Source organism: Rutilus rutilus (genome assembly GCF_951802725.1).
Source record: "Rutilus rutilus genome assembly, chromosome: 3".
Taxonomy (NCBI): Eukaryota; Metazoa; Chordata; class Actinopteri; order Cypriniformes; family Leuciscidae; genus Rutilus; species Rutilus rutilus.
The window spans coordinates 34376928-34489568 of record NC_140211.1 but is presented as its reverse complement, the minus strand read 5'-3'; the positions used below and the strand labels follow the sequence as shown (position 1 = coordinate 34489568).

Below are 112641 nucleotides of genomic sequence, written 5' to 3'. Positions count from 1 at the left end.
TATCCTAATAACAATTATAACTAAGTGATAATAATTTAAACATTAGCATAGCTTTATATACACTCACCTAAAGGATTATTAGGAACACCTGTTCAATTTCTCATTAATGCAATTATCTAATCAACCAATCACATGGCAGTTGCTTCAATGCATTTAGGGGTGTGGTCCTGGTTAAGACAATCTCCTGAACTCCAAACTGAATGTCAGAATGGGAAAGAAAGGTGATTTAAGCAATTTTGAGCGTGGCATGGTTGTTGGTGCCAGACGGGCCGGTCTGAGTATTTCACAATCTGCTCAGTTACTGGGATTTTCACGCACAACCATTTCTAGGGTTTACAAAGAATGGTGTGAAAAGGGAAAAACATCCAGTATGCGGCAGTCCTGTGGGCGAAAATGCCTTGTTGATGCTAGAGGTCAGAGGAGAATGGGCCGACTGATTCAAGCTGATAGAAGAGCAACTTTGACTGAAATAACCACTCGTTACAACCGAGGTATGCAGCAAAGCATTTGTGAAGCCACAACACGCACAACCTTGAGGCGGATGGGCTACAACAGCAGAAGACCCCACCGGGTACCACTCATCTCCACTACAAATAGGAAAAAGAGGCTACAATTTGCACAAGCTCACCAAAATTGGACAGTTGAAGACTGGAAAAATGTTGCCTGGTCTGATGAGTCTCGATTTCTGTTGAGACATTCAGATGGTAGAGTCAGAATTTGGCGTAAACAGAATGAGAACATGGATCCATCATGCCTTGTTACCACTGTGCAGGCTTGTGGTGGTGGTGTAATGGTGTGGGGGATGTTTTCTTGGCACACTTTAGGCCCCTTGGGCATCGTTTAAATGCCACGGCCTACCTGAGCATCGTTTCTGACCATGTCCATCCGTTTATGACCACCATGTACCCATCCTCTGATGGCCACTTCCAGCAGGATAATGCACAATGTCACAAAGCTCGAATCATTTCAAATTGGTTTCTTGAACATGACATGAGTTCACTGTACTAAAATGGCCCCCACAGTCACCAGATCTCAACCCAATAGAGCATCTTTGGGATGTGGTGGAACGGGAGCTTCGTGCCCTGGATGTGCATCCCACAAATCTCCATCAACTGCAAGATGCTATCCTATCAATATGGGCCAATATTTCTAAAGATTGCTTTCAGCACCTTGTTGAATCAATGCCACGTAGAATTAAGGCAGTTCTGAAGGTGAAAGGGGGTCAAACACAGTATTAGTATGGTGTTCCTAATAATGCTTTAGGTGAGTGTATTTTTCAATGTGAAAACACATTACAAATAAAAGAGTGTTCAAATTATCTTACTAGAGACTTATTAAAGCTACTAAATTTCTACCAATGCTTTAATGCACAGAACTATTTAGATTTTTTTGTCCTGTTATCACTGTCAATTAATGCAATTTCAGATAAATGATTTAGAGGATTTACTCCTGCATTTGAATGTGTTTGTCACTCCTTACACTTTGCAGTGTACAGCTGATCGTAAACACACAACATGATTGCTGATATATTATAAGGAAAACATATTCTCAGTTCTGTTTATAATCTTCATAAACAAACAAGCATTTATCAGTATTATTTTAATGGGGAACAGTGTACTTTGTCAGTAAAAAGGGTTTAGCGACGTCCCTGTAAGACAGTGAGTACTTTCAAGAACCTTGAAAGCAACAGCAAACAGAGGAATCATTACTGTTTGGTTGGAATTTTCTCCAATCTCTGTGTTGTCCCTGTCTTTGACATATCAGCACTGCACAACATGATTGTTCGCCATAGGATTCATCTTATTGAGGCATCTCAATGGATATGTCCATCCTCAGAACTGACTGCCTCAGCAAAGGCAGAGGAACAATAAAGGAAAACACAATCTCATTCAGAGCTGTCTGACAGCGCTGTGCACCATTATACATCACACTTAGAATGGGCACATTTACAGGAAGAACCTGAAGAGGGGGAAATGGGAAGTCGGGCCTGATGCACAGGGCCATTTGTCAAATCCCTATGATGCTGGCAGAAATCTGATTACCCGAGATAATAATGGAGGTATCATGCTTGGACCCAAGTGCACACAACAGAAAAAGGTCTCGGACTGTGAGTTGCTAAATATGTGTTGTGGATGACGCTTGCCCAGAGGCATTGCAGCTCGGATGGACTGTCCTCGTACCTTGCAGAGCCGTCGAACAGGTCTTGTATCTGTTGTCAGAGGTCTCCAGCTTGAAGAATAGACACAGCACAGGGAAGCTGAGAGAGTCTGATTTGCCAAGTGGACACACAGTGAGGACAAGCCGCAGAAAATCACCACAGGAACTCTCAGCTTGAAAGGAGAAATGAGACACAGGATGTGACATTGAAAGGATAGAATGAATTGAAATCTCCCCTGAAATCTTCTACCTCTAAATGTTTCGCAATCATGTAAGCGAGAGACAGTTTTCAGGATACCTTTGCTGGGGATATTAACGAAAACTTGGTTCTGATCTCACAATGGATCTCCTGGTTAATTGCAGACTTTAACGATAACCTTTTTTTTCTTTTCTTTTTTTACGAGTGGCTGTCTCTCTTTTAAAGGATTATGTCCTTATACGGTAACATCCGATATTTCTTTGTGTAATTTACAGATCTTGAGAGATTGTTAATGACGCTTCAAAAGACATGCCGGCAGAGTCTGAAATGGGGATCAAGATGTGACAACCATATGTATGGGTCTTCACCACAGCTGAGGGCTCATTTGACCTACGCTACGCTAAATGGATATTTAGCAGCACGACTACTTGAATTTGCATTAATCTGTCATTTCTGATCATCGTGCAATTTCTGATGCCCCCACGGGCAGATGTCACACTGAGGGTAAAGTCGCAGTGAGACAGAGAAACGCATGAGCTGCTGTAATCACATTACCATATGTAGAATATTGCCTACATATTGCAGCATTGCAAAAGCGATCCGAGTAAATGCTTTAGAAACACTTCAAAGCTGCTTCCTTTTCATTGTTCTACAATATTTAGTCAATACATAAAAGAAAGAGGTCACAATACTGGCAAAAATTACAGAGAACTAGAGTTACTGGACTGTTGCAAAGCATCTGGTGTGTGGCCATACATTATTTATGCATCATTCAGTAAATCCACTCTGTCGTCTTTATTTCCATGCAATCTTTCAGTTATGTATTCACTTTATGCCTGCAGCCTTCAAATTGGCTTACTTTCACATGTGACACCTGCAACCTCTGCCTAAACTGTTTAATAAAATGTGTAGCTGTTAGATTTCACCTATTCTGATACAGTCACAAAAGAGAGGAATTTCAAAGCTTCATTTTTATGACGAATCATGCCCAATTTAAAATCTATCACAAAGAGTCGTCATGGAGGGCAATAAAGTAATTGACATGTGGGATTCATTGCCATAGATGTCATTGGGTTATGATCATCTTTTATTGAAATTTTAAAAGAGAGCGAAGTGGATGGGCCAAATACACTGACAATAATATAGAGAAAAACACACAAATGCATAATGTCATGGACAATCATGCACAATTTCAAAATCACATCATTATGTTTACACAAAAAGACACTAAACTGCACTGAAGGCACTAAAATATAGATGCATTTTATATATACTCTAAGCAAAATAGTTTCTAATTCTTTTGGAAGCACTTATACTTCCCGGCTGACAGCAAAACCTGCACACTCTGACACCAAGCAGTTATGCATAGCTGCCAGTCAGTGTTCGGAAATGGGAGATAATTGCTAGCACATGCCATTTTTGTATACAATACAAATAAGAGATAAGTCAGATAACCTTTGAAGGAATATTCAAACCATTCGTTGCTCTTATCTATAACCACCCTGATATGGAAATCATGCCAATATCGTTCCTGGACAAATGTTGAATTGATTGCGCTGGCCTGCCTGACAAGCGTCCAATAAAACATGATGCCATAACACTTTCAAGTCCACAAGAGAGCCTTTGCCAGCTCATTCAAGTAGTCTTTCTCAGATAATCAGATATATTGAGATGAGCCAGCATCCATCCTTCACACTGCTTGGCTTGAAGTAATCAAGACAGCTTGTTTCCCTGAACCACGGAAGGAGCAGCATCTTTATTTGACCTATTTTGTTAGCTATGTGTCCCTTTCTGTTGGAACTATATTCAATGAAGATGATCCATTCAGCAGTGTACTTATTTCCTATGAAAAGTTCAGAGGCCAACACAATAACAAAGCAAAAATATCACCATTTTAAGTGGACATCATAGAAAAAAGAAAACAAACATCAATACATATCTAGCAGGATTTTTGTTTCCAGGAGTATTGTGGCTCACTAATTACCTCAGAATACAAGGTCAATGGCCCTCTATAGACCACAGAATTACTTCATTACAGATTCCTAGAATAGTGGATTGGGACGTGGCCCAAATAAATCTGTGCCTAAAAGACCCTCAGTGAACTGGCCTCTCAGGATCACCATCTCATTTGGTAAATCCTCTTGTGACCCCTTAAAAACACAGCTGAAGTAATGTGTATGAGTAATCACAGGAGTTTTAGTCTTTTGAATAGTAAAAAGTCCACAATGACCATGTAACATTTTATTATTATTATTATTATTATGAGCAATGCATACCCTCTGTGCCAGTGCTCCGAAATATACTGAATACAATTTGCTGAATACTTCTCTCAAAGGAATAGCTCACCCAAAATATTAACAATTTCTTGCCACTGACATTTATTGACACATTTGTTCAAAAGTTTGAGTGTACCATGGAGAAAAAGTCATGCAAGTTTGCAACAACATGGCTAAGTAAACAAATTTTTCATTTTTGGGAGACATATTCCTTAAAGATCAATAGACTGCTTGCACAGTTTCCTACTGTAACAATTATTGTAATGTTAAAGGGGTGGTTGATTATGATTTCACTTTTCTAACTTTAGTTAGTGTGTAATGATGCTGTTTGAGCATAAACAACATCTGCAAAGTTCAAAGCAAAGGGAGATATTTTCATTTAAAGAAATAGTTTTTTAAAGGGACGGTTCGGAGTAAAATCAACCTAGGGTCCTTTGCACCATGACCTCGAGCCAAACACCCCCCCAGAAGCCTTTTTTCCCTTGGTCGAACATTATTAAAGTTAGAGCTTATTTAGAGAAATCAGCCGGATGGTTTAGTGCAGGCGCTAATGGATCCAAGGATATATCTCGTAAATTACCCCACTAATAAAGCCCGGAATGGTACCAAACTTATACAGTAGAATAGGTTCTGTACTCATAAAACGAGGCATTGGAAAGTTTGTAAGTACATCAGGAGTTTATTTAAATAACACTTGCCTGTCGACGTCACTTCAGTGATTTGGGAAAAGCACGTAAAGGTCCTGGCAGAAAGCGATGCATAAGGATGTAGTGTAACAACGAATTATTATTTTTTTCCGAAGTGTTAACAACTTAGTGTTAACTAATAATTGTTGCAAACTGGTACTACCAACAAAATATTAGTGCATTCCTGGAACTGGGCGTCATTACACTTTATGCATCGCTTTCTGTATATATATATATATATATATATATATATATATACACACACATCATCTATGGAAGGCGTAGGACCATAAAATATTTGCCCAATCATTGCATTCACTTGATCAGACATCACACATCATCAGCGCTTTTCATGCTAGTTTGACAGACGTCGTCAAACAGCAGCCACCTTTTACATTTCCTCCTAAACCAAAACAACAAGCTTATGCTGCATTCATGCCATAACTACTGTAATTGGAGATGGAAACCTGTGATGTTATACTCGGAGCGGATCGTGACTCAAAATTTGTTTCACTCAATGGCAACACCATCATCGCCAAAATGAACTTGAAGCAGTCAGGTGGTACAGGTCAGTTGTTTATGTTCATTATTACTGTAATGTTATGTGCTGTGAGACATGGGGTAGTTTAAAGGGTTAGTTCACCCAAAAATGAAAATGCTGTCAGTAATTACTCACCCTCATGTTGTTCCAACCCCGTAAGACCTTCGTTCATCTTCGGAACACAAATTAAGATATTTTTGATTAAATCTAAGAGCTGTCTCACTCCTCCATAGGCTTCTAAGACACTATAACTAGCGTAGCGCGTCTATGTTGCACGTCACCATGTATCACACACGACCAGCGTCGCCCAATAGTGAGCCTACGTGGTGACGTGCAACACAGACGCGCTACGCTTAAACACTACGTGAAAAGACTCGAGGCCCAGAGAGAAGGAAATGAAAAGTGGAATAAAGTTGTTATTTTTGTTTGTTTTTGCACACAAAAAGTATTCTTGTCGCTTTATAAACTTAAGATTGAGCCACTGGAGTCACTTGGACTATATTAACGATGTCTTTAATACATTTTCTGGGCCAGCAAGTTATAGTGTCTTAGAAGCCTATGGAGGAGTGATCCAGCACTCAGATTTAATCAAAAATATCTTAATTTGTGTTCCGAAGATGAACGAAGGTCTTACGGGGTTGGAACAACATGAGGGTGAGTAATTACTGACAGAATTTTCATTTTTGGGTGAACTAACCCTTTAACACCAACTCTCATCTCGTGACGCTTTGCAAACTCTGCTGTGTATGTTCGTTATGTGTTTTGAAGAAGGCGTGGCTTTGGAGACGCTCTGAAGGAAGGGTGGGATCTCATGCTTTCAAAGCTAATTTGCTATTGCTAGCCACTCCGAAAACCCTTTAAAGGTAAATTCCTGTATACAGGGAAAAACTGTAATAGATCTAACCTTACATTTTGTGTAATTTTATAGTAAAATACTGCTAAGTGTACAATTTTTGGAAGTAAAAAGAACAAATCATTTTATAATTTGCAGTGAAAATCCATAAATTGATATTTCCAGAACTCCCTGTGACCCTTCACACTTGATGGTTTTTAAATGTAATAGGCTAATTATGTTTCTACAAAGTTTTTTCTTATCAGTTATGTAAATCAGGGGTTTATGTTACATCTTATGTTGCTTAATGAATGTTTATTGCATTATTTTAGTGTTGTGTGTTTGTGTGCATGACACTGTGTGCACCTTCTAGTATTTACCTCAGCTTGTGGAAAAGCCACTTGTGATGAACATTGATTCATCATGTGGTTTTCTCTCTACCACCAGTGTTATTATGGGGGGTGTCAGTGTAAAAAGTGCAAAACAGATTTTAGTAGCATTGTGGCCTTGCTAATTCAGCAGAAAAGGCTGTTGGATTTACTAGTTTAAAATCATTCAATCAATCAATCAACATTTATTTGTATAGCGCTTTACAACAACCGTCAGGTATCCAAAGTGCTTCACATCATAGAATAAAATAAAACAACATATCATACAATAAATACATATACCAAAAAAGAAAAGAAAAAGTTGAAAAGAAACAGGAAAAAGGAAATTGTCACACCACTACTGCGTATTAAAAGCCATTCTAAACAGGTGGGTTTTGAGTTTAGACCTAAAAAGAGTTTCATCTGCAATTGTACGAATATCAGGGGGTAACTTGTTCCAGAGTCTCAGGACAGCAACTGTAAACGCCTGATCACCCCATCGCTTATACTTCGACCTTGGGACTTCTAAAACCAGTTGGTTTGAAGACCGTAACGTCTGTGAGCTGTGCTCACGCAGGGTTAAAATCTCAGTTAAGTACTCTGGGGCCAGGCCATTTAGGGCCTTAAAAACGAACAACAAAATCTTAAAATCTATTCTAAACTGCACTGGAAGCCAATGTAAAGTGTAGAGGACGGGAGTGATGTGTGCACGCCTAGATGTATTTGTTAAAAACCGAGCAGCAGCATTTTGAACAAGTTGAAGTCGTGAAATGTAGCTTTGATTTAAACCAACATAAAGAGCATTACAATAACCCAACCTCGAACTAATAAAATCTAGATCATGCCTGTTAAGAAAAGGCTTAACTTTAGCTAGAAGACGAAGCTGGAAAAAAATCATTTTGACAACATTGCTGATTTGCTTGTCAAATTTCATGTTGCAATCAAAAGTAACCCCCAAATTTCTGACAGCAGGCTTAACGTATGGAGCCAGAGCCCCCAAACTCACCTCTGAGCCGTTTGGGTTACCGAAGATGATACACTCAGTTTTTTCTTTGTTTAAATTAAGACAATTTTGTGACAACCACAACTTAATATCATTAATACAACTAAGTAGGGAGTCTAGTGCGACACTATCATTCGGTTTTAAAGGCAAATAAATCTGCAAATCATCAGCATAACCGTGAAAGGACAGGTTGTGCTTTCCTAATACTCCCTAACGGCAACATATATAAAGAAAACAACATTGGGCCAAGAACTGAACCCTGGGGTACCCCACAAGAAAGAGGAGCAGCTGACGAGGAGCATTCACCAATCACAACAGAAGAGATTTGCTAAATAGGAGCTAAACCATTGAAGTGCCAAATCTCGAATGCCTACACAATGCTCAAGGCGAGAAAGGAGGACTGCATGGTCCACCGTATCAAACGCCGCTGTGAGGTCCAAAAGCACTAAAACAGCAGGAGTACTGTGACATGATCTAAAACCAGATTGAAATTTTTCAAGCACAGAATTTTTCTGCATAAACTGTATAAAAACAACTTTTTCCAAAACCTTTGACAGAAAAGGCAGATGAGAAACTGGTCTAAAATTAGATAACACTGAAGGGTCAAGATTTGGCTTCTTAAGTAGGGACCTGACCACAGCATGTTTAAATGCAGCTGGGACACAACCTAGACTAAGACAAGAATTAATTAAAGTGAGTAAACTCGACCCAATGGCGCTATTAAAAACTTCCTTCACTATCCTGGCTGGGACAATGTCTAACGGACAGTAGGTGGGTTTCATGTGTTGCACTACCTCAGAAAGCAGCGTAAGCGAAACTGGCTTAAAATCCTCAAAAACAGCAGAAAGCACAGGAGCAGCAGGTACAAACACGTTAAAATTAGCACTGCAGTTTTGCCTGACAGATGCTACTTTGTCAGTAAAATAACCGAGAAATTTCTCACATGTACTAATTGAAACCTCTGTCGGATCAGAGGTGCATGGATTCAACACAGAGTTAATGGTATTAAATAAAACTCTAGGTTCATGGCAACTGCTAGTTATGACCGAAGAAAGATAGTGCCTTCACAGCCTTCTGGTATGCGGCTAGGCTGTCCCTTAATAAACCCAGTGATGTAAATAATTTGTCCTTCTTCCACCTTCGTTCGGCTTGTCTACAGTGTTGCCTGAGGGCCCTTGTGGTATCATTTAGCCAGGGATCCACCTTAGGTTTAATAGATTTAGTCCGAAAAGGGGCAATAGAGTCTAGGATTTCAGTGCTTGTTGAATGAAACACAGAGAGAATATTATCTGTGGATGACGGAGATACCAGACCATTAAATGCATAAAACTGTGAGTCCATAAATGCAGAAGCAAACTCTACACCTAAAGAGGGTATGATGCAGCGGCGCCTAGAGGCTGAGGAGACAGGTTTACTAGCGGGTGGTGGAACACTGATCTCAAATCTAATGGGGAAGTGATCTGAGATACCAGATTCTGTTATTTCTCCTAGTGAAACTGAGAGCCCATGTGAGATAATGAGATCCAAAGTGTGGCCAAGATGGTGTGTCGGCCCTTCCACACATTGATTTAGGCCAAAAGAGTTTAAAAGAGTTTTAAAATCATGAGCAAGTGGGTTTGAGGGACAACACACATGGATATTGAAGTCCCCACAAACCAGAAGCTTGTCATATTTAGGAACAACATAAATTCTGTGGGAAAACCATGGATTTGGCAACCCTGCCCATCCTCGTGCCCGTGCATACATTAATAGCAAAGAGATGTTAATGTCAGAAAGAGGGGAAGTTTGTGTTTTTTGATTAAAGATTGAGTGCATATGTTATAATAAAAAATGTGCACATAAATCAAATATACACTGCAAAAAAATAATAAAAAATAAGAATAGCTATTAAATCAAAATTGACCAGTGACTTTAAAGGGGACATATTAAGCTAAATTTACTTTTGCATAATATTTACACTATGAATTTATTTTCAAACAAAGTGTCATGTTATATCAATGAAACATTCAAAGAAAGTGATCTGTGCCGACGCATATTGAAACATTAAAAAAAAAAGTTATTTGTGTGAACACATATTGTTTATTATTGCCTTTCATTCACATAAGTTAGTGGTGTTTCATTGGTGTTTCATTCGTGGATCCTTTATGTTGGATATGACTGACCAATATTGAGTAGCCTACATATTGGATAAGATTCCTAAAAGTTTCGCACCTACAGCACCAGTCTTATAAACTTCTTGATTTTGTTTAACAACTAAAAAAAATCTGCATGCAAAATAAACCATAGTAAAAGGGGCATCAATAGTGTCCTCGCCACAGTGCCCGTTACAAGTGTGCGCCGCACAAGTCCTGAAAATTGAAGCCAAAACGTTTCGATCGCCCCCAGGTGGCTGGATTGCAGTATAGGTAAACCCATAAACCCCACCCTCTCCATGTAATCTAATGGGACGTCAGACAAACTAAACAATCAAATTACACTTATTTAGTTAGGTTTTTTTTTCATGCTCATGTAAGTTCAAGTGTTTATTTTTTATTAGTTTGTTTTTAGTTAGTTATTTACTACTATAAAAATGGGGGTGTGACCTCATGATTGAGAGCTGAGATTGACATCTTTTCTAAGCTTCTATGAGGCACCGACAGACTTTTTTCGGGATCTTCTGGAGGAGATTTGAGCTTTAACTTTAATTTCTACTGTTCCATAACGGTTTATTTCACACCGACATAATCAGTTGTTCTGCCGTAAACTGTACTAACTGATTCTGCGGGAGAGTGGGCGGTCCTTGATAACGCAGCTCCACTTCATGCTCACTACTGCGAGAGTCTGCGTAATCAGCGCAAGATGTCAGCACCATATTGGGACATTGGCGGCTTCGCTTTTGTACAATGGAAGAGCCATTGGAATAATATGGCACCATATTGGGAGGTGTCTTCCATCTTTTTTTACAGTCTAAGGCCCGTTATCATATCACTGTGGTGATAGTGCCACGTCTTTGTGAAAACATGTAAGAACTGTAGTAAGTAATTTTATGCTATGGGCAAACAACGTAGGCTACATATGGCATATGGCAATGACATTAGTTTGGCTTTGCCCTGTAATTGCTGCTAATATTGTTATTAGTCACCATATTATTTTTACTTCTGTTTTGCATTGTTTTTGTTGTCTTGGCCCTTCCTCATGACGTCTTCACAATTTGGTTTTGAAGAGGGTTGCAAAACACAAATGTTTCCTCCAAAAAAACAACAGAGGTCCCTAAAATAGTAATTTTTAATTAGTGGTGAGCTGAGCGGTTTCAGCAGTGAGTGCAATATGGCAGTGGGGAAGTTTCTAGGGCAAGTGAGTGAAGCCAGTTATAGTGGCCAGTCTGGTGAAGGAACAGTTGTTGGCACGTGACTGTTGGTGCTGTTCCAGATAACCAGAGACAAACAGTTGCTGACTGAGAGAGAAATATTCTGCTCTAGAAGTGACATTTGCACCCTCAAGAAGCTGCGGTGAAACGTGTTTTTAGACGTTAAGAATTTAACCATTGTGCTTTAACATTGTAACTATATCTAGTGGAAAATGATCACAAAGGCAAATTTAGAAGACTGGCAGATGGAGGAATGATATCATGGCGATTAGGGAAACCATCAGATGGGAGGTCTGTAGAACACTTCATTGAGTTCGGTTTGATCTTGCCCTAAGAATATTTTATATTATTGCCCTAAGAAAACTTGAAAGGCTTGAAAGGCTCTGCTAGACACAGTGCATTACTGTAAAAACAATTCCACCATTTTAACAAAAAAACAACAACAACAAAAAAACAGTACAAATGTAAACATTTACAGAACAACCAGTAATAATGATGGCCATACTTCCCTCGAGTGTTTTTTGATCCCAGTGATGCCTTGAAGGTTTGACATATTGCATTAATTATATTTAAATTAAAGAGTGGTATTGAAATATTTTATATTCTAGCAATGATAAAACTCTGCTAGAGGACGGGCTCTGGTATGGAGCCTCTGAGCTATGTTGCCATATTTTCAGTTTTGAGATAAGGTCATTGGGCTACTTTGATTGGCAGTTGGGCAAGTTTTGTTATGTATACCTGGCAACCCTGGGGCAGGTGGAGAAGGGCAGGTGATTGCAGGACGACAATCCCCTGGCGGTGACGGTGGAGATGGTCTGCAAGCACAGACCCAGAGCTCCCCAGTGTCCCAGTGCCAACAGACCACGGAGTCGAGAGTGGGAGGAGTCCAGATGGCGACGAGACTGACGGCAACTGGGGGATGACCGACAGAAAAAAAAGAAAAAAAAAAAGAGCCGGTGGATCTGCAGACGCAGACCGAGGTTTGAGGGAGCTGAGCGACATCGCTGGTGCAGGAGACCCAGGCGATGTCGGTGACAAGCGTCGTAGGTGGAGCCAGAGTATCCGAGGGCTGGGGCAGCAAAGGTGTGAGCGAGGACAGAGGCGATGCTGACAGGAAGGAGGAACCTGCTGCAGCAGAAGGGGTGGAGGGACGGAGCACAGTGGATGGCCCGAAAGTCCGTGGCGGAAGTGGTGAGACGACTGACCAAGGGGGAGCCGGTGGGACGAGGGAATCTGGAGGAGCCACTAGACTGAGAGTCTCTGGTAGAGCCGAAGGTGGGAGCAGCCAAAACGGAACCGACAGGTCAAGATGGAGCGAAGAGATCCGAGGCCGGAAGCGGAGCCGAAGGATCCTCCTGGATAGGCGCTGCTGGTGGTTGCTCGACGTCAATGCAGGGACTCCCCAGAGATAGCACAGGGCTGCACGCATCCAGCAGCGATGGTACTGGAGAACTGGCTGAGCTCTGTAGTGGTGGTGATGAAACAAGACTTGAGATGACAAAGGTAATCATGACAGTTCACACAGGATAGAAAAAAAAAAAAAAAGTTTCCAGTTCTCAAAGCTCTTTTTGAGTAATATAGATGATTCAGATAGCGGGTGGGATAGGGTGGGAGTTGACAATAGCCCATCGAAGTCTATCAGCCAGTCCTCCGTCTCAGTTCCCTCGGCCACTGGTGTCTCGGGCTCACACTCCTGTTCAGATCCGCACTGGGGCACTGCTTCCGGGGCGATGGCAAGCTCTGTCCTCTTATCCTCAGGCTCTGGCTCACTCGTCGCGGTGGGTGGTGCCACTCGGTCTGTGGGGGGGGCTCACGTGACTTCTCCGCGGTCGATGGTGGTGAAACGGGCTCTGGATCGGGGCACAACGCTCTCCAGACACCTCACGATAGCTTCCGACCAACTCAGTCCGGTGGTGCCTGGAAGGATGATTGTGTTGTGGAAGTTCACCCCGATCCAGAACAGGTTCTTTAGGGTCTCGGCATCCAGGGAGCTGGTGACGGCCAAACAAACAAAATCCTTGAAAAAAGAAAAAAAATTTTTGGCTCTCCTGAGCCATGACGATAAACTTTGCCCGTTCGTCCATATTTAGCAGTCCAATCATCTGTCACAGTGGGTTGCAGGAAGGCAGACGAAGAAGACGATCATTTCAAATACAAAGTTTTAATTACAATCTAGAAGACAGGCAAACAGGTTGATCCACACACACTTAACATAACAGAGATCAGACAAACATTGACTGAACTGAAGGAACTCAAATGCAAACACAGATGATAATAATTAAGTGAACACAGGTGACACAGATGAACTGATAATTACGGTGATGAAGACACGTGACAACTGAAGACAGGCAAGTCCAATGAAAACAAACTAAACAGAACACAATTGTGACAACAACTAACAACAGTTTCTTTTTAATAACTTATAAAATGCCTAGACATTGGAAAAGAAAGGTAGACAGAGGTGAAAAAAAACTGACGAGGTTTCAAAGGACAGGTTAGTTTGATCAGTTGCGAAGATGTTGAAAGCCAGTGGAGGATTCTGAGACTTTAGAGTAATGAAAACTTTATGTTGTCTGGAGCCATTTGGCAGCCCAAAGGAAGTGTGGGTAAAATGTGCCCTATGCAGTCTCTGGGCCCACCACTCTATGGTTAACAACATTCATTTGTCACCATTGTGACTCTGATTGGGAATATTCACACATTGACAAACTCACACGACAGTGTTTTTGTTAGACCTACATTTTCTTTACACAGTGGAGTCAAGCGTTCATTAAGCATAAATACTGTTATGGAAGTTTGTTCTAGAAGACTAATTAACAGACACATGCACACACTACTGAATCTAACATAAAGTGGATTTGAGTCATGGTCACAGAAAGAGAGACATTGTTTTTTATTGTTCTTTTGAATTGCTTCAATAAACTAGTTTTTAAAGCATATATACTGCATAATGTGTTCTTTGTTTTTGCTTCTTTTGTCTAATAGTTACTAATTGTAACTGACCCCAGCATGTGTTACATCCTAGCCTGGTAGTGGGGTAGATTGTAACAAAGGCACACAATGGGCCCTATTTTAATTATCTAAGAGCATGGTCTAAAGCGCAGGGTGGCAAGTGCACTTGAATCCACTTTTGCTAGTTTAACAAGGGGCAATGGTTGGTGCACCCAGCGCATGGTCTAAAAGGGTTGTCCATATTCTCTTAATGAGTAATGGGTGTGTTTTGGGCGTAACGTGGAAAAAAAACAATCAGATTGTAATTTCCCATTCCCTTTAAAAGCCAGTTACGCTCGCGCCAAGGCGGATTCACTATTTACATGGTGGAATTTGCAAGCGGAAAGACACATATATTATACACATATACACTCACCTAAAGGATTATTAGGAACACCTGTTCAATTTCTCATTAATGCAATTATCTAATCAACCAATCACATGGCAGTTGCTTCAATGCATTTAGGGGTGTGGTCCTGGTCAAGACAATCTCCTGATCTCCAAACTGAATGTCAGAATGGGAAAGAAAGGTGATTTAAGCAATTTTGAGCGTGGCATGGTTGTTGGTGCCAGACGGGCCGGTCTGAGTATTTCAAAATCTGCTCAATTACTGGGATTTTCACGCACAACCATTTCTAGGGTTTACAAAGAATGGTGTGAAAAGGGAAAAACATCCAGTATGCGGCAGTCCTGTGGGTGAAAATGCCTTGTTGATGCTAGAGGTCAGAGGAGAATGGGCCGACTGATTCAAGCTGATAGAAGAGCAACTTTGACTGAAATAACCACTCGTTACAACCGAGGTATGCAGCAAAGCATTTGTGAAGCCACAACACGCACAACCTTGAGGCGGATGGGCTACAACAGCAGAAGACCCCACCGGGTACCACTCATCTTCACTACAAATAGGAAAAAGAGGCTACAATTTGCACGAGCTCACCAAAATTGGACAGTTGAAGACTGGAAAAATGTTGCCTGGTCTGATGAGTCTCGATTTCTGTTGAGACATTCAGATGGTAGAGTCAGAATTTGGCGTAAACAGAATGAGAACATGGATCCATCATGCCTTGTTACCACTGTGCAGGCTGGTGGTGGTGGTGTAATGGTGTGGGGGATGTTTTCTTGGCACACTTTAGGCCCCTTAGTGACAATTGGGCATCGTTTAAATGCCACGGCCTACCTGAGCATTGTTTCTGACCATGTCCATCCCTTTATGACCACCATGTACCCATCCTCTGATGGCTACTTCCAGCAGGATAATGCACCATGTCACAAAGCTCGAATCATTTCAAATTGGTTTCTTGAACATGACAATGAGTTCACTGTACTAAAATGGCCCCCACAGTCACCAGATCTTAACCCAATAGAGCATCTTTGGGATGTGGTGGAACGGGAGCTTCGTGCCCTGGATGTGCATCCCACAAATCTCCATCAACTGCAAGATGCTATCCTATCAATATGGGCCAACATTTCTAAAGAATGCTTTCAGCACCTTGTTAAATCAATGCCACGTAGAATTAAGGCAGTTCTGAAGGCGAAAGGGGGTCAAACACAGTATTAGTATGGTGTTCCTAATAATCCTTTAGGTGAGTGTACACAATATTTATCTTTTACATTGTAATCCTTTTATTTTTAATATTTGGCATGTTTGTGTGCTACTGCGTGTCCCTGTGTGTGTAATAAGCAGAGTGTATGCACGTAGTGGACCCGCCTACAGGCGCACATTACTAACGCGCTCTTTAGATAAAAAAATAATAAAAAAATTACTTTAGACCAGGTATTTGTTGGTCAATGGCGCAGTCATTTCAGTTGCCTCAAAATAGCAACTTGCCAACAATGCACCTGAACACACTATTTAATGCTATTTAAATAACGTGGTGCACACGTTAAGTAACGTAAATAACACTTGCGTCGCGCTTGGCGCTGCATTGCGCCAGGTGTCTGATAGGGCCCCATCATGTATTTGACATCAACTCATAAGGGCTGTGATATTCTTGCAGATGTTTGAATTGATGCATTTGTAGTAAACAAATCTGGGCACTTTGTATACAAGTGTGAGCACTCTAGCTCGAAAATTGAGTTACAGATGCTGAAGCAAAAAAGTGTTACAACCATACCCGGGCTCCCCTACACTATCACATACAGTTTGGCACTATTCACAACTTTTTACCATTTGGATCAAGGGGCCCCAAACTCCAAGACAGAAGAACAATAAAAAGGAAATATGGGCCGAGCAGCTTTGGTGCTTGGCCTCAAATAATTTGACAGCCTACCACTAAGTAAATAAAAAATACAAAAGTGCATTCACATAAACTACTAGACAATATGTCATGCATAATATATGAGCATCTGGGTCCTTTTTTTTTTTTTTTTTTTAACCTTGTAGACTATTTAGTGCTCTCCAGCAGTTAATTTTTCAATAGAATATACATACTTTCTTTTTCTCACATTTTGCACCATTCAAACTCCAAAGTAATATTCTTCCAAGCCACCTCTATTACCTGCAGAAAGATTTCCTGCTCATTCAGATTTATGTCATATACCGTCCATCATAGAGAAGGGTCAACTACAAAACTTACATGTGACACTAGATCTTGAGGTGCTGGTGCATGAAAAATAGAGCTTTCTGTTGTTCCCATGGTGAGAATTGTGATGGCATGTTGATTGATGCATGCTAGAATACATGCAATAACACTGTGTAATATACTGAATTTGTAATTATAACAGTATTTAAAGGTTTCCAATCTGCCTTAATCAGGAATAGTGTTTATAGTTCTAAGAAATTAGTATTTCCTTTAGAAAATAAAATCATGGTTTGTTTGGCTAACATAATGCATTTAGAGTTAGCAATTGAAAAAAACGTGACAGAAAACAGAGCTGATTGTGAATGAGTATAAATTTGGACCCACTGCACTAGCTGAAAATGTCCCTTTGTGTAAATCATTATTCATGATTCAACAACATGCAAGGGAGCTCATTTTATTTACTATGTCCTTAAAGAGAGAGAGATTAACAACTCAGAAATTACTCTGTCTCCCTCTGCTGTTATGGGTCCCTCCATACAACACTGTTCATCACAACTTTAGATTTACCAATGCTCTGTTAAATTACAATTGCAAATATTTAATTGAATAATAATAAATTATATATGTGTGTGTTTTAACAGTGAGAATTTTTTTTCGGAGGGCACAAAACAGAAATGTTCAGAAAATAATTATAGTCTACAACATGATGAATTTTGTGCAGTATGCATGCATTAATAAAAAATAGAAAGTGAAACAGTAGATGTTATGACATTTGTCATGTCATCCTTATCACATAACTGGCAAAGATGTGATAGCAAATTCAAACTCAAAGATGTCTATAATACCTTGAGAAAGCTGTTGAATCTGAGTGAGAGTGAATCTGAAAATGAATCTGTTAGCATTCACATTAATCTCAATGTTGCAGGACACCTTAGTAATGCCTTCTTTGCTCAAGGCGGCTCATGGACCCATAGTTCTGCTGCCAGGTTATTTTGAGCCAATGACCTAGGCCATAAATGCCATGTGACAAATTACTCTGGAAAATGACATCATGACAGCACTGACTAGCTGATGGGACCACAAGAATCTGCACAGTCCCAAAACTTTCACTAGTGACTATTCTGAGAGATGAGAACTAATAAAACATAGAATATAAATAGAATAGAATAGTAAGTGTTAGTATTAACACTTAAGTGATGGTCAAGTGATGATGAAAAAGATGTGTCTTTAGCCATTTCTTGAAAATGGCTAATGGCTCAGCTGCTTGGTTTGAGTTAGACAGGTCATTCCACCAGCAAGGAAAAGTCCAGGTAAAGGTGCGTGAAAGTGATTTTGTACATCTTTTAGGGGTAAACTTAGGGGTTTGAACTTACATGTTCTTTCCTGTAGGGTAAAGCAGTGTGTTATGATTTGTAAGGTGAATGCATCAATATGCCAAATCTGAATAAATTTTTGCGACCACTAAAAGATTTTGTGCTCTCGAAGTGGCTGTAATTAGTCATGTGTCTCGTTACTGCAGCTAAACCATTGTTAATTTTTGCATTTTTTCGGACAGATATATTAACAGCAATTACAAAACATAACACAATCTAATTGTACTTTTAACTATCAATTTAAATCAATTTAATTGCACAAACTAATTATAATAAATGTTACATATACTGTACTGTTCAAAAGTTTGGGGTCAGTAAGATTTTGAATGTTTTTGAAAGAAGTTTTTTCTGCTCACCAAGGCGGTATTTATTTGATCAAAAATACAGTAAAAACAGTAATATTGTGAAATATTATTATAATTTCAAATAATGTTTTCTATGTGAATATAAAATGTAAAATGTAATTTATTCCTGTGATCAAAACTGAATTTTCAGCATCATTACTCCAGTCTTCATTGTCACACAATTCTTCAGAAATTGCTGATTTGCTATAGAAACATTTCTTTTTATTATCCAGTTGTGCTGCTTTATACTTTTGTGGAAACCATAATACATTTTATTCAGAATTATTTGATGAGCAAAGTTAAAAGAACAACATATATGTGAAAAAGGTTTTTCTGTAACAATGTAAAAGACTTTATGCCCGGTATTGTAAGATTTTGGCCTGTCACAGACGAAAGATGACCAATCGTGGCGATTTCTGTGATCGTGTGATTTCTCCGATTCAATAGGTGTCATCATCGTCTCATACATGTCGTACCAAAGTTCATTAGATCCACACAGTGTGATTTGTAATGATCTTATAGGATTGCCAAAATTCCACAGTCTGTAGCAGGCATAACTGTCACTTTTGATCAATTGAATGCATCTTTGCTGAATAAAAGTATTAATTTCTTTAAAAAATTATCTTACTGAAGTAAAAAATTTGAAGGGTTGTGTATAATTTTAATTTGTTTATTGTAAAATAAATGTATCAGGTAAATCTGCAGGAACGGGCCAGTCTTGCAATGTGGTCTGTAAAGTTTAACTGATCATCAATAACAACCCCAAGGTTCCTGGCTGTCCTTGAAGGAGTTATACATGATAAACCTAGCTGAATGGAGAAGTCTTGGGTTGGCCAAGATAACAAGCAGTTCTGTCTTCGCAAGGTTGAGTTGAAGGTGGTGGTCCTTCATCCAGTCCGAAATGTCTCTCAGGCAGGCTGAGATGCGTGCAGCCACCGTCTGATCATCTGGCTGGAATGAGAGATAGAGTTGTGTATCATCAGCGTAGCAGTGATAGGAAAAGCCATGTTTCTGAATGACAGATGCTAGTGATGTCATGTAGATAGAAAAGAAAAGTGGTCCAAGCACTGAGCCCTGAGGCACCCCAGTAGCTACGTGTTGCGACTTAGACACTTCACCCCTCCATGACACCCAGAAGGACCTACCTGAGAGGTAAGACTTGAACCATTGGAGTGCGGTTCCTGAGATGCCCATTGTAATGAGGGTTGACAGGAGGATCTGGTGGATAACCGAGTCAAAAGCAGCAAACAGATCCAGGAAGATGAATACTGATGATTTGGAAGCTGCTCTTGCCAGTCTCAGAGCTTCAATAACTGAGAGCAGGGCAGTCTCAGCTGAGTGGCCACTTTTGAAGTCAGACTGGTTGTTGTCCAGGAGGTTGTTCTATGTGAAAGGTAGAGACCCGCTCAAGTGTCTTAGCAATGAATGGAAGAAGGGATACCGGTCTGTAGTTTTCTAAAAGTGCTGGATTTAGAGTGGGTTTCTTAAGCTGAGGAGTTATCCAAGCCTGCTTAAATGCTGTGGGAAATGTACCAGGGTGAAGAGAAGTGTTGATTATGTGAGAGTGCAGGTACAACTGAAGAAGAAATGGCTTGAAGGAGATTAGTGGGGATAGTATCAAGCGGACAGGTAGTAGGGTGATTGGAAAGGATGAGTTTAGAGACTTCTGCCTCTGAGAGCAGAGAGAAGGAGGAGAGAGTGTGTGTGTTTGAAGTCCGCTGCTTTTTTAAATAAATATTATATTGTAGTTGCAGAACACATTGCTAATTCTGAATGGCCATCAATGTTGAAAAATGCTGTAGTTAAGCAATATACCAGCTTGAGCTAAGAGGGTCATAATATGTACCGGTGTACAGTAATAGGATATACCGTTGTGTTAAGAAAAATAGCAGTACAACATCAGCAACCTGATGAACCACTGTTATTAGTAGTAGTGGTATTTCTGCATTGCAAATAATTGACTTGCAAATGTAATAGTGTACATCAGAAAAACAGCAGACCCAACTGTCATGACATGCACACTGCTTGTTCAGAGTAATTGACTCATTTACTGAAAGAGGCATGTTCACGATAATTGCAGTGTGGAGTTTAATTAGATAATTAGATCATTTTCTCATTCTGTGAAAAAACAGGTGTCATTAATTGTCCTTTATTAAGGAAGAAGAGATGCAAATGTTTCACACATTGTTGTAAAATATATTTCCTTCTGAATTGCTAAGAAAAATGGGCCGTTCCAAACATTGTTCAGAGGAACAACGTAATTTGATTAAAAAGTTGATTGGAGAGGGGAAACGGATGCTCAGCTAAAATGATCTTAAATACTTTAACATGACAACAAAAAAACTGAAACACGCAAAAGAAAACATGTAACTACTGTTAAAACGGATTGAATAATAGTCAGAATGGTAAAGATGCAGTCAATCCTTACCGTTAGTAGTGTTTCAGTCTGAAGACATTTGATCGAAGCTAACAACAAGAAGACCCCGTAAAGTATTATTGATGAAAAAAACTATCATTTTCATCATCTTCAAAATCAATATTTTGATCACTGACAGCTTCTTCACCAGATTCACCATCAAGTGACAGTGACACTAATATTTGATCGCATTCAGTACTTGCTCTGCAGTAAATCGCTGAGCCATTTCAAGTTTTGCTGATGATCCTTCCTATTTTTATTTATTTTCTGCCTGCATTAACTATGAGTGAAACGTCACTTTATCATTGTGTATCAGTCGGACATTGCCACCTTGTGGAATACAGGTGAATTGCACTTATTCAATCATCAAAGATTAAATTATTGTTGTGCAGAAAAAATATACTTACACTGTTAGATACCTCAGGTTGTTAGCGACCCTATACAATTTTTACCAAAAATGAATGGGAAAATAGGCATTCTTTTGTAATTTTATATATTTTTTCTTGTTATATCGTTTATAGTGAATTTATTGAGGTATACTAAAAAGGTTGATGTCTAACTTTAAAACATTAATGAGGAGGAGGGTAGTGAATGACGTACCGGGTCATTAAAGACCCGAGGTATGCGTTTAAGGGTTAAAAATACTTTTCCCATCTTCAACACCTCTTCATGCTGTGTCAGAGGCATGCACACTCTGATGTAAACAAGCCCAACACGGATGAGAAGCGCATGGCAGAAACGAGTGATGGGCGAAACGAGTGAAGGAGACGCGCTAAATGAAAATGCACATTCTCTCTCTGACAGCAGTTGGCGCTGATGGAACCGCAGACACGCAGCCATTACCCTGGTTACCCTGTCAACAAAGCAGCTGCTTTCTGTTTCTGAACAATATTTAAATGTTTTAAACAGCCATTCAGATTTTTTTATTTACAATGGTGTTCATCGCACAACTTAATATTTTCTATTCATTTTCAAACTTTTTTACATTTTAATCTGGACCACAACATCCGATCCTCATCCAGAGTGCTGAATGAGACACAACAAGGTGCCTCACGTGAGGGACCCGCGGCAACATTCGGCAACTTGACGGCACATGGCATGCTAGAGGAGTGGGTGGTTCATGGGGGCGGGCCCAATGAAGAATCTCCCACTGTAACCCTCAGATCTCCCAGAATGCTAACCAGACCCACGACTCTACTACAAGAAGGACCTTTGTCCAGACCTCTGGAACCTCCATGTGTGGTCTCTGGATGGGATGCGGTGGACTTAAGTAAACTACCTCCAGCAGTGGTTGACACTATCACTTCAGCTAGAGCCTCCTCTACGAGGCTCGCTTCTACTTTGAAATGGAGTCTGTTTGCTGAGCGGTATTCTTCCCGGCAGGAAGACACCAGGAAACGCGCGATCGGCTCTGTGCTTTCCTTCCTTCATGAGGTCTTGAAGCGGAGGCTTTCTCCCTCCACCTTGATGGTGTATGTTGCTGCCATCGCAGCTCATCATGATGCTGTTTTAATGGCTGGTCACTGGGAAAGCACGACCTGGTCATGAGGTTCCTGAGAGGCGCCATGAGGTTAAATCCTCCCAGGCCATGCCTCGTCATCTCCTGGGACCTCTCTGTCTTCCTTTCAGGTCTACAGAGAGCTCCCTTGGAGCCCCTTGAGTCAGTTGAGCTTAAAATGCTGTCTTTGAAGACAGTGCTCCTGACCACGTTTGCTTCCTTCAAGAGGGTGGGGGACCTGCAGGCATTTTTGGTGCCTAGAGTATGGGCTGGCCCTGTCTCACGCCATCCTGAGACCCCGGCCTGGATACGTGCCCAAAGTTTCCACCACATTCTTTCGGGACCAGGTGGTGAACTTGCAAGCGCTGCCCCCAGAGGAGGCAGACCCAGCCCTTGCGTTGCTGTGTCCCGCTTGCGCACTGCATGTTTACGTGGAAGCTCAGAGCAACTCTTTGTCTGCTTTGGAGGTCAGCAGAAGGGAAAGGATATCTCCAAACAGAGGTTGGCCCATTGGATAGGGGATGCCATTGCCTTGGTCTACCAGTCCCAAGGCGAGCCATGCCCCCTTGGGGTGAGCGCTCACTCCACTCGGGGTGTTGCTTCCTTCAGTCCGACGTAACGTCTCCGTTCCCTCCTTTAGAGAACGGGGTTACATTAGTAACCCAGACATTTCTTGTATAAAGGCCCAATTTATACTGTGAAAAATTCATTTCTATCAAATCATTACGTTTTTTAATACTCATTATTGTACTGTACTGAAATAGTACAGTACCATGGACCCCATAACACTAGCTTGCTCCCCTGATTTAAAGGTGCAGTAAGTGATTTCTGGTAAACTCTGTTGATATTTGAAATCACCAAAACAAACATGCCCCTAACCAAAAGGATCACACCGCTATCTTGATGTCTCCGCTCCCACATTCATGTACACGCTATGCAACACAGGCAACGAATATGGCGAAATCTGCTGTGCCTGCCACTTAAGGGTAAGATGTCATCAATATGTGAAAGCAATTTGTGTTACTATGATAATTTAGGTTGAATGTCTAATTGTTATTTGGTTCCTCTACTCATTCAATAGCAAAATTACCCCTTCCATCTCAAAAAACAAACACCGTTTTCATGAACATATATTCATGAAGAATATATTCCAAATATGACAAGATTAAAGGGTTAGTTCACACAAAAATGAGAATTATCCCATAATTGACTCACCCTCAAGCCATCATAGGTGTATATGACTTTCTTCTTTCAGCCAAACACTATCAGAGTTATATTAAAAAATATCCTGACTCTTCCAAGCTTTATAATGGGAGTGAATATACTTCACTATAGAATAATACGATTTTGAACCCCGAACAAACCATCAATCATAAAAGTAATCTATGAGGCCTTACAGTTAATAAAGGCCTTCTGAAGCGAAGCGATGCATTTTTGTTCAAAAAATACATTCTAACTTTATAAACTATAATCACTGGCTTCCGGTAACGGCCGTATGCTAGTCTAGTTCCGGCGGAAAAGTGACCTCTGACCTGACGTATCTCTCTCTATTGCTCTAGTCAGACCTAGTAAACAAATACGCTCACTTTACTGAACAAGACTCGAAACGGCACTGAGGGGATGAGTCATTCGTTCATATGGAAAGAAAGAGACGGGATGGGAATGTGTGAAAATGTTGAAAAGTCATTATTGCAACTCTTAAATTAGTGGTTTTTAAAATGTAATAGTTGACAAAATGACTAAAAGACTGTGTGTTTATTAAGTAAATGTCAATGATTCATTCAGAACACAAAGAAGACCTTTTGGGTATGTTTTCCGAATGTCAATAAAATAAAATAAAATAAAGTTTATCAGATGTATGTATTGTAGACAACAGAAGCTTTCTAGTTGAAAAGCTATTTAACAGACGTACGGTCTATCTGACTTCTTGGCCACTGATGAAGTACGTTCTTTTGAACGTATTTCATGCAAAGTAAATAGTATGGAAGAATGCAATGATCCATCCACACCTGGCTGCAACAGCAAACAGAAATGTAGGAACGTTTAGTGAACAGATTCAAATGAGTCGACTCACCGAGATGAATCAAAATCCCCACCACTGCTGCTTTTGTCGGAGAGGAGGCGGGTAAATCCAGCAGAAATCTGATATATTCGAATTTCACCAACGCCCCACCAATCGTTATTCTCGGTTGGAGTTCGGTGACTCCGCCTCCTTCTAGACCACGCCCCCATCAGAGGATCCTCCTGCTGAGGTTGTTTTCCTATGTTAGCCAATTAGCCACCTAGCATGCAATTTGAGGTCTGGCGCCTTGACTGAATGGTGCTTACGTGTATTTTAATTTACCTTTCAAATCCGAACTTTACACGAATCAACGTTTGAGAGCGCTGTTACCGAGCTTTACAGGTTTTGATTTCTCGGCGGAGCAGAAAGAAGTCATCCGGAGCGTCTGTTGCGGGGTGAGTTGGCTCTTGCGTGCTAGCGGACGCTCGCTAGCTGTCGTCGTCGCAGTGCTTCATTCAGGCTAAAAGTAGCTAACTCTAGTTAATTACGCTTAAACCGCTTTCCTCACCAAATGGCCACTGGATCACCCGGGTGATGCGAAATTCAAAGTTAGCGACATGTTCTTTTGAAGTGAAGCATGTCACAGCAGTGATTATATAAGAGTATTTGTCGAGGCGCTAGCTAGCCGCACTTAGCTTGAATGGCTACATTAGGTTTTAAGCTCTGCTGGGTTGATCAGTTGCTCATCATGAGGGTCTAGCTATCATGCTCTGCCTTTGACCTGTTAGCGATCAGTACTGGCTTATTGACGTCTTCTGGATTGACGTTACCGGATAACGGTGCTGCATTGATCATTGAACAGTTGTGTGTTTACCGGTAGAAATCGTTCAGTGTGACTTCCTGATTTGTTGCTAGAAACAGTTCATAACATGGAGTGCTAACCAGGCTGCCTTACCACATTTTCTCGGTGTTTGATGATTTATTAGATGTTTTTTGCTGGGTTCGGTCGACGCGATAGTCATCGGATCGTGTTTTTATTTTGGTGTGATCAGTTTGCGTTGGACTGAACTCTGCATCGGACAGAGGCGGTTACCGCTCAACGCCTCATAGAGGTTCACGAAGCTTTATCGGCTTGGTAAAACGTGTTTTAATAGCCAGAACTTTAGTAAACATGCACATGCACTAATTTAAATATGCAATACGTGTGTTCGATCAAGTTGTACTGTGCATTTCAGTGTGTTGTAGAGTGTGTGGGTCATATAGTCAGGCCTGACACACTCGGACGACAAGAAACTGTACGGTTGGAGAGTTTAGCCATTCAAATAAAAGTGAGACAACACACGTGCCCCAGCATGTTTGCCTCACAAGTGTAACTGTTTACACACCACTATCCGCCTACACAGGTTTATAGAAAACTGTAACATTGTTTGAAGTCTCATGTGGTAATGGCGAAAGGTCAGACCCATAATGCCGTGCTATCTGTTAGCCGATCTGCGCTAAGCAACGACAAATGATGGACAGTTTATAAAAAAGTCGATCAAACATCTAGGGTCATTATTTGGCAGTGGAGTGCATTTGACAGGTGTCATAAAGTTGATCTCCTCTCAGAAGCCTGCTGACACGTTGTGTTTTTCAAGACAATGTGGGATTTAAACACTTTATTGGTTATTATGCATAATACAATAATTCAGCCAAACCTGTCATAAACTAATCTGTAGACCAGAAATTAAAAAAATTGTTTTGACACGCCTTTAGTAATGAGGCATGAATAAGCCAATCGTGTGACTTGTTCGTCTAAAAGAATGTGTATAGCCATTATTTTTGTACTCATGTTGTCACATTTTAGAATATTAGTAAAGTTTTTGAAACTGAAATGGCACACGTGGAAGTCTGGAAATCATGTAGTGGCCAAAAATATTGAACAAATTAAAACTACGCTATAGTCTTCATGGTGACACTTTGGGCTTTTCTCAACCAACTTCATAAAGTGTCACCTGGGATGTTTGCTGAACACTTTGGCTCATTTACCTGCACTATCCAGTCCAACTTATCTATTAAAATAATGCATTTTAGTTTTGTAATGCTACATGTATTTGTCTTGAAAACTGATTTCTGTGGCCTGTTGCATGAAGCTAGCTGAACAAACTCTGAGTTTTAGAGTTGACAAAACTATACAAATCCATGTATAGTTGTTTAGATCCGGTTCACCGGGCTCACAACACTCGATATATAAACTTTGTCAACTTTAAGTTTGTGATTCACTCACTTTGATTCACTTCTCGCGAGAGAGCCGGCACAAGTCACTTCTTTCCTGAAAATTAAGGGATTATGAAAGATATCATGAATATAAATGCATTTTTTATAGGCAGGAATAAACGCTGCTGCTGCTGCAGTGAAAGTTTGAAAAGGCGGTTAAAAGAAAATGTCTATATCAATGCAAGTGAATCAACTGAATTTAAATAATTATTTATATTGGTTCACAAAGAGCTTAAAGGAAAATACGTAAGCTTAGTCATTTTAAAAGCTTTATATATTCAAGCTTGTATGAATATATTTTTATTAACTTAAATGAAAAGTTTAGTATTAATTTATTCATATGATAATTATATGACTACATTATGTTCGTTAATAATAATTATAATTCATATAATTTAAATATATGAAATAATTAGCAGCAAAAGACTGGCAATTTTGTCTCTAAAATTCTTTTGCTATTATCTGCTTTAATTTGGGGGTTCAGGGGGGGAGTGGCTTTATTGCATCACACACACACATATATATATATATGTGTATGTATGTGTCTCTTTGCTCACAGCTGATTGGTTCAGTTTTGGTTTGGGATCTCTAATCCACACTAAAACCTGCTTTGGAGTATGTTAGGCGTGAAGTGTAAATTAATCTGGTGATTAACACTGCTAAAAACACATCCTCCTTCTTGAGCCCAAAACAACAAGAGTTTGCTCAAACTAATCTCAAACTTACTTGGCTAGCAACTGAAACCGGCTTTGTGCAACAGGCCTCTGGTTTCTTTAGATCATGTGTTTTTTTAAAGGAATAGTTTAAACAAACTTTCAGTAATTTACCCACTCTCATGTTGTTCCAAACTAGTTCACTTTTGGGTGAACTATCAGGTTAAGATCAAAATATACATGAATTGTGCCAAATGTTTGACTAGTGTATGTACAACTTTCTTAATATTTGCTGTTTTGTTGTAGATTCCGCCGCAGTGAGGAGCATGAGTACATAATGAAGCGGCGCTTGGAGGATCAGGACACAGTGATCGGCTCTCAGCGGCGGCTCCCCGGGGGTGTGGACAGCTTTCAGCACCGCGTCCTCAACTCTGCCTCCCAGTCCTCCCTCTACGAGACTGCACCGGATAACATGCAGCCGTCGTCCAGCATGCAGTACTCTGTCTCACAGACCTATCAGGTACTGAAAAGTGAACAACACACTTACATAATTTTGGTGCGGATGTCTATATATATAATATACATACATACACACATATATATATATTAGGGCTGGGGGAATTAACGCGTTAATCTTTGCGATTAATTTGAGATGTTTAACGCGTAAAAAAATAAATAACGCAGCACTTTTTTTTTTTTTTTTTTTTTTTCTCGTTTTAATGATTTCCTGTTGCGGCTGCTGTTTGAAAATGCCGAAAATATGCCGTCCCGCCCCTCCGTGTTCGGCGATCAGGTTTCATTCTCGCGCAGCTTTCATGAGCGGGTCTTTTCCGCTTCGTGTGTGCGCCGCGCTCTCGGTTCCGTGTGTGTGTTGCTGCGCTCTCTGCTCAATGTTCTGCTCTGTCGTTAACGGCCCAAACGCTCCAATCATGTACCGATCACGCACTGGAAAAGCTAAATCCGCTCAAATAACGTGAAATTTCTCAGGAGTAGACTTCTGTTTGCTGAGCTGGTATAGCCATGCTGGGCAACAGTCGTAAAATTACCTGCTCTGATCACATGCTCTGGTAATAATAGCTTTGTAGGACTATATTTTATTTTGATAATTAGTAAAAAACATAAAATCTGTTAAATTGATTATGTTGATTGATTATTGAAAAATAATATTATATTGATATATTGATGTTTAATATAATTTTAATATAGGGCTATTTTCTGTTCCTTTTTTTCCCTGTGTTGTTTAATTTAATTAGGTGATTCTAAGTTTAAATATTGATGATTACAAGCTTGGGGAAAATGCAATTAATTACAGCAAATTGTGCAATTAATTAGTTAATTTTTTTTTATCGATTCCCAGCCCTAACAAATATATATATATATGCTGTGTATATAGTACCGGTCTTAAGCTCATCAAACCTGCATTTATCTTATAAAAGAATACAGAAAAAACAATAATACTGTGAAATATTGTCTATTTGAAGTATAATTTATTTCTGTGATGCAAAGCTGAATTTTCAGCATCATTACTCCAGTCTTCAGTGTCACATGATCATTCAGAAATCATTCTAATATGCTGATTTGATGAATAAAAAGTTAAAAAGAACTGCATTTATTCAAAATAGAAATATTTTCTAACAATATGAATCTTTACTATCACTTATTAATTCAACACATCCTTGCTGAATAAAAGTATTAATTTCTTTAAAAAAAATACTGACTTTTTTGAATGGTAGTGTATATTGTTACAAAAGATTTCTATTTTAAATAAATGCTGTTCTTTTTTTAACTTTTTATTCATCAAAGATTTCTGAAAAATAGTTATAAAAAAAAATATTAAGCAGAACAGTTGTTTCCAACATTGATAATAAATCAGCATATTTCTGAAGGATCATGTGACACTGAAGACTGGAGTAATGGCTGACAAATTCAGCTTTGCATCACAGAACTCAATTATATTTGAAAGTATATTCAAATAGAAAACCATTATTTTTAAATTGTAATAATATTTCTCAATATTTCTGTATTTTCTATCAATAATTGCAGGTTTGGTGAGCATAAGACACTTCTTTCAAATAGTAATATTTCCAAACTTTTTACTGGTACTGTATGTATGTATATGTCTATATATATATATATATATATATAAGAGAGAGAGAGAGAGAGAGAGAAATTGCTGTTTGTGAGTGCAACTTCTATAAATTAAATAAAAATAATGAATCCATTAATTGTGATTGACTGGAAAAATCCATGGAAATTCATTGATCAAAAGGTGCAGAAGATGACAAATTATGACAGATTAAGCCCTGTGTGCATTGTTTATTTAAAGCCCTTTCTGGGCTATATAAAAATATACGCATGAGAATTCATTGCATAGTTTCAAAAGGAAATTATGTTTTACTTCACTTAAACAGCCATGATAATTAACCATTTCTCCTTCTGCTCTAACAGTTGTCAATGGCCCAGAGTTCTGGGGGACATGGTCACACCAGCAGTTCAGCTGTGCACAGTGGGCCTCACCACCATGGGCCAGCTGTCCAGCCTGTGGGCCAGGGGCACTCTCATGCTACCCCAGCCCCTGCCCCAACGCTGGGCCAACAGCAGTTTCAAAGGCTTAAGGTAGGAGATCTGTCTAGGAGAGTATGGAAATTATCTGCATTAGTTTAGATGGAAAGTTAAGATTTATGTGATTTCAGGTTGAAGATGCTCTTTCCTATCTCGATCAAGTTAAACTTCAGTTTGGCAATCAGCCGCAGGTCTACAATGACTTCCTGGATATCATGAAGGAGTTCAAGTCTCAAAGGTCAGCGTGAGTTTTGTTTTTGTTTAATTTTTTTCTCTTCTCTGGGCTTGTGTATCTGTCCCTTCTAGTTCATGCTAGCTTCACACTGCGAATGGGTTGATCTAGTTGTGCGGAGTGCCCTGGGGACTTTATCTTCGGTCTCGGTTGCTGAGAGAAACCCTTAACCTGTCTTTGTACTTCCTTGTTGCTTGTGCTCTGACCCCTCTTTCTTTGTCAGTGACAGGAATTGTTTGCACCAGTAAGCATTGAAGAGAGTTTTTAATTAGTTTGTATGTTATTTTCTGTATTATGTTATTTTCTTCTGAAGTTTGCACATTTTCCTCTAAAATTCACATTTGAATTACTGATTCATTATTTTCATGTTTCCGTTCTGTTCATAGATTTTAGGGGTGTAACAGATCGTAGTTGATCCATGATCCATACGGACCAGACCCCACTGTTCAGAGTGCATGTGGCCCGCGGATTAACTTTAACCATCATACAGTGAAAGTTTATTATTTTCACGTGTTTCTAAGTATTGTTGCGCTTGAATGGTTTAAAATCACATGACACGGTTTCTGTGCACGAACACTCAAAAGCGCACACAGAGAGAGCCGCATTTCAGATTTTCAGACTGTAAACACAGTCAATTATGTCTTAAAGGAACACTCCACCGTTTTTTGAAATAGGGCTTATTCACCTTCTTTCCTACATTTAGATAGGTGGGCAAATCACTGATCTATATAATGACTGGATAGCTCATGACGTTCTAAACTGCCACTAGGCAGTGAAGCCACCGGAAGTGTTCGAGCGGCCATCTTACGATTCCCTACCAGCAGAGGGATCCAACGCCCGTTATACAGAGATTGGTAGCTCCGACGGCACTTTTAAGATGACCCGATGTGCAGCATACAAGTGTAAGACGACGTTCACAAAGGGATGTATAACAAGTGCCCACAGGTTGTAATTCAAGCCCTATAAGTAGTAATTTATATGCAATATTGTCGCTATGCCCGTGTTTTTTTCTCCGAGGCAAGAGCTGCTGCATCTTCAAAAATCAACGATAAAACAGTCAACAGTATCCTATAAGAAACCTCAGAGCAGCAATAATCACAATTAAGTGTCCAATAGCGACACCATTTGACAGCTTCAAAAGAGCTTCGTGCAGAGTCCGTTTACCGTTACATTAACCCATACAATTTGTATTAAGCATTTCCTGAACATGTAACTTGCTAATCAAACACTTTATATGAACAAACTACTAATCTATAAAACACAATCGGTCTTCCGACCTTTTAATATTGTGTGAATTGATGTTGATATGCGCGAGGGAGAGAGAGCAATACAGCGCTTGTGTTGTTTGAAGGCGCTGAGAGTGCGCGCGCGCGGCCGGGGCTCTTTCTGCTTGTATGCGCTCTGTCCACTGATCTAAATAATTCGTTGTTACGACGACTTGTTCCCTCGTTTTAATAAATCGTGGACACGTTTAACTAATTCCCTCCCTCATTTTGATTTAACGAATTACAACGTGGCCACAATATAATAAAACGAGGGAACAAATTAGTATTGTGCTGAGGTATTATTAATTCGGACGTGGCTACGAAACAATATTCACATGAATATTCACCAATTTAAAAAAATATAGGTCTTTAGCATTCACTATTTAATTAATAGTATCAAACTGTTTTTCTTACCTGTGAAGATAGCTTTTCAGTGAAGGCCGACTAGTGTTCTCGTACAGCTTTTAATTCCTTTTGCAAAGAAATTGGCGTTTTTTAATAAGCTGGAAAAATATTCGACTTTAAACAAATACCCATTTAAATGCTAAGGGTGTTTGCGTTGTAAAAATGTGCAGGGAGACTTTAGATTTTAAAACGGTGTCTCGTTAGGCAATGTTTTTTCAGTCAAATCATAAAATTTCCTATTGATTCAATAGAACGCATGAGCTCACTAGGGAATACCAATATGGCGGCGCGGTGGCTTCACTGTTCATGACGTCATGAGCTATCCAGTCATTCTATATAGATCAGTGGGGCAAATGCATTTTTGTCTCAGTGCATGCATTGTTTTAGTTTGACAGGGTCGGCGCTAGCTTAGCTTAATGAATGGAATCCTTTGTTGCCAGCTAGCATGTCCTGAGTAAAAGTGATAAAAAAAACCAACAAAAGACAAAAGGACTATATTAGGGGGAAGCACAGGCGAAGCACTGCTACTTGGGCGCAGAGATATCACGCAACACATGAAATGTGAATATGTGGTATAATATGTGAATGTTAATACAGGTATAATATGGGTCGATCTATACATGCGTCATGTTTAAAATAATCACTTACTCTGTGGACAGCTGTCCATTTGGTCCAATCGGCATGGGCGTTTTTTCCAGTTCACTTTATCACACCGAAAAAAAAATCGGGCACGCTCGTCTTGATCTGACGCGTTGAGCCTGGTCATCGATGGCAGTAACTTGTCCCACTCGCCAAAGCACAGACACTCTATTTCAGTCGGCATAGATTGGCATATTCCCCCACATTCATACCACCAGTTCGTGTTGGCTCTCATCCTCACGTCCTCAGGCTGTTGAGCGATCGCAACCTCCTCCTCCTGTCGTTCTATTTCCAAAGCACGCAGCTCCTCTTCTGAAAACTCTGGTTCATAGAGGTATGGTTCTGGATCTTGACTGTCTGAGAAGTCACCCTCTTCGTCTCTCATAAAATCAGCCATGTTCATCGCCATTCATGTACTGTAGGAAAAATAGCCAGCTACTATTCACGCCGGTATGTTGACGGAAGTCATGGGATTTCATGTGTTGCGTGATATCTCTGCGCCCAAGTAGCAGTGCTTCGCCTGTGCTTCCCCCTAATATAGTCCCAAGTCAATATCTGCCTAGGAAATCGCCTAGTGTTAATCTGCATCGCTATTTGTACTCGTTGTGAATACGCAGGCCACAAGAAGTAATTAGGTGTTTTTGTTTAGTTTTTTTGATCACTTTTACTCAGGACATGCTAGCTGGCAACAAAGGATTCCATTCATTAAGCTAAGCTAGCGCCGACCCTGTCAAACTAAAACAATGCATGCACTGAGACAAAAATGCATTTGCCCACCTATCTAAATGTAGGAAAGAAGGTGTATGACTACACCTTATTTCAAATAACGGTGAAGTGTTCCTTTGAGTGAAGTACGTAAACTTAAAGAAATTGGATGTGTTATTATTTTAGATCTGTGCATCAGGTCTTAAAGTGACAGTAGCCTAATAAACCTCCTGCTGTCTGTGTCATTAATGTTGATAAAAAAAGACAGCTTTAACAAGGATGAAATTTAATTGTTCTTATTTTATTACTGATTGTCCACAATGTTTGAAATGTATTAATTTGGCTAGTAGTTTTTGCTGTGGTATCGAATTACTTGAAGTGTTAATGGAAAGCAAAGTTATATTTAGTCCCCTCTTTTTTCTTTTTTTTGATCTGCAGAATGATTTGGTCCAAAATTGTAATATGATTCAAACCGTGAGTTTTGTGATCTGTTGCACCCCTAATAGATTTGCATTTCCAAATAGGAAATACTAGTGCTTTGCAAAGCAGCAGAAGTATAATATTTTTAAGCTAATAGGTGTCAGGCTTTCGATCTGAGTGTATGAATGCTGAGTTAGAGCTGCTTTTCACACTCATTAGTGTACGAGAACCAATTCTATTAAAAAGGACAGCTCTATTAAAATGACAGTAAATGTGAACCACACCATTAAGATAGCTATAGATGGTTAAATAATCACAATGAATCAGGCACTTTTTTTATTTATGCGTTTTTATTCATTTTATGGGGCTTGTTCACTCTACATATATGTAATCGTTGCTCTCAGTTAGATTTTGAATGGTCAGCATTCATTTAATGTAGCTAAACAGGAGATTTTAACATTTTAATTCCTACATAATACATGCATAATACATAATTATCAATTAATTTAATGATTTTATTATTAAATAAATAACATGATTACAAATTATTTAATGTATTGTTTTTAAAGTTAAGAACTTGGTGTTACAAGTTTAGAAAAAAGTAATATCCTTAACACTATTATGCACTGTTATAATCATGCGTTTTTGGACACTGCAAATCAAATACCATAAATCTACTGTCCTTGTGTTGTCAGCATTGATACACCAGGTGTGATCAGCAGAGTTTCCCAGCTCTTCAAAGGTCATCCAGACTTAATAATGGGCTTCAACACCTTCCTGCCTCCTGGCTACAAGATTGAGGTTCAGACCAATGATCTGGTTAATGTGACCACTCCTGGCCAAATCCACCACATCACCCCGCATGGTATCTCAGTCCAGAACCTCCCCATAACACAGCCAGCACAGCACCAGACCCAACCAGCAGCTCCCACCAGCACTGCTGCCGTGGTCATCCCTAGCCAGCCAACCCCTGCCAAGATCAGCAAGGTAAAACTGAATTATTTTACCTTCTGTACACATTTGGGTTGTATATTTGCAAAGTTGTCTAATTTAGTTTTATGTTCCGCAGCCAATGCAGTCTCCTGCACTTACCCCAACGAGCCAGCCTAATCCGTCCATTCCCTCGTACGCTTCCCCGCGCTCGCCCTCGGCCCAGTCCCACACTCCCATCAGTAGCAGCACTGCCGGTTCAATCCCTCTACAGAATAACCAGCCTGTAGAGTTCAACCATGCTATCAGCTACGTGAACAAAATCAAGAACCGATTTCAGGGCCAGCCAGAGGTCTACAAATCCTTCTTGGAAATTTTGCACACATACCAGGTGAGAGCTGAGGCACTGAGGGCAATATCCAGTTCAAAATGCTCGGTACAGCAGCTGTTCAAAATGTAGTACAACCAACCAAGTACACTACTGTTCAGTGCGCTCAGTAAGATTGTTCTCTTCTTTGTGAAAGAAATTAATATTTCAGTTTAGCAAGGATGCATTAATTTGATAAAAAATGACAGTAAAGACATTTATAATGTTAGAAAAGATCTTATCTTAGTTTCTATATAAATATTAAGCATCATGACTAACCCTAACATTGGTAATAATAAGACTTTTTTTTTTTTGAGCAGCAAATCAACATATTAGAATGATTTCTGAAGGAACGTGACACTAGCTATGTTTCCATCCAAAGTTGCGAATTTAACTTGTGCGCAAAATTGGAATTTTGTACAAAAATATTTGCGAACAAAGCAGCGTTCCCATGCTGTGAGTCAAATATGAAAGAGTTCTGGGAGGTAATTGTACCAAACCACTTTGACGACAGACTTTGCTCAAGCATTTCAAAATGTCCAAAACAGCATTTCAAATTCTGTGCAGCGAGATCGGTCTACTGGTTGGTCCAGTTATGCCGTCCCATTGCAGTCCCATGACTTTTTTTGATGCACATCGAGGAAATTATTAGTTAAATGTGTTTCCGTTGTAGTTTTTCTTATCATATAAAAATATATATATTTTTTTTTTATGCACATTTTTTAAATTTATGTGCATCTGGGCATTTCCATCCAGCCTTTTTTTCTTTTTTGTGATATCCCAAAATGCGTATAAAATAGGTGGATGGAACTTGAGTAATGGCTGCTGAAAGTTCATCATCTAAAAGTTGCGATCACAGGAATGAATTGCATTTTAAAATGTATTAAAATAGAACATTTATTTTTAGTTGTAATAATATTTTACAATATAACTGTTTTTACTGTATTTTTAAGCAAATAAATGATCAAAAATACAGCATAAAAGACATAATATACAAAAATGAGCCTAAGAGACTTCTTATAAAAACAATAAAAAGTCTTACCGACCCCAAACCTTTTAACAGTAATGTATATTTACAGCCCTTCATGCTGCATGCTTACTGTAAACGTTCTGTTCTGTGTGTTGTTTAGAAGGAGCAGCGTAATGCTAAGGAGGCAGGGGGAAACTACACACCCACTCTCACGGAGCAGCAGGTGTATGCTCAGGTGGCCCAGCTCTTCAAGAACCAGGAGGACCTCCTTTCAGAATTCGGCCAGTTCCTGCCAGATGCAAACAGTTCAGCGGTAGGTATTATGAAAACTAAAAATCATGGAGGTCATTTAGCTTATTATTCATAAGCCTTTTTTCTCTTCTCCTCAGTTATTGAGTAAGACTACAGCCGAGAAGGCTGAATCTGTGCGTATTGATCGTGGAGGGACGGTAAAGAGACCCCAGCCTAACCATAAGCAGAGTTTTAATCAGAATGGCTGTCAGATCCGCAGACACGCGGGGCCGCCCACTACACCCCCTGTTAAGGTGACTTTGAGTAAAACTTTACATTACTGTACTTTATGGCTGTTCTTTTATACATATTATCAACCAATATTCATGTTCTTTTTTTTTAACTATTAAACAGAAAAAGCAAAAGTTTATGGCAAAAGAATCGATGGCTGAAGCCAGCAAACTTGGAATTGGTGCTGAATCTCTCTTTTTTGAAAAGGTGATTGCTTTTAATATAGTCTTGCACTGATTACAATGGAATACAAAAATAACGGCATTATGTTGGTACAGTAAATATGACAAGGATTATAGTGAGTTATGTGGCTTAAATGCTCCGCTCTCTTTTTAGGTGCGGAAAGCACTGCGGAGTTCAGAGGCTTATGACAATTTCTTACGCTGTTTGGTCATCTTCAATCAAGAAGTGATCTCACGGGCTGAACTAGTGCAGTTGGTCTTACCATTTTTGGGGTGAGTGGAAATCATATTCATTTCATCTGTGAGACACTTGCTGACTGATTTTATGTAGCCATTGTTTAATTTGATTACATAATTATAACTCAAAAACCAATAAGATCATTCGTTTCACATTATGACATGATAAATTTGTAATCAATATTATGACTTTTTCTGACGTTTTTGCTTTTTTTTGGTTATCAGGAAATTCCCAGAGCTTTTTACATGGTTCAAGAACTTCCTCGGCTACAGAGAGTGTGCCCATATTGAGAGCTTCCCCAAAGAGCGAGCCACTGAAGGCATTGCAATGGAAATTGATTATGCGTCCTGCAAGAGATTGGGCTCCAGTTATAGAGCCCTTCCCAAGAGCTTCCAGCAGCCTAGATGTACAGGCAGGACTCCACTGTGCAAAGAGGTGAGTACACCATTCGATTGTAGTGTGTTTGTAAACATATGTTTGCAAATACAATTTCAACTTGTATGTTCAAACATCACACCACAAAAGGGTTTTGTTTCTGAATTCAAGTCTTACTCTGCACTTATATCTATTTGGAGGAAGTGCTGATTAACAGTTAGTTCTTTTTGTATGATTTTGTACAGTTATGGTTAGAAATTCTGCCTCCCTACACTCGTATTTTAAGTGTGATTCATTGGCCAAATTCATAGATATAATAATATTATCGCAAATTATTTGGAACACGATAATTGTGTATTAAAAGTGTGATATTGTGAAAGCACTATGCTAATGTTGAATACTTCTCAGGTGTTGAATGATACGTGGGTGTCATTTCCATCCTGGTCTGAGGACTCAACCTTTGTCAGCTCCAAAAAGACCCAGTATGAAGAGCATATATATAGATGTGAAGATGAGCGCTTTGAGGTAAGCAATAAAACGAAGCTTCACTGTCATAGAAATCAGTGTAATTGGATATTCAGTTAGGTGTTTAATCAAACCTGTCATGTGTCATGCAGCTTGATGTGGTTCTGGAGACAAACCTCGCCACTATCCGTGTTCTGGAGTCTGTTCAAAAGAGGCTCTCGCGCATGTCTGCTGAGGAACAAGCCAAGTTCCGACTGGACAACACCATTGGAGGCTCCTCTGAGGTCATCCACCGTAAAGCTATTCAGAGGATATATGGTGACAAAGCTCCAGACATCATAGATGGGCTCAAGACCAACCCTGCTGTCTCTGTACCTATTGTACTCAAAAGGTCAGCATAAATGTTATTGTCTGACTCCTTCCCAGCAAATTCATGAAAACGATAAAAATGTCATACATTGTTGTATGAAAAAGGAAAGATTTGTTTTTTAAAACGTTTTATTTTAACATGTACCTTGGTAGTACCATAGTTTTCTTTGGAGTATAATGTTTACAGCATATTACATGATTGTGGTAAATTATGCAATACCATATAGGGCTCCACAGTTTTTCAAATTAAGATCAAAATCTTGATTATTAAACCTCAGAGTGCTCCATGTTGACTTTATTTAAAACATTTCTTGGCTAACAGTTCTTCCTTCTGTTTCAAACCAAACTAAAGACTAGAGTCTGCCTAGTTTTGCTTTGTGAAAGTGAAGAATTCATGACCGAAATGTAATGCTAGTGTACAACAAAATTGGAATATTAAGTACTGTGATATTAATAATAAATTATTTATATTACAGTGATAAAATAAATATAAAGTTAGCTTACTTGCTACAAAAATAACAGTGTGAGTACAAAGTAGACTGATCCAGACCCATCAAATGGATTTTATGATTGATTGATTGATTGATTTCAAATTCAGGTAGGATGTGAATGCAAAGAACCATGTTTTTTCCACATTTTGATCAACTAAATTAAAAATAAAAACATACCCTTAAAGAGTAACTTTTATTGTTCCTATTAATGGCAGCAAAACTTGTTTAACACACTATTGAAAATGAGATCTGTTATTTCAATGTGATTATTATGGCTTTTGTTCTTTTCTTTCTTTTTCTTTTCTTGATATCCAAGCAGCAGAAATATGAGATGGTAAACGTTTATGTATCGCAATTGGAATTTTTTTGTCAAATTGCACAAAAAAAAGAAAAATGTGCCTTAGTAGTACCATAGTAATTTACCATGTTATTACTATCCTATAGCGTCATTATGCACTTTTTTCAGACAGGGAGAGCCGTCTTATTCATTTCTTATATTTCCGGTTTTCCTCAAAGAATTCATTTATGTTTTTGTCTTCTCAGGCTGAAAATTAAAGAAGAGGAGTGGAGAGAGGCTCAGCGTGGCTTCAATAAGATCTGGAGAGAACAGAATGAGAAGTATTACCTGAAGTCTTTAGATCACCAAGGTATTAACTTCAAACAGAATGACACAAAGGTGTTTCGCTCCAAGACGCTGCTCAATGAAATCGAGTCTCTCTATGATGAGGTAAGAAACATTCTAAATGTACTTGCGCAAAAATGAAAGGCATCTTAAGTGTTGTCGGGTTGCTTAAAAATTGCCTTTTCATCCACTTAGCGACAGGAGCAGGCTTCTGAAGACAATACCGCCCCTCCCTCAGGCCCTCACATGAACCTCATGTACGAGGACAGCCAGATCCTGGAAGACGCAGCTGCTCTCATCATCCACCATGTCAAGAGGCAGTCCGGCATCCACAAAGACGACAAGTATAAAATCAAACAGATCATCTACCATTTCATCCCCGACATGCTGTTCGCCCGACGTGGTGAGCTTTCCGATGTGGAGGAGGAGGAAGAAGAGGAGACCGCACCAGATGAAGACGGGACTAAAAAGCACAATGGGACGACGTCAGCAAAGTCTAAGCTCCTCTTCAGCCATACAGCAGCTACCCAGCAGAAGCTGAGTAACTGTGACGATGCCTACAACCTCTTCTATGTCAACAATAACTGGTACATCTTCCTTCGGCTGCACCAGATCCTGTGCTCCCGACTGCTACGGATCTACGGGCAGGCGGAAAAACAGATCGAGGAAGACTCCAGAGAGAGGGAGTGGGAAAGGAACGTACTGGGATTGAAAAGAGAGAAGAACGACAGCCCGGCCATCCAGCTGCGTTTGAAAGAACCCAGTAAGTTTCAGGTTACAGAGCAGAACACAACTGTTTGTTTTGCGAATTAATTTATTCCCCTTTTCACTCAGTTTTCACACTGGTTATCATCATGTTTCGTGCAAGGTTGAGAACTCGAGTGCGAGACCTCCTGAATTTGTGAAGACGGGAGGATGTTTTATCACCAGTCGCTCTCGAGGGTCTTAACACATGTTAGAGCTAATGACATTTCTCTCAGATTTGCCTGCAACCCTCAGGGCCCTATCACCATGGAAACTACTTGAGCGACTCACAGATTGGCTGTAATTTGTTTGTTGGTAATGCAGTTGCTTGACTTTGATCAAATAAAATTGTCTCATTTGCAGTGGACATCGATGTTGAAGACTACTACTCTGCCTTCTTAGAGATGGTGCGAAACCTTCTGGATGGCAACATGGAGACATCTCAATACGAGGACCAGCTGAGGGAAATGTTTACCATCCATGCCTACATTGCCTTCACCATGGACAAACTCGTCCAGAGTATAGTGAGACAGGTAGGGTTTTTTATTGTATTACTTTGTTTTGGCTTTAGCTTTATAAGTCCTTCTTTTTAGGGCCCGTTATACTCACAGCATACTCATATTTTCATCGCTGAGGGGTAAAAAGAAGTTACCTTTGCAGCGATATACTGTTAGTGATGATCCCGACGCCACCCACACCACTGGAAGCGGCGTTTAGATGAACATGTAAATATGTGCTTTCCTCTCAATAACAAAATAAACGCACCACAAAAATGACAGCCGTGTTAAAACGGCTGTTAAGAAATCTGATCGTAGCGATGTGGATGTTTTCACAAGCTCTGCAATGACCTCGGCGGACTGAACAGAAGAAATGAACCAGAGGAGATGTCCACGTCAAAGAAAGCAGAGCCTCAGAGCAGTGGTGGTTCGCGTGTGTTTACCAGTCGGAGCGAACTTTTCTGGAAAGTTTGCTTTGGCAGGCTGAACTCTAGAAACACACTCCAAAAGGAACTTGGTTTCACACCAGTTCGTTCTTTAATTTCACTTGAAGTGTATCACTGAGCATTTTCATCTCAACTTACTATTTTCTCTTTCTTTTTCACTTTCCCACAGCTGCAGCATATAGTAAGCGATGAGATCTGTGTACAGGTGACTGATCTTTACCTTAGCGAGTGTGCCAACAAAGCCACTGGTGGGTCCCTGTCCACCCAAACATCCAGAGGCAGTGTTGAGACATCCTACCAGCGCAAAGCCGAGCAGCTGATGTCTGACGAGAACTGTTTTAAGGTTTGACTATCTCTCTACTTTACCAAGACACACTGTGTACTTCTTTACTGCTAATGGAATTGGAGTGGTATGGATAAAACTACCACAGAAGATTATCAATAAAGCCCAAAGTATACTCTGGTTTTTACACATTCACTTGGGGTGTAACGCAAATATGGTTATCAACATATAAGCGCTTGGTGTACACATGCATTTTTTTTCTTACTAAGCATACTCTGTATGTGCAGCTCGCATACTGTACAACACTAGGCGCGTTTCCATTAAAGATTTGCGCAAAACTTTTGCGAATTATTATTATTATTATTATTATTATTATTATTATTATTATATATTTTTTTAAACGTCATTTTTAAAAGTCATTCCAAAAATCATGGCAACGGATGTTGGTAAGTTATATATATATATATATATATATATATATATATATATATATATATATATATATATATATATTAGGGCTGTCAATCGATTAAAATTTTTAATCGATTAATCGCATGATTGTCATGAGTTAACTCGTGATTAATCGCACATTTTTTATTTGTTCTAAATGTACCTTAAATTAATACTTTTCAAGTTTGTAATACTCTAATCAACGTGGGCATGGATAAATATGGATGCTTTATGCAAATGTATGTTTATTATTGAAACCATAGTCAACATAGAGCATGAAGACAAGACATGTTTCAAAGGTCATAGATGTTTTTCAAAGAACTTGTTCATGTCTATTAGACACATGTAGAAAGAACAAAGAAATACCAGGTTCCCATTACTTCTCTTTCTTTGCACTGAGCAATTAACACAAACATGTTTAGATTTTTGCATGACAGGGCAGCTCTTCTGAAAATGCTAAATGTACATTTATGATTTATTATTAGGCTACATTATAGTTTGTCTCTCTCTGTGCCCATTTTGATGAAGCTAAATTCTCAATAAAACTGTTTTCATTGGTATATTTTACTGTTTCTGTTGTCCAACAACGGAATGAATATGAAATGGTGACTGAAACGCGACCCATTAAGACATAACCAGCTCTCCCTTCCAAGATGTTAATCTGCACAAAAATCCTGATAATCGAGCCGTCGTCTGATGAAATCAAATACACATAAGATAAACACAATATCTGTTTTGCGATTTCGGCTATACTTGCATGTAAAATTAGAGAAGCAACATCATATCTGTTTAACTGAATTAAAGCGCTGCTCCTCTCTCCAGCGCAAGACGCAGAGAGAGAGCGAGAGAGAGAGAGGCGCGCGCGCGTGCTGGGAGAGCAGTACCGGCGGTACCGGTAGATTCTCAGAAACTAAATAAGGTTTGGGCGCTTTGTTGAAGGGAAAAATCGCTAAATGGGTCAGCAATGTCGCTAAGTTGGCAACACTGTGTATCTCCATTTCTCCAACTAGGTTTTGGGCCACGGGTCAAACAGAAAATACGCGCTGCGTTAATCGAGCGGTAAAAAAAATAGTGCCGTTAATTTGATTTTGCGTTAACGCGTTATTAACGCGCTAACTTTGACAGCCCTAATATATATATATATATATATATATATATATATATATATATATATATATATAAAAATCACAGCCACGTACCGCACTAGACATTATTATTATTAATGGAAGTAAACGTAGGCGTGTTATCCAAGCATTAATGGCAAGGAAAGAACCTTATACTGTGAGCGGCACATATGAGGTGTTTCTGGGGTTTTCTCACTCATATCTGCTTCGAGATCTTGATTGAGGCATTTCTGTGAGGTTTAGAATCCAGTATTTCTGTCATTCTTTTGTCTTATATGAATTTAATAAAGAACTCTGTCTCGTATTCTGTCCAAACACACCGCGTCATCTACGTCAGCTGACCTGTAAATGCGCAAAAACTGTTTCCATTGCAGTTTTGCGAAATATTCCTTTTTCGAATTGCCTGAAAAACCACCTCATGAGAGCGCAAAAACTTTTTTGCGATAAATTTCCATTGAGCGTATTTTCAATTCGCAATTTCAATTTGCGCAATTTGAAGGGTAATGGAAACGCGGCTACTGGCTCAGACAGCTGTTTCACAGTCAAAAAAGAAATGGAGGAGATCGAAAAGCAACAATAGACTACTAGTGATGACAACAATACACATATGCGTTGAGAGTACAAAGACATGTTTATTACTCATAACTTCTGGAGAGAAATAGTGCATACACTGACTGGACAAGGATGATGCTTTCCAGTGTGAATCTGTCGTGTGCCTGTGGTTGTGCATAAATGGGATATACTTTGAAAGGCTACACATTGGGTTTTACGTAAACACTAAATGTTCGAGTCAAAATTAAAGTGTACTTTGGGCTTTTTGCAGTTTTATGCAGTCACTTTTAAGAAAAGCAATTTACAAGGGTGGAAGTGGTATCAGTAGTATAGGGAAGATATGGATATTGTGGTGTGTTTGTAGAAAGTAAGTGGTTTTTTTTGCAGAATTGTATTGACACTGACAAAGTTGAAGTCTCCGTAAAGGATGGTTGTATAGGAAATGCTGATAAGACCTTTCTGTTGGTTTTTCAAGCAAACCAATTGACCATCCATCAAGCTATCGGTCAAAGACGCTTAATCGACAAATATCACTGCTTTTTGTTTTAATGACCACATCTCTCAAAGTCACTGTTATCTGCTGCCTCTTTTCACCTCCTCTGCTTTAATTTAACCACACCTTCGTATGTGTATCAGGGCTCCAGACTGTGACCAAATGGTCGCATTTTGCAACCTTTTTTCCTGCCGGTGTAAGTTTTGTTAGAGCTCGCACTGGTCCCACCACCACGTTGCCCAACTGATAAGAGCGGCCATTTCCGTTGCATAGAATGTGGAACAAAACTGCGCTACTCGTTTGAGCGCAAGCTCAGAACAGGTACTTGCGGGCTGATCTTTGATCACCCGACACCGTTACTACACAGCTGGAAGCTGGAGTGAGAAAATGTTTGAATTATTAGTAACTGCACTTATTAATGCAAAGCAATAGTAATTTTAATCAGGTGCTGGTGCCACCATCTGTAGAACTTAGTGGCACCGGTGCTACTGCTCTCAAATGTTATTCTGGAGCCCTGTGTATATAGATATGCATCTAAAGAGCTCATAATGTATTTCTTTCTCAACATTTTAGGTTAAAACTTATGTATAAGAAAAACTGCATCTTATAACTGGCTTTGAATCTTTCAATAGTTTGTACAAATGAGTTTGTAAAAGTGCAAAGATTTCATATTTTGTCTCAATTTATGTGAGATCATATAGGCTGCATATATAATTATTATTATAGTCAGCTACACATGCTTTATATTTACATATGTATTACAGTTACTGTTCCAGAAGTCTAAGGGGACTGTGCAGCTGGCTGTGGAGTTGTTGGACACAGAGGAAGAGAACTCAGATGGACCTGTGGATACTGAGGTACATTTCTAAGACTTGGCTAACGCTCACAGCGGCGAAAAGTTGCTTCACAGCCAAAGTTATCCCTAATGCATGTTTTTATAAACCAACAATTCAAGAATAAAAAAAAATAGCACAGCAAAATGCAAGAACACATCAAGTTCTGTAAGGTTCTTTAGGCTAAGACTATTAGAGGTGTGACAGACCAGTCATGATAACTTGCTACCAATGTAGTTGTCAGTAAATTTGGTACTTGTGCTATTCCTTTACATTCTGTGCTGTGCAATAGGCCTTCAGATGACTCGTCTCCTGAAGGCTGAGATCCATCTTTCAGAGGAACAGATTTCGCCATTTCTGCTGCTTCGCTGTTTCCAACAACATCTGGTACATCTGTGCCACCTGCTGCTGCATGAGGTGTTGAGGGGAAGCAAGTAAAAAAAAATGGTGCCATTTCCTTCTTGCTCTTTCCTGTTGCACCTCAGAAGAGAGATGAAAATGGATATGAACCAGATATTGGTTTCTGAACTGTACGGACAACTAGGGCAGAGTTTTCGGACACTGTCTGAATGGCTCTTATACCAGAAAGAAAGGACATGCCATGGCAAGATGTTGCTGTTATTTAAACGAGCCAGTTCTGCTCATCACTATTTCCGGCACAAATCATGGCCTACACAAAATCTCTGTCCGTCTTTAGTCTCCATATCATATGAAATTGGACACTGTGAGGAATGGACGGATCCCTGCAAGACCTCTTCATGTGTTACAGATTATTGCGGTTGATGAATGAATGTTCCAGAGCTGTACTTCATCCAGCGTCTGAAAAAATTAACCCACAAAGGTGACTAAAAAAATGTGTCCTGGCAGATTCTTATTTGTGCTTGGGATTTGAGAGGAGACGTCTTTTTCAGCACAGACCATTTGAGTTATTACTTCGTTACAGCTCTTGTGGATGAAAAATTGTTGGTCACTGACTACAAGCTTTTTGTTGGCAACTCATACACCAGCCTATCACTCTTCAGGGAGTTCCTTCATAAATTCATTCGGGCTTGTGGCAGTGTTCGGGAGACAGGATAAGTTTGTCCCGAACAGCTGAACATGTTGCTAAGGAACACTCTCTGTGGCAGTATCCACTGGATCAGAAACAACGAGGTGCTGTTTGATGAATGGTGGGATATGTGGGAACTACTGATCCTTCCATAGAGCCTACAGAGATGGTAGGGATGGTGACAGACAGTGGACCCTAATGAATTGGATGCTGTAAAGTTTTATATGAAATAAGTCAGTGGTGTTTTGGCCTTCAGCAGATTGCCAACATGAATGACCCACACAGTATTCTAGGGGACACTCATTGTGGCCCTTGCAGAAATAGGTTGTCAAAGTACATCTGCTTCTGCATCAGGTCCCACAGTTCCTCCAGGACTTTTCTATATTCTGAAGCCCATCAGTCTGGAGGTGCAGCCTGAGCCACCGTGTGTGTGTGTGTGTGCCTACTTAATTATATTTTGGGGACACATTTGTACCCAGAAGTGACCAAAACTTTATTTTTATTTTTTTTATGTAAAAATGCAGAAAGTTTTCTGTGATGGGTAGGGTTAGTGTAAGGGGACTGTTTGTACAGTATAAAAACCATATGTCTATGGAATGTCCCCATTTAGATAGCTAAGTAAACGCGTGTGTGTGTGTGTGTGTGTGTGTGTGTGTGTGTGTGTGTGTGTGTGTGTGTGTGTGTGTGTGTGTGTGAGAGAGAGAGAGACAGAGACGACGAAGCACTGTATACTGTTTAATTCACTTGTACATAATGTTAAAAAAAGATTTATTGTACAATTATATTGTAAAATAATTTAAATTGGTGGACTTTGTTAATAAAAAAAAGTGTCTGTTATTTATATTGTAACCACTTATTCAAATGTTTAGTTATTAAAATGTTCTAAATATATGTAATGTGTACTTATTTAATGTTTTGGTTACTCTATTTTAAAGTACTTGCACTTACCTAAGATAGTACTGGTATGTATATATATAAGGTAACTACATGGGTTAGGTTTTAGGGTTAGTACCTAGTTATTACCCAGATATTGCAATAATTATAGTAAGTACATAGTATGTACATGGGGAACATGACTGTAAAATAAAGGTTTACCAATATTTTTATTTTTAGTACTTTGATTTGATTTTAACTCAGCTCTTTTTACATTGGATATGTCAGTTTTGGGTTTGTGCTCCAACAAAGAGAGAAAACATTCAGATGTGAAATACATGAAGTGTTTGCATAATACATGAGGTTAATTCATAGAAATGAGTAACGGAAAACAACACACAGAATTGTCACGTAGAGGGGATATCCTGCGGTTATTTATGTATCAGCTATTACCAGTGACTCTTTATCCTGTAAGAGTAACCTTGAATGTCTGTGTGTGTTTCAGCGCTGGCCCGACTACGTGGAGCGATATCTGAACACCAGCTCGGCCTCTCCAGAACTGCGAGAGCACCTGTCCCAGAAGCCTGTGTTTCTACCCAGGTGAGGCTCAGCCAAGTACACCCATCTTTAGAGCCATGAGTCCTTTACACTTGCCCCCTTCCCATCAAGCATCAACTCAAGACAGGAACATCCCAGGAATGCTTACGGTAGTCTTGGGAAAATGTCTGGGAGTTACACTGTACAAGTGCTGCCTGTTTGTAATCGCCTGGCATTTTGTTTTGTTTTTTTTGTTTTTTTCTACCCAAACACACATGAGCTCTCTGCCTGCTTGCATTCGCACTTTACTGAGAATTTATTTAAAGAAAACTCATTGTTAGGTTGTTTATCTCTGCTCAGATGTGGCCACAATACAGTCATATTGGTTATTTTATGCTTATTTATGAATTGTAAGTATGGTGTGTTTGTGGGGAATGTGTGCAGAGGTGTCATCTAAAATTGTGTGCACCCTTTTTTATTTTAGGGCACAATAGCGGTTGAGCCTTTATAACACGTTTAATGAGGTGGAAAAATTCATTTTATTTTAATATGTTTTTCATCTGAGAAAATGGAAGATGTTTTTAAATGCCTGCTCTTAACAGGGTTCGGTTGAGTCATCATTTTCTTTGGGAGAGACTGAAGACTGTGCATTTAGATAAGATGAGCCTGAGCGCTCTGTTCTGATCTGTACTTTTTTCCTTTGAATAGATTTTCATAATCTTTTTAAAATAGCCCACTCTTGGGTCTCAGAAAACGTCTTTGCTTTCTCATATAAAGTGTGCTGTGGTCTGTTTGTGTAATTCTATTCACAGATATATTTCTGTATGTAACTTGATTTCATTCTTGTGTGTAAATGTTTTTATAGTCAAAGATTTGAGTGAGTAGACCTTGTATGCTGAGATCTCAGAGATGATTCTCCCTTGAGTTCGATTGGGGTTGTCAGTTTACAAAGTAGTGCTGTGACTCGAAATTAAACTCACCATGGTCTGACACAAACACGGCTGTATTTCAGAGAGGGGCTTGTCAATAAAAATCTGGTCTGGATTTTATCCTCAAATGTGCGTGTATTTCTTTCCAACAGACGTTTGAGCTCTAGCATGGGAAGGATGATTGATTTGCTTGTTTTTTTGTTGTTTTTTTTTATGCATGTTTAATGTGCAGTGCTGGAGAGATGCTCTTGATGTCTCCATCCAAAAACAGACAGTCAAATGATTATTATTATTATTTTGATTGATTGATTGATTTCTTTTCTGTTTATGTGCAGTGTGAGGTTGTGTAGCTTACATTGCACCACTGTTTTTGCTAAGAAAAGTAATGCAACAAACATTTCTAGTGCATGGTCATGCAATGCATAATGCACAATGTCAACCCATATCCTGGCTATTTAACCTAATTCCCTACCTGGTTTCTTTTTTTGTGACGATTGGCTAGTTTCTTTAAGTGAAGTCCTGAATTCAAAATAAGAGTCATGGTTTCTATGCCCATTCACATCTGTAACCTTTGGTAAGTACACTTCTAATTTTAGTCTTTAATTGAAGCAAGGAAATTAACTGTCCGTTTTTTTGTTTTGGTTTTTTTTGTTTTAGATTTTTTTTTTATCCACCCAAAACCTTGATTTGGCACTTGATGAATATGAATTTGCCATGGATATGAGTTTTCAATGGAAATAATCGTATCTGTTGATATTTTATCATATCTATTAAGACCAAGGTGCACTGTAGACAGTTGCATTGGTGCATAATTTCTCTTTTAGATTAGGATCTTCCTCTCTTTAAGCTGTCAGATACTGAGCTTTAACATGTTTGATAGGATTTGTACTAAAGAAAGTTTCTTGAAAATGAAACAATGTGCCCGTTTCTTTTTTTAAGGAATCTAAGGCGAATCCGGAAGTGCCAGAGAGGTCAAGAGGTGCAGATGAGAGAGGTCAAAGAAACGGCCAAGAAATCCTCCGAGGGTGGCGAGGACTCGAAGATGGAGTGCATGTTTAAACTCAACTCCTACAAGATGGTGTACGTCTTCAAGTCGGAGGACTACATGTACCGACGCACTGCGCAGCTGAGAGCGCATCAGGTATATAGATGATAGAGCAGTGCTTCTCAAACTTTTTTGACTTGAGGGCCCCCCAATGCTGTCGTCGTCGTCGTCCCCCCCCCCTGTAATTATCTTGTATGAACAGAATCTGGGAGTGTTGATATTTTAAAGGATAGTCCACCCAAAAATGACAATTCTTTCATTATTTACTCCACCTCATGTCGTTCCAAACCGGTATGGGAGCATAAAAGCAGATATTTTGAAGAATTATGGTAACCATACAGTTTTGGTTCCCATTGACTTGAATAACAATGAAAGTCAATGGGAACTGAAACTGTTTGGTTACCAACAGTCCTCAAAATATCTTTTCTAATCCACAGAAGAAGGTCTTACAGGTTTGGAACAACATGAGGGGGGGAGTAAATTGTGACACAATTCAAATTTTTGGGTGGACTATCCCAATAAATGTTGTGGTTCCAGAATGTTAAGGATTCTAATTCTGTATGTTCTTATTGAGAGGAAAATATGATTTCAATTCACATCTTGTTTTTTTTCTATTTATTAGAAATGTAATTACAATTAAGAATCAATGTGATAAAGTTTTACAATGATTTGATTTCCGTTTATCTCAATGGTTTTCAGTCTCACCAGCGAGTAAGCACTCGTCTGCATCAGCGCTTTCAGGTGTGGCTGGACAGGTGGCGGAAAGATCACGTGACCAGCGACATGGCAGCCGCCACGCACAAGTGGCTGATGGGAGAGGGCCGGGAGGGGCTACTGCCCTGCAGAACGGTCTGTGAACCCAAGATCGTCCACTTCCAGAACATCAACAAATATAAAGTCACCTATGGCACTACATTGTAAAGCTGAAGTTTTCAAGACGTGGGGGGGCTTTTACCTTCCTTTTTATGTTGTTTTTATGATGACTGAAGTAGCACTGAAATTAAAATCGGACCGCCATTGAGTTCTTTGAAGATTGCTCACTTTCTGGTTTTATTTTTACCTTTTTAAATTTTTAGATTGGAGTCTTTGCCCCCCACCCCGGACTTTATACCCAGCTGGTTATTGTCCTTTAATCATGAGGGCAAGAAAACACTTCTTGCAAATGCTGCAGCTCTAGTCAGACATTCGTTCGATTCTCACGACAATAAGAATCACTTTTGTCTTTTTGAGAGGCTTTTTGTGAAAAGGATGGTTTACAAATACAGGTCAAATCCATGCCCATTTGTAGATCGTTTTTTTTTTTTTTTTCATCTCCTCAAGGTGAATAGTAGTTTATTAGCAATCTTGTGTCTTTTGTGGTTCACTTAAACCACATACATGTTCAAAAAAATGAGAGAGAATGTCTGACAATGACATAAAATCTTGACTCAGTTTTTTTTTTTAAAGCCTCTGTGCTTGGGGCTACGCAGCTAAACCAGGAATGATGATGTGAATTTCCCTAGTCTATTGTTCGCAATATACATGAAATGTAATTAAGGTCTCTTTTCACTGGTTAATTACAGCACCATTAATGAAGGTATTACTGTTAATTAATAGACATCCAAGATACCAGCCACAATGTGTCAATCAGGAACACCAGAATAAGTACAGTCACAAAAGCTCTTGTAATGTAAATACAATGTGTATATATATATGCCTGACTGTTTATATTCAGACAACCTTCACTGTTACGTAGTTCAGCTTTTAGGCTTCCTTATCCGCGTAGTGGAGGAGGCTAATGCTGGGATGTTTAAGAAAACACTTTATGACTATTCTTACCAAAGGGAGTACTTGTTTAAAGTGTTTTGTCTGGTCACTCTGTCTCCTCTCTTTATGCAGTCACGGAAATGTTCGTTTCGACAGCTGTTGTTGCAGATGTTGCATAGGATCATTTTTCATGACGCTATATTTGGCCCTTATCTGAACTTGTATTCAAATTTGTGATATCACTGCCTGTGTTCTGAGTAGAACTTAGAAACGATCCTGTTTGGTCCCATTTTGCCCTCTTATAACGAGAAGTCTGGAAATGTAACTTGGGGCACATTTGTGTGTGCTTTGAGGCTTTGGTTTATGCTGACAAATATGTAAAACATATTTAAAGAAGGCAATGATGGCATGTTTCTATGTTCTCATGTACAGCCCTTTTATATTATTCATTATTGTTTTAAAGATTGAAATAAAACAGAATTGTAGTAGATTACCCTGCCGCGTGTCTTGCTGCCTGGAACCGTAACGATCAATAATGCATGCTTGTTTTCTCACTGAATTACGTTCACGTGCTCTGAATATGAGGATGCATAATTAATGTGCACTGGAACGCACGGTGTTGTTTTCCCACACTGGCAGCAGAGGGAGCGTTAGGGCCGTCTCCTGGGGCACAGTGTAATAATGTTCTACACTGAAATGTTAACTTAAAACATTACTCGAACACTGAAGCGTTCTCATGTTAATTCTAAGTTTTTATTAGGAAATGCAATTAAGACTTTATTAATAATCTGTTATGTTTTTTTAATACTTTGAGTTAGAATATTTTAAATAAAATTTCATAATTTTTTTGTTTTAAAACAAGAATCAAAGATCTTTTATAGATTTTAACACCAAATAGAGTAATAAAAGTTCGCAGTGAAATTTAACAAAGCAATTAATAAAAAGGTGCTGGTTCGATGTGCCTTATTATTCAATTAAGATTTGACCTTGCATTATAGTTAAGCAGTCTCTGGAGAAATTGGTCATAAAAGGCTCTACAAGTCCATAACTCTCAGAGCATGAAATGAAAATGTCTTTTTAATGACAGATGGAGAGTTGGATTCCAACACTTTCTTTTGACCCTTGATTCTTTTACAAACCATTCGCTACATATTTTTTGTTTGCATTTGCAAATGTCTTATATTAATGAGCTTTCATATTTTGGAGACAATTTATTGAGTGTGTGTGTACCTGATATTCCCTACGTTATGGGAACCAAATGTTCTCCACAAGGATCGAAATAATACCAGTAAATTTAGACCATATGGGGACTTTTCTTTTGGTCCCCATGAGGGAACACGGCTTATAAATCATAAGAAATTAAGTCTTGAATATCAAAAAATGCAGAACATTTCTGTGATGGGTAGGGTTAGTGTAAGGGGACAGTTTGCACAGTATAAAAACCATTATGTCTATGGAATGTCCCCATAGAGAGAGAGAGAGAGAGAGTGTGTGTACATGCGTGTGTCTCCGTGTGCGATTCTGAAGACTCAAATAATTGCTGCTGATCAGAGGAATAAAATATTACATTTTAAAATATATTACAATAAAACAGTTACATGAAATGCAAGCATGGTGAGCATACAATTCTTTTCCAGCTAATGACGCTATCAATTATCTTTCAATAGAATTGGTTAAATATATTAAAAAAAATTCACAATCACATCATGAACAAGTACATGTCTTTATTATTTCATGCACGGTCAGTGACTGAAAAAGAAACTAAAGTAAATTAAGTTCTTGAGACGTGGCTGCAATGAACCATCGTAACTGTGCTAAGAATGCTTTATCAGATATAACCATGACTATAATAACTAACACCAGGATCACTCAATTCCCCAACTGTCCGGCCCTCCCCAAGGGTCCTGTAGCCCAGCTTAAATCTTAGAGCTCGTGTCAGGCCTGACTAACACTGTACATATAGGCTATAGTTAATAAGAAACATTATAAAAATGAATCTAATGATTAATGCACACAAATGGTATCCAACTTAGAACAGAAGAAAGTATCAACTAACAAACCACAGTGCAAGTTAATCATGAACAAAGTGTTATTCCTTCAAAGCTGCAAGTGCCGGAATATCCCTCCATCTTGTTCATCTCGGTGCTCATTCCCGTACATAAATCCGTGTGCACACCACATCGTCGGCCCCAAAGGTCTGAGCAATGAAGACAAACAGAGAGAGAATGCCATGAACTCAGTCACTCTTTCAGTGTTATACACAGTTCATTTCGTTTACCATGATTCATTTTGCAGTCATTAAGACACCCTTAAAATGACCTTTTGCATGTAGCTTGTTTGAATCGTGCATCACTGAAATGCTTTGACCGATGTATTGATCGAATTAAGAGGAAGTGCCTCTGACATCTCGATGCTGCCATTTAATGGAGTTTGAAAATCACACCAAAACAGGACTAGAGCAGCTGACAACACTATACACCATCTGCGCTCCAGAGCAGGACCACCTCACACACTCTTTTAAAAAATGGTATTAGCACAGGCCATCTGGTGTGTGTGGCAGTGCCGTGGGAGACATTAGAGAGAGGAGTGTCAGGCCCCTACACACCGCCAGCATTCCTACATGTAACATGATCAATTAGACACATTTGCAAAGTATTTTATGGGTCACTGCCAGTAACTTTGCTCCATGATGCCAGCTTTTTGGTAATGTGTGGCCATTTTTACACAAAACACACACGCATTAATCATTAGGGTAAGAAAAAATGATGATACTTCAAAAAGATGAAGTAACGTTTAAGTGAGCCATTTATAATGAAGAGAGCTGCAATGCATAAGACAAATGGTTTATAAGAATAACACATTCATTTCAATAAACAAAAGCGCAAGTGCCATTGCGTATGCAACAAGGCATTTTTAAAATAAGCTGCAGTTGGTCAGATACTTCGGAAAGATTATTCAGCTCGTGACAAAACAGCTGGTCATGAATGGAAAGATCTGCATCACTATCTTGCATTCAAAAAGTCTGAAGGAATTGTGATGTGAGCCACCATTTCACTGCTCTGCCTAATAAGACACAGATGTGACTTCAACATGTCTTGTCTTGCATCATGTAATGCCACCAACTGTGTCAAGGTCCATTAGCGCATTAATGTAGACCAAAAATAAGACTGGACGCAAGTTGTGCTGTGTTAATGGTCCAGCGTATTTCCCTGTTGAGGTCATTTATTTAGCAATAACTTTCCGTGAATAAGAGTACATAGGGCCTGAAATGGCCTCTTAAATCACTTTTTCAACAAATGAGAAATACATTTCAGCATAAAATATAATGCAATACAAAATAATAAATGCATACATAAATAAATAAAAAACAAAAAAGTAATATAAAGCATAAAATATGCAAAAATAAGTAAAAGGGATGCAAATTTAGCTGTTACTCAGTACCAGCTATTGGTAATTTGGAACCAAATTATATATAGCAAAAATCTAACCTGGGGTAAAATATCTCTGCAGTACATTCCCATTAATATTAAAATTTTTTAGCATATCAGGGTGACTAAGGAACATGAAATTGTCTATGACTTCTTGTTTCACATGAGCATAAATATGAGGAAACACAAAGGCCAAATTCCCTTAATCATTTATCACAATGAGTAAAACCAAAGAATATAGTTCTGATGTACAGCAAAAGATTTGAGCTTCACAAAATAGAAAGTGGCTGTAAGAAAATAGCTAAAGCATTGAAAATTCCCATTTCCACCATCAGGGAAATAATTAAGAAGTTCCAATCAACAAAAGCTGTTACAAATCTGCCTGGAAGAGGACGTGATGCATGGTGAGGAGGAGAGTTCGAGTGGCCAACTCAGCATCACCACATGTTGTTTGGGAGGTTTCAAGAAAAATCCTCATCCAAAAACAAACCTCAGCATATTCAGTTGTCAGACACGACTGGAAAGGGACCTGATTCTATAGTCAGATGAAACTAAAAAAGAGCTTATATATGTTTATACATATACAGTGCAATGCATAAGTTAATACACCCATGCTAATTTCAGTTAGCCTAAAAGCTAGTTTGATTTGCATTGATGCAAATCAAACTAGCTTTTAGGCTAACTGAAATAAAACCATGCCAATCTCTAGGTATGGTGAATGCTATGTGATGATGTGGGGCTATTTTAATTCCAAAGGCCAAGGGAACTTTATCAGGATGCATAGTATCCTGGATCCATGAAGTAACTGGCCTTTAAAAATAGAAATCTGCCTGCCTCTATGGGAATTTAACATGGGGGTGTCCAGACTTATGCACCCTGTATTTTAAGGAAGAACATTTATTTATTTACGATACATTATTCATTCACAAAGAAAATTGGTGTCCTTAAAGGTTGGATTTTTCCTAATTTTTTAAATTAAGGCATTAAGTTCAATTTCCAAAATATGATTTTTTATTCCTCTTTTTAGTCAACTTTAGCATGGGTGTATTAACTTATGCATTGCACTGTATATATAGCCTATATATATCCTTAAAAAAATTAAATAACCAGGTTGAATGTTTGATCTTGATGGATGCAGTCAGCCTACTTAAAATTATGTACAACTAAATTAGATTGTTTTCTTATTTTCTGTCATAGAGTAGAAAGTGTCCAAATAATGTTATTTATTTAGGTGTCAATTTAGACAACAGTTTACAAGAATATAGCATTTTTGCGAGTCATGTTATGATTTTTGTTAAAAGGATTTAATGTAATGACCTAAACATCAATCATTAGTTTATATAAAAATTATGATATGGTTGTATCATGTACATATAGTGTCAGAGGTCCATTCATGTGGGTGGGACATACTAAAATCACAATTTAAAGACATTTGGGCCTGATTTGACAGACAAGGCTTAGATTAAGCCAGGATTAGGCCTTAGTTCAATTAGGACATCGAAGTAGCGTTTTTAACCATGCCTTAGAGAAAACATTGTGAATCTTGAGACCAAACGATGGCACTGACATATTTTAAGATATGTTTCTTTCAGGTAAAAGTGACATGTATTTTGTCTGTGATTATCACTAATAGTTCTCACAACAAAAAATATGATGTTTGTGCTTCTAATGCTTTGAAAAAAGTATTGGCATACTAAAGTGTACTGAATTTTGCTGAAGAGGTTACTGAATAAAGCATAGTGAGCAAATTCAAAATTGGGCCTCGGTCATAACTTGTGTTATATGGAGCCCTTCTGAACTTTTAGGTTTGGCCTACACATATCAAACTACTTATAAATAGCATGAACTTTATGTCATGTCATGACTTTTCATCAGTAAAATTGCACAAGGTGCATGTGAACCAGAAATTAGTGTCACACAAGGTTAGCTGCTACTGTAGGTTGCGTCCTGCACAAGACACCTTTATTGAATGCTCATTTTCATGGCGCATATTTTCAGTGACCCATGTGAAGAATGGTAAAAATCATTTCACAGTGTTTCACCATCACAAGTCTTTCCGAAATCCGCTTTAAAGTTTACAACAGATACTTGAGCGAAAGAGGAAGGCATTTGATGTCCCTCAGGGGCAGCAAAGCCAGTAATAAAACCTCCTCACTTATAAGGCCAGTTAACTGTTGTCCATCTGGCCTATAAAAGACAGAAGGCCAGATGTTTACCCAGTGTTGCATTTTGTAAAAATTCCAAGCAAATAAATGAATATGAGCAGTTTATCACGGGTGTTAGTAATCGCGACCTTCAGCTCAGAATAGAGGGTGCCAGACACAGAATGAGTGATTTTTAGTAGTGTTGATGGAAAAGTTCCTCACCAGGATGAGTTCGTCCCCTCTCAGCTCTCGTGTCCAGTACGTTTTAGGGCCGTTACCATCCACAAGGGTTTGCCTGCAGGTCATCTTGTTCTCTGTCTCCCATGTGACCAGGCTCTGTGGATAATTACAGTCTAATGGTAGTCTTTTGATCTACAGTAGATCTACTGAAAAAAAAAATTCTTTCCAGGGAAGGACATTCAAATCATTCTCAGAGGAGTTCTTCTGTCCATTTGCATTTGAATTATGATCTCCATTGAATGTTAAAGGCTCTTAGGCCATTGATTTGAGGGAGTGAATCATAAGTAATAGGCTGAGGAGAGACGCCCACCACAGCTATACATTTTACCCTTCTATATAACCTCTACATACATTTCTCTGTATTACTCACCCTCTCTGCTTAACTAAAATCTTGGATGACTAAATATACAGGTTTCATTTCATGTTTATTCTATTATGCCAGATAGCCTCTGCCAAATATCTAAATAGAAAATGTTTGGGTGTTGACTTGTGTCAAAAACAGATGTTTATTTTGTGCCAGATCTGTGGTTACTTTTATTTGCCTGTTAAATGGCAGCAGTCATAAAGGTTAACTTGTTAAAAAGGATTTCCAGCACATGACAGCTCGGCCTGCAAGCGCCGATTGCCCTTTCTGCAGCCTCTGATGGGTCGACAGGCTCTGAAGGAAAACTCAGCGCCCTCACGAAACACATCCTCTCATATCAGTGCTCATCAGTTCTTTAGTATGCACACATTATCTTATGCAGTGCTGGATGTGATGGTGCAACCGTTTGAGTCAGAATCCCCTCAGATCCATTTAAATCCAGGAGATTAAAGGTGGAAGACATAAGGGTGACTGAAACTAGTCTAGATAAGCCTGCAGTATTGCTTTGATGCGCTTGTGTGTCACATAATCTAATTTACCAAACTATCTGTGACCTAAATAAGAGGTGAAAGAATTTTGTTTTGTTCATTTGTTTTAAAGAAATCTCTTATGTTCAGCAAGGCTGCATTTCTTTGATATATAATTTAATATATTCTATTTTAATATCTTTTAAAATGTAATTTGTTGCTGTGATGTCAAAGCTGAATTTTCAGCATCATTACACCAGTCTTCAGTGTCACACGATCCTTCAGAAATCATTATAATATGCTGATTTGCTGCTCAAGAAACATTTGGGTAACACTTTACAATAAGGTTCATTACTTAACATTAGTTAATGTGGTAACTAACATGAACTAACAATGAGCAATTCATTTGGGTTACACTTTATTTTAAGGTGTCATTATAGTGTAATTATAGTAATATTAAGCAACTGCATGTACTTACTATAGGATTAGGATTTGGTTGAGGGTTAGTTTCGTGTAATTATGCATAATTTACTGTTATTACTATAGTAAGTACATGTAACATATGTAACAAGGACACTGTAAAATAAAGTGTTACCTACATTTTGTTACATTATGTATTAATCTTTGTTAATGTTAATTAATAAAAATACAGTTGTTCATTGTTTGGTTCATGTTAGTTAACAGTGCATTAACTAATGTTAACAAATACAACCTTTGATTTTAATAACGTATTAGTAAATGTCGAAATTAATATAAACTAAGATTAATAAATGCTGAAGAAGTATTGTTCATTCTTAGTTTGTTACTTATTAACCTTATTGTAAAGTGTTGCCATTTCTTGTTACATCATTGTTGAAAACAGTTGTGCTGCAAACTATTTTTGTGGAAACCATGATACATTTTTTCAGGACTCAATTTTAATGAATAGAATAAATTTAGAATAAATAAATAGAATAAATTCAGGATTTAATGAATAGAAATTTCAATTTAAAGGTATAGTGGAGGATTTTCTTTTTCCGGGTGGATCATCAAGACTATTGGTCCTCCTAGTTGTCAATCATTCTGGTGATATGTTTACGTAAGGCCGTCGTATGTGCTCGTCCCTAGGTAGTTTTCGCTTTCTGCGCATGCGCACTTTCAGGTGTACGTTATATGTGTGGTGAGCTACGGTTTCAGCCATTCATTGAAGCTCGCCGTTCTCACCGGGTTTTTTCAAAATGTCTGAGGGTCGCAAGAGAAAAAGTGTCTACGAATTGTATGACAAGAAGAGAAAGGCCTCTGAAGAAAGAAACAAGACCAGAGTGTTTTGGGGAGAATATTTCACACGCTGGCGTGCGCTAAAAGCACAGGTTGGGCTTCCCACTGATGCCTCAGTCGCGAAGTTTCTACTCGACAGGTAAAGTTTGGCATGCTATTTGGAGAAATCCATTTAAAATCACTGCTAGTAAAAGTTAATGTAAGCTATGATTAGCGATGCTAGCCCTGGCACAAGTCACGCACTGCGCAGACACGATAAACATCTCAATTTGTCTAAAGTAGCCTTATGACCAAATGGTAAAAGGTATCACGCTGAAATGGAAACTAGGCTCGTGCATGCTCTCCCGTGCACACGTTTAATAGGCGTTCCCTCTCGGGAGCAGGTAGAGTGTTGCGCATGTGCAGTTTTTCAAAAAGTGGAGAGGGCGGTTCTTTTCAAAAATTCGGGAAAATATACCTTTAAAATATTTTGTGATATTATAAATGTCTATGCTGTCACATTTGTTCAATTTAATGTAGCTGAAAAAGTGTGAAAAAGAAGTAGTGTTTGCTATTCTTTTTAGGGTAGTCTATAGGCAGCTGTCTGTACATAGTTCTTATGATTTGTCTTATGCTCTTTTTCAAATGACAATATAAATATTGATCACAACAAAAGAAAACCCCTAAGCGGTATTACCTTGCACTTACGCCCATCCACGGTCTCTTCGTTGAACTCTTGTCCTATCTGGAAGTTGATTTCTGTGGTCCTCACAGTAGTGGAGGTTTTGATGTAGAACTGTTCTCCGTTCTGACGGATCTCCACGTGTGGTTTGGAAGCTGCTGCACAGGCCACCTTCCTCAGCATAGCGTTCACCCCTACATTACACAAAAAATGTAATCATCCCACATTAGTTATGCCAAATGTGTCACTTTGCTTATGTAAATGTTTTCAGCTCTATGTCATTGAGACAGAGTGTCTCAAATTGAAAGTCTCCAATTAAAATGGCAATAAATAATAACTCCATGAGCACATCACTCTCGACTGTGTTGTAATTATCCACTTTCATATAATTCCCTCAAGACGGTATACTTACATCATTTATTTGTATCTGCTGCAATAGATACTGGGGCAAAGGGAATATCTGATCTGCTTTCTTGTTTTTTAATGTGTCTGATGTTCATTTTTTCCTAGTCCTTACTGGGGCAAAGCAAGCATTCATACAGCTGTGGTATGCCATTTTCTGCATAAATAGTTTTCAAGTGACCACAGAGTAGATTGTTATCAGCAGATGTTGGAAATAAGGAGTTGTAATGACAGGGTGTTGACTGGAAGGAATGCCACGGCTCTTGGTCTTGTATAGTGCCTATTGGACAATGTTGAAATTCTAGGACTAATTGCACATTTTTGGCACAGGACTGTAGTGTAAACTATTAGGGTGAGTAACTGTTTGATCAGTTTCATAAATATTTAAATCCTCATTCCTCTCCATCCCAAAATGTCTCTCTTTATGTTTGGAAACAATTTAGCGGCTTTTCTGGAGAACTGGCATCAGTTTCACTCACCATTACTTTATTTTTTGATTGGAAAATATGACATTCGTTGATTCTAATATGCACACTATACTGTTCAAAAAGTTTAGGCTCAGTAAGATTTTTTTATTAATACTTTTATTCAGCATTAAATTGATTCAAAGTAACAGTTAAGGTATTTATAATGTTACAAAATATTTCTACATTTTAAATAAATGCTGTCCTTCTGAACTTTCTTTTTCATCAAATAATCATGAAAACCACAGTGTATCATGGGTTCCACACAAATATTAAGCAGCAACACTGTTTTCAACATTGATAATAAGAAATGTTTATTGAGCAAAATTATTTCTGAAGGATCGTGTGACACTGAAGACTAATGATGCTGAAAATACAGCTTTGCCATCACAGGAATAAATTACATTTCAAAACATATTAAAACCAAAACCAGTTATTTAAAATTGTAATATTTTCTGTACAATTTTAGTTTTAACTGTATTGTTAATCAAATAAATGCAGCCTCTGTGAACATTAGAAACGTCTTTCAAAAACATGGTAGTGTAAAGTAGTTGAATGGTAGTGTAAAGTTCTGAACAAACTTTGACCAAACCATATTTGCAGGGGGCCTCATAAAATGGTTATTGGTGTTAAACTATTAGATTTAATTTAATTTTGAAGAAAAGAAAAAAAATCCACTGAGTGGGTGCATTTTAGTGCCCTTGCTAAATCTCTTGCACTGTCTCTCAAGCTTTGAGAATTTGAATACGAATCCAGGCAACTCATGCTGCCAAAGAAACAAAAGAGACCGAAGAAGCAGTCCAACAGCCCGAAAATAATAGTGATTTACTCTTCACACTAGTTAATCCATGAATATGCTATTGAAGACGAAACAGCAGAAGAAGAGAGGATCCTGGACGCGGCCTAAACGTCAGGATAAAACAGTCTAGTGATCACCTACGACACACATAGTGAAGGATAAAGTGAGTGGATCACTTACCGAGCGCTTTCAGGAGTTCTTCAAAATTTTCACTGCTCTTCATCTTCCAGGTTCCAGCAAAATTAGGCATCTTGACCTGTTCCTTTTTATCAGTGTTACTTTAAAAACTTAAAAAACCTAATGGATCTAAATAGATCTCCAACCCTTTTTTTTTTTTTTTTTTTTTTAGATCTAAGAACCTGTCAATCTCCCCCCGTTTTCTTCTTCTCTTTCTCACACTGTCTCTTCTACTGTCTCTTTCTTTCTGTCTCTGTGTTACGCCTTCTGGACCACTGCTGATAGCAAGCATCTGTGACGTACGTCAGTGGTCCCTCCCTCCCGCCCAGATGGATGTAATGGCTTACAGGAGCCATTCTCTAGCGCTTCTCATTCATTTCACATCCTTGAATTCATTGCTTTAATACTATCCGAGCCGTCGCATTTATTCTCATATAAAGCTCTTAAGGACTTTAAGTAGTCAGTTCACTCTTATAAAGTCTTTTTATCATTCTGCCAGTTCTGAAACTTTTGGATGAATATAAATGTAAGCAATAGGTTTCATTTTCTGCCCGTGCATTTTTTAAAAACCATTCCGAAGTGCTGAATATTAATTCTTTTTTTACAAATATATGCGATTGTTGAAATGTATGAAGTGTATACTCAAGGATATACATTAGATCGTCAATTTGTTTCTCTTTTAGACGACATACAGCACATTTTAAAAACAGCCCTGAACATTTCCCATGAAGACTCATTCATCCCGGATCCTGCCTCCCAAGAGGAGAAGGACAGGAGCCCCAGGAGAGAAAGAGGGGCCCCCAGGCTGAACTCCTCCCTCCCCTGCTCGGCAGTCTGATTTGTTCCTGTCCCGATGTTGTTTCATTTATCTCATTTGACAAAGTGCCTTTGAGACAGCGGTTGATAATTAATGTAGAGAGAGGGCAGAGAGCACTCTGTCATTTCTCCAGGAAGTATCCAGGAGAAGGGACGGACCCATCCACTCGCTCGCACACCCTCATCAGCCACTGTTTGTCCCATCAATCAATTGATTTGGTATGGGCCTTTAGATGTTGCTGTGTGTGAATGTATCTTTTCTCTCCTTTGTTTTTATAAGGCCCTGGTGAATGTGCCAATGTGTGGTCCATGAAATAGACCGCGCTATGCCAAGATCATGATGTGGAGGGCCATTGTTCCTCAAAAACCTGCAGAACGTTTAAAGGTTGCATTAACATACTGTATTGTCTTGTGCCATGTTACAGTGGACTGTTGCTTTTAAGTCATTTTAGTTCACTTATGGGGAACACTTTATAATAAGCTCTCATGAGTTCATGTAATAACTAACACCAAGTAACAAAAAGCAATCTATTCTTACAGCATTCATTAATCATTAGTACTATGTACTAAAATTTAAATTAATCATTTGATGCAATGCTCTTATTGTGTACATACATGTTTTACATTGAAATTAATTATACATTGTACTAAACTACTATAATTGCATTGTTAAGCCTTCCCTCACACCTTCCCTCTGTAACCCACCCTTAAAACTAACCATACGTCCAAACCTGACCCTACCCGTATCCGACCTCAATAGCAGCAAGTGTTTTGCAATTCAACATGAACACAATAAGTATATTGTACCTAACATATTTTTTACATAGTTAAAAAAACGAATATACAGTGTGACCGATACAACTTTTGATCTTTAAAATGTATTGGTAAATGCTGAGATTAACATTAACAAAGATTAATAAATGCTGTAGAAGTATTGTTCATTGTTAATGTTATAATTAACGTTATAAAATGAAACTTTATTGTAAAGCGTTACCATATTCATCTTTCCTTTTGTCTTTTTATGAACACCTAGATTTTAAAAGCTTCCCATCAGGGCTCAGATGGACCTGGCTCGAGGTCATACCAGCTCAAATCACAAATCACCAATCGACATTCACTAATGGAGAACATCCATCAACGTCCAGCTTAGCAAAAGAGACATGGCCTAGTGTGACAACACCCTGTCCACTGATGTCATAGATATAGAGACCCCCAGACTCATTAGGGCATCTATTATGCTCAGTCATTTTTCACTCAGAAACGTACCTAATGGAAGTCACTCCCAGCGGGACGGTGTGCGTCAATGCCCTGGGCGTCTGACTATGAAGAGCAGTACATCAAACTCCAGTCCATCTGATCTTTGCTTGATCATTTATCTATGTTGACTAATCAGTGATTGAGTCTTTAGACCTCAGCTCGCAAGCTTCCCATCTCCCATGCTTATCATTGAATGTTTCTCTCAGCAGTATTCTTTCATTAAGATTGATTTGGTAACACTTTACAATAAGGTTTAATTTAGTATGCCCCTATTTCGCTTTTTTGGATATTACACATTGTGAGGAGCGTCTGGAAGGGAAATTCAGATTAGGAAATGGCCATTTAGTTTCTGACACACGCTGTTAGCGGTGGACGAATCACAACAGACTTGGACATCTGACCAATGAGAGCAGAAAGGAGGGGTTTAGCGAGACCGAACCATTTCAGACATTGTGATAAAAGAGGTGATCCTGAAATGTACTGTATATTATGAGAAAATTATTATTTTACCATGGATGCATGTAAACCTATTGTAGGAGACCTCCAAAACAAAAACAGAAACCTTTAAAATAGCATAATAAAATCATTTATAAATAAGTTTTTTTTTAATAAATGTTAATATTGCATTATTATAAATAATAAATATTTTATAGACAAACTAACAATTAGGCTACCATCGCACACCAGTTAATATATATGTTTTGGTACTTTTTGCAAGTATTGATAGTGTGCGGGATTTCCTTTTGTTTTTTATAGAACAAGTATTAACAAGTAAAAAAAAAATGATAATGTCTTTTCATAAATTTTGTTTTATGTGAAAGGACAGTAATGCTCTTTTCAGCGGCCCATAGTCTTTGCGGCCGCAAGATAGTGGTTTTGGCCGCATTGATGAAGTCTGTGCCATTGTGTTCTGGCTGAGACATTGATCATTGGCAGCACTTTCCTGGCCTGAGGGTGGAGGCCCTATCACAGCACTAGTTAATCACAGCTGCATGTTGCACCACAATCACAAAATATTGCAGCTAGCTGATTATAGGCCATTGTTCTATTATGATTTAATTACGTGCGTTCAAATCTTGGGTAGCGTGAATTATGTAAGTAAAGAAATCAATGCCATATGCTGTGTGTTTTATATTCTCTTTGCATAAAACTGTCCCAGTTTTATTTGGATTGTTTTATGATTTTCCTCAGTATGGTAGTCTGTATAAAAAGCAGTCTGGTATGTTTCACAGTCATCTCAACTGAGCAAATAAACCTTTTGAGGTTGAGCCTAAACTGAAGGTTGCTCTTTTATTTAGAAAGTTGCTTCACACTGAAGCAGAATCATCAAAACTTTCCAACTGACAGAAAAAGAATAATGAGATCTTGCAAACTTGGGATTTGAAATGTGTAATTATTAGGGGTGTAATGATACACGTATTCGTGTTGAACCCTTCGGTACGAGGCTTTCGGTTCGGTATGCAGTACAACCTTCAAAGATTACCCCCATTTTTAAAACTAAAAGTTTCAAGATGTAGGAAAACTCACACTTATTTAAAAATAAAATGTATTTTAATAAATATATATTTTTAAAAATCAAGGACATTTCTCTGCCATTTCTTCCTTTTTGCTGTATCGAAAACGTACCGAACCGTGACACCACGGTGTCGTATCGAACCGAACCGTGAATTTTGTGAACCGTTACACCCCTAGTAATTATCATTCCTTCCCCACCCCTAAAGTTGAAGCACAACGAACCATCATATGAATGCAGCTGCAGGGAAACATACCTCAGGCTTTAGAGAAGCACTGCCCTGGCACTAATCATTAAATCAGAGCAGAAAGAAACTCTACTGCCCAAAGACAAACACACTGTAGGGGGCAGCGCACTTGCCCTGAAATTGAACTAATGAATATACTCGTTCCAAACGGTCAAATCTTTTTGTCAGTTGGTTTGGTCTTCTGTTGCAGTGTTGAAGAGATAACAACCAAGAGCACTGCATGCCATTGCTTGTGTATTTATAGCTATATTTATGTTGTTGTATGATCTCTGCAAAAAAAAAAAAAAAAAAAAAAACATTGCAGACATTGTCTCCCTAACCGCTTGAAATTAGTGGAAAATTATTGAATGAAAAATCGATATATTTGAAGCGTGAGGCAGAGCTGAACTGTTTTGGTAAACAATGAAAACAAATACATTGCAGTGAGAAAAAAAAAGAAATTACGTTAATTTTCCAGGTCTAGAAATCATACTATTAAAATTAGGCTTTCTCATGCTATTCAAGATGAGATATGAGTTGTTTAGAAGGTGAATAAAAAAATGATATTTTTTATCATTTTAAATAATTTAAGTCATCTTGAGGCCACCTGATTGAGAAGTATTTGCTATATGTACTTAATATACTTTTTACAGATCAACAGCTATGCACATGCATCAAATAGTGTTTCAGAAATTTACTCCAATACCTGTTGACATTGTGAATAATATTACATCATATTTGACATTTTATTTAAAAATAAAAATAAAAAAGATTCTTCTGATTTTATCCCAGACTTTGTAAGTTCTGAATTATTTTCTCAGGTTGTTACTGTATTGATATTTTTATCAATACAATCAACTATTCATTTGTTGAAGCTCACAAAAATAAACACAGATTCCCCTATACAAGTTTAAATTATTCAAAGCTAATATTGATTTGCTGTCTGCCCCGTGGTAGCTGAAATGATGTTAAAATTAAACTGCAAGTAAAAACGCCTCAGAAGAGCAGCAGTTGCTAAATATATAATTAGTATGATTGGGATGACTTTATCAGGCATGTCAATAAAACTAGAGCAGAGCATCTGCTAATTCTTTATAAGTGACTGCTCCCTGGTGGTGACAAGTAGAAACACACGGAATAGTCCATGATAGTTAAACGCTGTCCAACAGAATACAGTGCAACATTTAAAGGCAAATAATTATGTGGAGGTCCCACAGCTGCTTTGCAGACAGCATATATGAGATATGGTTTAAAAAAAATCTTAATAGCCCCACAATTCACTCCAATTGCATCATATGTTCTATTAAAGTGATAGTTCACCCAAACATTGTCATCATCCCCCCCTCGATTAACAATAAAATAGTAGCAGAAATGGCTTACAAGCAAGATTTGCAGTGAATAATGACTTTAATTTCAGTCAATTCCTTAAACCAATCTATTGTATGCACAAGTATATGGATATTTTGATGCAATATTATGATGCTAATTTGTCCATTTAGAGCTTGACAGCCCCTAATTCCCATTCCCTTTTATTGCATAAAAGAGAGCAACTCAAACATTTAGCTAAAATTGCCTCATGAGTCCCAATGAAGAAAGAAAAAGAACGTGACAGTAAGTACATTTTCATATTTGGGAGACTCTCAAAACTTTAAAATAATACTCAAGGGCACATGGACAGATATATAACTTGATGTATTTATAATCAGTTTGGGGTTTTCATTATCTTCAGCAAAGGTTATCAAGAGATTTGAATATTCACTCAGCTTTGGCAACTTAAAACATCCCAACAGCCCACAAAAACAGTGAAAAGCATAGACAGAGGTAAAACATGGTACACATGAGAAGATCTAGTTACAACTGTACTACTATGGATAAAATGCCATTTTGGGGACAGTCGAATGGAGTGAGTTCTCTAAATAAAATATCTTAATAGAAATATTGTTTATATCTTTCTGAAATTCAACGCCTGAAGACATTTAAAATACTTTAACTAAAACATGAAATCTGTTTGATCACATACTTTTTAAAAGCTCATTCAAGAAAAACTTTTGTGCCTCTTACACCGATTAAAAACCTGAGCAGCATTTTTTCTTATTGACAGTAACAAAGAGCTCAAAAGCTGCAGTTACTATTAGCTAAAAAATTAAATAAAAATCACCATAATCAACCAAAAGGAACCAGCAGTGTCACACTGAAGCATCACAAGGCAGGAGATTTAAAAGGCAAAAATGAACAATAAGGTGGAGTGGAAGAGTATTAGGGTAGATGACAGACACTGTAAAGTTTCTTTTTCTTTTTCACCAGTGTCGGGAGTCAACCAGCTCTGGTCGTAAGCTGAGCTTTTTTAGAGTTTCATAACCAACCACCATGACTATTGCTGTGGGCGTTGAAGATATGATGCGAGCAGAGAGGCCTTTGGTCATCCCCCAGAATCCTTCCTCTCTGATCAGCTGGTTAAAAGTCTCAGTGACTGATGTCCTGCCCTCCACCTGCACAAGCAAACAGTCAGATAGTCAGGTATTACATCCAGGAACAATTTGTCAAAAAATGCTGAATGAGAATCGTAGAAAGTGCACAAAAAACAGAACAATAACCGTATAATTTTATAATGCCAAGTCAGTCTTATTGTGTTGGTTATCCGTGTTTTGTAAACACACTTGGTCACGCGTGCCCGCTATACATATCTGTTGTCTGATACTGTGTGCAAAGGAAATGACCTGAACCCGGGCCCTGATGACGTCCATGGGGTTGGTGACAGTAGAGGCGGTGGCGGCCGCCAGAGGTCCAGCCATTGCCTGCAGCACTAGATGAGGGCAGTTACTGGGAGCCATCTTAGACAACTGTTCTGTGGAGACAATAAGAGCAAATTAAATCTCAACTACTGCAACTGACACTATATGGCTCTCTTAATGAGTCAGATGAATTTCGTGTCTATGTAACTTTGAACCGTATTGTATTCTTACAATCAAAACATAAGCATTCAAAGCACATAAAAGTGGCATTGGCACTCAAAAACATACATACATTGAGCAAATTAATTTAGATGGTACACAACCAAAGGTTTGGGTCGGGTAAGATTTTTTTATGTTTTTGAAAGAAGTCTCTTGTGCTCTTCAAGGCTGCATTTAATTGATCAAAAATACAGTAAAGACAGTAGCATAGTGAAATGATTACAATTTACAAAAAAACATAAAAAATTATAATACATGTAATGTATCCTTTTGATAGCAAAACTGAATTTTCAGCACCATGATCCTTCAGAAATCATTCTAATGCTGATCATTCAATAATGCCGAATGGCTGCAAGGGAAAAATTTCTTATTATCAAAGTTGAAAAAAAATTGTGCTGCTTAATTTTTTTTCAGGTGTCTTTGATTAATAGAAAGCTCAAAAGAAAAGCATTTATTTAAAATAAACAATTTTGTAACCTATGTCTTTACTCTGTCACTTTTGAACAACTACATGCGTCTTTGCTGGATAAAAGTATTAAACTTACTGACCCTGAACTTTTGAATGGTAGTGTATATTGACCCTTAAGGTCATTACAACGGTTACATTTCGTACCTGCATAAAAGTGGTAAAACGGCCACCAAACAGCACTATTGGGGATGTATGTGAGGAGAGATGCCACATATCCTCGGTAGAACCCACGAATGCCATCTGCAGCAAATATCTGCCCGATAATCCATCTCGTCTGGCCGAAAAATACAGAGTGCTTTGCTTCAAATCCTGTTTCGGGTTTCATTTTAAAGCGGGTCAGATGCTCCCCTTGGCCCTGCATCATGAGGTGCTGTGATATGACATCTATGGGAACAGTAATGCTCTGGGCCACCAGTGACGCTGAGCCTCCCGCCACTAATGACTTTAGCGTATTGTCCTTGGAATAGTTGGAAACATATTTCCTTACCAGTTCGTAAGTGGTTATGTACGCCTGTCCTGATATGAGTGTGAACGTGGTCACCATGAAGCCCCTGTAAAGTCCTCTCAGACCTTCAGCTCTTAGAATCTTACAGAAGGCATCGTAGGTCCCAGTGTAGAGAGATTTCCCCTTCTGAACCTGCAGCCTGGTGCGGATCAGCGTGGCCGGGTAGACCGTGGCACGGATGGCCATGGTCATGAATACTCCAAAGGAGTAGAACTTGCGTTTGTCCAAGTCCTCCCATTCTATGATCTGAATGTTGCGCTTCTGCTGCATGTTTCCTGCCTGCAGCGCCCAACATCAGTCCCAGGCCACCTGGGATATAACGGGATGAATAAACATCTTCAAGGGATAAACTTGAAAGGGGGGGGGGGCAATGAAAGTGAATGGTGACTGAGGCCTAACATCTCTGTTTCTGTTTCACACAACAACCACGCACAAAAAATAAATAATTACAGGTTTGGAACAACATGACATGGAAGTTTGTTTTCTTGCCATGGAATAAAAATAAATAAAAAAGTTTTTTTAAATTTCAAATTTAAGTAAAACTTTATAACTCCCAATTCTAACATTTATTTCTCACAGCTGTGAATTTACAGAGGGGAGAACAAGTATTTGATACACTGCCGATTTTGCAGGTTTTCCCACTTACAAAGCATGTAGAAGTCTGTAATTTTTATCATAGGTACCCTTCACGTGTGAGTGACGGAATCTAAAACAAAAATCCAGAAAATCACATTGTATGATTTTTAAGTAATTAATTTGCATTTTATTGCATGACATAAGTATTTGATACATCAGAAAAGCAGAACTTGATATTTGGTACAGAAACCTTTGTTTGCAATTACAGAGATCATACGTTTCCTGTAGTTCTTGACCAGGTTTGCACACACTGCAGCAGGGATTTTGGCCCACTCCTCCATACAGACCTTCTCCAGATCCTTCAGGTTTCGGGGCTGTCGCTGGGCAATACGGACTTTCAGCTCCCTCCAAAGATTTTCTATTGGGTTCAGGTCTGGAGACTGGCTAGGCCACTCCAGGACCTTGAGATGATTCTTACGGAGCCACTCCTTAGTTGCCCTGGCTGTGTGTTTCAGGTCGTTGTCATGCTGGAAGACGCAGCCACGACCCATCTTCAATGCTCTAACTGAGGGAAGGAGGTTGTTGGCCAAGATCTCGCGATACATGGCCCCATCCATCCTCCCCTCAGTACGGTGCAGTTGTCCTGTCCCCTTTGCAGAAAAGCATCCCCAAAGAATGATGTTTCCACCTCCATGCTTCATGGTTGGGATGGTGTTCTTGGGGTTGTACTCATCCTTCTTCTTCCTCCAAACACGGCGAGTGGAGTTTAGACCAAAAATCTCTATTTTTGTCTCATCAGACCACATGACCTTCTCCCATTCCTCCTCTGGATCATCCAGATGGTCATTGGCAAACTTCAGACAAGCTCTCTTCAGGTCATTGACCAGGTCCTGCCGTGTAGTTCTGGGCTGATCCCTCACCTTCCTCATGATCATTGATGCCCCACAAGGTGAGATCTTGTATGGTGCCCCAGACCGAGGGAGATTGACCGTCATCTTGAACTTCTTCCATTTTCGAATAATTGCGCCAACAGTTGCTGCCTTCTCACCAAGCTGCTTGCTTATTGTCCTGTAGCCCATCCCAGCCTTGTCAAGGTCTACAATTTTATCCCTGATGTCCTTACACAGCTCTCTGGTCTTGGCCATTGTGGAGAGGTTGGAGTCTGTTTGATTCAGTGTGTGGACAGGTGTCTTTTATACAGGTAACGAGTTCAAACAGGTGCAGTAATACAGGTAATGAGTGGAGAACAGGAGGGCTTCTTAAAGAAAAACTAACAGGTCTGTGAGAGCCTGAATTCTTACTGGTTGGTAGGTGATCAAATACTTATGTCATGTAATAAAATGCTAATTAATTACTTAAAAATCATACAATGTGATTTTCTGGATTTTTATTTTAGATTCCGTCACTCTTGAAGAGTACCTATGATAAAAATTACAGACTTCTACATGCTTTGTAAGTGGGAAAACCTGCAAAATCGGCAGTGTATCAAATTCTTGTTCTCCCCACTGTATATTTCACATCTATGATTCACATCAGAATCGGAACATATCAACTTGCAATTGCAAGTTGTAAAGTCTTTATTGTGATATATAAACTCGCAAATGTGAGAAAAAGTCAGAATTGTGAGACAAAAAGTCACAATTACCTTTATTATCTTTATTACTATTATTTTTATTCCCTGGAGGAAACAAGTTTCCATAAGATGAGGGTATGTAAATGATGACCGAATATTCATTTTTGAGGGAACAATCCTTTTAAATTTTAATAATTAAAGGGATAGTTCACCCAAAAATGAAAATTGGCATCATTTACTCACCCTCATATTGTTCCAAACTAGTTTCTTTCTTCCGTTGAAGACAAAAGAAGATATTTTAAAGAATGATGGTAACCAGACAGTAGTAGCCATTGACTTCCATAGTGGGTTTTTTACCTACTATGGAAGTCAGTGGGTGCCGTCAACTGTTTGGTTACCAGCATTCTTTAAAATGTCCTTTTTTGTGTTCAACAGAAGAAAGAAACTCGTACAGGTTTGGAACAACTTCCAAAGTGAGTGAGTAAATGATGACAAGATTTTTTTTTCGGTTGAACTATCCCTTTAAGAACGTCAAAAATGTGATGAGAATCTACTCATACAAATGCAAGGAACTTCTAAATCTGTCTCTATACCAAAGCTGTATGATCTGAGAAAAAAAAAAAAAAAAAAAAAGGAAAATAAAAATACTGAGACATTTCTCAAAATATATTATTTTATGTTCAACAGAAGAAAGAAAGTGGAACAACATGAGAGTAAGCAAATTATGACTGAACTTTCATTTGAACTGTCCCTTTAAGGTTATTGTTTCTGATAGAAGCTGTAATAGTTTGCTCTAATAGTACTTAAAAACATCCAATAAGTACATTGGTTCTTTACAAAGTCACACTGCTAGTGTTCAATAGCTTTCAGTCTACATTCCTGAGCTAACCGCTGCTAGTTTTCTGTAACTCATACCTGTGCTGGTGTTAACCATAGACTGTAACACAATATTTGTAACATAATACTGCTCTCTGCTGTTACGCTCAGATAATCATTGTCAGGGTCGACGATTCAGATAGGTCAGCCGTTTTAATAACGCTTTAATAGCATATGTATTGGCTAGTTAGCACAAATCTCATGTGGCTCAATAGACTGCCGGGTTCAGCTTTATTATCTATGAGCTCAGCTCGGTTAAACGTCAACAACACCAGTGAACGTCTTACCGTGCAGCAGAGATGATTCAGTCATATAGCATATTTAGATTAACATTGGTGTATATGTTCAGCACAGGACAGTAGCAGACAGACAGGCGCTCACTGGACAGTGAATAATGGTAGGTAGATAGATCGGTAGTGAATGATGGTGATGACGGCATGACGCTGTCTGCGTCACTCCACTGAACTGACCAATCAGTGCGCTGTGGTCTGACTTTTCATTAAAGGTTAAAGTGCATCGACCGGGGTGTTGGAAAAACCAGACATAATAAATATTTATACATTTTATGTTTATGAGAAAACCCGCAAGTGTCATGATTCACACGTTATTGATTTTTTATCAATCAAGGAGGCCTGTTATTATTATTATTATTTGTATGAATATAAAGCACACCGGCTAACTGAATATAGGGGAGAGTGTGAGTGTGTATGTTGCAACCCACATCTACCTTCCATAAAACCATTGTGTTCCTACAAATGACCTTGATCAATGTCAGATTTTAGTCACTTAGTAAAAGCTAAGCCAGGCAGTCAATTTAATTCATATTTGGTGAAATGACCTCCAGGAAATAACACAAGTAGGCCTATATTATATTTGGTTTCTTGTTCTTTATTTCGCAACTATATTTTGCTCATGCAGATAACAAGAAATTAACAATAACATCTGTGGACAAGATTTCTTTATTGTTTTATTGTTTTTCAGTGAAAATTAATAATATCCATCCCCCATCCCCTAGTTTTATTTTATCTACTAGTATTGTTTTATAATAATTTTGAATCCCCAGTTTTCTTACCTTGTGAACATGGTACTTTTGGTGGAGAAATGAAAAAGAAATGAAAAACCTTCCTTTATTTCTTCATGATTTTGTGAGATTTTTAAGTTTTAAAACCTATGCTCGCCTCTGTGATAAAATATTTGCTATTGTTGTTTGCCTCTTTTACATCTTTGTTAAACTCTATTCCATTGTATTTCTTGCTCATTTAATTTTTTTAAGTATGCCTTACAAAGTTGATATATTCCCTGTCTTGTGTAGTAAATGTACAAAATCTGTAAAAAAAAAAAAAAAAAAAAAAACCCTGACACATTACCAATTGATATCTTTGTGAGGAGTAAATCATGCTTAATTAAAATTTCAGTATGTTCAATTATTTAAACTTTTTTTTTATTTGTAGTTCTACTGAGAGACTGTCAATGACTGATTCATAAAGTGCAAAACAAGTTCACATTACAGCATGCAGGTGCAGGTGTTGCCATAATTCATTTTACATAATATAAAGTGGCCACAGAGTACATAAAAAGTACATTGCTGTTAAGTTTGAATATCACAGGCATGTTATTTGAGTTATTTTGAGTCATTTTCACATACAACAATCCAGTTATTGCTGTTTTGATACCTTGAACACATAATTTAAATGTTCAGTATGCAATGGTGTGTTTCTTGAGGCAAACAAATTAGCCTATACTTTGAATTATTATACTTTGATTTTTTCAGTTACTGATTTGCTGTACCATCAATGCCCCTCTACAATGTTAGTTTTTCACAATAACATTAATATTGTTGGTTTTATATTTAGTCCAGTTAGCAACAGTCTATAGAATATCTGTGTATGTTTAGTTATTCTTCAGATGAGTGAGTTTGTTGAATATCGTAGACCATAAGACGCAAATCTCCTGCAATAGATGTTATAAGATGATCTGGTTTTACAAGCTCAAAGCCAAGGTAGCAGAATGTTCTGGTAAGGAGCACTGTGAAAGAGACAAGAAGAAATGGCAACTTCGTTAAAAAAGCATCAGAGTTTATGGGGTATAAAATTTATCATGATAATGTCTTAAAAGGCAGCTGACAAGTAATAATGGAGTAATGTATTGTGATTCTTTCTATAACTCAGACCCAACCCAAAAGTCTTACCATTTCCAGCTAATCAAATCCACTCATCCAGAACTTACATTTATCTGGCCTGTTCTTCGTGAACCACACAAATACATGATTGATCTTCAATTTCTCCTCTGCAAACTCCAAAACAGCAGTGAGCCTTCAGGAGTTAAGAGAAAAAAGAAAACATACTTTCAAAAGTCCCTTTTAAGAAAAATCCATTCACTCTGTGGCCATATTTGTAACGCCTCTGGGCTATTTCGGACATGCAAGACCAACTCCTATCTACTTGAATGGGGAAGTACAAAAAAAGCTTGCTGATATTTCAAATCAGCAATAAAATCTGACATGAACTATACCCTAAATGTTGTTTCATATGCATAAATATATTTTAGGTTGGTCCAGCCCAGGACACTGACTTACACTGTCCTCCCAGTATACTGTACCAGGGCTATTATCATTAACTAAAAAAACTGTTTTTGTAATTGAAATAAAGCTAAAATATATCAAATATAAATATTAGGTGAAAAACTTAACCTAAACGAAAAAACTATATTAATCTATAAACATTGGTGTAACTGTTTTAAAATGTGGGTGTGTGTGTGTGTGTGGGGGGGGGGGGTGTTGCTAATACAAGGCTATATCAGAAATGTACAATGACAAATGCACCAAAAAAAACATTACAATGTCCAGAAATCAATTTCAATAGTACACTGAGTTTAATTTATCAACATAGTCTCTTCATTCTACATCTGCTATATTTAGTCCGAAGAGTCTTTAGTCAATGAATTAATACATAGCCTGCATGTGATGTTCATGTGTCCTAATGGTCTGGTGCTAGAATTTTTAAAACCAAAGATGTTCATCAGTGATTCAAGACACATTTTGTTTTGTGATTTCTACGCAACAGCGTTAAGCAAAAAATTAAAGCGCTCATTTTTGTGAATGAGCCACCGCCACTTATAACAGAGACAACAAGCACTCGGCACAAAAAAAAAAAAAAAAAAAAAAACACATTCCAGCGCCTAAAATAATAATTTTATAGTCAATTGGAGATGTTTACTTTGTATTAGTTATATGCGTGCCACGAAATGTTTCAAAAAGTGGTGGGGACAATATCGACCCTGGCAAAAAGTGGTGGCGACATGTCCCACCTGTAAATTATGGCTATGTTTATAAATAATTTAAAAATAACACTGCAGTATATAGCCGCATATTGCATAACAGCAGTGTATTCAGTAGGCTAAATGTACCAAAATGTATAATCAGGGAAATGTTCAACAAGAAAAATACTAATCACGTACCCTTCTTTGGTGCCTTTGAGAAGTTCTCCATTTGGTAAACCAACAAAGAGGCTACGGCCAGAGAGGACAGTCTGCATGCTCCAGGACAACTGCTCACTTAGCTGATACTGAAATAGCAGAATGGATGGTTCGCTGTTCAGCGAGATCGCCTGTTTCACAGTTAACTTCCCATCCTGCATGAAATAATGAAAGAAAGAAAAAATGTATAAAAAAAAAATAAAAAAAGGATCACATTATTTTACATTCATCTGTGCATTCCCATCAGCCCAATTTCATCACTCACATTCCTCTTAAACCACAAACAGAAGTAGCTGTTTAGAGTTTAAAATCAGCATGAAAGTTGCCATCTTAGTCTATTTTGACGTATATTGGAGTGAAACGGCGATAAAAAAAATTAATAAAAAAAATGTAGGGCAGGACTTGACATTGTCCATCAGGAATCAGTTGGATCATTGTTGCTTGCTGTTGCTGTGACCCCATGTGAGTGACAACTTGTCCGTGTAAGCATTACATTTATTAGTGCTAAATAGACTGTCTCAGTTAAGTTAATATTTACTTATATGTGGCTTTTGTAAATAAGCATCACCATTGTGAGGTGGTGACATCATCACCTTGTAATGGAGCACATCTTGAGTCAGATCCCGGCTCATGTCTTGACCAGCTGTGTTCATCTGTGGGTGAGGGACATCAGGAGCACCACTGAGGCTGTGGAGCCTGCCGCCTGACCCAGCGGAGGACACAAGCTGAATCCAGAAGCACAGCTCTGCAAAGACACAAGAGAGGAATTTGAACTTTGAGTTTATTGTCCAAATAATTCATGTTGAACGAACAAGACACACAATTATGGCCACTTCCATTTGGCTGCATATGGGATATATAGCCAGCAGCCATATCACCATGTAGCCCATGACTGGTTGCCCACTGAATCTAAGCAGGGTTGAGCCTGGTCAGTACCTGGATGGGAGACCTCCTGGGAAAACCAGGTTGCTGCTGGAAGAGGTGTTAGTGAGGCCAGTAGGGGGTGCTCACCCTGTGGTCTGTGTGGGTCCTAACTCCCCAGTATAATGATGGGGACACTATACTGTCAAAGAGCACCGTCCTTCGGATGAGACATTAAACCGAGGTCCTGACTCTCTGTGGTCATTAAAAATCCCAGGATGTCCTTCAAAAAAGAGTAGGGGTGTAACCCCGGCATCCTGGCCAAATTTGCCCATTGGCCTCTATCCATCATGGCCTCCTAATCATCCCCATATACTGATTGGCTTCATCACCCTGTCTCCTCTCCACCAGTAAGCTGGTGTGTGGTGGGCATTCTGGCGCAGTATGGCTGCTGTCGCATCATCCAGGTGGATGCTGCACATTGGTGGTGGTTGAGGAGATTCCCCCTTCCATGCAAAGTGCTTTGAGTACCCAGAAAAGCGCTATATAAATATAACAAATTATTATTATTATTGTTATATTTGATTGCTTATAGTCTTCATGAATGGTGTTCAACACTGCATGATTACAATGTAGATTTAATTACACATTTACAGATCTATTTGTTTATGCTATTTCCATCGCTAGGCCTATATCAATTTTTTTTTTTTTCTTGAATAATAGGCAATTTTCTATCCCTTAACCCTAAACCTCACACAAGCATGTGCATTTTAGATGTTTCCTAACATGTAGCCTACATTTGGTCTTAATGACTTTACTGTGTTTTTTATTCTATCATTATTATTATTATCATTATTATTATTATTAAATGGCCCCGCTGTGAGCTCGAGCATTGCGTCACGTCCCGCTGGAGGTCGCGCGCGCAGTTCTCTTGACACCGAAGAAACACGCAGTGTTGGATGGATCACACTCACAATATTTAACCAAGGTTTTACAGGTTCTACAACCCTGCAATAAACTTAGAGATCAGATCAGACACCATAATGATAGAGAAATAACACAGGACAAATGTGTGCGGTCCATAGGGTGAACTACTGATGATGTAAGAACATGATGTACACCGTCACGACTCTAAATAACACACGAGTCTGAAATAGTTCCTCAGCAATAGCGAGGAAACTCAAGAGACTGTTAATGAGATATGAATCATGTGTATATTAATTCATATTTACACAAAGTTGCAATATATGCTTTTTCTTCATAAGTGTTGTACGAGTTAGTCCAGCAGTTCATTATTTCCTTTAGTTTTATTTGCCAATACGTCACAGTGCAATATTAATAATAAAACAGAACGGTTTGCCTTATTAAGAGACAATTGAGACTAGCCTACGTGAAGTTGGACCTAGCTCTGACGGTTTCTATGAACGCCAAACCATTTCGTGAATGTAGCCAGGATGCTCTAAACATCAGTCTCTGAGCTGATGCTCTTGTACACTGACTGACCTAAACAAAAACAACACACGGCTATTACTTACCTTGCTTGCGTGTTGATCATTGCGTCTCGTAAGTTGTGTAGAGCGAGCGCACTTGTTCGAGTCACGGGTTTAACAGACGTGATGCTGCGTCCTTCCTCCCGCGCGCTCTCAATGATCGAGTGCTTCATCATCATTTCAGGAGGTTGCAGGCTACAGCTGCTTTTGCCCCAATGAATGCTCAAGTTCATTTTATGATGGGAGGAGAACTGTGATTCCCCCTCCCCCCTTCTTATCCCAACCACAAAACATCTACAAATTACTAAATTAAATAATGAAGAAAATATTAATTGTTTTGTAGACAGACCTTGTGTGTTTAACTTCAGTGTTACATTTTACACCACCATGTATTAAACGTTTACAAAAGAATCAATTAAACTAAAAACAATAATCCCTCCCCACACACAAAAAAAAAAGTTATGAATAAGTCCAATTTATAAAATGCAATTTGATCAAAATGTTCCATTCATGGGGAAGGACATGGAAAAAAACGGAAAGCCATTCAGTTTCAATAGCTTGTTTTGTCATAACATCACCACTTGATGGAGCAATAATCCTGATATAGGCTAACTCAATCCTTTCTCTAAATGACTACAAACACAGCCAAAATAAAATATCTTGCACATTATTTTCCATTTCGTTTTCTGTTTTTATCTCGGGTTCCCCTCGAGAAGATAACTCTACGAAGATTTCAGATGACCTAACACCTGTGAAGAGATGACTACAACTCCTGCGAGGACTTCAGATGACGCAACTCTGAATCAACTGCCAAATTTTCTAAACATTGTAATTATTACGATCACAACTTGTAATAATTCGAACCGCACAAGGATGAAAGCAGACGGGATCCAAACCGCAGCAAGATGAGTTTTAATTGGGTAATCCAAAAACGAAGTCAAGACAGGCAGGGTTCAATATCCAGGAAATCAATACAAAACAATAAACAGGCAAGGCAGGAAAACACGAGAACAGAAACGGTGTGACATACAACATTGATCCACAAAGAACACAAGACAAACAGGGCATTAAATACATGCATGACGAGGGGAAAACGAGAGACAGCTGGTGATTACAATTACTAACACCTGAGTGTAATACACAGACAGGAATTGTGGGAATTGAAGTTCATGTGCATGACACCGTGGGGAAAAGGAGGACATCTAGTGGATACACGGGGAAACACAACCAGACACTGTGACATTACCCCCTTTCAACGGAGTGGCTCCCAGACACTACAAGACAGGACAAGGAACAAAACAAAAGCTCAGGAGGGAGTTGGCCCGGTGGAGGACCAGGGGGAGGGATGGAGGGCCAGGTCCGTGCGGGGAAACAGAAACAGGAGGTAACAGACTCAAAGGGGGCCAGGGTGACACAGACAGTACATCGGGGGAACAGGGCGGAGCAAACAGTCCATCCGGTGGCCGGGGTGAAACAAACAGTACATCGGGCGGCCGGGGCGAAGCGAACAGTCCATCCAGCGACCAGGGGGAAGCACCCAGTCCATCCGGTGGCCGGGGCGAAGCCAACAGACCATCGGGCGGCCGGGGCGAAGCCAACAGTCCATCCAGCGACCAGGGGGAAGCACCCAGTCCATCCGGCGGCCGGGGCGAAGCCAACAGACCATCGGGCGGCCGGGGCGAAGCGAACAGTCCATCCAGCGACCAGGGGGAAGCACCCAGTCCATCCGGCGGCCGGGGCGAAGCAAACAGTTCATCCGGCGGCCGGGGCGGAGACCCTCCCTCGGGCGGCCAGGGCGGAGACCTTCCCTCGGGCGGCCAGGGCGGAGACCTTGCCTCGGGCGGCCAGGGCGGAGACCTTGCCTCGGGCGGCCAGGGCGGAGACCTTGCCTCGGGCGGCCACGTCGGTGAAGACCCCTCGGGCGGCCACGGCGGTGAAGACCCCTCGGGCGGCAGAGCAGACACCACCAGCCGGTGGTGTCAGGAGCAGACACCACCGGCTCAGGAACAGATACCACCGGCTCAGACACCACCGGTTCAGGAACAGATACCACCGGCTGAGGCACTGGAACTGGCACCACCGGCTCAGGCACTGGAACTGGAACCACCGGCTCAGGAACAGACACCACCGGCTCAGGAACAGATACCACCGGCTCAGACACCACCGGTTCAGGAACAGATACCACCGGCTGAGGCACTGGAACTGGCACCACCGGCTGAGGCACTGGAACTGGAACTGGCACCACCGGCTCAGGAACAGACACCACCGGCTCAGGAAGAGACACCACCGGCTCAGACACCACTGGTTCAGGAACAGATATCAGCGGACCAGGAACAGACACCACCGGCCCAAGTGTGTGCGTAGCCCACACACACACCACATGGCTGTGGCCATAATGGCCAGTGTCGCGGTCATTGAGGGCTCAGGAACAGACACCACCAACTCAGGAACAGACACAGGCTCGACGGCGGCCATCTTTTCAGGGGACACAGGCTCGGCAGACGTGACGTGAACAGGCTCGGCGGCGGCCTTCTTGTCCGAAGACACAGGCTCGGCAGGCGTGACGTGAACAGGCTCGGCGGCGGCCATCTTGTCCGAAGACACAGGCTCGGCAGACGTGACGTGAACAGGCTCGGCGGCGGCCATCTTGTCCGAAGACACAGGCTCGGCAGGCGTGGGTGGAGCCGGCAGGGCTAGCAGCGTGGGCGGGGCCGGCAGGACGAGCAGCTCGGGGACGGCCTCTGGGACGACGGCGGGCTGCTCGGGGACGGCCTCCGGGTCATTGGGGAGGCCGGAGGTCTTCCTCCTCCTCCGCCGTCTTCGATGGTGAAGTGCAGGTTCAGGTCTGGACGGAATTAATGGCGGATGGAGCTCTGGGCTGGGCAGTGGCGATGCATTCTCTGGGCAGGGCAGCGGCAATGCATTCTCTGGGCTGGGCAGCGGCGATGCATTCTCTGGGCTGGGCAGCGGCGATGCATTCTCTGGGCTGGGCAGCGGCGATGCATCCTCTGGGCTGGGCAGCGGCGATGCATCCTCTGGGCTGGGCATGACAGCCAGCTGCACGTGCACGGGCTTCGGAACCTTGGCTGGTTGCACGGGCTTTAGGAACACGGACACTGTCTCGGGATCGAGGTCGGGACCGGGAAACTTCCTCCTCCTCTGCCGTCTCTGATGGCGAGTGGACGACTCTTGACTGGGTGGAGCCCGTGGCGGAGGAATTTCGGCATCGAAAGGTGGCCAGACCGAGTGATGGGACTGGACCTCCTCCCGACCCTCCCCGCCCCCTCTACAACCTCCCCGAGTTCCACGGAACTTGGCCAAGCGGGTCCCCTTGAAGGACTCTTCATGGCGGGGGGCGTGGTCCGACACAAAACTCTCTGTGGGCTGGAGCTCAGGGGGTTTGACGATGAACCTTTCGTCTGTTTTCCGAGCCCACAGAGCAAAACACTCAAAAATGTTCATCCTGGGTTGGGACTCACTGAAAGACGGTTCTGGTGGTGGTTGTCTCCGCTCACCTCTTGCAGTGGGGAAATAGCGACGGGAACTCATACTGCTTGGATCTTCCCTTTTGGTGGATCAATCTGTCACGAACCGCACAAGGATGAAACCAGACGGGATCCAAAATGCAGCAAGATGAGTTTTAATTGGGTAATCCAAAAACGAAGTCAAGACAGGCAGGGTTCAATATCCAGGAAATCAATACAAAACAATAAACAGGCAAGGCAGGAAAACACGAGAACAGAAACGGTGTGACATACAACATTGATCCACAAAGAACACAAGACAAACAGGGCATTAAATACATGCATGACGAGGGGAAACCGAGAGACAGCTGGTGATTACAATTACTAACACCTGAGTGTAATACACAGACAGGAATTGTGGGAATTGAAGTTCATGTGCATGACACCGTGGGGAAAAGGAGGACATCTAGTGGATACACGGGGAAACACAACCAGACACTGTGACATCAAATGCACGGATACTCTTCCGTCTGTTCTCCAAAATGTAATCAAATGTATATTTCTGCAAGCATGTTTAAACTGTTTAACTGTGTCTAAGGCAGGCAAAGGCATTGGTTTTCAAGACGAGTTCCCACGCCACTGCGCATTGTGTGCAATAGGCCTAGCTGCCTACACACAAACTACCGCAGGATGGCGGGTGTTAATTTCATAAACTGTGAACAATGGTAGCTTATTGTATAAATTAAGGTATATGTCCACAAAACTGCTAATGTTATACTTTGTAGTAGTGCTATCGTGGCGTAATAATCTGTTTGGTTGTAAAATATTACCTGAATGAAATGAAATCGAAAGTATCGTCCTGTGGAATCATTCATTCACAGACAGCATACGAAGATGTTCAACTAATAAAGATCTTCATCGCTGGCAAACAATATGATGCATTTTCAGATTTGTTTTCACTTGACTGTAGGACCACGGCCACTTCATCCAACGCCCTTGATGTTCTTCCTGTTACGACTCCCGAGTGTGAACCGCTTCAGACGATTCAGTGCGTGAAGGAAACTGAACAAATCATTCAAACACATTTGCGAACCAATTTAGACATATCTGCCAACTTGTTTGATCAAGACTTTGAACAGAATCGACTCAAAAGAGTGATTCATTTGTGAATGGAGCATCGTTCATCCCAGCTAACACAGTTACGTTGTGAAGACGTAACTGGACCAGACCATATTCGTTGTAGCGACGTTCCACATAACGTTCCAGCGACGTAACTTTGTGATTCCCATAATCGTCGTGGCGACGTTATGTGGTACGTCCCAAGAACGTGATGAGGACGTCTTAATGACCAAACTGGCATGTTGCGAGGACGTAACATCAAAGGACCATATTAGTCGTTGCGACGTGCCACATAACGTTCCAGCAACGTAACTTTGTGATTCCTGTATTCGTCGTGGCGACGTTATAGTGGTACGTCGCTGGAACGTGGCAGGTACTTCCTAACGACCAAAATACTACGTCCGCGTTTATTTTTAGTATACTTCTCACCTTTAGTTCTGGGAAAGATGTGCTTGATCCATAACTTTGAAATCCACATAGAACTGATAAACTCAAACATTTCATTCTCTGCTGTAAAACCTTATACATTCTAATAGGGAATTGTGTATTGTTTTCTGTTAATACATTTAGGGATCAATACAGTTATGTAATGGAAACCAATACAAACTTCTTTTAAATTCTAAATAGAAAATGGCCCAAAACCACATTAATTTATTAATCAGCATTTATTCAGTGTTTCTTTGTACAAACTAAGCCAATACATTCTGAACATTAACGATTTTTTAACCATGTTAACAAGTAATGAGTACAGAAATGTAACATCAATTAATTAATCAAAAAACATAATCAATGAATAATGTTACCAACTATTAAAACCAGTATTCTTTTTACTTAAAAAAAGTGTTTGATATTCTTATTGATACTACTCTCTATAATTTGGCGGATAAACAATAAAGACCTTAAAAAAAGAAATGAAAAGATTCAGCATTTTCTTTATTATTAATTTTATTTGCAGAAATAGGTTCAATTGTTTCCTCTAGTGTCCTATGAGGCACCTGCTACAAATGTCTGGTGGTGATGTGCTTCATTGCTTCACTACCAGCTAAACCTGAACAATGCGACAATTACCAAAGATTCTATAGTCCTTGAGCTTCTCTGAAGCTAACAAATAAAATAAACATATAATAAATAAAAATATCGTTCATAAAGAGTAAAGATATGTAAAAGGAACAATATAGATTTCATTACATATGTAATGAATTACATATGTCCCAGAAAAAAGATAGGCCTACATTGCGCTTAATAAACCACGCATTTAACAACATATTGCATTAAAATAAAGTAACGAGAGGAACGTCGTACAGTTTTTTAATTAGAAATGTGCTCGAGTTAAAGTAAAAGATTTAAATCTACTCTTAAAAGTACAATCTTTCCACACAAAAAAAAAAAAAACTCAAGTAAATGTAACGAAGTAAATGTACTTCGTTACTACCCACCTTTCTGTTGTCATTTAAGGAGGTAAGTGTCATGTTTGCTTTCACAATATTCCTAAATTAAATTCTAGCTAATTTTCCATTTCCAATTTTCCAAATGGAAGTCCTGTGAACAGCAAATATCCTGGCTGAGGTGTTTTGTTGTTTGGAGATGCGTGGGGGTCAATGAGAGGTGTTTGTCTTCTTCGCTGGATATTTGTTGAGTAGGATTAGTTTCTCTCAAAAAAGGCACGCTAAATCAAATAACCACATTAATTTGGTGATTATTTTACATATATCAGAATAAGAACACAACCCTGTCTAATATTTCAAAATGATATGACCTCACAAAATGACTCAATACAATAACATGATCCTGCTGTTAGAAAAAGGATTTTGGCAGCGCAGACTGGCCTCCCTCATTTTGCCTCATTAGATAAAGAGGCATGGAGTGGAGGCTGGTCATTTGCACGGCTCAGTCTAAGGGGAGGGTTGTCTAATCTTCTTCAGTACAAACATGACTCTGGAAGGTTGTGGAATGCCTCTGCTGTGGGGGCAGTGGAGGGTCAGGCTGAGGCCAAGGCAGGTGGTATACATCAGCCAACGGATGACATCGCCTACCCCCACCACCCTCTAAACACTGGGAAATACTGCCAGCTGAGGAAGAGGAGATGTAGGACAGGATTGAGGGTATATATCTATATGTTAGATTTGTTTGAAAAGGACAAGTTAAACAAAACTTTTGATGAGTCCGAAATTAGCGCGCCCGTGTCAGAAGCACTGTCCTTTCCATTTTACTGCATAAACATGTTATGTAAACACAAATGTGGCATTGGAGAGATCGTAATCTAAAAACAGATATTTTCAAAGAGTCAAACTGAACTGCAGTCATTGCGAAGGTAGTTTTCAACAAGCCACTAATGTAAAAAATAAAATCAAAAGAAATTCAAATAAAGGTAACATATCCCACAATATGTTCTTAATAAAATAAACATCTTGCGTTGAGAAATTTTTATTTATTTATTTATTTATGTTCTAATAGGATTAAAATGAATAATAATAGGCTACAGCAGAATAGCTGTTTTGTTTCCATTTACTTTCTGGTTGACACTGCTTGACCAAAGCAATGGTTTGTTTTTATCTCATGAGTTCACTGGCTTTGAGTCTGCCAGAAACTAATCATCTAATAACATCCACTTACATACGCTGATTTTTTTTTTACTTTTAAGCACATTTATTAATTACATATTGCTTGATGAGATAAGGAAAAACTCCAAGTAAAAATAAATAAATTATTATTATAATTATTAAGCTATAATAAATAGTTGCAAGCAGCAATTAAGAGGCCAAGCATCACAGAGGCAGAATGAGGAGCTAAAAATCAAGACATCAGACCAACTGCAAAAATGAGAAGACATTCATAGGAGACTGTTTTAAGTAAAATGGTTTAAAGCCCATAAATACAATCACTTGTATTGTGACATAATTGCTTATTACTTTTGACCTTGATCTGGACCTTGATCTTTTTAAAGATTTTTGACATTTGGTCAAACTGTTAAGAAGTTATAAGCAAAAATGTCAATTTTCCATATCTCCTGACCTAGTACTAGGTGGATGGTTTGAAGAATTGACTTGAATTAAAAAAAAAAAATTATTGTCGGCATAGTCTGAGGATGATCTGATTAAATGTTTGTGAGAATTGAAGCAATGGTCTAGGTCTAGGAGTTAAAAGTAGGTTTTTAACAAAAATCAAATTGGCAGACAGGAAGTGGCAAAATTGGTATCTATGGGTGCTTCTCATTTCTTATTTGTGCATCCTCGTTGTTTCCTTTCCTCGCTTCCTTTCCTCGCGTCTAAGCTCCACCCCCTTTAGGATGCCAGGGAAGGCTGCAAGGAAAGAAAATGGGCACTTCTCAATATCCCTCCTCGTCTCCTCTCTCCTCCGTCCTCCATCCTATGACCCGGAAACCGATCGAGCACAGCCATCTTGAAGGACATCTCAATTCTCTAATTGCACCGCGAGGAGGCGAGGATCGAGGAGGCTTCCTTGCTGCGTTCCAGTCCACTTTTAGACACGCACTTGCGAACTTCCCTAAGCACTTCCCCTTGGGGGAATCCCTGCCGCCATTTTGAAGTGCGTTCCACTTCGTGAAGTGGACGAGGGAAGTTTATATGGACAGACCCTCGTTCCCTCGATTTTGACCGAGGGAGCGAGTCTGCTTCAAATGTACACTTCAGGCACCTATATGTCCCACAATGCAGTACGATTGTGACGTCACCACATATCTCATCTAATCACCACCACAACAGACAACTCTATGATATATTAATTATATATATTTTTTGTTTAAAACAACCCAAACACACATAAACATTTGGATGCTGCATTAAACAAATTCTTAAAGGAAATTTCTTTTTAAATAATAAATCAACTCCACAGCTGATTCCAAGTGATCAAGGGCTTAGGACGTTCCAGTTCAGCCCATTGCAGTTTCCGCCAGTAGTGGGCACTCGCAATGACGTACATCCGAGTGAACGAGACGGAGGGAAGTTTGCGAGTGAAGGGCATGACAGTTTTGGACTGGAACGCAGCCCCTGAGGAGTTATGAGCGAGGATACACAGGTGTATCCTATGCGGAAGAGTTTTATCGACTAAAACGTGACGCACGTATAAATTCTCCTCCCCCTTCACATTGGTCACAATAATTTTGATTTATACTTTACCTTTGCAGTTTATATAAATCACACAATTCAACAGGGTATCTTGCTTTATTAATATTTATTACGAATTTCTTAAATAAACAAACTTCAACAACATAAGGGCAGATCCTTTGAGCGCTGCTGACAACGTGGTGAAGTGACGCTCGAGTGATGTATAAAAAAAAGCTTTCATTCGATCCCTCCGTCCTCGCGTCTTCTCCTTGCAGCCTTTCCTCGCATCCTACAGGGGGTGGAGCTGAGACGCGAGGAAAGGAAGCGAGGAAAGGAAACGAGGATGCACAAATAAGAACTGAGAAGCACCCATCGAGGACGGAGGAATTGAAGGAAAGCTTATTTGTATATTGGCATATTCTTGATCACTCGAGTGTCACTTCAAAGCGTCATCAGCTGTGCTCAAAGGATATGCCCTTAGGTTGTTAAAGTTTGGTTATTTGAGAAATTAATAAATAATAAAGATAAATCAAGATGCCCTGTTGATATATGTGTGATATATGGTTTATTTAAACTGCAGAGGTAAAGCATAAATTAAAATTGTTGTGACAGATGTGAAGGGTGGAGGATAATTTATACATGCGTCAGGTTTCTTGACAAGAAAAACTTCTGCATATATACACCTGTGCATCCTCGCTCATAACTCCTTTGGAAGCTTCCACACTCCTTGTTCCTCACCCCCTCGTTGTACAATTAGAGAATTGAGATGTCCTTCAAGATGGCTGAATACGATCGGTATCCGGGTCACGGGCTGGAGGACAGAGGAGCGAGGAAACGAGGAAGCATCAGTTTGAGTATTGAGTATGTTCTCGGCATGACCCAAGGAATCTATCCAAACATTTAAATTCTGTCATTAATTACTCACCCTCATGTCATTCCAAACCTGTAAGACTTTCGTTCATCTTCGGGACACAAATGAAAATCCTTTTGATGAAATCTGAGAGCTTTCTGTCCATCCGTTGACAGCTACGCAACTACCACTTTCACACTTCAAAAAATGTATAAAGAGATCATAAAACTAATCCATATGAATTGAGCAGTTAAGGTCTGAATTATGTATGAATTTAAATGTAGGCTTTTATTTACATGTAAACATTCATCAACTCACATCAGTTGTGAAGCTCAAGCATGTTTGCTTGACGTGCGAGAACCAATGAGGTTCATTCTCTTGTTACGCAGCATGTTTGAACACAAGAACCAATGAGGTTCATTCTCGTGTTACGCAGCATGTTTGAACACAAGAACCAATGAGGTTCGGTTGAGCTTCTGATGGGATCAATGATCAATGAGCTGATCAATGTTTATAAGTGAATAAATACCTAAATTCAATCTGTTCATCATATAAAGTGATTGAGTCTCTTCAGAAAATTTTGGAATAAAACGGCTCAATTCTTTTGGATTAGTTTTATGATCTCTTTATGAACTTTTTGAAGCGTCAAAGTGGTAGTTGCGGAGCTGTCTATGGAGGGACAGAAAGCTCTCAGATTACATAAAAAATATCTTCATTTGTGTTCCAAAGATGAAAGAAAGCCTTACGGGTTTGGAACAACATGAGGGTGAGTAATAATGACAGAATTTTCTATTTGGGTGAACTAACTCTGACCAGTTTCCTTATAGGTAAAATTCAAATTTCTAAAAAACTCTTGACCACAAGGTGGCACAGCCCCAAAACTTTTTGAATAACAATACGCCAATGCGTTCGTAAAATATAACAGTTTACAACAATTTTCAAAATGGCCGATGCCTAAAATAGCTGATATGGGAACATTTTTGGCCAAACAATTCAGAAGTCAACAATAGCCATTTTTCATATCTCCAGACCATAAGGTGAAACTGTGCCGAAACTGTGCAGGTATCCTCAGGTCATGGTTGTCATAACACATACCAAGTTTGGTCTGAAAATGCTAAAGCATTGCAGAGAGATTGCCTCACATCCATTTTTACGTGCTCTACGTCGAATTTGCTTGCCAGTTACGTTTTTGCGTCGGCATGGTCTGAAGATGATCTGATTAAATTTTCGTGAAAATCAGAGCATCGTCTAGGAGTTTAAAAAAAAGTAGTTTTTTGGGGGGAAATTCGAAATGGCGGATCGTCTTGAGCCAAGGAATCAGAGGAAAAACTAATTTAGTTTCTAGCCCTTATGGTTCAAAGTTATTAACACAAATGTAAGATACAATTTGGACAGTTGGTGGCGCTAGAGGGATTGAGTTAGAGACCCAGAATTGCTATGGTTAATGCTCAGACTGTCCTCTATCTGTGTGCAAAATTTCACAACGTTTTGCCATATTGATCAACTATTCTACTGTTCTATTGGCTGCCATATACTTCAAGAGTGGAAGAAGAAGAAAAAGAAGAAGAAGAAGAAGACTAACAGATACAATAGGTGCCTACGCTTCTTTGATACTTGGCCCTTAATAAACTATTATTATTGTTGTCATTATTATTAACACATTGATTAATACTGTTTGACCTGAGCAAGCAGCTGTCCTCCTGGCGGCCTGTCAACCATTCGATGTCAATAGGCCTTTGTTCCTCATTCTTGATCCTACCACTCCACACAGACTGTGTCCACTTCTCCGGGCATAACTGTGTCCCATATTATGTAAACAACAAAGGGTGAGTGAGGTTGTTTTTGAAAAACTTTTACCACTTGCAGTTTTCCTCTCTGCGGCTGAGTCAACACAGAGTTTTGTGGAAGCGCATAGTTTCAGAGCTGTATGGGCAACGGAGCTATATGCACATTTCTGGTCTTGTACTTATATGGTTACATTTAGGCTGCTTTATTTATTATTCCATATGGCCCAGTTTTTTTAAAGGGACAGAAAGTGCACAGCATGGAGCGTCTGAATAATGCAAACCGTACCGTCCTCTTAAGTCCAGAGAGAGTGTTGTGCAGTTGTGGAAAGAACAGGAGCTGACAGGCTCATACAAGAGGGAGGGTCATTATGAAATATTCATCTTTCTTAGAGGCTGAGACAGACTTTAGTAGATGTGATGGACAGGTGCGTAGTGCCCCAGCTCCTTTCTGTATTTAAGTCTTGATTGTATTGCCTTTTCTAGTGATTCCAAGTGATTGCCCTTGCTGTGTACTTAAATATATTGCTTAAAATGAGATTGATTGATGTGGGTGTGATATCTGAACCACTTCAAGAGAATATGGGGTGACATTTTAAACTCAGTGGCATATACAATATTAAACCATGAAAGTTAGTCTTTCTCACAACATTTTTATACTTTTTTAATACCAAATGATAATGGGCAAAACATTTGTGACGATTTTCATTTAAAAAAGCTTTACCTTTGCTGCTGCGCCTATTGAGAAGGTAAATCTAAACATATGCATAGGTGCTGGCCCACTTAAGCTCCATCATGCACGCCCCTTATTCAGCCCTTAACAGTCCCATGCATCACTGAATCACTCCCCCGACTTCTGTTTAATATTTGATGAGATCAGTTCCTCTTGACTGGTTTTTCTGTGTTTCTGTAGTTGCAGTCTGCGCTGTGCGAGAGGTTTATGAAGTTCTGCTTGAGTCTCAAAAGCTGTTTTAGCTGGATGTTAAATGTTTAAAAAAAAAAAAAATTTTAAAAAGCCTTGCTTTTGATGATGATGTCCGTCCCCTAAAATGAAGTTTCAATACTTTACTGAAACAACAAATTTAGTTTGTGTACTCATGGTATAGATCTTGTAGCACCATGAAACCGAGGCTGTGAATGATATGAGTAAATAGTGTTCAATGGATTGTACTGTAGTTTAACAACATGCCAATTGTTCAGCTGATGAAACATCTTTTTTTTTAAATGAAGTTTCAGTAGACAAAATTACATGATCTAGTAGGCCTACCTTTATACAGTATACCATTTGTAAAGACTTTGTAAGTCTACCCATTACAGCCTCGCTTTCATCCGCGTTAAATTCACCATAAGGAAATACCACCCAATGAGGTCGTACGTATGACCTAAAACATAACTAGATATTTTATACATTAAAATAACACAAATATTCTCTGATCAGAGTTTTGTTCTTGTGGGTTTTGTCTTGTAGACTTAAATTTTCCTTCATTTATTTAATGAATAATAAATGTAATAATTCATTTTATTAGTGTCCATTCTGTCTTGATTTGTCTGAACACACAGTAGTTCACATTTGTTTCTCTCAGTATGAGCTAAGCCCAATTATTTGAGATTGAGTACTCATTGGGAGTTTGTTGTAATTTGTCCTGTTTGGCAGCCAGTCTAGGCACAAGGAACAGGGCCAAATTTTGATGTTCCCATCCAGTTTCCAGTGTATTTACTATTTAAAGTCTTGGTTTTTACATTATACACAAGAGACGTTCCTTTTTTAACAAACAGCCATGACGGACAACATAGACCTTGTATTTCCTAAATGCATGGAATGTTTATGTAAGACAGCGTCAAAACTCTAGGGTATCAGATCTGAATTTGTCTCTCTGGGAATGTGTTGCCCTTTGTTTTAACAGCATAACCTTTCATGTGCATTTTCCAAATTTAAACAGGAAACATGGGATTCATGAAAATATGAGGGAGGACATACAATAAATAGCCTTCGAATCCAGAAGATATAGTAAAACTTTAGCCGACATGTGAATAAAAGCAAAAACTTTCTATTTTAAATATATTCGGATGGCTTGTAACTAACAAAAACATTAGTTATCATTTGTGGGTATTTTCATAGAGTTGTTTGCTATTTTTATAAGAAAAGACAGATGGAGGAAATGACAGATTAACACAAGAGTTTTTGTCAGCTCTGTTTTGGCAGAAGAGAATACAGATGCAAGAGAAAGCTAAAGGGCATACTAATATCCTTCGGTCACAAGGTCTCGTTGCTTTAAGAAGCAAAAGAGGCCAACAATAAGTAAACAGGAAAGGACTGTATTGATGCAAGCTGCACTTACCATAATTCTGTTTGTGTTTGTTTTATTCAGTTCTGCATCAACAATTATTCCAGAGATTCTATGCCATTGGTTTGTTTTTATAGTGGCAAAAATGTCCCTGACCATGAGGCGATGAACTGTGGTGACTTTGTGTTCTAGGTGTTTGTGTGTCATAAGCCTTAAAATGACTGAGTAGGAAGGTGTCCCGAGACGGAGAACTGTTTGAATCCCAGTTGAGCATCAAAAAGCTGATGTTCAATGAGGAAACACGATGACCAATATCAGTGTGGGAGTGAAGACTAGAGTAGTACTGAGTGCAGATCAGTCTGTCATGGAGAAATGCTCTTACACTGATGCAGTCCTGCTGACCAAATAAAAAAATAAAAAAAGGCAAAAACAAGTATTTGTGGCCTATTGTTGATGCATCGCTCAGTCTGCAGTCACACACAACATGAATCAAAAGCTAAAAAAAAACACTCTCAATAAACTAATCTGTTATGCACAAGTGAAAAAGCCTTTCCAAAATAAGTTTTTCTTTCTCTCTCAATCAGACTTGGAAGTCTCTTCTGAGCTGAAAGAAGGAGAGCTGGAGTAAATGGTGGATACGCAGTGAGGCACAGAGGACACAGGGAACACAAGCTAAGTGCTGTGGAGCTCTGTGACGCTGATGCGATGGGATGGGGCCAGTGAGGCGTGAGGAGGAGGAGTGTGGATTGAGGTGGCTTTTGGGACAATGGACCTGCTCTTCTCCAATAAAACATGAAGGCCTCATCACAGCATTCTGGCCCCACTGTACAGGCTTTGTGTTGGGGACTTCACCACTAACAAGCAGATGACACGAAACGGGATGTCGATTAACAATTTGCCGGGAATTCGTCGGGATTAACTATATCTGTCTGTATTATCACCAACACAGCACTTGAAGGAAAACTATTGCTTTGAATGTCACTTTGCAGTGCAATGTGTTCGATGAAGGCCAGCACCCTTCTGACTGTGGCATGTCTGCACTCAGCCAATCTGTACACTTGTCATTCTTTAAGAGCCTGGCACTGATATGTCTATCAGTCTGTCTACTGTATAATCATCTTTGGCTCTGTGTACCTCTGTGCTCTGTTTGACTTATTTTTAAACCCCTGAGAACAAGACAAGAGGCATAGGTTACTATTAGAATGAGTGTTAATGGAAAAGCTGACATCAGGGTGGTCAACCTTTCATTTGATGTTGTTGTTGGTAAATGTTTCTCATAAGAACTCCAAACTATTTATTAGTACATTAAAGCTTTGAACACATCCAGTTTGGAGCTTTTAACCGAATTAAGCAGTTGCTATAAGACAGGGCCTCAAACAAACTGCAAGTCTGTGTATAAACATCTGTAGGATTTATAAATAGTTCATAGTTCCCTTATGTACAATGGAATTAGAGAGGCCTGGCAAGAAAGAATTTGTCTATATTTAGACAGATTGTACAAAACACTAGGTCAATCAGAAGGAGGGGGGGGGGGGGGGAGAAGACATGTTTTCAACTCTCACCGCACCCCGCCGGCTTCACCAAGCTCCTGTACTTTGATTGTGTGACTACACAATGTCAGGAAACGGGACACAAGACCAGTTGAAGGTGCAAACAGTCTAACAAAATTTACAAGCTTTACAGTACAGGCCCACTTCTAATAAACGGTTCACTGTGTCTCACAGTGTTTAAAGGGAAAAGTCAAGCAGCTTTCCTTTTAAACAGATGTTTCCATAATTAAGTGCACTCAAATGTCAGGGTTATTTTTAGAATAGCTCAGTTTTTCAACAAACAAATAGAGGATACATAGGTTACACCCTGACCCTTTCACAACTGCCCCCCATAAAGAAACTAGAAAGTTAGTTTTACAAAGTTTTTAATATCTCTTGGGTGAACGAATTAATATGCAATTTCTCTCTGTTATTTATTTACTCTCCTCCCTCCTCCTGATGCAGTTGATATGAGATGTCTCCAATAATACAAGGAGCGGTTCCAATTGGTCCGTACTTTCCCATGAAGGCGATGATTCACTAATGGAGGGGTTGGCTTATCCACCAGCTGCAACGCCGCTCTCGAGCCTGCCCATCTCACTTGATGACCTAATTGGCGAGCAGGTCAACTATGGAACAGGTTTTACCCATGAGCTCTGCTTTCTTTGAAATTTAACGTTTAAAACGAGGTAAATGTGAGGTGGCACCGGCATTTCTTTTTTTTCTCTTCCCCCACCCCACCACGCACTTCACTTCTTTTCACCGGGTCACCTTCGCGTCTTCAGTTCACCTGCCACTTTTGACACGACCTCGGTGTTCCCGCACAAGTTCTGCTGAATCCCGCACGCATCGCCATCAGGATCCAGTCGCACTTTAGGACGAGGGAGAAAAGAAAAAAGAAAAAACGAAACTTCTGCCAGTCCTTCTGGGTGTCTCAAGTTTACGCACAAAGATGAGTATCAAGTCTGACTCCGAGCCAAACAACAACGTCTCTATTGAAGAGGAGGTGAGAGTTCGGCGTGATTGGAGTGTTGTGAAGAGTAAATCTTATTTTATGTCGCGGTAAATTTGTTTTAAACTTTGGAGGTGTTTGCGGGAGCCTCAGCGTCTCTCCGCGAAGTTTTTGCTGTGAGGCTAAAGTAAGGAAACAATCACTCAAGATAATTAAATGACGGTGGTTTGAAGTTCTGTTCAAAATGAAAATAAAATATTCCGGTAAATTCAATTTTGCTTGATAGATAGATTTTGTTTTTTCAATAGAGCGCGTGTTAATGTCGTTTCCTTCACCCATGTAAGGATTGCTTCAAAGTTTTTATTTATATATATTTCCTTTTTGGCAAAGTTCTTAATATGATTAATACGTGCTAGTTCAATTCCTTGTCTGCAAGCTTGTCAATCTAATGATTTATTTTGTCTGTATCACTGAATTGTTTGAAACTGGCTTCAGCGTCACTGAATGAATGGTTATAATATTTTGTAGTGTGTGTGCAGTACGACGTAAAGATTTCGCGGTTTCTTCATAAATTACTCTTAAAATTGCGCACAGTTTGCAAACGCATAGCTAACTGAAGTAGGCTATTTCAGTTTGTTACTGTTGACTTTTCTTTTTATGCAAATTTAAATGGACAACGCTGATCTTATGCAGGCCGTTTTGATCCATTCATGAATGCCATCTGAGTGGCAGAAAAAGACAATATAGCCTAATCATAACGCACAGCTTCAAAAATACTCCTTTGGATTGTGGATCCTCTGCATAAATTGGTTCATATAAAATACTTGTAAAAAAAAGTGTTGTGGTTCCACTAGCAGTCATCTCAATGGCAAAAAGTGTCCCATTATAAATTTAACTTAAAAGAAAAAAGAAATGGGGATTTTTATATATATATATATATATATATATATATATATATATATATATATATATATATAATATAATATATATATATATATATATATATATATATATATATATATATATATATATATATATATATATAAATAAATAAAACTTTATTAGCAACATTATTAGTTAACTGTCCAAGTTATGCATTTTAGAAATGTAGGCTACATAAATCTGTCACATCTGATAACAGATCACTCTAATTTGTAATGTAGACCTGTAAAGCTGCTTGTATAGTGTATAGTGTAAAGTGCTATACAAATAAATGTGAATTTTATATATGTATGTGAATGAAATATTCACATTTATGATATTATACAATATTACTTTTGACATGATCATTAGATTCTAAATGTGTCAGGTGAAGCATAGCATTTTAAGGTGTATGGGTTATTGAGCTGTGGTTGAGGGCAGAGGAATACTGTTGCGCTGTCGGGGTTGTTGCTGTGGGTCAAAGGAAGGAAGTGCAGTCACGCTGTGCGATGTTGTCCATTGTGGTTCCACTGTCTCCATTGTGTCTTTGAACCTCCTACCAAGTCAAAGCCAGTGGATGCACACTTGTTTTTTCTATAGCCATTTATGTGAATCTGGTCATACAAAACTCATTTGTCTTGTACTGTAAATTGCTGTGGTTTGAATTTCAAACTGCCAAGAGTATTTGCATTATGCCACAACACAATTCCTGCCTTTCTTGTATTTGTGTTCAGCTGGTTACAAACCATAAGCTTTATTTTTATTAGTCATTTCACATTTAAATTAGGCATTTGATTTATTTCTTGTTTTACAGGTACGAACTCTATTTGTCAGTGGTCTGCCAACAGATATCAAACCTCGTGAGCTCTATCTGCTATTTCGACCATTTAAGGTAAAAAACAGATATTTTAAGTGTTTAGCCAAAACTTTTACCTCCCTTAGGTCTTAGCTCTTAATTAAAATAATATATTTTATGCTCATACCCATGTCAAAGAAATAAAAATTAAAAAAAGGAAAATTTAGGTTAAGATTCTCACTGAAACAAATGAACTAGAATGGAATGATCAAGTTCATAAATTGCTGCTAAACCGTATCCCAATTCTAACGCTTGGAGATCTTCAGCTCCAGTCGCTCAGGTTAGCAGTGCAGTAAAGTGCATCCTCTGTAAATGTCTCCATCTGACAGTGTTGGCCTCTTAAGGGGAGTGCAGCAGGAATTTCTTCCTTTTCAAGCATGTGACTACATTGCTGCTAATTGGATTTCTCTTCCTTTTTAGGGTTATGAGGGTTCACTTATCAAGTTAACATCAAAGCAGGTGAGACATTGTTGGATATTACAGCTGAGCAGGTTTGCAGTACATTAAAAACATGTTTGCACTTGTGCTGCAGGTTTTTTTTTTTTTTTTTTTTTTTTTTTTTTACCTAAATTTAGGACTGCTTAGTGATCACTTATTATGAAAACTATATTTATAATAAGGATAACATACCAAAATTATCTCTTTAAAATATATTTTTACATTATAAAACGTAATATCTTGTGTGTTTGATAAGTGACGTTGTTCTTTTCCCCCTTGATTGTTGTTTCTCTTTTCCAGCCTGTTGGGTTTGTAACCTTTGATAGCCGTTCCGGCGCTGAAGCGGCAAAAAATGCATTAAACGTAAGAAACCAGCCATCTGTAAGCAATGGCTTGAATTATTGAAAATCTGTTGGATGAAGCTCAGCTAGGTTCATATTTGATTTGGCGTGGATGTATTGTATAGCCTACATCAAGAACGTACCTTTTATACTTACAGTTTCTAGCACAAATGGCCATAGCTTACCTCCCCTTCTCTCTTATCTCATAAAACATTAAATTATTATTGGTGTCCCATATTCATTTTTCATATTCCAGCACATAACAAAAAAAGTGCAAAATGTTTATTTCAAGAACTCAAAGTATTATTGAGCATCATGTTTTCCTCTTGTCTTTAGTGTGTAGTCCACCTGTTTAGGTAACCACTAGCTTTGCTGTTCAGTCACTTGTAGAATCGTTCACCTGCATGTGGGCACCAGCTTAAGACACGCTGCACATTTTTACCAGGGTCTGGCAGGCACAACCCATCCCCATTACTCTATCCCCTCCCCCCCTTGTGTCTCCAGGGGGTTCGATTTGACCCTGAAAACCCGCAGACCCTCCGGTTAGAGTTTGCTAAGGCCAACACGAAGATGGCAAAGAGTAAGCTGATGGGCACTCCGAATCCCACAAATATCCACCCAGCTCTAGGAGCGCACTTCATAGCACGGGACCCATGTAAGTTTCCTACGGCCCACGTGGTAGTTCACACACTGCAGAGACAAACAGGCACACACTCTGTAGCTACGCATCTAGAGTAGATCTTAGGAAAACACAAGAAACTAATCCACTTCCACATGCATGTATCATTTAGCAAAAGGTTCTCCAATTTCTCTTACACAAGTTAAGCATTAGCACTTCACGTCTCATTCAACCTCTCTTCTGTTCCAAGCCAAGTCACAGAAATTACCAAAGATCACACAGGTACCAATATTCAGTTCCTGCCTCTGCTGTTTGCACATTTTAAAGACGGTTGGAATGTGAGGGCCTCTGACTCAACAATTTGTCAAACACTATCTATAGTGATTTTAGTCTGACATGCTGAGCTGGCCTGAGTCTGAAGTGATGGTTTGCTATACCTCCTCAGATGACTTGACAGGTGCAACGTTGATCCCAGCGTCTCCAGAGGCCTGGTCTCCTTACCCTCTCTATACCCAGGAGCTCAGCCCCGGCCTGCCCCACACGGCTTTCACCTACCCAGCAGCAGCTGCCGCCGCAGCAGCCGCGCTTCATGCTCAGGTGAGGCCATCTTGTCTTTTTCTTGCCTTTTTCTTTCCCCCAGTGTTGGGTGTAATGCATTACGAAGTAATTAATTACTGTAATTAAATTACTTTTCACTTGGGTAAAAGGTAAAGTAAGGGATGACTCAATTGCTTTTGATGTAATTGCATTAAATACTGTGTAGACTAGAACCATTATATATAAAACAATTGTGAATTTTACATCAAAGTGATGTCTAATGTTAAAATGTATGCTTTTAATGTAAACTCCATTTAAATACTCTAGTCATTTCAAGAATAATTTATGCTTTTTTATGTTTGAAACAATTAAAAGAACAGTTTCATGTCTATCCTTGTATTCAAGTATTTAGAAAGTATGCAATACGTTTTAGAGTAACTAGTACAGTAATTTAATAACACTGTTGAAGATGTAATTTTTTCGAGTAACTTATTCAACACCACTAGTAATAATTAAATCCTGCTTGTCATCCTGTCATTTTTTTTTTTTTTTTTCAAAATAGAAACAAAGCAACACATTAAGTTGATTTGACATTTGCTTTTCCATTAGTCACATAGTTTAAAAAAATTAACTTTTTATATATGTTTTACACTACAGTAGGCTATGTGTGCTTTTGTTAGGTGATCTCAATGCACCCATGAATGAACATTTATTAGAAATGTGCATGAAGGTTTGAGTGTGCTTTCAGTGCACATGGATTCATTAAGGGAATGGAAACCATTATTTAAAGAATCTGATCCATGGAAGTCTTTAAACATTGCTTATGCGTCCACCCATTTGGCAGCCTCCTAAATATATAGGCTTTTTTTTTTTTTTGGACCATAAGTTGAAGTGCATCAGTCATCTTTAAGCCACATTAGGGGTTTAGTCTTATTTTATGTATTATTTATTTTAAAATTACAAATACTGGTGTTGTATTCTTTGCTTAATTTACTACAGTTCATCTGATAATGTTGTATGGAGCTTAAAATCCACTGAATGTTAGCACAATTAAGTGTGTAACTTTGATTTTGCTCAATACTAACATTTTACCTATTCCAGATTAGTAAAGACTAATCTAAATGGCAAGAAAGGCAAATTGTATAAGGCTTATGGTCTTGGCACAAACGTATAGTGTTACAATGTGTCAACTGTGACTGGTTGGGTCTCATGCTAATGAATTGAGAAGATTCGGTTACATGCTTTCCTAAAAATGTCTTTAGTGAGGCCTTTAGATTAGTCCAAGGATAGATTTATCAGTAGTCACAACTGTTGGATGAAACTGTAAAGTGTCATGAGCACATGAGAATATGGCTTGGTCAACTTTTTTTTTTTTTTTGCACACAGTCACAAGACTGTTTTGTGTTAATCTCTAATTATTGGTACAATACTTTTTTCTTTTTTTTAGATGCGCTGGTATCCCTCCACATCAGACTCATCCCAGCCTGGATGGAAATCAAGGCAATTCTGCTAAAAAAATATAGTAAGGCCACTACCTCTCCCATGCAAAGTGATTATATAATATTGTGCATTTTTTTTTTTATATATATATATTTTTTATATATATATTAATATATATTATAATATTAATATATATAATATGACGATCTTGGTAATTGCTGTCTTTTGTCTTTTTCTTTTTAGGTTTTTCTCTGCAAATGGCGCCTTTCAGCTCCTGTTTAAAATCAGTCCAGTTCATTTGAACTTGTGGTTTTTGGATGTATTAACTGTGGAATTAGGCCATGAAAACATGAAATTTGAGCTCACATTGCTCATTGAGCTTATATTGAAGTCATATTGCCAACAGCACAATAAAAAAGGCATATTAGATGGTACAATAGACCTTAGTAGTTCTTAATGGATCAGCTCCTTGAACTTTTTTTTCCCCTTTATTTTGTATTGAAGAATTTAAGATGCTCTTTTTCATGTTCATTAATTGAGATTTGCTCTGGGTCTAAGTAAAATGAGACAATCAACTGACATTGCATACACAAAGCATGTTAGTTTTGGCGTGAAGTGTAGCTCTGTGCGTCATTCTAGTACGTCTGTTGCTTTCATGACTGGTGTAACCTTGTTTGTTTGATAGCTTGGTCATTTAAGTTGCTTATGTTATGTGCAAAACCTTGGCCAACTCATTTTGATGGGTGATGTCCAGTCCGACAGATGACTTCCCCTGCTAGTTTCCACTGTAACACATCACAGAGGGAATGATAGCTTTTCAAAATATGAGACTAACTCAATCTAGTGTGTATCTGGGGAGAAAAGTTTGTGCAATTGAAATAAGTAATCTGTATAAGTTATTGGTAACTCTTTCTTTGTATGTTTTGATGTTTGTTTTTGTATCAATGTCCATTTTATAGCAGTTTCAGAGATTAAGTTGTAATTTTTCTTTGATTTGACTGTGTCAGTGTGGCACAAACTAACATTATATGGACAGCAAATTTGGCTGCTAACATGAAAATGCTGTTTCAAGTTAATACTCTGAATATAAAGATATGCTACAATGGTGCATGATTTTAATGTGGGTATAGTAATGGTTAATTCAGACATTAGAAGTGTATTTGTAAAAAAAAAAAGTTTGTAAAAATACTACTGTATGATGGTATTAAAATGGGAATGCATTAAAATGGCTTGTGTACTTTATTTACTTTTCACTTTTAATGCTGAACTGCTCTATGGGTTTGTTCAGTTTCAGTAACTTGCATGGATACATATTGTACTTGCATGAAACCTCATCAATAACATGCATCCAGAATTAGTGGGGACACTTAATGAGTTCACCTAAAAATGTAATTTATTCACACTCAGGTTTTTAAATCTGCGTGACCTTCGTCCATGGCGCACAAAAGTGGATGTTATGGCATGGTAGAATGTCAAGGACTGAGAGCTTTTCACATTTGCTGTCTTTTGCATGCAGTAAAAATGAATGGTGTTTGAGACTACCATTTTACCTAACATCCTCCTGTTTCATGGAAGAAATAAAGTCAAGCAGGTTTGAAATAATATTGGCCCGTTTCACAGACAGTTTGTTCTAGTCACAGACTTAAAGGCATGTTTGAGCAGTCTTAACTGAAAGTAACTTGCACTGATATATCTTAAAATGCCAGTTCTATTGTTTCGTTTTAAGATTCACACCAGCAATTCTTATAAGGCACATTTATAAAAGCTACTTAAATGTCCCAATTGAAATAAAGCCTACTCCTGGCTTAATCTAAGCCTTGTCTGTAAAACCAGGGTCCTATGAAACATTTAATTTTAAGGTTGAACTAAGAAGACAAACAATGTAAGATCAGTGCTGCCCTCTGGAGGAAATTACTCCGTAGTCTTTGTAATTGTTTTTAAAATAGGCTACATGCCCAACAAGCTGCTATTGAACATGAACACTAAAGCAATGTGCCTGTTAAACACTTTTGTATTTATTGTATTATCAAAGTCTTGATTCCAAAATGTATAATTTGTTATCAATGAAGACCTAATTTATAAATGGTGCTCTCCGTGGTCCTGATTTCTGCCAGGAAAAGCTATTCACACGTTACATATTTCATATACTACAACTTAATGCAACTCGCACTGTGCAGATTTAAAACAATAATGGCAACAAAAAAAAGTCCTCAAATTTATTGTTAGATTTAATATATTAAACTAGGATACACGTCAGACGCCACGTCCAATTATTTACTTAATTAGAAAAATTAAAACTCAATGTAATAAATCACACTGTATAGCTAAATCTGGACATTTAAAGGACACGAACGTTTTGAAACAGTAAATTAGCTTGTTGCAAATTACGCCGTGCCAAGTGCCCGCCCCCTCATTAATAAAAATCAACCTGCAATCTGTGATTGGTTAACGCCAGAGAAGGACTGGCCCCCGGTGTGTTGGACCTGAACACAGGTGTGGTAAATTAGGCCAAAATTTCATTCGAATGGTTTAAGTAGACTTTAGGAGACTTAATCTGAGTGTTGTTTTCGATAATTTTGGTTGTTACAATGGCGTTTTCTCTGGTGAGTAGTTCAGCAAGAGAAAGTCTGCCAATTCGTTTTTGAGTCTTGCATAAGTCTATGGGATTCCGTGAGTGTGTTAAATGTTTTGTTGGTGCTTGTTTGGCCCGCATTTTCAGTTTTATGATTTTTAGGTTTTGTGAAAGTAATTAGTGCTCCATTATGGTCTTGTTGAGCATGCAAAAATGCTAGCTATGTATGATAGCCTCAGTCTGTCATCATGTTTACAGTGAGAGGTTCACTAATATAGTTGCAATTGATCAGGGCTGTCCAATCTAATCAGTCATTGGCTGTTTTGTTTTGTTAATTCCACAGCATATATAGCCGTGACACCCATTGCACTACAAATTAAATGTTTATTATGCTCCATCACACTAGGGGAAAATTGGACATTAATTCTAGTCCAGCTTCAAATCTTATGACCTTTTAATGTTTTCCTAGCTGAATGTGAAATGGTGAGTAAAAGAGGCAGTGAAGGAATCAGACCTATAGTTGTGTCCCAATTATGTACTACTTGCTATGCACTTATCTATGCTCTGTGCTCAACCATTTAGTGTGTAAGGTTTAAAATATTGTGTCAGTCAACGTTGGATTCTGATAGCCCTTCCTTTTTTGCTACGCAAGTAAAGCTGTGACATTTGAGTGACCAAATTTGAAATTGTTCTTTTTTTTTCTTCCCCTGTTAAATAAGTGCATCATCCATCCGGGAAACGCACCACTCAAACTTGTACTACAAAATGTCTTCAAATAGTATGCAAATTGGGATGCACCTCATGTCTTACCATTAGTGACTCTTGTTTCTGTTCTGACAGAGAGAAAATCCCAGACTTCTTAACTGCCTGGATTCTGACATTCCAGCCCTGTCCACATGCAGCAATGCAGACACATTCTGCAGAATGAACACCATGCTAGGCAACTCACTGGATCTGAGCGGGGTGTGCACGACTCCTACTGCCAAATGCAAGCGAGACCCTTTTAATGGTAAATTGTAATGTTTGCTTTTTTTTTCTTTTTTTTTTGTGTGAGAAGGAGAGTAGCACATACACCATTTCTTAATATATGTGCAGACACAATAACAATACAGATTTGTAACCTTTTCGTCACAGTATTTTTATTTTTTCGCTCCCCACATTCAAATGCATCTGCTGCAGTGCTGTTTGCACTTTTGGCTTTGGCCCTGCATTCGAGCTTCATGTGCTCAGGGAATCATTACAGCAACGGTCATGTAATGTCATGCAGGCGAGACGGAGGATGCTGAATCAGGGCTGAAGCAAGCAGTTGGAGGCTGTCCAGTTCTGCATGAGCAGCCCAGATTGCTCATTCTTCAGCTACTTAGCAACAGTCCTGCGATTCACTGGAGTTTATCTCTTAGCCTGCAGCTAGCGGCGAACTCATGCTCTCTCTCCCTGCCACCTCGAACGGGAGCCAGAGGTGGGAGGAGGAGCTGCCTCTTTGCAGGAGAATTTGTCAGGAATGCACGGTAGTGTGGCATCAGAGGAGGCCAGGGACTGATGTCATTAGCAAGGGGCTGTGAGGGCAGCAGCGCCTGGGTCACATGCAGGGTGGGTCATCTTTGCAGAGACAGCTGCTCCTGTGCAGTTTAGCCAGGCGGAGGGAGGCGATCCGTGATTTACCAGAGTCTAGGGAGCCAATGCTTTCTCGAATGTGCATGCCTTTTATTCCCACTGCTGATGCAGAGTCGCCAAACTGTGTGTGTTTCATTTCTGGACTCTGTTAACAGATCGTCCCGACTCTGACCTGTCTGCGGTCCGGAGCAGGATGCTTTTTCCCAGCGGTGGCCAGGACTCATCCAGGGGTCTGCCTGACGTCAATAACTGGGGTCTGGGCCTACAGTCCCTCAGCCTGTCTGATTGGGAGAGACCGTGGAGCAGCCATGACACTGATCACTCAGTACAGACCAACACAGCCTCACGTGAGTGAAATGAATCACTTTAAAGCAATCTTAGGATAACATTGCCACAACCTGATGATAACATTGCCACAATATTACATAAACAGTTGAAGTAATGCCATTTTATCATTTATGCAATATTCTTTTAAAGTGAGTCTTAATGTTTGCTTGTTTTTCAGTGTATATAATGGTGTTGTTAAACTGAGTTTCTTTCTGGAGTAGCTTAAATTGGTTTTAAAGTCACATTCTGTTTACAACATTGACTTATTCAAGCAGCATAAATTTTGGGTGGAGACAAGTTTTTATTTTATTAATTTAAATGAATCCGCTCAATCTAGTGTCTGATGTGTTAAACAGAACTACATGCGTGAATTGAAGTGAGACTGTCTTTATTGGTATCAGTGGCCTGACTAGAGTGGGTTTGAACTGTTCTCGCTAGGCCTGTAGAGTGAGTCAGAGCCTTTTGACACTTGCCACACATTCTCGGCCTGCCTCATGCATTGGTAATTCTCAATAGTGTGCTGAATGAGAGCTGTTCTTTTTCAGTTTTTGTTTGTCTTATTGTGCTTGTTTGTTCTGGGGGGTTTAGGGAAGAAATGCAAAGAGAATCTGTTCTGTTATGATTTCTTTGGGGCCATTTATGTATGGGTTTTCTTTTTGTTTTTGTTTTTTTGCTTTGTCACTAATTCTGATTTTGTTCAGTGCAAGGGATTTTGGGAACTCCCAGCCAGCTCTCAAACAAGCTTCCAAGCTACTCCGAGCCATCTATTGGTGCCACAGACTTCCTAGAGAAATTTCCCGGCATGGCACGCTTAAGCTCTCAATCTTTCCTGGACTCTCACTCCATTAGCCCTGTGGACTCTGAGACCAGTGGCTTCAGCTCTGGTTCTGATCATCTCTCAGACCTGCTGGTAATTGTTTTTTTTTTCTCTTTTTTCCTCTCTTCTACCACCACAAATTAGTTTTCCGTTCCTCTGTAGCATTAGCATCTGTCTTGCTCACTGGGGATTTGCACATTATGAAGTGACTTTCTTGCAGCTCCCGGTTTAAACGATATGAACAAAGTCTTTCCCATAATGTGTAATTTCCAAACACCATAAGGATGGGCTTAACATCGTAATTGTCTATTTAAAAGACAATATAAGACAAAAGTCTTGTTTCTATACCAAGCTGTTGAGAAATGTTATTTAAATTTAGTAACATCACTTAAATGACTGCTAAAATTAAGAAAACAAGTTAAACTCTCTCAAACACTCTAATGCAGTGTGACTTTATCAAGACCTGCCATGCAATCAGAACTCCAAAGGTTGTCTTTCATGGGATTGGGGGGGGTGGGGTTAATCTAATCGAATTTAAAGCATTGTTTACTTTGTCATAACTTGACAGCATAACTTTCTGTGAAACTGCTTTAATTTGCATTGTCAATAGCACCATACCAATAAATTTGACTCCCCTTGTGATACAAAGTGTAGGGTGAAATGGCTAGTTTTAAAGGTGTAACTCTTTATGGTATTAACACTTTTACACACCTAAATTCTCTCTCCTGCTTTTTGCAGTCTTCATTGAGGATCTCTCCATCTATGCCCTTCCTTATGTCCAGTATGCAAAGGGACCCTCTCAAGCTAGCACTCGGCTCTCGTCTGGACCTCAGCAGCTCACCTCTCACCCCACCACCCAGTGCCAGCTCAGGCGGTGGCCTGTCCCACCGCTGGCCTGGTGCCTCCATCTGGCCCAACTGGGACCTTATGAAGACTCCTGAGAGCCCTTTCAGCATTGAAAGAGAGGCCTGGCTTCACAGACAGGCAGCTTGTATGGCCTGTTGCATACTACTGTAGTGCATGATCTTATAGGCTATCCCCTACCCCTTCACCCTCCCATCGAAAACCTCTGAACCACACTCAATACTCCCCTTGAACATATTTGTTCAAACCTGGTGCAGTGGTGTATTGCTTGTTGTGCTCAACTTGTGATATTGTGCTCCACAGCAATCAATGAAGCTACCTTCACATGGAGTGGACAGCTGCCCCCCAGACACTACCAAAATCCCATTTATTCCTGCAAGGTCTTTTTGGGAGGAGTTCCCTGGGACATCACTGAAGGTAGATAATTCTTTCCACGAAAATATTAAGCAGCACATCTGTTTTCAACATGTTTTTTTTTTTTTGAGCACCAAATCGGCATACTGGAATGATTTCTGAAGGGAATATTTATCACAGAAATTAGAGAAGATATTTTAAATTTCAGACTGATGCTGAATCTAAACTGAGTGGTACTGTAAATATGCCATTCCTATTTATTTTTCTAGACTAATAGCTTTTCTCTTTTGTCCCCAGCTGGTTTGATAAACACTTTTAAATGCTATGGCCCTCTGAGTGTTGAGTGGCCAGGTAAGGATGGCAAGCACCCTCGCTGCCCTCCGAAAGGTAATATGCCCAAAGGTAATGCTAAAAGGGTAGGAAACTTATTTTATTACAGCACTGTGGCAGGATGGTGTGGCACTCAACTTCTTGGTGGCTATAACAACCTTTCATACACATGTGGTGGTAACTGTTCTGGGAGTTAAGGATGTCTTTACACTTTGGAAAATGTTCATACGCAGGTTAGTTGTAGTTTGATGTGCAACCTACAATTATGCAGGTGGCTGTAAGACAATTGAAATGAGTAACCTTTTGGCCTAGTGAGACTTGCACGTGACACTTGTCCCTTTTTCAGGTTATGTGTACTTGGTGTTTGAATCGGACAAGTCTGTGCGTGCCCTGCTTCAGGACTGCACTGAGGACTTGCTCCATCCTGAGGGCTACAGCGAGTATTACTTCAAAATGTCCAGCAGAAGGATGCGCTGCAAAGATGTAAGCTTATCGCACTTCCTAACGTGCAGATGGCCTTGGTAGTGTATGTTGGGGATTTTTAACTACTGTACCAAAAAGGTTACTGTGTGGGTGAACAATGCTTGTTGACCTGCTTCCAGAATGGTTTTACTTTTAAATGGCTCAACCTGCATGTATATGGTAAAATATCTTGTGGTTTTCTTGATGTTTGAGAAATGCTGACCTGTCATTTCTCGACCCTTCAGGCACAGGTGATCCCTTGGGTGATTTCGGACAGTAACTATGTGAGTTGCCCCTCTCAGAGGCTGGACCCTAGGAACACTGTGTTTGTAGGAGCTCTGCATGGCATGCTCAATGCTGAGGCCCTGGCCAGCATCATGAATGATCTGTTTGGAGGAGTAGTGTATGCAGGCATTGACACAGACAAGCACAAGTACCCCATTGGTGAGAATTTCTTACCAAATGTTTTTTTTCTTTCTCCCTCTAATCGTAACTAATTTTAGTATAATGCTGTGGTTTGACATGTTGACGTTGTTTTTCTCTTTTTCCAGGATCTGGACGTGTAACCTTTAACAACCAACGCAGTTATCTGAAAGCTGTGAGTGCTGCATTTGTGGAGATCAAGACACCCAAATTTACAAAGAAGGTAGAGTAACACTTTTAAAGCCTTATTTTATTGTGTTAGTAGTGGAGTACTATCTTGATGCCTTTTTGCATGCTGCACTGTATATGCTACTAATACTGAGGTAACTCATTGGTTAAATGGTTTGGATCAAAACCTTTCAAAGTTATACATGAATTTTGAACCATTCCGGTTTTTGTCTTAGGACATCTTTGGACTTTTGATCCACTTCAAATGTTGACTATAATATAATATAATATATAATATAATATAATATAATATAATATAATATGGGCTGGTCTGACTCTGAAGCGTTTTTCTACTTGACCACAGTAAAGAATGCAAATATAATAGGCCTAATTAAAGCGAACCAAAGGAAGAAACGTTTATAATCCCCTGTGAAAATGGGTGAGACGTGAGTGAAGATTTGTGAAAAGAAACCAGAGATTCCGTGTCCAGTGGAATAACTAATGGAATAGTGTTAAATTTGCTGATAATTGGGAGACCAGATTGCAAAATACAAAGCTTAAATTTATGGACTCGCGCACAAATCTCTCATTCGTCATGAATCCAAACATTTCTATGGCTGCGACGTAACATTTAATTGCTAACTTATTGTTTATTTTGTAAATAAAGGTTTGCGCTTCACTCGTGTCAATGTAAAACTGTTAAACGGCATTCGCATACAAAAGTGTATCGCGGTTGTCAAGTTTACCAGCACAGCCCTATAATGGGGAAAAAAAGGCTAATACATTTTGTTTCTATTCTATTTTCCACAATGTCAAAGCAATGGAGCTTAACCCAAAATGCAAGCTGTTAACCCAGTTGTGCACTAGACAGAATACTCCAGTTGCAGGGAACAATTTAGTAGGCTAAGAAGCAAATATTTATTATAAAACGAGGTTGGGTTCCTTCAACTGTCCATCCTAATAAAAATGGCTAAGCTACAGTGTATATAAGATAATTGTATTGTATTTTGCTAGATTTTGTGTAAACCTTTTCAAGAGTGAATGAGAACTGTTTTGAGGGGGATGTCAGGTGTGCAAAAAAGGGGAAACAAATATTCGAATCCCAAACTCGAATACCCACTGAACGAATATTCAGGTCATGTATCTATATCTATATATCCTCTTATAGTTTATTTGGTCTTCTGTGGATTTAAATTATTGGTAGATGAGGGCAAATCCAGTATTTTACACATTATGGTAGTTCATATCACACCCTCCTTTCAAATGGACTGACCTGTAACGGAGTCTGTAGCTTTACTGCTTAACTGACCACTTGAAAACTAGCGCTGCTCATGGAATCTACACATTCAGAAATGTGCGTTTGCTGTTGTGACTTTGCCAGTAGAGATGCACCGATTACAATTTTCTGGGCCGATTTTTCATTAAGTTTGACCTGCCGATACCAATTTTAGCTGCTTTCATTTTTTCTAACCACTTTACAGCACACACAAATATTTATTGTATATCTTTTCTGTAATAGAACATTTTACAATTTGCATAGTACATCTTTTTTTGAACAGATAAACGCTATAAAATAGAACTATATAAATTACTCCAGGTGTGGGTAATTCACACACATCTAAAGTGCAGTGTTATGGAAGAAAAGATTTCCTTTTCACATTCAATATCCAATAAAAAATTTTTTTATATATGTATTTAGCAAACTAAACGTCTCTGAAAACAGGGAATGGCAATAAAATAATATATAAATAAAAAATAAAAAATATAGCCTTGCAGTATAAAGATATTTCTCAAAGCACACACACAGGCCTATTGCAATCACTTGTACAAACTGAATAATAAAACAAGTTTAAATGGGTACATTTTCTATAAATATTAGTCGTCTTTTCTGACATGGCCTACACCAGTTCTTGTTAAAACACGTAAATTCTGTGCATTTTGGGCACTTTTTTATGAAACCCTATTTAGGCTATTTTGTCCATCAAAAGTGTGCTTTCCCTTTAATTGAGCGTGAGCAGTGCAGCAAATAGACGAAACACGCGCTTCACTGCTCGCGACGCTCCTGCTTGACGCTCACGCGCTGCTCCTGCTCCCGTTGTACACTCATTGATTAACATGCACGCTGAAAAAAAATGTGTGTTGCGTGATGTAAATCATGCGGCGCCCGAGTGCATTTGACCAGCATAAAATCGGCATTTGTCAGACTGACCGGCCGGTCGCCGATCACGTGAAAATCGGCCAATTCCGGTCACCAGCCGATCAATCGGTGCATCTCTATTTGCCAGACAAATGATTATATGAAAATTGATCTGAAATTAGTCACATTTGTCAATATCTGCCTTGCAGTGCATGTATGTTTAATAAATTGATAATTAGTATGCTTCTCAATATTACAATTTCCTCATTGCTTCTGATTTTCTTCATGGGTATGGTTTTCCGTTTAGGTTCAGATTGACCCATACCTGGAGGATGCTATCTGTCAATTATGCAGTCGTGAGCCTGGGCCATTCTTTTGCAGGGACAAGGTGACTTTATTTTTCCCCTCTTCCATTTTAGCAATCTAAATTGCACATCTCTGTATGATGATGGTCCATTTCCCTATCCCTCCAGACCTGTTTCAAGTACTACTGTCGCTCCTGCTGGCATAGGCAGCACTCCATGGACATCCTCAGTAACCACCGCCCTCTGATGCGAAACCAGAAGAAGCGGGACATCAACTGAAGCGCGCATGGCAGCACGATGCCTCAGCCTGGATGTCCATTGCGCCTGCTCCCCTCGGGGCACTGCTCCAGAGTCGGCCCCAATTCAAAAGGCCCTCCGAGGAGTTGGGGCATGGGAAAACACTGTAGAAAGTTCACTGTTGCACTTTCTTTTTTTAGTTTGGCTTGTTCACTTTGGCACTGTACACAGTGAGATGGGTTAGCTGGGGCCCGTGGATGGGAAGACCCAGAGTTTTTGACCAAGTTGATTCAGGCCATGGTTGAAGGTGTTTATTTTTTTGGTTTTTTATTTTTATTTTTTTCCCCTTTATATAGGTTGCTATTTTGTGTTGGTAAAAATCATTCGAAGTCTCATTGTTTAACAGATGGAAGCCATACAGTGCCTTTAATTGGTTTTTCCCTTCCACACTAGCTGCTTTTTTCTGGCACTTTTTTGCCAATTTTTTTTACGTTTTTGAGATGCAACTACAAAAGCCAGATTTTCATCATGACATTTTTCACAGTTTTAGTTTTCATAAATTTTTACATGAAACAGTTTTAAGGTATGGCATGGAAAAGGTTGAATAGCAATCTACCCGGCGGCTTTTTAATTTTGCGCTTTTGTTTTTTGTTTTTTCCCCTCCATGTTTTTGGAGTATTTTTGCCTTATCAGTGTTCTGTTTGGTAGAACAAGAGGTTTGCGCATAACCCTGCAGATCTAATTGCCAATTCAGATCAATTTCAGTGCGTGCCTCCACTAGGCATTGCTTTTACTGCTCTCGATCAGATTTCAAACCAACTTAATATATTAATCCATAAATGAGAATGGCCATCGACTGCACGTAGTTTTATTGCACTTTTTAATTTGCACTTTGTAAAGGGGTAGGTTTTTAATCACTTATATTGTACATCAGCAGGTGTTGTGGGTGTGAGCCCATATGGCTGCTTGTATTTAAAAGCATAGACTTCCCTTGAATGTACCAAGAGCCTTAGCAGACTAAATGCAAATGTCACTTTAATCATCTCCTGCTGAAAGTCTGAATTAATAACATTACATTCAGAACTAAGAATGTCCTTCTCACCATATGCATTCCATGCAGAGCTATTTCCCAAGCTCCTCTGTCATTCTACCTCGTTGTCTGCCAAGTTTGCTTAAAAGGGTGAAGTTTGAATTTTTGACTGGGCACAATAAAGGTGTTTAAGCATTATTCCTGTTGTATCTGTTTCTTTATAGTTAGTGTAACAGTATTCCTCCATGTAGTCTTAGAGTCACAAATTATTTCTACTTGTCCACTAGGTGGAAGTGCTGCATTTGCCAATCTGCAAATGAGGATTAGGGCTGTAATTTTGTAACTTGAGGTAAAAGTTGGTGTAATTTGGTGCTGTTTAATAGTTAAGATATTAATAGGATGCATAAATGTGTACTAATGAGTGCCTATCCATCCAGTAACAGCTGGACTAAATGGATAAATTCTGCCTCTGAAAGTTGTCTTGTAAAGTGTTATAGGTGTGAGGATGTAGAAGGTTTACCATAACACAATCCATTATTTTATTTTTTTTGTCATGCATAGCTGCCCTTGTATTCTCAGGGTTTATATGTAGTGGTTGATCAAGTTTTGAAAGTGGTATGTTGTGCTGAGATCTTTGGATTTAGTTCTAATTTTGTTGACTTTACTGTGAAGCCATTGTATCATGATTAGTCCTACTAATACTGGAATCCAGCAGCATTACAGCTATTCAGTTCTGTTAAAAGAAACCCATATAGGACTCACTCTGCTGTAACTTCTGAACATACAGGAAACTAACTTCCACTACTTGAATGTTCCTATTAAATCAAAGAGCAAGAAGATACATAGGCTATAGAATATGATTACAAGGGAAGATAAAAAAAAAAGGTGAATGACTATCCTTGGAATAGTTCCTTGGAAAATACTATGTTATGACCTCAAAACATTTTACCACAGCGCATGATTTTTAACCTAACATAGTTTAACATTTGCCACACATAATTGGCTCCATATGGATTTTCTCATGTAGTAAACTTGCTTGGTTGCTAACATGGTTCAGCATTGCACTAATGTTTGTTTGTTTTAAACGCAATAGGGCATTAAACTTTTACTGCTGTTTACCTAACCAACATAATGAAATGCTAGATTTGCGTTCATTTGTTTTAGTGTTTACTGGACATCTCACTTTGAAAGTGCGATGACACCTGCAACATGCAAAATCATTTTACAGAAATCTCGCCACAGGCATGTTTTTTTTTTTTTTTTTTTGCCTACTTTTTATTTTCTTTTACAATTGGTTGTCTTTTGTCAATACTAATAAAAATATTCACATAGTTTTGTAGAAGCAACAACATCCATCTGTCAATATTTGGCAGAGGTATGGATATGCCCAACTTAGTCTTTTCATTTGGACAAGTTCTTATTTACATCACACTGTATTTCATCTATGGTGATACACTTGGGGAACAATGTCTTGGCATGTCTGTTCAATCCCTGTCGGGATGTTAATTAAAAAAACAATTAAATAACATGTTATTACAAAGCTGGCCTCTTCCAAATAGATGGTGACAGAATTGATAAAGCAAAACTGCTTTGTATGAGGGAATGATGGTAGGTCGAATTATTTAGTTTTTAGATCTTGGATGTTCTTCAATGTAGAGTTACTGCATAAATATAGGATTTTGTCTGAATTGTCAACCTGATCTCATGAGAAAACAATTATTTTACGAGGTGGCGATTTCAAATGAATTTGTATGATGTGATTCATATGGAAACATTTTATGAAAAAGGCTTGTTGATTGATGGTTGAGTTTTAGTAAGAAAATAGTTAGTGGCAATTAAAATATGTGGTAATTTAATGTATTTTATATCAAAGACACTGCTGTTGTGCTGTGTGAAGAGAGTGCACTTACTTTAGTAGGCTACTAAGAAGTGCACATGAAGTGCTGTTAAAAACTCTGCTTTGAATCATCATAAAATATTCAGGCATATA

General features: G+C 39.1%; 6 protein-coding genes across 8 annotated transcripts; 3 read left to right on the top strand and 3 right to left on the bottom strand.

The window, feature by feature from the left end:
• The first annotated feature begins 24743 nt into the window (after positions 1-24743).
• On the top strand, positions 24744-51310 carry sin3ab (SIN3 transcription regulator family member Ab). The gene is made up of 21 exons (XM_084403923.1): positions 24744-25009; positions 27770-27983; positions 29912-30079; positions 30157-30263; positions 34387-34678; positions 34761-35012; positions 36119-36271; positions 36348-36503; positions 36604-36687; positions 36817-36935; positions 37125-37335; positions 37684-37800; positions 37893-38131; positions 39144-39327; positions 39418-39985; positions 40330-40499; positions 41079-41252; positions 44576-44668; positions 47071-47165; positions 48971-49172; positions 49776-51310. The coding sequence occupies exons 2-21, from the start codon at positions 27801-27803 to the stop codon at positions 49995-49997; spliced, it is 3789 nt and encodes a 1262-aa protein (XP_084260049.1). The 5' UTR covers positions 24744-25009; positions 27770-27800; the 3' UTR covers positions 49998-51310.
• A 1221-nt stretch (positions 51311-52531) lies between these two features.
• Positions 52532-61482, bottom strand: crabp1b (cellular retinoic acid binding protein 1b). The gene is made up of 4 exons (XM_084403937.1): positions 61229-61482; positions 59399-59577; positions 56617-56730; positions 52532-53019 (listed from the first exon to the last, which is right to left on the bottom strand). Exons 1-4 carry the CDS (start codon positions 61296-61298, stop codon positions 52969-52971), a joined length of 414 nt encoding a protein of 137 aa, XP_084260063.1. The 5' UTR covers positions 61299-61482; the 3' UTR covers positions 52532-52968.
• A 4634-nt stretch (positions 61483-66116) lies between these two features.
• Positions 66117-72462, bottom strand: slc25a44b (solute carrier family 25 member 44b). The gene is made up of 4 exons (XM_084403933.1): positions 72275-72462; positions 68602-69271; positions 67755-67882; positions 66117-67526 (listed from the first exon to the last, which is right to left on the bottom strand). The coding sequence occupies exons 2-4, from the start codon at positions 69230-69232 to the stop codon at positions 67335-67337; spliced, it is 951 nt and encodes a 316-aa protein (XP_084260059.1). The 5' UTR covers positions 69233-69271; positions 72275-72462; the 3' UTR covers positions 66117-67334.
• A 419-nt stretch (positions 72463-72881) lies between these two features.
• Positions 72882-77996, bottom strand: oaz2b (ornithine decarboxylase antizyme 2b). Its single transcript, XM_084403935.1, is given in 6 exon segments — positions 72882-74012; positions 74214-74299; positions 75444-75616; positions 76055-76132; positions 76134-76206; positions 77858-77996. Coding segments are annotated over 6 exon segments (675 nt in total). The 5' UTR covers positions 77992-77996; the 3' UTR covers positions 72882-73881.
• A 15256-nt stretch (positions 77997-93252) lies between these two features.
• rbpms2b (RNA binding protein, mRNA processing factor 2b) lies at positions 93253-100237 on the top strand. Its single transcript, XM_084403936.1, has 8 exons — positions 93253-93913; positions 95595-95672; positions 96057-96095; positions 96375-96437; positions 96920-97070; positions 97480-97631; positions 99019-99093; positions 99255-100237. The coding sequence occupies exons 1-7, from the start codon at positions 93860-93862 to the stop codon at positions 99082-99084; spliced, it is 603 nt and encodes a 200-aa protein (XP_084260062.1). The 5' UTR covers positions 93253-93859; the 3' UTR covers positions 99085-99093; positions 99255-100237.
• Positions 100238-101457: 1220 nt separating this feature from the next.
• On the top strand, positions 101458-110848 carry cpeb1b (cytoplasmic polyadenylation element binding protein 1b). 3 transcript variants are annotated; one of them, XM_084403931.1, is made up of 12 exons: positions 101458-101504; positions 102424-102592; positions 103353-103544; positions 104226-104434; positions 105080-105332; positions 105509-105622; positions 105857-105961; positions 106236-106372; positions 106597-106795; positions 106903-106997; positions 109387-109467; positions 109553-110848. In XM_084403931.1, the coding sequence occupies exons 2-12, from the start codon at positions 102508-102510 to the stop codon at positions 109661-109663; spliced, it is 1581 nt and encodes a 526-aa protein (XP_084260057.1). In that variant the 5' UTR covers positions 101458-101504; positions 102424-102507; the 3' UTR covers positions 109664-110848. The 3 variants fall into 3 exon arrangements, with proteins under 3 accessions (XP_084260057.1, XP_084260056.1, XP_084260058.1); XM_084403930.1 differs by lacking the exon at positions 101458-101504 and adding an exon at positions 101543-101614; XM_084403932.1 differs by lacking the exon at positions 101458-101504 and adding an exon at positions 101620-101681.
• Positions 110849-112641: the final 1793 nt, after the last annotated feature.

Bases quoted from the DNA above. Each gene is read 5' to 3' on its own strand.
- crabp1b (XM_084403937.1), bottom strand. From the start codon at position 61,298: ATGCCTAATTTTGCTGGAACCTGGAAGATGAAGAGCAGTGAAAATTTT. The intron at 59,578-61,228 runs GTAAGTGATCCA...TGTGTAATGTAG, and splicing joins AGAACTCCTGAAAGCGCTCG to GGGTGAACGCTATGCTGAGG. The intron at 53,020-56,616 runs GTGAGGAACTTT...TTCATTGCTCAG, and splicing joins GAGGGGACGAACTCATCCTG to ACCTTTGGGGCCGACGATGT.
- sin3ab (XM_084403923.1), top strand. From the start codon at position 27,801: ATGAAGCGGCGCTTGGAGGATCAGGACACAGTGATCGGCTCTCAGCGG. The intron at 30,080-30,156 runs GTAGGAGATCTG...ATGTGATTTCAG, and splicing joins AGCAGTTTCAAAGGCTTAAG to GTTGAAGATGCTCTTTCCTA. The intron at 37,336-37,683 runs GTGAGTACACCA...AATACTTCTCAG, and splicing joins GGACTCCACTGTGCAAAGAG to GTGTTGAATGATACGTGGGT.
- cpeb1b (XM_084403930.1), top strand. The intron at 103,545-104,225 runs GTGAGTGAAATG...GATTTTGTTCAG, and splicing joins ACAGACCAACACAGCCTCAC to TGCAAGGGATTTTGGGAACT. The intron at 106,373-106,596 runs GTAAGCTTATCG...TCGACCCTTCAG, and splicing joins GAAGGATGCGCTGCAAAGAT to GCACAGGTGATCCCTTGGGT.
- rbpms2b (XM_084403936.1), top strand. From the start codon at position 93,860: ATGAGTATCAAGTCTGACTCCGAGCCAAACAACAACGTCTCTATTGAA. The intron at 93,914-95,594 runs GTGAGAGTTCGG...CTTGTTTTACAG, and splicing joins ACGTCTCTATTGAAGAGGAG to GTACGAACTCTATTTGTCAG. The intron at 97,071-97,479 runs GTAAGTTTCCTA...ATACCTCCTCAG, and splicing joins CTTCATAGCACGGGACCCAT to ATGACTTGACAGGTGCAACG.
- slc25a44b (XM_084403933.1), bottom strand. From the start codon at position 69,232: ATGCAGCAGAAGCGCAACATTCAGATCATAGAATGGGAGGACTTGGAC. The intron at 67,883-68,601 runs GTACGAAATGTA...TTGTCTCCACAG, and splicing joins GTTTTACCACTTTTATGCAG to AACAGTTGTCTAAGATGGCT. The intron at 67,527-67,754 runs GTCATTTCCTTT...TTGCTTGTGCAG, and splicing joins TCATCAGGGCCCGGGTTCAG to GTGGAGGGCAGGACATCAGT.